Here is a 144,179-nt window from a genome sequence, read left to right as displayed (position 1 = left end):
CTGGTTTATCTTCAGATATGGGTCATTCTCTATGTCACCATTTCACCTTCACCAACAATAACAGCAATGACATTGAGGCCCTGCTACATGTCAGGAATTTGACTTGTGTTAAAAAAAGAAAACAACCCCCCCCTGAAAGCCGAGTATCTCCTTTACTGTGCACCTAGGGGCTAACACCCAAGCAAACAGCAGTTACAGCACTGCAAAGTAAGTTCCTTTTTAAAAAATTTAATCTTTATTGTATTTTTTCATCACCATTTAGTCCCCTTATACCCCCTCCCCCCAGAATCACCACTCTGTTGTCCATGTCCCTGAGTCCTTTTTCCTTTTTGCTCAGTCCGTCCATACCCTAGTCTCCCTCTCCCAACCCCCAGCTCTCATCCTGCTCTCTATGAGTCTGTCCCCATTTTCCTTGTTAGTTCGGTTTGTTCATTAGATTCCACATATGAGTGAAATTGCAAAGTAAGTTCTATTGAGAGAGTCCATCTGAGCAGAGATGTGCCTGTCAGACAAAGAAGGCTCTGAAGCCACAATACGCTGGATCCTCACGCAGGAGCTTAACCTCTTCTGCTAATGCTAAGATGACGATTTAAGTGCAAATAATTCATTTGGGAAGTGGTCCCAGGATATGAGGAAATGAGACAGAGAAGGAAAGGGAGCCCACACAGGTAGTGTGAAGAGGTCCACCGTGGATACCTGGAGCTCAGTCCCGTTGGGGCCTCTGGGAGACTGTACAAACCACACTGGTCCATCAGTGGAATTGTCCATCATTCCACTGAGGACTAATGGCCACGACTAGGACCAGCCCTGCCCATGCACCAAGCGTGCTCTAGAAGGTAGAGAGTCACAGACTTGCAGGGGAAAACCCATGGCACAAAGCCACAGCACATGCCGATGGTCCGTGTGTGGACCGCCACTGACAGCCCTGGCAGCATCTTAAACCCTAAAGGCCATCTGGATGTAACAGCCACCTGAGTCTTCTTTTCGTGATCTAGATATGGTGTTTAACTCCCTCTTCTACTTCCTGTTCTGGGTGGGTCCAACCCTTCGGGTAGGGCGAGGCCTGAAAGCCAGCCTGGCAGCTGACTGGAGTGCTCTGAACCCCGCCTCAGAGCAGTAGGTCAGTGACAGGTCTGCATTTCCAATTTCCAGAGTTTTCTTTAAAGCACAGGGCTGGAGTAGACCCATCTCTACAGAGGTGATCCAGATCTATAGCTATATTCTCTCAGTATAAATTCAACTGGAAAAAGTAAAGCCAACTTTCCCTTGAGCATGCTGACTCAAGATAGATAACCCTTTCATACATAACATATTCTTGCTGTTTGTTCTATGTCCTTTCCTAAAGTACACCCTTCCAAGTCCTTCCCCAGACCTTCCACAGGCTGGCGGTCACTGTCCACTTCATTTGCAAGTTATTTTCCTCCTCACCATTCCACTGCCATTGTTGGGGCTCAGGGCAGTGGCCCAAAAATGCCCACGATGACATATTATTTCGAATTAAAATCACTTGAGAAGCAGCAAGAGTCACTCTCTCATTCTCCTCCATCTCTCTAACTGCAGGAAGTAAATCTCCACGTGAAAACTGCCCTCCTGCCACAGAAGGGCTAACGAGCAATCCAGTTAATGAAGAGGCAGCCTCACTGCCAGAGGGAATCCAGAGCTGAGAAGCCGATGTAAACAAATCCTTGTTAATTTTACTAATTTACTGCCCTAAGCCTACATTCTATTTAAATTCCTTATGAACTATGTCCTCCCAAAACCTATGCTCCTTTGTCTGATCAAATACCCACATATGTATTCTTTCTTTATGAAAATGATATGTAAATAAATGGCCTGCTCCACTTTTCTCTTGGAGAGTTACGCTTTTAATTCTCGCATGTAGACATAACACTTATTTATGTAGACATAACACTTGTTATTATTCTCCTGTTATCCTGCCTTATTCCAGTTCTTAGCCAAGCCACAAGGACTGAAGAAGCATAGAAGGGGGAATTCCTTTTCCCTGATACCATAAAGACAGAGAGAGAGGGCATTGGACAGTGGCATATGGGTCAGGGAGGTGCAACCAATATCTGCCTCAGAAAAAAAAGTTATGGCTAAACTGCAAATTCAAAGAATCAGAGCACCCCTCACAACTAAGATCAAGGTTGTCCCTCAGCTAGGGCAGAGACATGCAGGCGGCACACACACACCGTGGAGCACTGACACGGCGCAGCAGAGATGAGTCTCAGATGCCTGCGCGACATGAAAGGATCCAGACTCAAAACACCATGGCCTGTGTGATCCATTTATACTGCATTCTTGAAAAGGCAAAACTGTGGGGACAGAACGCAGATCAGGGGTGGCCGGAGGTTAGAGATGGAGGGAGGAGGTGACCACACACCGGGGCCAGCTTCAGGATGAGAGGCCCGAGGGCTGCGTGCTCAGAAGGGCCCCAGGCTTCCCCATGCTTCCTGGAATGCTCTGCTGTTACTGTCTTGAAACTTTTCACCATTTTATGTTTGAAGGTGTGCCTCGTACGTGAAGTCTGGTGGATCAGTGGGCAAAGCCCGTGGGCAGAGAAGACACATACATTATTCCTACCCACCACCAGACCTTGCTGCTCCATCCACTAGAATGTCCCTGATGCCTCATGAGCACAAACTCTGGAGCCCGTGACGTCACGGGAGAACAGTGAGAATCAAAGAGAGTACAAGGAGAGCCTGGTACCAAACCAGCGGCTCCAGAAGGTGTTGGCAGAAAGCATGTGTCTCAAGTGAAATAAAAGCAACTGAGTCAGTTTCATGCAACTTGCCATCATTCTAGTGAGAATGAAAGACATATGTATGCATGAGCTATGAAATACATATTGGATAATTTCAGTGACTCACCTACCATTAAATGCTCTTATAGTCACTTTTAAAACTGGTGTTACACAGTATAATATGAACAAAAACATTATGCCACTAATGTAAATCTTTAATTTTTCTTTACTTAGAACATTAAATAGCAAATAGGAAAACACCATGACAAGTCAAAACAAAAAGCAAAAGAAATAAGAAAGCTTTACACGTTACTATCTTTACTGGCCCTTTTCTCCTGCATTTTCATGGGGCCCCCAAAAGTGTGGAGCTGGCTCTGGCAGCACGGGGGAGTTTGGGGTATGATGGGATCATTTTATAACTTGACTGTGCTTACACAGTCATATGAAAAAGGGTGAGTTTCACTGTATTTAAAGTATACCTTAATTTTTTTTATCCTCAAGAACATTTTTTTCCATTGCTTTTAGAGAGAAAGAAAAGGGGGGAGTAAGAGAGAGAGAAACATTAATGTGAGAGAGAAATATCAATTGGTTGCCTCTCATAGGCTCCCCAAATGAGGGTCGAACTTGCAACCTAGGTATGTGCCCTGACCAGGAATTGAACCTGCAGCCTTTTAGTGTAGGGGACAACATTCCAACCAACTGAGCCACATGAGCCAGGGCTACCTTAATTTTTTTTAATGGGAAAAATTGTTTTAATAGTAAGATCTACTTGTATAGCCTTTTATGGCTTTTAGAGTTAAATTCAGGGAGCCTGCTTTTGAATATGAAATCTGTAGAAAATGCTGCCCAGCATGACAAAATAATGGCAAAGTAATGGGTTATGAATGACTGTTTACCCCTTAAGCTTTTGGACAATCATGCTAGCCAAAATCTCCTGCCTCCTCAGAATCCCTGCTCAGCTTTGCCTGATTTTCCTCAGGCAGAGCTGGCTGGTAAAGACCATCTTCCCCTAAGAGCACAGCACCCCTTGGACAGAGGGACACAGAGGAGGCTCACTGCAGTGGGGACAGTCTGCTCACAGCCTGATATCTGGAAGCCTCACAGGACATTTTGCCTGCAGGAGAGTCAGTGTTCTCTCAAAACCATGTGTGGGGGGGACCCTAAAGGGCCTTCCTGTTCTCTCAGGACCTCCCTCTTATCTCAACTCTGGTCCCCCAAGTCTCCTGTTAGACATATTTGAACCTGAAGAGCAGGCCTCAGTCTGTTCATTGCCTTTCACAGTGGAGCAAAGGCTCTGAAGGGTGGAGCAACCTGCCCTTGTTTCCCACTGTCCTCAATCTCAGAGACCCATCTCTCCCCAGGTATCTTTAAAGACTCTCAACCAGCTGGTGAATCTCTCCAACATGACGTGTTTTGGGCAGCATTTGTCTGAAGAGAGGATAAATACCTCACTCACAGTGGCTCTCAATAATTAAGTCTTTACCCGATTTCCTCCCTTCTCTGCTGGAGGATCCTGGGCTCAAGAACTGATGTTTCTTGCCAAACATCATATACATGCCAAAGAGTGAGCCCAGAATTTGAACTGAGGCCCGAGTGATACTCCCAACCCCAAAACACACACAGCCCCACCCGGGCGGTAGCTAAGACCACCACACATCATCAGTGTGTCCACTGGCTCATTCTTTTATTTTTTCTCCCCAAGTTTCACCCAACTGATAAGACTCAGAAAGTCTGGAAAGAAATCCCAGCTCTATGAAGAGGGAAAGTCACTTACCTGTGAAAGCCTTTGGGGTTGAGCAATTACCTTCCTGGGTGGACCAGGCTGGCAGCATCTGATTGGGCTGTTTGGCTCCCATGGATGCAAGTGCACCTTATGTGAGTGTGGCGGAAACCCAGGCATGCATGGGGTCTCAGGTGGCTTCCTGGGAGAGTGGGCTCCCAACAAGATGGGCTGCACTGATGGGAGGGGAAGGGTAAGAAGGAAGCAGAAGACCACCCACAAATCCCAGGTGGATTATATGCCACATTTTTCTTTCCCTTTAACGAGCCTCGCCTTTCCCTATTCTGACCCTGCCCCATTTCCACCAACTGTGTGGGCATGTTTCTTATCAGTGGAGGCCACAGTTGAGAACTCAGACTCCTGTGTCTTGGGAAGATGTTTTTGCCTATGATATTTGTGAATAACTGAGCAACTGGAAAATAAAAAAGCAAAATGAAAAAGCCAAATTAAGTGCCAACTTGGGGGGAGAAGAGTTGATCCTCCCCCTTCCTTCCACGCCTCTATCAGAGTATCTTACCACAAAGGCCACCCCTCCAAAGGCCACCCTGTGGTCAGTGGAGCTCCTCAGCTGTGGGGGAAAGACCATCCAGGGAGGTGGCCAGTCTACCATATGGGTGTGGAGCACTCACCTGGTGTGGGCACCGGGCCCCCAGAGAAAAGGTGGGCCCGGTAGCTGAGTGGGCCCTAGAGTGCCCAACAGATATCAGCAAACAGGCTAGAAGGCCAGGCTGGGGCCAGGTATTGAGTGTCAGGATGCTTCCTAAAAATGTGTTCTCTTTCCAACTCCAGTCATCTTTGTGAATGATCATAAGAGCTATGTTCAGAATCTTGATTGTCCTTCCCGTAGGACAACAGGCTGGAGCCAGGCCCTGGGGTGGGATGCAGCACCCCAGCCTCTCATGCTCTACCCACTCCTCATCAATGTGGAACCCCCCCCACTCCCCTTTGACTGACCTCCCACCTCCCACTTGCTCTGAAGTAAATGGACAAGTCAGGAGACCTGACTTCGAGCCTCGCTGCTCTTTGGCACCTAATCGAGAAGCATGCCTCCCAGATATGTGAGTACTCTTCCCATCTGTAAAGGAAGCCCTTTCTTCTCTCTCTCTCTCTCTCTCTCTCTCTCTCTCTCTCTCTCTCTTTGTTTTGGTATGTCTTCATCTCCTTATTAGACTGAAATCACCAGGGACAGATTAGTTACTCTTTCTTTAGTATCTCTCCAAAGTATTTCCTTTCCACGCTTGTGGGTTGAGTGGCCGGCATAGAGGAGATAGGAAGAAAAACAAAAGTTATACCTGCTTCACCCCTACCCCCACCTTCATTTCTTAAGTGACTAAATTATTGGTAGGGAATGAGCACCTCCCATTTCACTGCATTTGTAACATTGAATTCCTGCAGAGACAACTGGCACAACTTTTCTGAAAGGCAATTTGGTGGCATGTTTCAGAAGCTTAGGAAATGTGCAAATCCTTTGGTTCAGCAAGTTTTTAAAGAATTTATTGTAAGAAAATAATTGTGAGATTCTATGAGTTACATGAGAAGTGTAATTATAGGAATGTCCACTATGGTAGAAAAAATGGAACTAGCATTTAAAACCTACATCCATAAACATATATGCAGAAGAAAATACTTTAAAGATATAAACACAAATATATTGACACCATTAGCACAGGATGAACAAATTTTGTTTTCCTCTTTTCATTTATCAGTATTTCCTAAGTTTTATATACTGATGTAGTTTGTTTTATTATCTATAGATTTCTTTTTTAATCTATAATTCCTAGGGTGTGAAGTCACCTGTTTGTTGAATCTGATGATTAATTCTCAGCAGTTTGTATCCTAATCACCTGATTTCCACCCACGCCACACACTCAATCCACAAATATATGTTGACTATCTACTGCTGGAGCTAGAATCTCTTCTAAGGCAAGTTGGCAAGGGCAAGGAACTGAATATTAATTGTATTTAATTTGTTCAGCTTAAAAACTGATACTATATTCAGTTATTAGAAGTCTTGACCTAACTTTGGCATTACTTTTTCAACTGTAAATTTTATGAAATCTAAACACAAATTAAACATTTCCAATGAAAATTGAGCATCAAATTAAAGGTGAGATCATATGGAACATAATCAACAAAAGAAAAAACCAAACAAAATATAACCAGAGACATTGAAGTTAAGAACAATCTAACAGTAGCCAGAGGGGAGTGGGGAGGGGACAGTGGGGAGAGGGGATTACAGGAACTACTATAAAGGACACATGGACAAAATCAAGGCGGAGGGTGGAGGCAGGGGAGAGAGGTGGGTTTGGCTGGGGTCGGGTGGAGGGATGGGGGGAAAATGAAGAAAACTGTAATTGAATAACAATTTTAAAAAAAGAAAGAAAATCGAGCATCTAAATTGAACTGTGCAGTTATCAGACCTACGGTGGTGATCACTTTGTAAGGTGTATAAATGTTGAATCACTGTTGTACACCTGAAACTAATATAATATGTCAATTAAAATACATTTTTAAAAATAATAAAAATAAATTCAAATATGAAGTAAATGTAAAAATGCATACTGATCTCAAACACTACAGAAACAAAGAATTTAAAATATTTCAGTATTAAATTTTATATTGACTCCATGTTGAAATTATAGTTTGGATATGTTGGATGAAATAAAACCTATTATGAAAATTAATTTCACTTGTTTTTTTAAGTGATTACTAGAAAATTCAGAACCACGTGTGTGACTCCTGTTACATTTCCCTGGGATGATGCTGGTCTACAGAACTGTGGGGATATTGAGCAATGTAACGTCAAGAGACAGACACATTTGTCAAGAGAGTAAATCTCTTGTTATGTTTTTTATCACAATAAAAAAGTCAGGCACTTGTTTTTTTTTAAATCTGTTAATAATCCATTCCTGTGTTATTGATGTTTTCATAGAACAAAACTTGTAATCAAAGGGTGAGTCACAAGGTTTAGGAAAAGATACCAGGGGTTGGTTCTGCTTCTTGCCAGTTGTATGTCCTCTGGTGCGATTTTTCACCACTCTGTTCGATTTCTTCATCTGTAAAATGGAGATCAAAGACTGTCCCTCACCAGAACAGAAGTGAGTGTTGAATAGGTAAAGTGCTGATATATAGGTAAATGTTAGTTATTATTTCAGTTACCTTGGCACACTCTGAAAACATGTTCCTAATCTTATTTTTACTATTGCCATGTTGAGCTTTATTCTCATGTGAAATTCTCCACCTAATACTTGTTCATATTGATAAATGCTCTCAAGAACTCTTTCTATTCTCTTGAATTCATCCTTTAAGCCTCACACAGAATTTACCATAATTGCTAATTGACTTTAATTGAATATGCCTACATAAATACACATTCTAAATAATAACTTTGAGTTTGATTTTTGTTTCTCTTGGTACACTCAAGTGCCTTCAGCATGGATGGAGAGTCAACACTTCACAGGAGCACAAGAATTGCACAGGAGCAAACGAAATAACCCATCAGTGAGCCCAGATGTTGTCCAGTTCAGGGTTACAGAGCACGGTCCAGACAAAGAATTGCAGATAGTATCAGGACACCAACTGTTCCTTCACCTTTTGCCAAAAAAAAAAAAAAAGTACAAAAGTAGGAGGGTTGTTCATTGGACATAATGGAAATGCTACCTTGAATAGCCATGGAAAGGTGAATATTAGAATATTAATGTTATAACACTGTGACAGTCTGACCCCCATCCTGGATAGGAACAGGTCTTCAGCATAATAAAGCACCAAAGTTATACACCCTTGTGTAAGGGATCAAGAATCTGTTAGGCTGGAATCAGAAACCACTTGACCATCTCCACCCCCTTGACACCTGGGTGTCACCTGATGGAGCACAGCCCTGGAAGGAGGACAGAGGGGTAGGAAAGAAAAGAGGAGGGAGACCAAAAGCAGAAGGGACTGTGGGCAACATCTGTGGTAAGATCAAAGAGAAACCCAGTAGGAAGAAGGCATGTCTCCTGCCATCCTCAGCAGTTTCTGTGCTCACGAGTGATGACCAATAGGATGACTGTTTTATTCTGGTAAAGAAATGTATCAATGCACCAGGCATCAAAGCATAACAATAGGATAATGATATTGACAGACACCATCTATTGTGCTTTCCCTGCCCAGACTGGACTAAGTCCTCTGCATTCCTTACATTATCTAACCCATGAGATGATATATTAGATATCTATTGCTGCATAACAAATTACTCCCACACTTAGCAATTTAAAACAATTAACACTTATCTCGTGCAGTTCCTGTGATTCAGGAATCTGAGAATGGCGGGGCTGGTGCCTCTGGCTCAGGGTCACTTATGAGGCTATAGTCATCTGAAGGTTTGCTGAGGGTTGGAGGATCCTCACTCACATGCCTGGCAAGGTAGTGCTGGCTGTTGGCAGGAGGTCTCAGTTCCTTGCCTCATGGGCTGCTCGAGCTTGAGGCTGCCTGAGTGTCCTCACAACAAGGCACCTGACTTCGTCCAGAGCAAGGGTTTCAAGAAAAGCAAGCTGCCATGTCTTCTGACCTTGCCTCAGAAGTCACATTCTGTTACTTCCACAATATCCTATCAATTACACAGGTTGGCCCCGTTCTGTGTAGAAGGAAACTACGCAAAAACATGAATACCAAGATAGGGGATCATTAGGGAACATCGTGGAGTCTGATGAGCTCAGGACAGTATGATTATTCCCATTATACAGTAGAGAAAGTTGAGGTACAGAAAGGTTAAGTCAAATTCTCTCAAAGACACACAACTGGTATGTGGCAGAGCTGGGATTTGAACCCTAGTCTCCTTGACCCCACCACCATGCAGAGGCAACCCTGAAGCCTGAACTGCAATTAGGTGAAAAGGTGGGTAGGGTCTTTAGCAATACATTATCTGTATATTACACTGTGTGTTTAAAAAATATGGAACACTTCACAAATTTGCATGTCATCCTTCTGTAGGGGCCATGCTAATCTCTGTATTGTTCCAATTTTAGTATCCATGCTGCCTAAGCAAGCACTCCTTTAATCTTTTTAAAAGGTAAGTTTATAAGGACAGTTGCCCTCTAGAAGGTGATGAGTCAGAAAATAAGAACAGTTGAGTCATCATCCAATTTGATAAGCTCTGGAAGTTACAACACAATGTGTGGTGAGGGAGGAATATGAACGTGTCCATCAGTCAGAAACATCTGGGTTGCACTTACCACACACATGCCAGACCCAGGTGCCCCCTTCCTGGATGGTGAGGGCCTGAGAGCCACATGGAGCTCAGTGCGGCCTCTGCCAAGCACCACCCCTGCATTCCGGACCAGTCTGAGGCTACTGGCCTTCAATTATTTTAATTGTAAATTTATTAAACAATTTTGAAAAGCTCTGTCTCCCCTACCTAAACATTACCAAATTGACATCTAAATATTTTCATCATAACTTTAAATGGTAAAAAAAACAAGGTAATTTCTGGCATATTGGGCAAAATGGATAGTTGCATAAAAATGTTACCTCCTTTTATAACTAATAACATTAATCCATCCAGAGCACATTTGCCTTTTCTGCTCCCCTCTCTCAGCCTGTCTTTCGATTAAACACCAACCTAAAAAAAGAGCTCGCCTAGCTCTACCAAGATACCTCACAGGAAATAACTAAACACACACAAGAAAATTTGTTTATCCTTTCTTTATGAGCTACTAAAATTTGTGTTTCTAACTGATCCACTGATCCTGACTTACATTCAGTAAAAGGCTCCGCAATGTATTGTATAGGGAGTAATCAACTTTCGCTGATGCTAGCCCAAAACTATTGTGTAGATGAAACCCCAACACAAGACCTGGCATTGGTCATCTTGGGTACATGCTGGTATGAAGTGCCCATTCAATTTCTCACTCACTTTTCTGCACATATATTTTCCCACTCGGCGGCTTGCCTCTTCACTCTTTGAATAGTGTTTTGGTAAACAGATACTCTGGATTCCGATGTAGTCCAATTTATCAATGTACAACCTGTTTAAGAAAGCTTTTCTAATCCCAAGGATATGAAGACATTCTCCTATATGTTTCCTGAAAATTGTATTGCTTTACCATTCACATTTACATCTGCCATCCACCTAAAACTGATTTTTGTGGAAGGTAGGGAAGGTAAAATGCAATCTCCTGGTATCTGAGTGCAGTGGTTGTAAGTCAGTGCCTGCTGCGGCATGGGATTGCCCGCAGCAGACCTGGAATGGGCGTGGCATCCCTCTAGTTATCAGGTGTACTTTTGGGTGCTTCGGAACTAGAACGAACATAGAGGGACTCTTATGAGTTTTTCTTTATTTGCCAGTTTCTTGGAGGAGAACTGATATTTTGGAACTGACTTACTTGCCAGTTTCTTAGAAGACAAACTGAGTGTTATGTGAACATAAGAGCCAGAAAAGAAAAACCCTTCTATGGCAGAACTCAACCTTTCCCCAACTCATTGTCCCCACTCTGTGCATATAAGCTTTGAATCAGTAAGATCTGTCTCCTTCAGGAGGCAATTTTGTGACCATCAGTCACCAGTGCAACAAAAGTGACAGAACCTCTGCCCTAAGTTTTTTATGTGCAGACAGCCAAGCCTCATGGATAGTTCCTTCTCAGCAACACACCCAACACCATTCTCCCTCCTTCCTCACCACTGCACTGGCTTGGATGGGTGAGGTGCACCCCTGGCTATTCTGAAGAAAACCATAGACTTATGTATACAGGACAGTACTCGGGAACTGATGAAGGAGTAGGAGGAGCTCTTGCTTGTGAATCAGGAGACATTACTTCTAGTTCCAAGACCTGGGCAAGTCACCTAACATCTCTGACCTTTGGTTTTCTTAACTGTGAAATGAGGGGTTGGGATGGGCAGTCTCCATGGCCCCTTCTGTGAGATTCTGTGAGATTCAAAACAGCACTGAAGTCAAGCATGAGGACAAATGTTTCTAAAGTAGAAATTAGGCTTTGGGGTCCCCACACCCAGTGTTGTATATTTCGATGATGACTGTTCCTGAAGCCTGTAGTAACTTCCTATATACAATTAAAATAATAAAATCTGAGAGTCATAAAGGAATTCCCAATTCATCTTTTTTTTTGATGATGAAGAAACAGAGCCAGAGTTGCCGTGAGCTAATTCTTGGTTGATTCTAAGTCCTTCAACTCTCCGTCTGTTGCTCTTAGAACTAAGCCAGCTGGCTTTATTAAACTGCACTTTCCAAATGGGTAAATCAGATGATGAAAATATCACATTTAAAGTTCTCTAGCTGTGCCTTGGCATTTCATAAAAGGAAGGAAAGATGTGAACTATGGTGTTTTTGTCTTTTTTTTTTACTTTTATACCCACATTATTCAGGAAATGACAGAGAGTATTTGCTTTGTGCCCATAGCACCTCCTAGACAAGAGCAAGAAAACTAGACCCTTCCCCAGCCCAGACTTGGAACCTGCCAAAAGATTGCAGACCACTTCCCCAAAGGCAAACTTAGTGTAGAAAGATTCATCTCCTCACCTTTTCCTGGTGAAAGCTTTGGTGGGATGTGGAGAGCTGTGCCAGAGCATTTTCCTTCTGCTGTACCCCAGGGGACAGGAATCATGGGCAGAAACTGGCCACATATGCTTCTGAATTTCCCAGAGTGACGAGGAGTGGTCTTATTGCAGGAGACACTGATTTCCTTCTAAAACAATCAAGGGAACAAATTTTCTCCACTCACTGAGCAGAGCCACTGTATTTCTTTCCCATTCTTCCGCCACAAATTACTACAAATGAAGTGGCTTAAAACAATGCACATTTATTCTTTTATAGTTCAGGAAGTCAAAAGTCTGAGTCTGAAGTGAGTATTACAAGGCTAAAATCAAGTGGCAGTATGGTTAGGTTCCTTCGGGATTCTTCAGGAAAGAGTGTTTCCTGTGTTTTCTGGAGGTCTCCTGCCTCCCTCGACTCATGGTCCTTTCCTCCATCTTCAAAGTGTATCACTCCAATCTTTGTTTCCACATCCCATCTCCTTATAACTCTCTTTTTTAATTTTAATATACTTCATTGATTATGCTATTACAGTTGTCCCATTTTTTTTTCTGCCCTTTATTCACCTCTGCCCTGTACATCCCCTCCCACCATCATTGCCCCACCTCAGTTCATGTCCATAGGTTGTACATGTAAGTTCTTTGGCTTCTCCATTTCCCTTACTATCCTTAACCTTCCCCTGTCTATTTTGTACTTACCATTCCTGCTTCTTATTCCCTGTATTTTTCCCCCATTCTCCCCTCTCCATCTACCCACTGATAACCCTCCATGTGATCTCTATTTCTGTGAATCTGTTCCTGTTCTAGTTGTTTGCTTAGTTTGTTTTTGTTTTTGTTTCAGTTGTTGATAGTTGTGTTTGTTCTCATTTTACTGTTTGTATTTTTGATTTTCTTCTTTTTCTTAGATAAGTTCCTTTAACATTTTGTATAATAAGGGCTTAGTGATGATGAACTCCTTTAACTTGACCTTATCTGGGAAGCACTTTATCTGCCCTTTCCTTCTAAATGATAGCTTTGCTGGATAAAGCAATCTTGGATGCAGGTCCTTGCCTTCCATGACTTGGAATACTTCTTTCCAACCCCTTCTTGCCTGCAAATTTTCTTTTGAGAAATCAGCTGATAGTCTTATGGGAACTCCTTTGTAGGTAACTATCTCCTTTTCTCTTTCTGCTTTTCAGATTCTCTCCATATCTTTAATCTTGGCTAATGTAATTATGATGTGCCTTGGTGTGTGCTTCCTTGGGTCCAACTTCTTTGGGAATCTTTGAGCTTCCTGGACTTCCTGGAAGTCTATTTCCTTTGCCAGAATAGGGAAGTTCTCCTTCATTATTTGTTCAAATAAGTTTTCAATTTCTTGCTCTTCCTCTTCTCCTTCTGGTACCCCTATGATTTGAGTGTTGGAACATTTAAAGTTGTTCTGGGGGTTCCTAAACCTCACCTCATTTTTTCAAATTCTTGTTTCTTCATTCTGTTCTGGTTGAATGTTTATTTCTTCCTTCCCCAAACCATTGATTTGAGTCCCAGTTTCCTTCCCATCACTGTTGGTTCCCTGTACATTTTTCTTTATTTCACTTTTCATAGCCTTCACTTTTTCCTCTATTTTGTGACCATACTCAACCATTTCTGTGAGCATCCTGATTAGCAGAGTTTTGAACTCTGCATCTGATAGGTTGGCTATCTCTTCATCACTTAGTTGTATTTTTTCTGGAGCTTTGATTTGTTCTTTCACTTGGGCCTTTGTGTGTGTGTGTGTGTGTGTGTATGTGTGTGTCTCCACATGCCTGTTATGTAGTAAGGGGCAGAGCCCTAGGTATTCTCCAGGGCAGGGCAACCTGAGTGGATAAGTAGTGGTGCTGTATGTGGGGGAGAGGTCTGAGAGGGAACAATGCCACTTGCTCAGTTCTTGGCCGACTTTCTTTTTTTTTTTTTTAATTTTTATTGTTATTCAATTCTTGGCCGACTTTCAGTCACTTTCCCCACAACCTACAAGCAAATTGGGCCCTTCTGGTGCTGATTCCTGGGTGGGTGTTTTTGTTTATTTTCTAGGAGCCTGTGGGTCTCTCCAGTGAACTCTCCTGTGAGTCTGGGAGTTTCTCCTGTCTCCTCAACCCCCACAGGTTTTATCAGTCAGAGGTTTTGAGGCTTTATTTCCCTGCACTGGAACGCTGGGTTGTGTGATCTGTCTTGCTCCCCAGTTGTTCCTCCCAGTTTATCTGCATGCAAATGTGCGACCACCCCCTCTACCAGCTGCCCCCTCACCCACCGTGGTCCTCTAGCTGCCACCTTGCTGCCCATATCTGCCCCTCCTACCAGTCTGGATGAATGTTTCTTCTTTAACTCCTTGGTTGTCAGACTTCCATACAGTTCAATTTTCTGGCAATTCTGATTATTTTTTGTTTCTAAATTTCTTGTCCTTCTTTTGGTTGTGCGAGGAGGCAAAGTGTATCTAACATCACCTCCATCTTGCCTGGAAGTCCATCTCCTTCTTACTCTTGACCTCTTCCCTCTTATAGGGCCTCTTGTGGTTACATTGAGTCCACTTGGATTACCCAGGATAATCTCTCCATCTCAAGATCTTTAACTTACTCACACCAGCAAAGTCCTTTTTGCCATGTAAGGTAACATATCTATAGGTTCCAATGATTAGGACATGAACATCTTTGAGGGGGTGGGGATGGATTTTTCTGTCTACCACGTCCACTACATAGACTTAGTGTTTAGAAGGGAAGGCCATTACAACTACTCACGTGGAAAGTTACTCACTTCTCTCTCAGCTCTCAGTTGTCCAGCTGTACAATGAGGTGGTGATAGAAGCTGTTTCTAAGTCTCTTCTAAATCCAACACTCTGAGGTTCTAGAACCTTGCTGCTGGGACAGTAGCCACTAGCCACATACAGCTAATGAACACTTGAAATATGGCTAGTGCTATGTGTTTAAATGACAATATTTTGGATATGTTGGGTTAAATAAGAGATATTATTAAAACTCAGGTTCTTTTCTTACTTTTTAATATGTCTACCAGAAACTTTTAAATTACATGCACAGCCCACTTTAAATATTCATCAAACAGCACCATCATGGGCCACCCGGCCCAACCTTTATGATAAGAATCTGCACTAAGACATCCTGAGAAACGAGTATGTAGCCAAGGATGGCAGGCTCATGGCGTGCATGAAGCACTCGCCTTCCCACTCCTGTGACAGCACTCTTCAACCTCACTCTTTCCACTGTATCAGGCTTTGGCCCCAGGGTCCTCCTACAGCACAGTGTTATGGGTGGTCACTAGCAATTGATCAGAGTTCACCCTTGTAACATGTGGACTCATTTTGTTGTAACTAACAGAAAACTCCACCCAAGGAAAACTGTTGGCTCATGTTATAAGGATGCAGGGTGGAGTTGGCTTCAAGCTCACATAGGTCAGGACTCCCTTTCTCTTGGTCCTGCCTTCTTCTATGTCAGCTCCACTCTCACATTTCACATGGGGGTCCCTGGCTACCCCAGGTCCTTACTATCATGACACCAAATCTCTCAGTAGAGAGAGTCTGCTTCTCCTAAGACTGGTGTTGGACTGTTCAGGCCTTGATGGACAAAGACTCATGACATTGAGTTTCTTGAATCCAGGCTTTGCGCATGAAGTTCCATCTGACTGGGACAATAGTTGCATTGGGACGCAACTATTCCCTGGTCTTCTTTGTCTTAAACCACCTCATCCTGCCATTCCTTGCTTATAGGAAACTTTTCGGGAGCTTTTGTCTGTCAATCTGGACTAGCTTTTAAAACCGTGTTTTATACCTCTCATCACCCCACATTTCCCCTTCATTATGACTTATTTAATACATGTTCTTTAACACCATGAAGGTAGTGACAGCATTGTTTACTGGCGAATCCCCAACATCTAGCTAAGTACCTAGCAGGAACATAGCTCTCAAAATCTCATGCACTGAATTGCATAAGTAGATAAAAATGTAAAGAGGGAGAAAATCCACAGTTGACAGGAAGGATCCAGTCTGAATATGCTCCAGAAAAAAAAAAAAAAAAAACCAGTTAAGGAAGCAGGATTGGAATGCTCCAGTCTTCCATTGGGAGCTCATGCGAGTTCTGAGAGTGGCTTGCTTCTGCTTTAGGAACTTGAGGCTTCCATCACTTGCACCGCTCTACTCTGGGACCAGCTCCCTGCTGGGCTTTCAGCTTGTCCATGGGAAAAGCCCAGATAGACCGGTTCACAGACTGAGTCCAGCCAAGCTCTTCCATTAGCCAGGTGCACAGCCTTGAGGATGCTGCTCAGCTTCTGCAGGCTTCACTTCACATATCTGCCAAAGAGCCAGATCACACAAAAGGATCTTATGTGTTCCTTCAATCTCAGACCCCAGGAATCTAATTTAGACAAAGTGCTGGCAGGATCTTCCATTAAGCCTCAGGCTGGTTAATAGGAATAAAACCAAGCCTTGCAACACTCAAAAGGAGGCATTATTCTTTCTTCAAATATCTTGTAAATTATAACAGCAGAGGGCTTCACCATGCCATTTTGGGTTTGAATAAATGCTGATTATGTTGGTGTGTTTTCCTATTTCACCTTCTTTTCTGATTACTTATCTAAAATGCAGGTTAGGTCATGCATATGTAATAAGTGTTTGTGCTTCTTGGAAAGAGGCTGCAATGATTTGTAAATGTTTTCATTTGAGTGTATAACATCCCTTAGATATTCATCTGACTCAATACAATTGCTTCCTCAAGAAGCTCTGCCCATGTGTTTACTGTGTAGGCCTATGGAGAACAAATAATCACGCAGAGTTCCAGACGCGATTTCAGAAGTCCCGCTAGCAGGAACATGGTAAGACCACTATTTCAGAAAAATTATCTGGTGAAATTGTTCATGGATCAAGAAAATAAATTCTATTGCGAAATTTTACTCAGAAACATTAGCAAGACACATTTTAGAATACTTTGTAACTTTGAGCCATTTTCCAGTGTCAACACTCTGTCCCAAGTGAGGTTTTGGAGATTAATTCAGACAACCGTGTGGTCACTAATGTTCCTGATCCCATGCATTGAAAACAAGAGACTGGACCAAAACCCCAAATTACAGGCTATTAAAAAAATATGCAGTAGGAAAATCACATCAGGGCTCAACATTTACAACACACATCAGTATTTTAAAAAATTTTTATGGAAGCATAATAACGTAGACATATAAAAGTACGCAAATGTTAAGTGTGCAATTAGATACATTATTAACAAAATGAACATACCAGTGTCCTGGGCACTCGGTGCAAGAAACAACATTATCAGCTCCCAGAAAGCCCCTGCGTGCCTCCTTCCTCTTCTCCCTCCAAGGCAACTTCTGAATGAGATGAACAGTTCAGTACCTGAGAAGGTACATCTAAGCCAAGAATGGAAAGCTAAGTAGGATTGGGACTGGAAAGAGTGAGGGAGCAGGCTGGAGTGGGGAGGAATGTGGCGCACCATGTGCAAAGCCTGACTTCTCACAACATAGATTACTTTTGCCTGTGTTTGTACTTTATATCAATGGAATCATACAACACATGCTCTTTTGTGCCTGGCTTCTTTCATTCAACATTTTGTCTGTAGCTATAAATCATTCATTCACATTACTATATTCCAGTGTGTGACTATATCTCAATTTGTTTATCCATTATGCTATTGTGGGCATTTGGGTCCTTTTCAGTTTGAGATGATCACAGACAAAGCTGTTCCACCAGTATTTCTATCAATGGCTTAGATGTGACATTTCTGTGTCATTTGTCCAATAGTTGTGAAGATGAGGGAGTCAGTGGAATAAAACCAATGAACCAACACAATGGTTCTCAAGTGCGGTCATGCACCAGCATCCCCTGGATGGCTTCTGAAAGTGCAGATTGCTGGATCCCAGCCCCAGGGTGTCTGATCTAGTAGGTCTGTGGTGGAGCCTGGGAATTTGCATTTTCAACACATTCCTGGGTGACACTGAAGCTGGTCCAGGGACCACACTTTGAGAACCACTGAACTGGAGATATTTGTAAAGCTTTTCCTCTGCAGGACTGGTGCCAGATGGAGGGCACAGTCAGTCAGCAAAAATCCCTAACACCTAACACATTTTCCAAGTTGCTCCAACTTTATACAGTTCTTACATAGAACATTATTTCTTCATTTCATGGGGAGAAGAGGATCTTTCAGATTCCAAAAACAGAGACCCACTCAGCTTCCCTCAAATGATTCAGTTTTTATAAAGGAAAGACAGCGAATAAAGAAGACCAGGAAATAATACCAGCAGCCACTCTGTTAGGCCTTATGCAGCCATGCTTAACAAACTTATGGAGCAAATGACTTACCTGGAGATCCTGTGAAAATGCAGATCTTAAGTAAGGAGGTCAAGGATAAGTCCCAACATCCTGTGTTTCTAATGAGCTCACAGAGGATGCTGTTGCTTCTGGTTCACAGACTGATAAGACTGTGGAGAATGGAGCATCTTGCATCCCAGGTACAGACACTGCAGCTGTGCTGGTTATCCATGGGCAGCTCTGAGGACCCTAGAGCAACTCAGGAAGACTTCCAGTCTCAGACTCAGCCCCTGCATTTCTGCTTTCCTCTGTAGCTTCACCCCCAGTCTCCCCCCAACCCATGCCAGTGGTTTCAGCTGCCTTGAGTTTGTGCTCACTGCCTTCTCTCCAATTCTGTGCCTCTCGACTCTCTGCTGATAATTGTTTCTATATGTTACACTCAAATTCCCCAAGAGAGAAGATCTGACTGGGTCAAAACATAGTCTTTCCTGTATAAGATGCTCCTGTTAGGCAGAGTTCTTCCTCAAAGACCAGGGTATACCTACTTGTGGGTCAAAGGTACATCATTGGCCTCATTAGTAGTAGCCTGAGAAACATGGGCATGGGTTACAAAAAATGATCACCTCATCAGAGGGTCTCAGCCTTGGCTGCACATTAGCATTACCTACCGGAAAGGAGGAGGCATTCAAAAAATACCCAGCCTAAAGTTAACACCATAGATAGTCTATTGGTCTAGTGGGGGCCAGAGGCAGAGCCAGACCTTAGTATTGAATTTGAGCTCCTTGGGTATTTTTAAATACCAGCTAGTGTTGAGTCACTGACTGTATTATGTCCCTAAGGCTGCTGTAACAAAGTTCCCACAAATTGGCTTAAAAGAGCAGACACTTGCCCTTGCTGGTATGGCTCAGTGGACTGAGTACTGGCCTGCAAGCCAAAGGGTCGCTGGTTCAATTCCCAGTCAGGGCACACGCCTGGGTTATGGGCCAGGTCCCCAGTAGAGGGTGTGCAAGAGGCAACCACACATTGATATTTCTCTCCCTCTCTTTCTCCTTCCCTTCCCCTCTCTGTAAAAGTAAGTAAGTAAGTAAGTAAGTAAGTAAGTAAGTAAATAAATAAATAAATAAATATAATCTTCTTTAAAAAAAGAGCAGGCATTTATTCTCTCACAGTTCTGGAGGCTAGAAATTGGAAATCAAGGTCTTGACAAGGCCAAGCTCCCTCTGAAACCTCTAGGAGAGGAACTTTCCTTGCTTCTTTCAGCTTCTGGTAGCTCCAGGCATTCCTTGGCTTATGGCAGCATAACTCCAATCTCTGCACCCATCTTCACATGACTGTCCACCCTCTGTGTGTGTGTCTGTATCCAAATTTCCCTCTGCTTATAAGAACACCAGTTATATTGGATGAGAGTCACTCTAATCACTTAATCTTAACTTGATTATATCTGTAAAGATTCTATTTCCAAACAAGGTTACATTCACAAGTATCAGAAGTTAGCACACAATCAACTCATAACACTCACCTCTGTATAGGAAACTTCCAGAAGGGGGTTATAGCTTAGGCAGACATGCTGAGAGTGTTCTGAAAGGGGTAGTACAGGTGACTGCCACCTTGCATGACCTGTCCTTCCCACATTCCCTCCCACCCACCCAAAATAAGCCACCTTGGAAATTGATAGTTTTAGTTTTCCCACCAAATTTTGAGAGAGCCCACCCCAACCTCAACACTCAAGAAAACAAAACCCATACCCTTGGTGTCTACATTTGGAAGGTATTTACCCTCCCCACCCTAACTGATTGTCAGATCTATTACAAAATTGCAGAGAGAGAGAATTTTGCTCTCATGTAATTAATATCACATATCTTATTAAAAAATTGCAACTCTTCAAAATACCAAAGTAGATCAAGCTAAAACTTTTATGACCAACATAACCTGGCAGTTTTGTCAGGCTCTTCCCATAAATGATGGGTTTTATGATTTTGCAGGAATTATGAGCTCCCTCTATCAATATAAAGATACAAATGTAGAGAACTTCTTCAAATGTTGCTGACTTTTTTGCATATTGACATTGAAGACATTTACAAATTATCTGAGAAGTGTAAGACTGTTCCAATAGTCCCTGAGAGCTGCATGAATAATACTTCAAGTGTAAATACAATTACTACCTCCCACTCTTACTACTCATCAGTTATGTAAGTAGTGGCCCAGAGCTGATTCCAAAGCCTAAGAGTGATTTTGGTTTAGAGTTGCTGGGGCCACAAGACTTCCCAGTTGCCACAGAAATCACATTTTCGGGACAAAAGCAAGCTCTAGCTGTGCCATTGGCCAAACAACACACTCAAAATGTTTAATGGTCACTAAGCAATCAATCCTGTGTACTCGATATTGCCTTTCGAGAGACTTTGGAATGTAGTGATTATCCAAGTGCACCCTGCAGTTGGCCAGTCCTGGGCTCCAATCCCAGTTTCGCTTACAGCTGTGTGCAGCCACAGTGTCCTAACTGGAAAATGAGAATCATACTCCCTCCTTCATTATATTGTTTTGAGCATAAACCAAAACAACACATTAAAGTGCTCAGCACAGAAGCTATCACACAATAGAGGCTCAATAAATATTAGCTATTAATGGCTATCGTTTCTGAAATAACAGTCACCATTTGCTAACATAATTTATGTTGGCACATGTTCATTATATTCTCCAAGAATGCCCATGTTCCCCATCCTTTCCCCCTGAACTGAAGTTCTATTTTGCTCTCCATGGTGAGCTTCCAACACTTTTTCATGTATCAGAATCAACCAAACAGCATGCTGTCAATTACCTGCCCTTGCTGGCCCCTTGAGCAATACAAAGCAACAGAGACACCATCCTGGCTTCAGGGGGGTTGTAATTTTGTATGACCAGGGAACTGGGTACATACAGCCAGGGATCAAAATAGGTTTCATGGAAGAGGAGCTATTTAAGCTGAACATTGAAGGCAAGGGGTTTGGTGGCAAGTGTGTTTCAGACAGAGGAAACAGAAGCAAAGGCATAGATTTCAGAAAGCAGAGACAACATAAACCCAAAGAAAAGTAGAAGGAAGATTTATTTTAAAAACAGAGAAAATGGTGCAAAAATACTGCTGAAGAGAGAATGGCTGAGAATTTCTCAGCATAGAATAAAGACAGGAGGACATAGATTAGCATATTCTGATAAGAGCTCAGTATACTATTTTTAAAAAGGTTTTATTTGTTTATTTTTAGACAGAGGGGAAGGGAGGGAGAAAGAGAGGGAGAGAAACATCAAAATAGGAGAGAAATATCAATTGGTTGCCTCTCGTGAGCTCCCAACCAGGGACCTGGCCCGCAACAGAGACATGTGCCCTGCTGGGAACCAAAAAACCTGCAACATTTTGGTTTGTAGGATGACTCCTAACCCACTGAGCCACAGCAGTCAGGACTAGTATTTTTTTTTTTTATTCACACATGTCAAAAGGATACCTTACTGGTGGATCAGTTGGCTTATGTGTCAATGAAAGACCAAGAATGGGCTAGCCATAAGAATGTGCCTTGCAATTAATCATCAACACTTAAAAGGCATTTGCAGCCCAGGGCTCCTCTGAGGGCTTATTAAAAATAAAATATTGAAAACAATCAAGACAAAATCCCAAATCAATCAGAGTGGAAAGCAGGTTTGCTACAAAAGACATAGGTTTGTCTTTAGCAACTTGACTGCAGAAGTCAGATAAGTAATACATATCTTTAGAGAGTTGAAGAAAAATAACTTTAAAACATTGAAACAAATTGTACAAATGGCTCATCCCTTGAGCATTTGATCTTTGCCAATTCTTGATGATTTTTCTTCCTTGTCAGAGAAGAAATCAATAGCATACTATCATTTGTATTTTAAAACCACATCCAAATGTCACAGTGCACTATGAAGAATACTTTGGAACTAAATTCAACCAGAGAGTGGATACAAATCCATTCTCGGCTCCCTCCCAGGATGAAACACTTGACTATCCAGCCTTTGAGGACCATGTTGTTGACTTCACACCTCCAACAGAGTACTGAATGTGTTCTTCCAGGAGAATCCTCCGTAATGTCTGTCTTCATTCAATCCAAGTATGCAGAGCCACCTGAAACAGCAGCTAAATGCTGACTCCCAGTCCCAGTATGCACTGTGCCTTGGCCAGATGGCTCAGTTGTTTGGAGCATCGTCCTCCACCACAAAAAGGTTGCACGTTCAACCTGATCAGGCAGGGCACATACCTAGGTTGTGGGTTCAATCCCTAGCTGGGTCATGTACAGGAGGCAACTGATGGATGTTTCTCTCTTCCTCTCCGCCCCCTCCACCTTCCTCTCTCTAAAAATCAATAAACATATCCTTGGGTGAGGATTTTTAAAAAATAAATAAACTTAGAAAGAGTAGGAAAATAAATTGATGCAATAGAGTGGCACAATTTTTCTATCCTTGAGCTTTGATAAAGGTGCAGAAAATACCACCTCACTGATATGAAACAACTATTTCAACTTTAAAAAAAAACATGCTTCAGTGTATTATTTTAAGATTACATTGAATTGTTTCTTTGTAATTTACCTATAATCAGTGGTCCTTTTCAGCAACAGCATCCAATGATTCACAGATGACAAAAATGGGAAACTACAGACCTAAAGAATGAAATCTGAACTCCTTAACATACCAGGAGGTGAGACTGCCTGTGTTCTGTTCCTTGTCCGTATCTTCAGGGTTACCTTTCACTGTACCCTCTGCCTCGCCCTACTCTCCAGCCTCACCAAATGGCCTGTGATTTCCAGAATGTCCCATGCTGCCTCACACCTCCATTCTAATGGTCCCCAACCAGAGCCATCTTCTCCTCTCCTACCTATTTCCTCCCCTCCCCTGGGCTACCAACTCGTTATCCCAAACCAGTTCAGAGTCAAACACCCCTACCATCTAGTTCTGCTAACATGCGAAACCTGATGGATTTCTTTTCTTGTCAGAGAAAGAGAGCAATAGTATACTGTTATCTGTATTTTTAAATTGCATCCAAATGTTACAATAGAATATGGAGAACTCTCTGGAACTGAATTCAGAACTGGATTCTGTCAGTTCAGGGCCACTGCTGTTCATACCAGGAGCTACTGGGTTGGGCAGTGGGCACAAATGGGTGGTAGTTGCCCAGTTTGGGAAAGTCATCCTGAGACCCTACAACATGCAGGGAGAGGAAAAATTCACCACCCGGGGCTCAGAGGCCCATATGGGTCTTCCTTTGAAAGGAACCATAGGAGACAGGAAAATTTTTAATTCTCAATTTCAGGTCTTTCTTTAGGAACAATGTTGAAAAGTGATGCATGCCTGGCCAGCATGGGATACGTGAGCCCAGAAGAAGCCAGGCCAAATTTCATAGAGCAGTATCCACTTCCTGTTTCCTGACTGAATCTAGCATGAGTAATTTCAGAAGTACAGGGACCGATGAGTGATAATAACAGTTCCCGTGTCCCCTGTGGCTTCCCAGGGGAACACGCAAAGCACCAAAGCAGTGTGAGACCAAAATAGTCCCAGAAAGGGCAGTAGAAGGAAGAGCAAGGCACTTTCTGTGGCAGAACTGACTTCAAAAGCCAAAGTGGGCTCTCAGACCTGCTGGTGTGCACATGGCAGAGAAGTCTGGACTTCAAGCAGAAAGGTGCCCCTGGGCAGGACAGGCAACCCCTGCCTCCTCAAGGACTTGTGTCCCATGGTTTCCCAGCATGCAGTACAAGAAAACCTCTGAGGTTTTTGCTCTTGTTCTTGTTTTTTGGCCCAAAACTTGAAAAATTCAGAACACAATAGAGAATGAAAGTTTATCTTTTCAGTGTTAGTGCAAATGTCCAAAACATTTTCTCTAATATTTTTTACCTTGAAAGTTCAAACCTATTAGAATCTGAAAGGCTAGAACAATGGATGTCCATATACCATTTACCCAGAATCACCAGTTGTTAATATCATGTCACATTTGCTTGCTTTTTACTGAAACTAATGGAAAGTAAGTTGCAGATATCATGGCACTTGACCCTGAAATATTTAGTTTCATCTCTTCTAAGTGTATTCTCCTATAGCAACAGTACCATTAACATAGCTTAGAAAGGTGTGTTATCAATTTAATAACATTTAATATACTTAACTTTTTTAAGTTTTCCAAGATCATCCCACCAATACCCTCATAGCTCCCTTTTCAACCCAGAATCCATTCTAGGATCACATGCTGCATTTGATTGTCATGTTTCTTTCATCTTCTTTCATCTAGAATAATTCCCCTGCCACTTTTTGACTTACACAATATTGGCATTTTGAAGTGTCCACATCATTTATTTTGTATAATGCACCTGAACAGTATTTGTGTGGCTTTTCCCCTCATAACAAGATTCAGCTTATGGATTTTGGGCACAAACACAGAAATGAGGTTCTGCGAATCTCAGTGCATCAAATCAGAGGCCACCTGGTGTCACTTTGTCCCATGGTTGAGAATGTTAAGATTGACTCCTTGCCCTCTAGATAACTCTGTTGTAAAGATAACTTCCCTCCTTCACAATTAACAAGTAGTCTGAAGGGTGATGCTTCAAGGCTGAAGTCTGGAAGGAGAGGAGCAAATCCTGGAGGTGGAGTGAAAAGCAATGATCCGTTGACAATTCTGTGAGAAAAGAAAATTAATGCAAGAATGTTGGGAAGAAAAGTAAGTGCTCCTCTCCTACACCACTTTCCTTACACACACACACACACACACACAAGCACACTCTGAGGATTCTTGCAGTTGTTGGGAAGGGGAATGATGGAATATCCAAGGTTTATGGGATAAGGGTTTGAGCCATTCTATTTTCATCTTAAAGGAAAAGGTAACCCAGAATGCTGGAAGAATTGGTGGTGTTGAGGTGACAGGCCTCCTGGTGTGTTGCTTGCACTAATAAAGTCAGTTTGTCCTACGGTCCCCTATAGCTATGCCCTTTGGTAACATTCACTCACATGGGCTCTGAACTTGTCTATACGACTTGACTTGCTTTGGCCAATGAGACGGTAGTAAACAACACAAGCACAGACTAAAAATTGCTTGCTTGCACATTAGGACTACCTGCTGCTCTTGGAACATTGAGACTACCACGTGAGTGAGGCCAGGCTAGCCCAGTGGTGGGCGAGAGACCACATGGTCCAGTCACCCCTGTCGCCCCGTCTATAGCTAGAACACCAGCAGACATATTAGGGAAACCATCCAAGACCAACTAGCCTATGTCCAGCTGGCAAGCTTACCTCAGAGACATGAACAGGCCCGGGGAGATGAATCAGGCCCAGCCAAGATCAGCAGAACCGACCACTGACTCATAGACTCATGAGAAATAACAAATACTTTTTGTTTTAAGTCACTAAATTCTGGGACAATTGTTATGCAGCAAAAGCTAAATGATACACTTAGGAACCACTCTAATCACAAACAGGTTCATAATATGAACTATACCTTGTTTTTTAAAAAAAATGAGACCCCCTTTCATCGATTATAAACTTTTCAAAACAAAACTTACACTGAATCTTTTTTTTTAACAAAAACACTTTAACTTTTATTTTGTTTTAGTAAACTTCATTGACAATAACATTTAAAGACAATAAAATCCACCCATTTTAAGTACGCAGTGTTTTCACAAATATGTATAACATCATTTTTAATGGTTACATAGAACCTCTCCTTATTAAACAGCAACCTCTATCTTCCTGGTCATAAAGACTAGTTCAGGGATAGGTCCATGAACCAAGTCAGCCCAAATTAAGCCATTTCTGGAATTTTCGGTGGAAATACTATACTTCATTGCCAATTCCACAAAGTTGGACGTTTTAAATTTTAAACAATTCTAAATAATGCTGAGATAAATGAACATTTGTGTAGCCATTGTTCATCTCCTCCCCCCCCCCTCCTCCGCCATCCCAGGACCATTTATTTTTTTTATTTTTTTTTATTCAGTTACAATTGTCTGCATTTTCTCCCCACCCCTCCACCCCACCCAAGCTGAACCCACCTCCCTCCGTCACCTCTACCCTCCTCCTTGATTTTGTCCTTGTGTCCTTTATAGTAGCTCCTATAGACCCCTCTCCCCACCATCCCCTCCCCACTCCTCTCTGGCTATTGTTACATTGTTCTTAATTTCAATGTCTCTGGTTATATTTTGTTTGTTTTTTTCTTTTGTTGATTATGTTCCAGTTAAAGGTGAGATCATATGGTATTTGTCCCTCACCGCCTGGCTTATTTCACTTAGCATAATGCTCTCCAGTTCCATCCATGCCATTATACCCTTTACACTGAATCTTTATCAAAACTCTCAAAAAGCTTAAAATGGTTTTAGCAAATTCTAAATTTAATTGAACTCAAAATCAATATCTCATACATTTCTATAGACATGCTTTAGTATAATATAGATATGTGCAGTTGAAGAATACATTGGAACATTCTAAATGCATTGTTAACATAAACACATGGTTCAATAGAAATGCTTAGCCTCAATAAAGGCCAATCAATCCAATCTCAAGGAGCAAAATTGTTGAAAATGTTTAAAGTAACAAGAAAATCCCACAAAGTGCACAGACTTTGCTGCATATTCGAATCATCTGAAGAAGCTTTCAAAAACCCCCCTACCCAGCCCTGGCCGTTGTGGTTCAGTGGATTGTGTGTCGGCCTGCAAACCAAAGTCAGGACTCATGCCTGGGTTGTGGGCAAGGTCCCCAGTGCAGGGTGTGCAAGAGGCAACCACACATTGATATTTCTCTCCCTCTCTCTCGCCCTTCCCCTCTCTCTTTAAAAAAAAAATCCCAACACCCAGGCCACACTGCAGACCAATTAAGTTAGTATCCCTGGGAGTAGACCCTAGTGTCAGTATTTTTCTTTACAGCTCCTTTGGGTGATTTCAGTGTACAGCCAAGCCTGAGGAGCAGACCCACTGAATGTGCTTGTTTCTGAGTGTATCAACAGATGTCAGTCATTCTTCAATCTGGGTAACTAAGGAGAACATATTTACTAATACACATTCTATGACACCCTTTACAAAAACATCAGAAGGCATGTTCCTTCATCTCCAGTTGCGACTCCTCACAATTTCATAATAAAGGGAGGGCAATGTAAAATGAGTGCTCTGACATGCAAACTTCACAATTATCCAGTAATGCTTCATTAAATTTTTCTCTTCTTGAGCATATCCTGGACTCTGGAAAGTTACCCAAACGCCCCAGAAGGTGTCCAGCTGTTTAATTAGAGGATTAAATCTGTAATGGTTTTCTCAATAGCCTTCATTACTCTCAGGATCTCCTTTTCTGTCTCCGCCTGCCTGGCAGAAAACACTTTTAAATCTCCTCAGAAAACTATTTTTGGCTTGCTCTTCTGAGTTCCTTGACCCTTACATCTTAACAATTTTATGGTTCCGCCATGGGACTCCTAAATCATGTGCACAAAAAGTCATTGCATCTACATCGGGACTTCCCTATAATGGTCTTTTCTTGTTCAGGGATTTGTCTATGTTTTACATCCTGGTCCCACAAATCCTCTGCAGCTTTTTAAGCCAAAGATCTCTAGAATGAGCCAAATTGTTTTTCTCCCTAGACTTTTAAAATCTTCGAGGCATCTCTGAACAGTTGCCTGAATCATGTCACAGCTACAGCCTCAGACAAGTTGTGTAACTCAGTATTCTCCGAACAAGAAGATGACATCAGGGCGATGGGGTTAGAAGAGATACAGAGACTTCATCAACCTGCTGCCCCAGAAAGGTCTCATTAAACCGTTATGCCCGAGTTGTGCATGTGCCCGTTATCGGGATTGCCCCCTCCAGCCCAAAGTGGGGATTGACTGCCTTGAACTGAATCAAGTTGGGGTTATTTGGAGGCAGGAAGTAGATGGCAAAATCTGAAACAGAAAACCTAGGAATAGTCCCAACATCTTAAAGAATATTCTAAGGTCAATCATAAACAGTTTGGCCTGCAGCTACAAGAGAAGAAAATGGTTTGTCATTTCACAAAGGCCAATGGAATGACATTTTGAGATGTGTGCCCCATTATATTGGGTCTAAAGGGATGGTGAGGAGCTGGGGAAGGGCCATCGGGTGCAGCTGAGGTCAAAGGCAATTTGAAAATTCCACGTCACCAAAGGGCAGAAAAGAGCAGCTTGTGAATGATGGCCCCGCAGGAGTCTGCTCTGCAGGGAAAAGAGGGGACCAGGGGACTCCTAACACAGCCTGGAGTCTTGTCAAACATTGAGAGGGTGGGAATGGGGTGGAAAAACATGGAGAAGAGACCAGAGGCTTTCTTGAAATACAGATGGGTTTTTATGTCTAATATGGGAACACTGTTAACAATTACAAACAGATTTCAGAAGACCATGAGCCAATTTGTGGGAGTGGGTTCAAAGAGAGTTCAAAAAGGAAAAATCTGGCTGCTCTCTCTGAGCCAGGTATCCTGGTTTGATAGGGGCCGAGCGAGGCACCCCAGACCTTGCCTCAGGCCTGCGTCCTCCCCGGGCAGACACAACCCTGAACCATTCCAGGTGCTTCTACAATCTGGAATAAAAACCTAAAGAACTTCTATTCCCTTCTTTAATAAACCATTTGTTTTTCAGTGGTAAGTCTCAAAAAATTATCTTACGTTCACTGTTATTGGATGATACAAATTGAAGCCAGGTGATCTCTACTTTTTTTCCTTTGCTATCCATACAACACATTTATCAACTTTGATTTAATCATGTTCTCTGTGTTACCAGCAAAAGTTACTGTTTCTTCATGGAATATGCCAGCACAAAGCACCTTCAGCCCCACTGTAACACTATCTGCCTGAAAGAGGTGGGGTGGAAAGTTCTAGAGCTGTTTTTGTTCCTGGGGTGGCGAGTCTCCCCACCCACAGGCTCAGGGCAGACCATGTGGCTCTGCCTGCCCCAATCCCAGCCACAGATGAGTGGACCAGTGGTGGACAGGGGCTGCCACATACCATTGTGTGGGTTGTGCCCTGAACCAGAGAAGGAGGAGTGGGCACAAGTGAAGCCTGTGTGCCCTGGTTCAGGGCTGCATCTGCCTGGAGGAAGGACGCTTTCTCCAAATTACACAAATGCACCCTGTGGGCTAGTGGCCACCTTGGCAGATGCCCAACCCAAGCTGAGTCAGCGAAATTCTCTTCCCCTCCTCAGCATACAGGATTCCCGGTCTCTAAAACTGAGAGGCCAGATAGTGCTGGGTCTGAGACAGGGAGAGAGAGAAACAAACACACAGAGAGAAGAGGATGCAGAAAACCAGGCAGAGCCCCCAGAACATGGAGACACAGGCCTCTGTGATGGCCCTGCAGCTGAGGCTCTGGACCCCAAGGAGTCTGACTTGGGATCCATGACACGTGCCTGGCTCTCTGATGCAGGTAACCCTCTCAGCTTGGGCTGGTTCTGTAAGTTGCAGTGAGTGATGCTTGACTGAGGCAAAGGCCTCGTGAAAAGTTGTTCCCGAGGTGACTTTGAGTTGAACCATCTGTGTCCTGTGTCCAGTCAGAATTACTTCCCCTAATATTTCTCTACTGATGGGGTCCCCTGACTAAGGAAGGTTCACCAATGTGTATGAGTTTCTGATAGCAAAACAATTGGTAAAGAGCCACCTACTCAAATAGAAAGCCTTTTTACTCCTTAACCATTTGAGCGGATTGTTCTTAACCAATCGTTTGGCTAATAGAAAACATATGTGCAAAATGTTTGATTGGTTTAATTCATTCCTGTTAGCTTTCAAAAACATTGAAAGTATCAAAAAGAAATCTTTTTGCATACATGGTACCAAATATCTGGACAATTTACTGTTTTTGTTTTGTTTGTATCTATTCTTTGTTAGACAAGTAATCCAAGTCTTCTGTGCATCAATTTAAAAATAAAAACAAAAAGTTCATAATTTTCCACCTGCAGATAATTGCTATTAACACGTTGCAGTATCTTTTTCCAAGATTTTCTCCACATTATAAAGTAATCTGGAGTATAAACAGCTTTCTGTTACAGAACATTGACTTCTTAGAGGGCCATCCTAGCTTGGTGTGCCATTTTTATTCATAATCGTTTTTAAAGTGAGGCTGAAAGAGCTTAAGGGAAAAAAGTCATAACTGGAGTAACTTATTGAGCCACCATCAGGCCCACTGAAGGTACCGCTTTGGCATTTGCGGTAAGTGCAAAGATGGTAGACTCTAGTTAAACTCCAAGAACTAGAAAGCAGAAAAAAGGGTGGTTGCCAAGGGCTGGAGGGGGAGGATTAGTGTTTAATGGGTACAGAGTATAGTTTTGTAAGATGGAAAAGTTCTAGAGATCTGTTGTACAACAATGTAAACATACCTAACATGACCGAACTGTACACTTAAAATGATTAAGATGGTAAATGTAATGTTATGTTATATATACATAAATTGTGTGTGTTATATATGTGTGTATATATATGTATGTACATATATGTGTGTGTATGTGTGTATGTGTATGATAGGCTTTCATTTACTAGTTCTGGAAGTTGCCAGACTTCTTTTGTCTAAACCAGTCCAATTGCAAACTGGCCCCCCTTAGAGTGTTAACCACTGCCCAAAAAACAAAAAGTAGAAAATAGTTGGTCCTTCGAGAACACTTTCTACCTCAAGAAAAACAATAATCACTAATTCAAAGCATAAGGTTAAAAGCCCGCTTCCAGCTCTGGGAAACTCAAGCCCACCAGATGGGCCTCAGAAAGGTCACAGTGTTAACCAGCTTTGGAAGGTCCACGGAAGCAAATGGGGAGATGTTGGCTTCAGAACTCTCTGCAATTCAATATGCAGTGACACAGATTGAATCATCTGGCCTTAAGTAACAGAAGAGTTGCAGTCTGAACCCCAGCTCTGCAGGTTACAAAGCAAAAAGGGCATTCTGTGGGAGCGGACACACCATGGGAATCAAGCAATGAGAATAAAGGAAGGTCTTTGCCATTCACAAAGCAACGTTGGGGGCAATGCAACTAGGAGAAAGAGCATGGCCCCTGCTGGGCCTTCAGACATGGACAATGTCGGTGGTGGGCTCCCCACTCCTTCACGTCTTACCTTTCAAGGGAAGCACAGACATGAACATTTACAATACCACATCTCAGCTGTCTCTTGTCTGCCTCTTCCTCTTTCTTTCACTCTGACCTCTTCCCAGCTGGCCGTCTCTTAGCTGAGAGGCCAGGTCTCAGCAAATACAGACTGCATGTCTGCGTGGGGCTTCCTTCAACCTCTACTCCTGGCCCCTGCTGGTCCTGCCCACACGCTGACCCTCATCATTCCCAACAAAGGGTTCCTAGTGGGACAGGGACAGTATTTTATGGTGAAGAGTGCAAGTATCCTAAGATGGAGCTCAAAACAGGTGGGCGATTATGACTGTCACAGCCCCCTCCAACGCCCACCCACCATTACTCCAAGTTCAGGCCAACGGCCCTTGGAGGCATTTTTTTAGGGACATATTTATTCTCTCCTACTGCAAATGTTTGTGATGGGAGCAGTAAGATTTGGGAGTTTCAGGTTTCTTTATTCCCAGCTCATGACAAAGTGATACAAATGCCAAAAATGTGCCACCAGTTGGACCACGTGAACGTCTGAACCTGAGAGCCACTCCAGGACCTCATGGCTGACATCTTTATGAAAGCACTTTCAGAATTAAATGCTAGATGCCTCCTATTTAAGAGAGACACATGTCTAATTCAGGACATTTATTGGGTACAGCAGATCCTCAGATAACGTTGCACTCAACGTCTTTCAATGTCACTTCATTCTAACATTGACAAGATGCTACAGGAATTTAAGTCTTGTTTATGTCAAGTAGCCTGTGGTGAAATTGGCTTTGTTATACATCGTTTTGCTTGAAGTCACAGACCCTATCAATGAAGCTAAGTGAGGACTTCCTGTATATAGCTTCTCAAAATCTACTTCCAGTTTCCCAGATAAGCAGTGCCTTTGGATAAGCTGTTATTTCTCATCTTCCCCATCCTTGCCCCAGCTTAGCTACACTCTTTGCTGCATCTTTCAAAGCCTTACACTGACTAGCAAACTGTGCTACTTGAAGCTGGTACTCAAAAAAGCATATTCAATTTGTCACTGCTTTTTTTTCTTCCTGGTTCCTGTGTGTTTTTATGTGGCATTTTCGACTGAATTAAATATAAGGGGGGGGAAGCCCTAACTGAATTTAAAAAAAAAGAAAGAAAAGTAGTCACACAATCTCAGCTGCCACAAGAGATTACAAGAAGAAAACAGCATGCCACACTGCTGGGAAGATGCTGTGCTGTGTTGCCGCAGATGCACAAAGGTCCACGTCTTACAGTGAGTGATTTTCCATTTTTAGTTTTTGTGCTGTTTTTTGTGGGAACACTAATAAAAAATGAATACTTGAAGAAGACAGGAAACTTTCATGGATATATGGAATAAGAATCTACCAGCATGGGGCCCAGGCATTTCGAGAAAGACCTTAACACACACTCCAATTTGAGAACTGCCATCTAGGCTGGAACACTCATGGCCTCCAGTGGCAAGCTCAGGCCCTGGCCATCTTGTTCATTCTTCTCCTGTTTTGTCCAGTTTTTCCTTCAATACCACACCCCCAAAAGGGTGGCCGAGTACATGAGAGCAAGAGCATGTGTGATGAATCCTGACCCCCGTCTCTCTCTCCCTTTCTCTGGGAAACCACAGTTCTCAAGTTAATGCAAGGGAGAAAGTCTGGAATGTGGAGCCTGATTTGAATTCCAACTCTGCCACTCACGAGCCATGAATGGAACTTAACCTCTCAGAGCCCATTCTCTCCTTCATAAAAATACATGAATCTGTTAGCAACAGAATCCAACTCTGGGTAAATTTAGCCAAAAAGGGACATTATTGAGGCGATGAGGTGCCTCACAGAATCAGAGCAGCAGCTGAAGGGACAGAACAGAAAACTCTGGGACCCAAGACATGGGTAGATTGTGGTAATTGTGGTAGATTGCATTGTTTGGCCCAATTCCTCGCTCCTCTCTGTATCTGTGCCCTTTCGCCCGCCATGCAACTTTGCAATGCCCTCCAGTGAGTATGGTAGCTTGCTCCAACCTGTGACTCTGTACTCAGCCATGTGACTTGCCAATGGGATGTTAGCAGATGTAATGCAAGAAGAGGCTTGGAGTAGTTTTGCACATTCAGTCTTGCTTGCTCTTGCACCTCCGCCATCACCATGAGAAAGACATGCTTGTATGAACCTACTGGAGGATGAGACACACGAAGAACAGGGCCAGCCAAGAATTAAAGTACAACCATACAAATTAACACCCATGTGGCAAATGTTCTCGGTGCTCTCCCTCACACATACACACAAACTCACCATCACTATTTCACTGCACGTCTTCCAACTGATAGAATGGGCACCCCTTTGCCTGAGGGCAAGATCAGATTCTCTAATCACAGGATTCTGCCCTGCCTATGGGTGGGGCAGACTGGACGGATGGAGGATTAACACCCCTCAGACAGTTCTCAGAGGACTATGAGCTCCCTCACGCCCTCTGCTGGTAGAGCTCTGGGGTGCTTGTTCCACACTCTGGCCCAAAGCTCCCCAGTGAAGTTCAGTTCCATCTGGCCACAGTAGTAAATTGCCACTTGCCTTATTTCACATCCTTTATTGGCTGCCTTCCCTTTCCAGTCTCTCTCTCTTTTTTTATGCCCTTAACATTATTTCTTGGGATCACCTTTCCAGTAAACTTGGTGCACTCAAATCTTTGTCTCAAGATTTGCTTTTAGGGGAACCCAAACTAAGACAGTCTACTTCACCTTGGGGCAAAAACCACGGTCACATGCCTTTTAATATGCTAATTACGTAACTCAGAGTTCTATGCCACCCACTGTAAAATGGCTTTCCTCCCTCCCCTGCCTTCTCCCATGTGGAGCCCAAGCATCCCCAAAGCTAGTCTTGTTTACATTTCAATGTATATAATTAAGTCCAGGAAACAGGGGTCACCTCTAATGGGCTGGATTGTGGAGAGAGGGCAGAGGAAGAATTTAACTTTTGACTTTCTACATTACATGAATTTGTTCCACATGCTTCCAAACCTCACCTGAGGTGATATACCCTAGGGAGGAGTTTTGTATTCCGTCCTGAGCTCAGGTAGAGACAGCATGTGAGTACCTGGATAGAGGAACTTCACCTAGAGTGGGAAGCACCAGAAAAGCTGAGGGTCAACATAAATCTATATCCACATACCTCCCTATAAAATTAAACTCTATCCAAACTCAACCAAATGCACCTCTGGACTTAAAAGCCTTCAATCTTATTAGCTACAGTATAATCATCTCATTCATCTGTCCTTCTGAGAACAATGTCATTACCACCAACTGGATTTCATGAACTGAACTCTCCATTATCAAGTCCAGCTTTCAGTCCATTGATGACCTGCTTCTTATATGGACTTTGCTAATTCAACCCACCCTTTCCCTACCACTGCCTCCTCCTGAGGACTCCAAAAACTTTCTGAAACAGTATTAAAAGCAATCACAGCCCTGACTGTGTGGCTCAGTTGTTTAGGTGTCGTCCCCTGTAAGGCACATACCTGTGTTGCCGGTTTGGTCCCCAGTGCAGAGCATGTATGAGAAGCCTCAGATTGATGGTTCCTTCTCACACTGATGTTTCTCTCCCTCTCTCCTTCCCTTCCCCTCGCTCTAAACTAAATAAATAAAATCTTTAAAAAAATCACAAATTTCTGACCAAAAATCTAGCTTTCGTGTAAGTTACCATGTTCTTGTGTCTTCCCCCGTACACAGGGAGTGTGGCTGGCAGGCACCTATCCTTCTGTCTCATGTCCCTCTGGACAGTCATCTTCCTGGCCCTGCCCTGGAGGCACATGGAAACCGGAGAAGGAAAAATACTCTGCCAGGAGCCAAGCAGCGTGTCTTACAGAGCCACTCCTTCCAGAATCCTGTGGAAAGCAGGTGGACTGAATGGAAGAGAGGAGCCAGTGCCAGTGCACCTGGAACCATTAATTTTGCTCCACTTTTTAAAAAATATTATGCTCCACCTTTTTTTTTTTTAAACATCAGAGTTTGGAGTAAGGAAAGGGTTTTTTTTCCCCCAAAAATATTTTTTATTTATTTTTCTTTAGAGAGAGGGGAAGGAAGGGAGAGGAATGTTAATGTGTGAAAGATACATCAATCAGTTGCCTCTCACACTCCCCCAGCTGGGGACCTGGCCCACAACCCAGGCATTTGCCCTGACTGGGAATCGAACTGGTAACCTTTCAGTTCCCAGGCCAGCACTCAATCCACTGACCCACACCAGCCAGGGAAATGCCCCCCCTCCCCTATTTCAATTATAATCCATAGAACTTAATTACATTTGCTTTCAAAGTAATTAAAGAGCTTACTGAACAGTGTGTCTACAGTCGATAACAAGGGCACATTTTTGATTATTAATTACTCCAGGAGAGACACACAGACCACAAAAAAATAAGTCGCAAATTTCTCAGGAGCAGTGTCCCTCCCTACCACACTTTGAATGACTGAGAGGGCACCCAGCACTCAGAACCTGGGTGTGAGAGAACAGCATCCCCAAGAAGTCATGTTTTTGAATATTTTCTTTGGTCTCAACAGACATTTCATTATTGATTCAAATGCAGTCCCCACAGTCACCTCTACCAAAGGCTGCTTACTGTGAAAGTGAAAAATGGCTGGACCACTATGAAGTTCAATGTGGCAATATCTACAAAAATTACAAATGCTTTTATGAGTTGAGCAGTACCACTTCTGGAAATTGGCTATTCAAATATATTTGCACATATATGAAAAGATGTTATGTACAGAGTTATTTATTGAAGAACCATTAATTTTATATTATAGCCCTATATTTGCTAAAATTTGGGGAATAATTCAATTTGTAATTAACAGGCATGTTTTGAAAATAGTAAACCAATATGTCTAGCAATAAAGACATTTTTTTACAAACTTGTAGTATACCCATACAATGGGCCATTCTACAATTACAAAAGAACAAGGAAGTGCTCCATATTTTGTTGTGGAAACTTATTTAAATGAGATATATCATTGTACTTGTAAAAGAAATGTAGAAGAATATATAGGAGAAAAATACAAGGGGGCAAAGGGAACAAAATAGGGATGAGATGAGAGTGATATTCCTCATGTATAATTTTGTGTGTTTTATTTTTGAACCACGTGAATATATTATTGAGTCAAAAAATTTTAATAGTTACATGGTATTTCATAAAAGACATTTTAATCATATTTTAATCAACTTGTGAGAAATGCAGGTTGTTTCCAATTCCTTGTTATACTAAACAATGGTGCAATCAATACCCTTGGAATAAAATATTTACCTGCTTCAGTTATTCTTTATAGGATAGGCTGATAAAAATATAAATTCTGCATTAAAGGATGTAAACTTTCAAGGCTTTTCGTATGTATTGACAAATCAAGCTCCAGAAAATCTGTACCCATTTTTATAGACTTTATTTTTTAAAGCAATTTTAGGTTCACAGCAAAATTGAGTGGAAGGTAAAGAGATTTCTAATATCGGCTACCCACCACCCCCACCCATCCCCCATTTTCAACATCCCTCCCCAGAGTGGTTCATTTGATCCAGTTAATGAACCCATAGTAATACATCTTATTACTCTAAGTCTATAGGTTACACTAGGGTTCACTCTTGGTGTTGTATATGCTATAGGTTTGAACAAATGTGGAATGAATGACATGTATTCGCCATTGTAACATCATTGGAGTAGTTTCACGGCCCTAAAAATCCTCTGTGCTTCATTCTTCCCACTAATCTCTGGCAACCACCAATCTTTCTACTGTCTCCATAGTTTTGTCTTTTCTTGAATGTCATATAGTTGGAATCATACAGTATGTAACCTTTTCAGATTGACTTCTTCCATTTAGAAAGAGGATCTGAGCCCTGGCTTATGTAGCTCAGTGGATTGAGTGCCGGACTATGAACCAAAGAGTCACCAGTTTGATTCCTAGTCTAGGGCAATGCCTAGCCCTGCATTGTGGGCTAGGTCCCCAGAAGGGCATGTGCAAGAGGCAACCACACATTGATATTTCTCTCCCTCTTTTTCTCCCCACCTTCCCCTCTAAAAATAAATAAATAAAATCTTTAAAAAGAAAGATGATCTGAAAAGACATTTTTTTCCTAAAGAAGACAGAAATGGCCAAAAACCATCAGGGAAATGCAAACCAAAGCCACAATGAGATATCACCTCACACCTGTTAGAATGTCTGTTATCAAAAAGACAAGCAAAAATAAATGTTGGTGAGGATGTGGAGAAAAGAGAACTCTATTACACAGGACTGCAAATTGGTGCATCCGCTATGGAAACAGTATGGAGGTTCCTCAAAAAATTAAAAATAGAAATACCATATGAAGCAGCCATCCTACCTCTGTGTGTCTGAAGGAAATAAAATCCTTATCTTGAAGAGATATCTGAACTCCATGTTTATTGTAGCATTATTCACAATAGCCAAGACATGGAAACAACCTAAGTGTGGATAGTATGCAATGGTGTGTGTGTGTGTGTGTGTGTGTGTGTGTGTGTATAATTTCAGCCATAAAATGTCATATACACACATAATGGAATATTACTCAACCATAAAAAAGGATATCCTGCATTTGGGACAACATAGACAGAACTTGAGGGCATTTTGGTGAGTGAAATAAGTCACACAGAAAAAGACAAATACTGCATGATCTCACTTATATGTGGGATCTTCAAAAAAGCCAAACTCTTAGAATCACAAAGTAGAATGGTGGTTGCCAGGAGGTGGGGGCGGGCAGTGTGAAGGGAATGGAGAGGTGTCGGTCAAAGGGCACGAACATCCGTCACTCACAAGACGGATAAGTTCTGGGGACCTAGTTAATGTACAGCATCATGACTATGTAGTCACAATATGGTATTGTACACCCGCAAGTTGCTAAGTGATCAGGTCTTAGAAGTTCTCACCACACAGAACAAATTATAACTATGCCTGGTGATGGATGTGTTGGCTAACCTTATTGCAGTAATCATTTCACAATGTATATATGTATCAAACCATCAAGTAGTATACCTTAAATTTACATAATGTTATATGTCAATTATATCTCAATAAAGCTGGAAAAATAATTGTTTTAAAAAGGGAGGATGGTGGGGTTCATTCCACATAAGGCCAGAAAGACATAAATCACAGAATGTCCCCACCCAAAGGACTTTAGGAATTTTAAGTTCCCCAGTAGGCTGTATTCATTCTGAGATACGCTGTTCGGCGCCAGCACAGGCTTCATTGTTCTGTTTTAACTAAGCCAGCAGAGTATTAAGTTCTGAGATTCCAGACTCTCTGGAACAATGGGAGGATCTGACAAAGCTGAGTCCATATTCCCAGCTGACAGTAATTGGCTGGGATTTAACGTGGTGGCCTCAGTCTCCTGCCACCATTCCCAGTTCCAGTTCTGAAAACCCAGAGCTTCCCTCTGCTCTTTCCAGCTACCCGTCATTACAACTAGCAGCTCTTCATACATTTTAATCCCCACCCTCAATGTGTAAGGAAATCAAGGACCAGAGAGGTTTAAGAAAATTGCCTAAAACCAAAGCCTGTTGGAAGCAAAGTGAAGGGCTCCAGAGTCTCCTCACAGGCAGAAGCCCAGCTGAGAAGGTCTTTGAATGGCCAAGGAACGTGGCAGTGGTGGCAGCGCAGAGTTTTGGTTAGGACTTCAGGGCCAAAGCTCTGAGCAGGATACTCTACCCCCAGCTTCCTCCGACAGAGCCTCCTCCTCCTCCACCACCCTACAAAGCTCACTCTGTGTTGTTGGAGCATCCCCAGCACCAGCTCTCAGGCACGAGGGAGTGCACTTCGGCTCCTCCCTAAGGATTCACCTAGTAACGCAAGCGGACTCTGGCCACGCGCCGCGGCTTAAGACCGGCGCTGAGCTCCTGCACCGGCCACACTCCCCGTGGGGCGCCACAGTGGGGCGTAGAGAGCCTTACAGCCTCCTCCAAATCCCATCAGCTATACCCGGTACTGCGTTCCCACTGGCATTAGGGTACAAAAGCGCAGAAACCTCTGCGAGGGGCTGACCCCGGTGACTGGAAATCCCCGCCAACGCGGCCAGAGCTCCGGCTACCGGCTTCCGCAGCGCACCAGGTGCTGGCGCCCAGCGCCCTTCTTCCGCCTGGACCAGAAGAGGGCGGGGGAACCCCGGGCGGAGTTGAGCGAGGGACGGGGCGGGGCGCATCAGTTTGGGTACCAGACTCTCAGAGCTTTGAAGGCCGAGCGCCAAATCCATCTGGAATACAAGAGACCCGGACGCTCCCGGGAAGCGCGCTGGGGCAAGGAAGAAAGAGGGACACCCCCAACACAGAGCCTTTGCAAGTGCAAATCCCGGTCCTCGGGGCGGGAACTGAGCGGACTAGGTCACGAAGCACGGAGCACGCTGCAAGCCCGAGGAGGCGCCGAGGCAGGTAAGTGCTGATGTCAGCGCAGTCCAAAGCTCCATTGATGGGGTCGGGGGCGTCGCCCGGGCTGGGAGCGCCGATGCATATTTCTTGGGGGAATTGGGGCTGATTTACCTCCCACCTCTCTCCGGATGCGCGTGTGTAGGCTCCAAGTAGAGGAGCTGGTGCAAGAAGAGCGCTCCAACCCACCGACCTACTGAAACTGGGCAGCGGATGGTAAACTGAGACTGGGGAGTGTGAGCGCGGGTGAAGGATGCCCTCGGGTGTTGGGCTGCCGGGCGAGCGCCAAACTGCAGGGAAGGGCGTGGGCAGGGACTCACCTTCTTGAAAGGAGAGCAGAAGAGGGGAGGTGTTCCTGGGAAAATTCCCGCTGTTCGTCTCTACCCCCACTCCAGGGCTCTTCCCGCTTTGCGGCTCCGCACACTTTGCTTTCGAACCCAATTTTCTGACTTGATTCTCCCCTCTGTCAGGGCGGCGCCTCTGGGAACTGCGCGGCCGCGCTGGGAGGTTAATCGGGGGAGGATAGGAGAGGACTCCTGGAGCGAGTTGGTCAAAGGCAGGGAGTGCATCCCGCGGAAACCGGGCCGGGATCTGTCCCGCCCGGATGCAATGCACGCCCCCTCCTCTGGGGTCCTGGGACTGGAGAGCCGCGGAGCGGAGTAACCAAGAAGGCGGGACTCCTGCTTCTCCGTCTGGGGCTGATCACTATCTTCAGGCATTGGGCCTCCCGTGATTCTGAGAGGCAGCGGGGAGGGAGGACGCCTGGGTTGCGAAGGCCGCTCAGACTTGAACCCCACTTCTTTGAATGTTTTACCTCTGCCATGCAGCTGGCGGGCGCGCTGCAAATTGGAGTCTCCCTGTCTCCCTCTGTCCCAACCTTTCCGGGCAGTTCCTGTCCCTGGTTCTCCCCCTCCTCTCACAGGGCCGGGCCATACCTCCTGCCCACTTTGGGCTACTTCTTTCTACCAGTATCCCGTGGCCCCCACAATTGGAGTCATTTCCAGGTGTGCTGAGGGGGAGGGGCTCAGGGGGTTCACAGCTGAAGGACTGGGACCCCCATTCCTGGTGTTGGGGGTCCAGGTTATTTTCCTGACTACTCCATTGCCTAGAACCCAACGGCACCCTGTCTCCTGAGGGCTCAGTACTTCACAGACTTTATTTCCTCTCCTGCGGGCATCTTGAAGATATAAAGGACTTAGGCAATGAAGAACAGTTCAGTCCGCAGGCCCTCCTGGGTCCTCGCTGACAATTCCTGCTCCTTGGGGGGCTGTGTTCAGTTAAGCCACTTTCAGTGTCACAGACCTTGATGACAGGCCATGGTGCTTCCCAGTCAGGGCTGATATTGGAAAGGGAACTGGGGGCCCAGTAAAGGGGACAAGGGAGGGAGGAAGGGAGGGGAAGCAGACAAAGGATTTCTTTCTAAAGTGGTTCCCAGAATGCAGGGTAGCAGCTGAAGAGTGCCCTTCCACCCACAACCCCCTCCACCTGTGGAATCCTGGTTGGGATCCTCATTCACTCATTCAACAGATTCCTATCCAGTCCCCACTATGTGCCAAGCCATGGGCTGGGCAGCAGGAGTTTGGTTTACAGGAAAATTGGGATGTAGAGAACATAATTCACTATCCCAAGATGACTCAGCTTGTCCATGTGAAGATGAATTTGGTGATTTCCAAGTCCGTGGTTTGGCCAGGGCAGAGGGAGCTGTGCCCTACTTTGGAGGAAAGACCTTGCTGTATCCCAGTCCTTCGTCTTCATTGTCCCTGAGCAATGGAGGGTGCAACATTGTGACTGCCATAAATGCCTGGCTAGCTGCCTGGAGCAACCTTGGAAAACTTTCAGAAGACCCCTGTGAAGGCTGCTGGGGAAGAGGGGTAGTGGTGACTAGGCAGTCAGAGGGGTCCTTGCCCCTGGTAAAAAGGCAAAGATGCACGTTCTTCTTGAGTGTCTCTGAAGAGTACAGTCCATCCTATGCCCAGTCCCTCCTGAAAGCCCAATAGCCAGTGGAGGATTTCCCAGTTTCTAGATCTTGTGTCTCCTCTCCCCTGTACCCTGGTTAGTTCTGTCTGGGTCTAGTTGGTCTATACCTGGGGAACTCTGTGGGGATGCTACCAGGTGTTCTCCTGCATGCTGTCTACTGGTTTTGTATCCTTCCAGGATCCAGGATGGCATGTTGACTCTCCCCAAGGATGTGGGCAGGGTGCTAGGCTCACTGACATTGTGAGAGCAGAAGGTGTGGACCCTTAACTCAGAGTACTCAGACCCTAAGACTTCCAACCACCACTCCACCTGCGAGCTTCATTATGGCCACCCAGAATGGAAATACTAGTTTTGCACCCAACTTCAATCCACCCCAAGACCATGCCTCCTCCTTCCCCTTCAACTTCAGTTATGGTGATTACGACTTCCCTCTGGATGAGGATGAGGACATGACCAAGACGCAGACCTTCTTCGCAGCCAAGATCATCATTGGTGTGGCACTGGCAGGCATCATGCTGGTTTGTGGCATTGGCAACTTTGTCTTTATTGCTGCTCTCACGCGCTATAAGAAGCTGCGCAACCTCACCAATCTGCTCATTGCTAACCTGGCCATCTCTGACTTCCTGGTGGCCATTGTCTGCTGCCCCTTTGAGATGGACTACTATGTGGTACGCCAACTCTCCTGGGAGCATGGCCACATGCTCTGTGCCTCTGTCAACTACCTGCGTACTATGTCACTCTACGTCTCCACCAATGCTCTGCTGGCCATTGCTATTGACAGGTGAGGCTGTTGGGCAGGGGTAAAGCTGGAAGCTGGGCCAGGCTGCCCCTTTCCTCACTTCAGCTCTGACTGTTGGCATTGCTTCAGATGTGAATGATCTATTATGGGGCAAGAGGAGATCTATTATGGGGCAAGAGGATCCAGTTGTGGCTCATATTCTCCCAAATGTGAGCAAGAGTGAGGCTCCTGAGCCCTCCAGCTCTGGGCCATGACCCAGATACCACATCTGCTTCAGATATAGACATGTTACATGACCATGAGTGACATCAGATACAAAAGCAAAAGCAGAAAGTCTAGGCAGCTTACTACTTAGAAGCCACATGAGAGTTAACCAAGGCAGCTTCCAATCAAGAGAGCATGTACCCAGTTTTTCTATAACTACTACCCAGACCAAAAAAAAAAATATTTTCATCACCCAGAAAACTTCCTGAAGCCCCTTACCTGTCAATCCTCCCATCACACACAACCCTGATCTGATTTCTATCATCATAGTTTAGTTTTGCCTATTCTTTTTTTTAAAGATTTTATTTATTTATTTTTAGAGAGAGGGGGAGGGAGAAAGGGAAACATCATTGTGTGGTTGCCTCTCATGCACTCCCTACCTGGGGAGTGGGCCAAACAACCCAGGTATGTGCCCTGACTGGGAATCGAACCAGTGGCCCTTGGTTCACAGGCCCACACTCAATCCATTGAGCCATACCAGTCAGGGCAAGTTTTGCCTGTTCCTTAACTTCAAATAGAATCATACAAGATGTACTCTTATTTCTGATGCCTTTGCTGCACAACTGAGTTTAAAATCAGCCAGCAGGACTTGTTTGCAGAAAAGAAGGAAGGACAAGCTTCCTTTGCTTTTTTGTATGCATCCATTTGCTCATCTGCATACATTTGAATAAGATGTAATAAAAGTCCTTGCTCCATTATAGATTTATAAAGTAAAATTTTTAATAGCATCTTATGATGAATCTGACATGTCTTATTTATGTGAACAGTTGTAGGCCAGCAATGCTTCTGTTTGAGGGGAGTGATTGATGTCACATCCTTAGTCCACCATTGTGAGCTGTGCTGAGACTCATTTTGATAATGTGTTTTTTAATCATATTTTTTCCCTTTTGTCTCCTTTCAACCCTTTTGTCTTTCCCTAGTTCTCAGTGTTATTTAGGTTTGTTGTCCTTTTAATCAAACTGGTTGATTATTGTTTATTTTTTATAACATACACATACATAAGAGACATCTTCCTTTTTTAAAACAAAATTCCTGCAGAAAAAAATTTCATTATTGCAACTCTGAGGTTCTGCAGCCCTGACACCAACATTTATGAAATGTACCCATCAACGAACTGCAAAACTCCCCAAGCTGTCATTTATTACAGTGATACACAGTCAGATTCCTAGGCCCCACCCAGCCCTGCTGAATGGGAATTCCTGGGTTAGGCCTCATGAATCTGCAATTTTATCCAATTCCCTGAGTAATTCTGATGTTCATTGAAATGATAGTTACCACTGTCCTCATCTCCTTTGTTCCATTAAAATCTTTTTTTGTGTGTTTGTAATATAGTGTTTTATGTAACAGGATTTTCTTAAGAAGCAACCATCCTGTTACAACACAAAGAGTGGTTTTTCATTTTTTGTTTTTTACCTCAAACCATCTCTGCCCAGTCAGCTTCCCGGCTCTGCCCCAGTCAGCAGCTCCACCATTCTTCCAGTGCCAGGCAGGAAAAATTACCATCATTCTTTGCCTTTCTTCATGTCTCACACTCACCCAACCACCTACCCTCTGTGTGCAGCCCTACACCAAATCCTGGCAACTGTCCCTCCAACCTCGTCTTTTAGCAAGCCACAGCTGGACCACCATAATGCTCTTCTAACATGCCTCTTTACCCCCCTCCTGACTGTCCCCTGAAATTCCTGCTTATCCATATTAAGCATCAGAATATCATTATTGAGGATTCTTCTTAAAATATTTCATTGCTTACAAACTTCCAAAAGTTGCAATGCCTAACAGAATACATGCTAAATCTTGAGTCTAGCATTCCAGAGCCTTTATAATCTCTTGCCAACTTGTCTTTGCAATCTTGTACTGTGTATGAATAAACATATCTGTATGTCTTTTCCAAAGAATGTTGTATTTTAAGTGAATAACCAAGTCTTCTCTCTTTCTGTCTCTACAGTGCTCAGCACAGAACCTTATACCTGTGTCTTAGTTTAGTGTACTCCCAAAATAGACTCTGAGACAAAGATTCATGTGCAGGTAGCACCAGGAAGCACCTATAGGGAGATGGAAATGAGGCAGGCAAGGAAAGGCAGTCAGTATAGGCTGTGTTATTGAGCAAGGTTTCACTGTGGGCACCTGATGCTTATTTCAGCTAAGCAACTCTGGGAGTCAAAGTAAATCACCTCAGAACTCTCCCAGAAGTGACAGGCAGAAGGGAGCTGGGGTATTTATCCACCGACTCTCAAGTCATTGGTGAGGGCAGCTCTGAAAATTCCATGCAAGTAACCAAGAAGACTGGAAGCCAGAGAAAACCTTTAGACAATGAAATGTAGGTGTTAGCAGGTGGAAGTAAATAGTTGTGTGTGGAAGTGGTAAGAGCAAAGGGATATGAGAGGGCACCAACAGCATCTGCTCTAACCTGGCAAATCCACAACAGATTGCAGGTCCTGCTGTATGTGCCCAACCTATGTAATAGAAACATAAAGTATTAGAAGATACAGTCCTTGGCCTTAGAGACATTTTCTTCCCACAAAAACTAGAATAATCAAGTGATAGGCAAGAGTAACTTGGAGGAACATGTGATTATTATGTTAGCGATATAGTCTGGGAGTGCTTCATGAAGAAGATGTTGATGTCCAGGTGTGCTATCCTGGCCAGCTCCTACTCACCCCATTAATGAAGGCAGGATTCTCCTACTCTAAATAATACGAGATGGTTGAACACACAACACCTGACCCCGGACAGATGAGAGCAACAGCGTTAATTTGTCTGATATGTCAGAGCCCAGGGAAGGAGGACACTGCACACCATGCCCTCAGGAATAGAATGAACCAGCAGAGGCTGTGGGCAGCAGGCTCTATAGTGACAGGAGGATGGGGTGACCCTTGGTTCTCATGGAAGGATGTGATTGGCTTGTTTGAACTTTTTGTCCACTGGCAGAGAGTTGAAACCAATTAGGTTGGAGATTAGGTGTGCAGCTAGTTCCATTGATAGAGGAACTAGCAGAACAGAAAGCCTTTTCTGCTGGGTGGCATGGTGCATCTCAGAAGAACAGGAAACTCATGGCTAGGACTTTACAGCCCTGTGAGGCTCAAAGATTTCAAGGCAGCATGTGGAATTTCAGGCCTTACAATAGAGGAGCCTAACAAATAGCACCCCTCTTTTTCACTTGGGCTTTAAAGTAACTAAAAATAAGGCAAAAGAATAAGATGGATGGTCACACTTCTGTTGTGACACTGATGTTGGATAATGAGGCTTTTATCTGTGGGCACGGGGACCACTGCATACTCAGAAGTAGACAAACCTGCGAACCCTGACATAGGCAGGGTGGGAGAGGCACAGGTCTCCCTGTGCATTTCAGTTTACCCCTTGGTAAATATGCCTGTCCTACTATGTAGAAACATCAGAAGGGCTACCTACTGTTATTTCTGGATGCCACATCCAGAAAAAGAACAAGGTTCATGTGTAGTGGGCCGGAAAGAGATGTTATTTCAAGTCATAGAGATCCTAAAATGAGAGTGTTAACCTCAAGAAACACATCCAAGTAGATAGTTGGTAAAAAGACCTTGCAAAACCTTGCTTTATGGTGTCAAGGTGACTTCACCCACCTTCTCATCTGAGCTTCAGAAAGCCCAAGGAGATGGGCTTTGTATCAGGAACCTGGATTCTGGTCCCTGCACCAAGTGAGCTTGGGCAAGTCATTTACTTCTCATTAGATTCCCAAGCCCACCTCTACTCTTGTGCTATGTAATGCAGGATGACACCAGGGGTTGGGGACAGACAGTCCTAGTCCACTACCTAGAGAAAGGCCTCCACCTCTCTCTGAGGTCCACTGGTCTTCTTTCACCTCTAATGCATGAGATATTTCTAATGAAAATTTTTCAAAGTATTATGTTCTTGGGGAAAATGGCAAGATTGAAAACCAAGGTGGTATCAATTGGACTTATAAAAATAATAGGCCACATGTACTTATTGAACCCCTACCACATGCCAGGCATTTTACAAACATTATCATATTTCATGTTCACAGCAGTCCTGCAAGTTAGGTGTCATTTTATCCCATGTTGCAGTTGAGGGAAAATCTCAGACAGACTGAGTGATTCAGCCCAGACCCCAAAGCCAATCAGGAGAAAAGCTGGGATTCATTCCAGTTGTTTGACCCCAGTCCTACACTGTTTCTCTCTGAACCATCCACTCCTCCAAATGCCAAATGATGTTGCTAAAATAAGACAAAGCTTGCCGAAGCCAGAAGAATAGGTACATGGGAACTCATTGTGACACTTTGCTTTTCTGTTTGTTTGGGATGAGTTAGAAACTAATAATGTTCTCAAGCACATATATTGATGGCTTCCCTCCTCCACCAGATATCTCGCTATCGTTCACCCCTTGAGACCGCGGATGAATTTTCAAAAAGCCTTCTTCCTGACTGCTTTGGTCTGGATGGTGTCCATTCTCATCGCCATCCCATCTGCCTACTTTGCAACAGAAACGGTCCTCTTTAACGTCAAAAAACAGAAAAAGATCTTCTGCGGCCAGATCTGGCCAGTGGACCAGCAGCTCTACTATAAGTCCTACTTCCTCTTCATCTTCGGCATCGAGTTTGTGGGCCCGGTGGTCACCATGACCCTGTGCTACACCAGGATCTCAAGGGAACTCTGGTTCAAGGAAGTTCCTGGTTTCCAGACGGAGCAGATCCGGAAGCGGCTGCGCTGTCGCCGGAAGACGGTGCTCGTGCTAATGTGTATCCTCACCGCCTACGTGCTGTGCTGGGCACCCTTCTACGGCTTCGCCATCGTGCGCGACTTTTTCCCCACGGTGTTCGTTAAGGAGAAGCACTACCTCACGGCTTTCTACGTCGTGGAGTGCATCGCCATGAGCAACAGCATGATCAACACCGTGTGCTTTGTGACCGTCAAGAACAACACCATGAAGTACTTCAAGAGGATGATGCAGCTCCACTGCCGTCCCTCCCACCATGGAAGCAAGTCCAGCGCGGAGCTCGACCTCAAAAACAGCGGCATGCCGGCCACGGAAGAGGTGGACTGTATCAGGCTGAAGTGACCCTCTGGTGTTTCACAATTGAAAATCCAAAAGCCAGTACACAGAGCAAAATTTACCAATGGCCAAGTTCACTGGCTGCATATGGAAAGGGCAGCCGTGTTCGTGCCTCACTGCCCTCAAGTTGCGGGATGATTCTCAGTCATGAGACCATACATGAACCACAGCAGCTGGCCTTTGCTGGTATCTGCTCAGCACCTGCTGTATGCACAACCATGCCAATAAGACTACACAGAAGTAACAGCAACTGACATTGAACATCTGTGGGCAAGCCCACCAATGAGATTAGACAGGGGCAACAAGACCTGACGTTTATTGATTGCCTACTGTGTACAGAAAATTTAGAAAACAAAACGAAATAGCAGAAGCTATTGGAATCACTGAGCTATATCTAGACATACAGATGGTCAGGTAGAGACCATGAATGGTTATCTGGACTCACTCCATCTTCCTCATTCTGTATCTCCTAAGTGCAGAAATGTCCAAGGCAATAAAATAAGGCACTTAGACATGATGAAAATGTAAAAATAAGTTTGTCATTGTATGGGGTTCATGGCCTCATGGGAATGGAGTTCATACCATCACATTGAGCTTTCCCACTCAGCTCATACGACATCCCTAGGACATTCTCTAGGATTCTGGCTGCCAAAAAAAAAAAAAAAAAAAGAGTTTTTCTCATAGGTGGACCATTGCTTATCTATGGTGGTGTAATTTCAAAGGAAAGAACCAAGAAATCTTTTCCACTGATGCTTGAAAGCTCACCATTCTTTATGTAAAGACATATGATCCTGAAACAAGGACCACATCTAGTCCCTGATACTTTAGTGTCAAGTATTTCAGGGCTCTAGTGTTGGGGAAGAAGGGGACAGAGAAAGGGGTGGAACTTGCCACTGGCAATGAATCTAATCTGTGCAGCTGTTTTGCTAAGGCCTGAACCACTTTTCTAGAACAAATCCTGTTTTACAAAATGAGCTCTACTTGGAAAGTGTTTTTCAACTCTATGAGTAAAAAGAATGGATAAGTGATATTGAATGATGTGTCTGGACAAGGGAAACCCCATCCACCGTGGCTTATTATGGAGAAACACTCCCACTTTTTCATTCCTGTTTGGACCAGAACACCCTGAACTCTTCGGAGTACAGCCTACCTACACTGGGGCAATAAAGGAATTCCTGTTCTGGGTTATAATCTGGAAGATTCAACCTCAGAGTCTCAGTTGGCCCCCAGGCTCTCAGCATCTCCATGGTTCTAGAAGTGTTGAAAACCTTCCCTGCATGTTGTGTGCCCGAAGGCTGCACAATCTGTTGTGTTATTATATATTATATATGTAGTGATTGTGTGTGTTTTTCCTAATTTCTTCCTGATTCATTTTGAAGCAGAGACTGACTATACAAATGGCACCTGATTTGGGATTGGTCCATTCGCATTTGGAAAACTTTTATGTTTCTATAGAGAAAGGGTTATTTAGTTGCTGTGTATGTGTTTTTTAAATTATTTTTGTTTCTAAACAGTGAAGTTTCAACCAACTTTATCTTCCATCCCACACAGCAGATACCATCAAGTCCAATCACTGTGCCCTCAGAAAATGGAAACTCATTTTAATTTTAGCCAAAGACAAATGGTTTGTAAATTCTGATTTCACAAAATTATACCCTGCATTTTAAAGCCAAGCAAATAACTATTTTGGGTTATCTGCCTTTTTAAAAAATATGACAATAATGGTATTTGTATTTATTACCCCCTTCCTGACTCTTCTAATAAGAAGATTCTTTAAGAGTAGACTGTGTACCACTTGTGTCTGTCAACAGAATTCATCCCCTTTTTCCTTTTGATCCTGAAAGGTACCATCTTCTCTTCATTTAAATGTAACTGAAACAATTTTTATAAATATCATTGTGTATTTGTGATTTTACAGAAAATAAAAGTGCCATGCTGTTATCAAATAAGACAACATATGGAATCTTTTTTAGGCTTAATAACATAGGCATATTATTTATTATCAAAATGAAGAAATGTCCGAGAAAAATTGTTCAACTTCATATAACAGCTAATGTTTAAACACTAGTTCATAGATTATTAAGTATATTCATACATATATTTATGTACAAAATGTCTTTTGATTCACTCAATTGTCCTATAAAGTTGTAATTGCCACCCTCATTTACAAATAAGGAAACAGACTCAGAAAGGCAACGATTACTGTCTATGGCCCACAGTCAGTAACTGGTAGGGCTAGACATTGTGAACCTCTCTCTTCTCAAAGCAAGTTCAAATTGATTTTTTAATGACTGTAGCAAAATTTCCACATTTATTTTGAAACAACATATGGAATTTTATGCTCAAACAGCATCTGAGCATTTTGCCCACTAATCTTTAATATATGTCCATATACTTAGATATAAATGAAGTAACAGCCATCTAAAGAGTTCAACACTGAAACAGAAAAGGAACTTGTTGAGGGCATTTTTAGAACAGTGGCAACTCAAACCAGCACCAGCCTCATCTTGATTACATCCTTCAAGCTTACGGCCCAGGAATGTATTCATGAATGCAAATAGCAGAGAAGCACTACTCCGTGTACATGTTACCCCTTCATTTTAAAATTATCTTGTTTGTTTAATGAAAACTGCCTTTTGCATGGAAACTGTTTGTTCATCTAACTGGTATTAAGATAATAAATTAATTGCACTTGTGTTCAACCTTTTCTTCTCAAGACTAATTAATGGTAAGCTTAAGATACCTTTAATATGCTAAGATATATAGACATTTACACTTACTATTATATATTGAAAATTTAATCTCATTTGGTGAAATGGATCCATTTCCTCAGTAAGAATAAAAGAAAAGATGTCTTTGTGATGAAGCTATTAGAGATGTTTTCCTTTCAGCATCCAACATCTAAAATAAGTTGATTGTCAAACTGACGAAATCAAAAAACGGCTTTAAGCCCTTCAGGCGTAAAAACCAATTGCAGACTTATGAGGGAGAATGTGACACATGAGAAGTGATTAGAAAACTCAAAGTGAGTTCTATTCCTAGGAGGAAATTATGGCTTTGAAACAACTCTTCAATTTAACCATTATCTTTCCCTTGGGCTCAAGAACACACACACACACATCACTGGGACACCAGAACAAAAAAAAACAAAAAAGACCTTTTAAGGGCACATAACTCAACTCATTCCTTTCTTAGGTTGAGAAGATCTGAATTCCAAATGAGTGAATGACTTACTTAATGATGTGCAACTAATTACTTGCTGGAGCCAAAACACTGCCCCAAGGTCTCACTCTAGTTCAGTAAACTGAACTCAGTTACTGCCTTCCAGTCCAAAGGAGGGGTCCCTCACTAAGAATGCTTAAAGGGCCCTGACCTGTGTAGTGCAGTGGGTTGGGCATCCTCCTGCAAACAGAAAGTTTGCCAGTTTGATTCCTAGTTAGGGATTCCTGGTCAGGGCACATGCCTAAGTTGTGGGTTTGGTCCCCAGTTGGGGCACATGTAAGAAGCAGCTAATCAATGTTTTTCTCTCTCTTTCTCCCTGCCTTATGCTCTCTCTAAAAAAATTAATTTTTAAAAAATTGTTAAAAAATACTGAAAGGGCCTTGCCAACCCTATGGCAGCCCCATTTCAATGGGGCTTCCTTGTTCTTTACTCAACATTGTATATCCAGTTGCTCTCATGAAATAATAAAACACCATATTTCTCAGTAAATATTTTAAAAATTGCCTCCTAAAAGAAAGACAATGGTTTTCTGGTGATGGAAGCTGGTGTTGGTGTTGAAAGTGAAGAAAGAAATGAAGATGTTAGTAGCTGAAAAATTAAGAATCCTCTAAGAAAACGATACAACCAAAGAATAGAAGAAGTTTGTATAAATTTAGAATATAATGACATCCTTGCTTATTTCAATGTATGGCATGAATGGATGGAATATAAGTTTTGTACAGAAACAAGAAGAGATCCATAAGACTTTCAGAAAAAGCTCCAGTCTGATTAATTGAGAACAACCAATGTTATATCACACAGGAGATAGCCAACATATTCAAAATACCCAAATCAATAAAGTTATTTGTGAAAATGAAAAAAAAAAAAAGCTCCAGTCTGTGAAAAATTACATTTTACGGAAGATATTCTATGCCATTGTGCTAGACATGTAATTGGGGATATCCAAAGGTCTAGAATGGGTCTTTCATGAATGTCAAGGGTTTAGCTTTTCTACATTTTAGTGAAACATCTGAGACCTCCTCTCAAGGGCACTTTGAGGGAAGATGGAGAACTATAGACCAGATGACATTTTGATTAGGTATATTGATTCATGGCCAGTTGAAAGAGTAGTGATTAAAATATGTGTCCATTTATAGATTTTTAACCATACTTGATTAAACTTAGAGAAGGCAAGATTATTAAAGGCCTGAACCCTGAAGGGCATTTGGAATGGACAGCAAACACTTGGATAGGTTCCTCATCACTTGAGTTGTTTGAGCCACATCAGCTAATAGGAACACTCAGAAAAGCTTTAAGGGACATTTGCCTTATTCACCCAGATAGTGTGCCTGACATCATGTATTTGTATTTTGTTTTAGCAAATGGTCATTTTAGTATTTAGAGGCTGCTGTAGATGAACTCTGGGAATTCATTGTCTTCCTCCTCCTCCTCCTCCTCATTATCATCACCATTTAGCCATCGTCAGAGAGTTATGGGAATGTCAAGAAGTGGAAAGTTGGGAGACCTGTAGCTGACTGACCCAATAATGCACTGTTTTCACAACAATATTTTTGTTCTATAATTAGGTCACTGCTTTCCAGATCTCTGAGCATAATTTCATGAAGTGGCAACCCCAGCTTCAGCTCTTATTATAACATCTTAAAATTCTTATTCTTTAATTTAATTCTTTATGTGAATCTTATTCTAGCATCATGAAAACACATTATGCTGAGGTTTTTCAGATTACTCCATCTGAGCCTGACATTTTTGCTCTAAGCAGTATTTTAGCTAAAAACATCACTTAATGTAGAGTTACAAACACACTGTAGTGGCTCTGAGTGAGTCTTCTACTCCCCAGTGTTGTAGGCTGAATAATTGCCCTCCAAATCGGTGACTTGACTGAACCTAATCTCCAGAACCTGCCAGTATGTCATCTTATGGCAAAAGGAAGTTTGCTTGTGTGATAAGTTAGGCATCTTGTGTTATCTGGGACTAGCCAAATGTCATCACTAGGATCCTTATAAAAAGGCAAGAGGGACAAAGCCAGAAAACCAAAGATATGATGAAAAAGGCAGAGGTCGGAATGATATGCTCTGAGGATGGAGGAAGACACCACAGCCAAGAAATGCAGATGCTTCTAAAAACTGAAAAAGGCCACATAACAAATTCTCCGCTGGCATCTCCAGAGTGAATACAACCTCGCTGACACCCTGATTTTAGCTTCCTAAACTCATTTTTCATTTATGGCCTCTAGGACTGTAGGAGAATAAATCTGTGTTGTTTAAACCACTACATATGTGTCGATTTGTCACAGCAGTGACAGGAAATGAATACACCAGGCACCAATGCCACTGCTATCTTTGAGGGTCAATCAGGAAGCACTTTGGTCCTCCCAGACTACCTGCCTCTGGCTGGATATTTACCCTCCTGTCAACATCAGCAAGGTCAACCATAGGATGTGGCTGACCAGGAAGGTACATAAAAGGCGGTCCAGAAAGGGACAGGCAACATTGCCTGTTACGGCAATAAAAGCAGGAGGAACAGAGTCCAGGCGATCAGACAGCAAACTCAGCCCCAAGGAACAGCACTGATGTGGTTGGCTCCTAGGCCAGCGATGCTCTATCTCCATCTTTGGTTCTCCTGATTTGCAGGTCAGCAAGGTGTGGGAATTGTCTGCTATAGAAAGAGATTAAAGGCCATGGGAAAATCCTGCCTCAACTGAAATCAAAGCAGAGCTAAGTGGCTGAGTTCCCTCCCACCTAACCACACTTTCCAGACCCCTCAGGCCATGAAAATATCAGAAAACACATCCAAAGCCAAAGTCTTCCTTCCACATCTTTCACCTTCATAGGGTCCATTCTTATTTAATAAATCCAGGATGATTCCTCCTTGGAAATTTAGAAATTCCTAAACCACAGTGGTTCACCCACACCCTCCCCATTACTAACTATCCTCTTAACATCTTGGCACCTTTTTTAAGAGAAGGAAGAAAAGGTGGAATTAAATTAGAGGAAAAGACAGGAAATAAGAAGGCACCTATATCACCCACCTTCTAGGTTGCCAGGTTCTATGAGGCTTGACATGTGGAACCATGTTTAAACCTCTGTGTCGTTCACTTCATTGTTTAACATGGTTAACATGGTTAAATCCCCCACCTGGAAGTCCTGATGAGGAGTGAGATCATGGGCAAAGTGACACGTGAGCTGTTATTGGGTCTCCCTCGTGAATAGCCATTGAAGGCACAAGGCACTTACCTTCACCCAGTAGTTGTTCAAAGAATAAGTTTACAGGGTGTTTATAAAGGAATATTTTTTTAATGTACAGGCCCTTTTCTTTTTACAGTCAGTTCTCATTATTCTGGGTTCTGTATGTTAGTTCTCTCACAGGCTGAAATTTATTTGTAACCCAAGTCAATTCGCACAGCACTTTCACAGTCATCTGCAGACATGTACAGAGCAGGGAAAAAGTTGAGTGACCCAAAGCACATGTCCCCAGCTGGGGCCCAACAAGCTGATGCTCTCTGCCTTCTTGCTTTAGGTCTCATTCTACAAACAAGTGTTCTTTTCCTGTTTTATGTAGTGCTATGTTTTCTGCATTTTCATGCTTTTGATTGGTGGTTTTGCTGTTTAAATGACAACTGAAGTGTTGTCCAGTGCTCCTGAATGCAAGAAGAGGGAACACACATGTGTTAGATAAGCTTTATGGAGGCTGTTGGCCATGAGTTTAGTGTTAATGAATCAACAGTGTATTTTAATAAGGTGTCTTTAAGCAGAAACACATCAATGTTACCTGATGATTAGTGGAGAAAAATGTTGTGACCAGAGGCTCATAGAAACCTAACCCTATAATTCCTCTAGGAGCAATGGTTCAATATATTCAACAATTCAGTATTGCAGTGACTATGGAACCCAGCTACTGTGAATAATGAGAACTGACTATAGTCTCCTGAGTTGAAACTTTGTCACAAGATGTAATGTGAGGTGCTAGTTGAATAAAACATTGGAGTTCAGGATATGGTCAAATTGCCACTTCTGGCAGCACCCTACCTGCCTGCCCGCCTATGCAAATCTGCCACTTTAATACAAACTGAGCCCCTTTGGAAGGGCAGGTCTGCAATGGGAGCACACACCTCCAACCAAACCACAGCCCACACTTTCTGGGGACCACATGTCTAGAACAGCGGCCCTGTTTTTCTCTTCATTTAAAAAAACAACAGAACTTGAAAACTACAGCTCCTCTGTTCCATAGCATTATTATGGAATGGGAATAATAAAACCACAGCCTCCACATCTCAGAGAGGAAAGGAGAGTAACCCTTGGCCAAGACTTTAATTCAGGCTCAGTGTGGCAATTTCAGAGCTTTTCGGTCATCTTTGCAGAGCAGAGGAAACAGTTATTAAGAGGTGGTGCTTCTGTTGTCAGTTTATTTTGATCATTAGATTCCACATATGAGTAAAATCGTATGGTACTTGTCCTTCTCTGACTGGCTTATTTCAGTTAACATAATGCTCTCCAGGTTCATCCAACAGCTGTGAGAGGAGAGAGGGGCTGGGTGAAGGGATTAAGAAAAACAATAAAACTCGTAGACTCAGACAACAGTATGGTGATTACCAGGGGGAAATGGGGTTGGGGAGGCAGAAGCCAGTAAAGGGAGATAAGTAGTGATGGAAAGAGACTCCAATTGGGGTCGTGAACACAGTATACAATGTACAGATGAGGTATTATAGAATGGTACACCTGCAACCTATATAATTTTATTAACCATTGTCACCCCCAATAAATTCAATAAAAAAGGGGAAAAAAGACATAGTGCTTTTCTTACTCCCAGTAGACCCCCACGCATACTCTGAAAGTGGAAGTTGAGAAAAAAGAAAGGAGTCTGATTTTCCACATTAAAATGTGAAGTTTAACTCCCCTAAAGAGACATGGTTTTTTAAATTATGTGGTATGGCCCTGGCTGGTGTGGCTCAATGGACTGAGCTCTGGCATGTGAACTGAAAGGTCCCAGGATAGATTTCCAGTCAGGGCACATGCTGGGCTGTGGGCCAGTACCCCAGCTGGGGGCTTGAGAGAAGAAACCAATTGATGTTTCTCTCTCACATCAATGCTTCTCTCCCTCTCTTTTTCCCTCCCTCCCCCTCTCTCTAAAAATAAATAAATAAAATCTTTTAAATGTTATGTGATGTGAAGGAAAATGTTATTCTGCCCCTTTAGGGGTTTTAACTGTCTCTGACAATTATCATTTGTCCTTGGAGAGAGAAAAAAGAGGAGAGGGAGGAAGTGAAAGAGGGATGGAGGGAAGGAGAGGAAGAGAGTGAAACAGAGAGAGAATACATGGTCACATGCCTTTCCACCTGATTCAACAGCCGCTCACTGCAATACATGAGGGCGAAGAGGTGTGCCTGCAAAATATGCCGAAGGGGAGAACGTCAGGAAGGAAGAACTCATCCTGGGCTTTCCCTGTGAGAACTGGAATGTCAGCAGCCACCCCTCACTGCAGGTCACTCTCATGCATGGAGTTCCTCAGCACCAAGGAAAGTACTGCCAGGGGAGAGGGCAAATCCTGGGTGAGGCAGATTCCTTGGGAAAACAATGGAGTGTCTGAAGTCAGTGGAAATCCCACTATGAGAATTAAAGATCAGTCGGTGCTTCATTTGGGAGCAAGACCAAGATGCTGATGTCTGCTGTTATTCCTTCCATTGAACTTGTACTAGAATTCAACATAAAAAGACAAGGGGGAAAGTATAAGAATTAGAAAACAAGAATGTCATTGGCATTATCTGCAAAGGATATGATTGTCTACACAGAAAATCCAAAAGAATCTTGTAAAAAGTAATAGAACTAATAGGAGAGTGCAGCAAGGTAGTTGGCTATAAGATTCAGAAACAAACATCAATAGCAAACTTGGCAAGTTTATCTCAAAATTCAAGCCAAGGCACCATTTTGAAGGAATGACTTAATTCTACCAGAGAACAATAATTATTATAAGGCTATAGTAACTAAAAGAGGGGGATATTCAAGGGTGGAATAAATAAATAGGCCAATGTAACATAATATAAAGCTCTAGATATAGATGCATGTATATATGAAAATTGGGAAAATGAAGTTTCCTCCAAAATGTGGAAATCAAGGCTCAAGAGCTATTTTAATCTTAACCATAGAGAAATAAAATGAAACTTTACACACTTGACTTTCCTTTTTTAAAACAATTTTCTTTTTACTAAAAATTTGCACCTCCTACCTCTCTTACATTCTAATGTGGAGGTGTTGAGAGGAATAAGGAGACAGGACAGAAAAGGGAAATGCGATGTGCCTTGTGCTGACACCGGAAGAGAGGCAGCCACGTCAGGGGCATGGGGCAGACAGAAAAGACGCCGTCTACACCTGTCATGTCATGCCTTCAAGTCTCCTGCAGCCACGAGAGCTTCAGCTCTATCACACCCAGACCTGGACTCTCCTGGCCTCCTGACAAGACAGTTGGTTTCCCTTAAGTCCTTCACAAGGTGTCCACCTGGCAGTGACCGTGGCATCATGGCTGCCACAAGGCCATTCCAACCACCCAGCTACCAGAGAGACCACAATTCTGAATTTCTGCCACTCCTGGGGGTGGCAAAGCTGCAGTACTTCTCTGATGTCAGGGATTGCGGGGAACTTACAGAGAAAGGACAGGGAGGGCATGTCTCCCACCAGGGAGCTGCAGTGGTAGTGCAGGCAGATGGGACACAGGCCAAAGGGAGAAAGACCGCAGAACTAAAAAGCCCAAGCCAGGACCCCGAGGAAGGAGATGGTTCCTCCTGGCCTTCCATGGGAGGCCAACAAAGAACAGAATGGCTCAGGCAGGCCTGATAATGGCTACAGCCAAGACCATATAACAGTGCCCATTCTGAGTTCACAGCCTTCATTCTGTTCAGACCTGGGACAGATTCCAACCCTTACACGGACACACAGAATTCTCCTGTCCTGACTTAGTGTGTGTTTCCTTACCTGCTTCTTGTATTCTTAGTTTCTTTTTCTTCTTTATTTCTAGGTTTATTTATATCATCCCATCACTTTTTGTTGTCACTTAGTCCCAGTGTCATGTTCTTTGCCAACTTTTAGTGACTTTTAAAAATATGGTTGCCATAACAACTCTTGTAAAAATCACAGGCTGGTTGCATTATTTAGCAGTTGGCATGTCCCACCTTGGAACAACATCCTAGTAAAACAGAGGGTGTGGGTTTCTATTTTATGGTAACACTAAGATTTAGGAACCAGAACCAGTACATTCACCACCAGCAGGCAGGCACGTACATTAGCTCACTTAACCTTTTGGCTACCCTCTGAGGTATGAACCACAACTAGTCCCATTTTATAGATGAGGAAACTAAGGCACAGAGAACATGAGTAATTTGCCCCAGTTCATGCTGCCGTTGAGGGTCAGAAGTGGGACAGGAATGCAGGACTGTCTGGGTCTAAAACACATGATCTTAACTAGTAAATCAAGACTCTGCCATTTAATCACTTCAAAGATCCCCAAGTGACACACAACCATGGGCGATTGTGATGCCAACCCCCAAGATGCTCTTGGCATCCACCCTTCTTTCTCCACAGGAGGTCTGGGGTCTTCTCTAAATGATAATTCTTCTTGTGGGCCACGGCTAGTGGAAGCTGATGCTCCCCTGATTATCTTCCTTCCTGAGAACATGGAGGGTTAACAAGAGTGTCCTCCCTGGGTTCAAACACTGGATTGTCCACCTTCTCAATCAGACCAGAATCTAACCTTGGGACTGGAGTTCAGGTGCAAGTGGTCGAGTACGAAATAATAAGTTCCTTAGTGAATTAGATAATTAATTAGGGGAAAACCAGTAAGAAAGTGGGAGAAGCAGGATATGACAGGGAAGAAGCCACATAGGGGTCATTGCAGGTGAGGCCGCAGGCATAGTCTAATCCCATGGGGAGCTCTGGGGCATATATTACACCTCAGACTCTGTCCACCTTGGGGAGTCAAGCCTCTTTACTCCCATGCCTATCCTTGGCTAGGAAAAGAGGAGCTTGGGGAAAGGGCATAGAATTCCCAGACCCCTCTACCTCTTTTTGAGGGGCAAGATGGCTCCACTGCCCAAGACAATCTTCCTGAAGGCACAGGTGTCAGCATTTGCAGCACCTGGGATGCACAGGGAGAGCTGGGCAGAGGGACCTCTGGGGATCTGGGCAGCACACATTGTCCACAACAAACCCCACCTCCTCTCCTAAAACCAAGAGCCAGTAGTGTTCTACTTCAGGGTGACATATATCTTGACCTTCGTGACTCTGTCACTGTCTTCCGGGCAGGTTGGAGGACTGACTTGTTTTTGGTTTAAACCCCTAGCACAAGCTTTGTCCACCTCCTCTCAGTTAGTTGTCTCTTTGTCCTGCCAAATGTCCATGATTCTAGAGTTAGGGACAAAAGCAGCATTTAAGGGATGCACTTTTCTCTCCTATTGCAGTCATTTTTCTGGCTTCCCCACAGATTCTGTATAGATCTGCCCCTCCTCTTTGCTTTGTTTCTGAACAAGACTGAATGAATAGCCAGCGCTAGGGAGCGGCCTCCCAGAGGGGGCCACCTGAGCCCCAGGCAGTTCAGGCAGGAACTGGGCCCCCGTGGCTGGTCTTTTGAAGCACGGCTCAACAGTCTGCCATTGGGTCTTTTGTTCCTTACTGCAGTCTGCAGTATTCCAGGAACAGAGAAAAGAATCTTTGTTTCTGCCTGGGAGTGAGGAGGCATGAGGATACAGACATTCCAAGAAAAGTAAACTGAGACAGAAATGGGGCAGGGCCTCCAACTGCTCCTCATGAACCCCGTCAGTGTTAGTACAGGTCATTTCTGCACTTCAAAATCAAACAATTGTGGCAGTTAACTCTTACCAAGCCATTTCCTGTGATATCTAGGGCAGTTTGGGAGCTCTCGTCCATCCCTCAGTACACACACATACACAGAGCCCTGACTAGGTACAGAGCGGACAAATGACCAAATGCCCCTGTCCCAGTTGCACTCTGAAGCTAAATCCATGTGAGATGTTTGAACGGCCCATGGAACCCCTAGCTCTCTCATTTTCTGAATAAAGAAATCAGTCCTAGAGAAGCAAACTGTCCTGTGCAAAGTCATTGAACCTGTTGGTGGTGGACCATGGTCTAGAACCCAGATCGCCTGGTCCCCAGTCTAAGGTCCTCACAATGGACCACCAACACTCCACCCCTCCACAAGGGCTCATTGTGGAGAGTCAACAGCAGCATCTAGCAGGGTGAGGAAATTCGTAGGGGGAGAAGCTTTGAAAACCTGACAGGTGAGTCTCCTGGTCTTTCTTGGGCCACAGCCCTTCCCAAGCAGCGATGCCAGATTTACAAATTAAAATACAGGATGCCCAGTGAAATTTCAGATAAACAATGAACAATGTTTTAGAATAACATATCAACTCTATCTGGCAACGCCATTCCCAAAGTTTGTATGGGGAGCAGGAATACCATACTGCCCAGGACCCTTTCTCACTTCCCTGGGGGCGTTCAGGCCCTCAGTGCTCTGACTCCAGCAAATTGGATCTAGATTTTGTTTTGGTTTGAAGTCAACGAGGCATTAGAGAGCAACTGGGAAAGTCAGAGAGATATCAGTCAGAAATGACAGATTCCAGATCACTAAGCCCACACTCCACCTCTTTGTACCTGAATTCCTCAGAGAGTGAGAAATAGATTTGTTATGCTGAAAGATCTACCCATCAGGGATACCCCTCTAAGAAAGATGCCAAGATTACCCTATAAGTAGGTAAATGCTCCACACATATTTCCTGAATAAATGAATGAATGAATGAGCAAGCCAGGGCCAGAGCAGGGTGTCAGGAAACTTGGCCTTTAAGAGACAGTGTCCCCATCTTGAACTGATACCCCTTCTGCTGCCTGCTACCTGAACCATCTTTCAGGGCTCAGTGGAATCCCTTCCTCCTGCAAGAGTAAAACAAGTTCTTGGATGTCAGGGATCTCCTTCACTCACTTAGGAGCCCCAGGGCCTACCTCGATGCTAGACACAAAGTGAGAAACCAATTAAAAGTGAGTGAATGAAAATGAATGAATGAATGGCGGCTCTGACCACAAGGACCTCGGGAGTCCAGGAAACTATCAGTTCTCTGGGATTTGAAGTGCACAATGGTAGGAAACATGATCACCAGTCCCAAATCCATTCATTCATTCAATATTAAATATGCTGAGATGGTTGAAGTCCAAACAGGAAAAAGCTTCCTTCATTAATTTTCTTTCAAAATTGCTTTGTCCCTACCCCTAGAAAACATCTTAGCCTAATCAACCACTTTAAATAATAAGAACAGCCCAGGTCAGGTGACTCAGTTGGTTGAAGCATTATCCCATGCACCAAACAGGTTTTGGGTTCAATACCTGGTTGGGGCATGTATGAGAGGCAACCTATCAATGTTTCTCACATTGATGTTTCTTTCTCTCTCTCCCCTTCCTCTCTTCCTAAAATCAATAAACATATCCTTGGGTAAGGATTAAAGAAATAATAAATAAATGAATAAATAAATAATAAGAGCAATCTCACTTTGAAACTGACTCATTGTTTAGCCATTGAAAAGCCAAGTCTAGTCTAGTCCAAGTCGAAACTCCAATCTCATGCAATTCTAAGTGTCCATTCCCCTTTCAGCTCCTTCTTAAACTGTTGCTTGAGGCCTTGCAATGAGGAAAGGGGCTGTGAGCAGTTCTGCCCTTCCTGCGTGTCTTTTTCCTATGGGACAAAGCAGAAGAAGGGATTAGAAAAACTAGGAAAGCAACAATGTACTTAGCTAGTGCTGTTTGTGGTTCTCCCTTAGCTGTCTCTACATCTCTCTTTGTACATGGCAGGCTCTCAACCTTGCTCCACGTGGGGTGCATTGGCAGGTCGTTTGGAGGTGTTTCTACTCATCTTCCATGCTCTTTAGTTCTCTGAATTCAGGTACTCTCTGCATAACCCACATGCTTCTTCCTTTCTGATTCTTGCCCCATCAGTTTATCTCAAACCCTTTCCCTGCATGAGTCCTCACTTCTTGAGCAAGCTCCCATCAAAGTTGCTCTAACTTTGTATCTACTCTCCCAGCCTTGCTTCCTCAAATGCTGGGAGTGCCATCTGCCTGTTGATGCCCATGCTCTTCGCCTGCTACCACAGCACTGCCAATCAACTTTCCACCTTTAGCATGACCTAGTAAGATGTGGGCTTCAATTCCTGTTTCACCTATGTCTCCCCCATGCAGGCTCTCCCAAGAATTCTCACCTGCCTCCTTCCCCATGGCTACACCAAGATGGGACTACAGGATTCTGCATCTCAACAAGCCACCAGCCAGGAAGTAAGAGGCCAGGTGGGGGGAGTGTGGAGGAATCATGGACAGAGGAGAGGAAATACCACAGCAGCTCCCACTAAACTGAGCTCTCTTTTCCCAATGACTCTCCAATAATCATTTCAAATAGTCTTCACATGAAGGCTGGGTGTAGAAGAAGAAATTGATGGCCATTGAAGTTGTTCTAATATTTTCTAGTAATTCTGTCATAGGTATGTATAGCATTTCTCTTTGGAATAGGGGTAAACACATCTTGCATGGTGCATTCTAACACCTCTCTTTGGGAACTTTCACCCACTATTCTCATCTTTAGGCTTCACCAAAATTCTGTGACTTCAGAAAAAGCCCCTTCAAGCTCCTGTTAAAGTCCATTCATTCACTTCCTTATTTATTTATTTATTCAATGCATTGTTAGAGCGTCCATTATTGAGTGTAGCAGTGGGAGAGCCGACTTGAGGAATCTAGATGGAAGATCTCACTGGTAGAGAACATCTGCTTCCAAGACCAAACTAATGCAACTCTTAGGATGTTTATTTGTACCGGGTCTTTCATGATGCTTTCAGGGCTGCGCTCTGTGCACGACCTTTAGTCACCTAAAAGGCAGCCACTCCTTGTGTAGGCATTTGGTAGGGAAGTAATTCCAAGATGTCAATAAAACCTCCCCTGTCCCCTTTCCCCCACTGTACCTGTGTCCTGTGCCCTGCTGGTAGACCTCCCACCCTCACTGCCCTCAGCAATGCTGCGAGACCACCAAGCACCCCCTCAATTCTACTCCAGGCAACTCAGGAATATAGATGCACACATTAGGAGAAACTTGGGGTGGGTGGGGTTGGGAGTGGTGCAGGGAATTCTAAATTGACTGAGTTTAAATTTGAAATGATTAAAAAACCTTCAAGTAGCTAAATTTGCCTGCGAATGACTAGATTAAGTTTCATGTATTCAGGAGGAAAGGGGGTTGTCTTGGTTTGAGCTACCCCAGAAGCAGACCCTGGGGCAAAGATTTACGTGCAAGTCGCTTATTTGGGAGGGAGTCTCAGAAAAGACTGGTAAGGGAGTGCGGCAGTGAGACAGGGAAGGGACAGCAGCCCCTGAAGTGTGTGATGAGCAGATCACTGATGTGGACACCTGGGGCTCAACCTGAGATATGCCTGGGAGCCTGTACAGAGCACACCTCGGAGTTCCCACCTACCACCAGGGGGAATAAAGAAGCTGGTTCAGTTAGTTATTGGTTAAGTCAGTTTTCAGGTCCTCCCAGAGCCTGCCCTATCCATCAGGAGTGGCCAGAGAAAGCCCCCAGAGAAAGAGGTGAGTCGCAGGCAGTAGGGTTAGCTGCGCTGGAACAAGGAATGCCTAGGGGATATGTGGGCCATCAACAGTGTCTGCAGCAGAGGCTCAAGATGACTGTTTGTTTTTAGAAAACCAAGGAAATTCTAATTTTGCATGCCTGAGTTCTGTGGCTTTGAAATATAACTTTAGGGTTACAGTGGAATTGAGTCTAAAATACAAAGAATTTCCACATACTCTTGCCTCCACACATGCACCACCTCTGCCATTATCAGCATCCCTCACCAGAGCAGTGCTTTTGTTACCATTGATGAACTGATGTCGACACATCATTATTACCCGAAGTCCATAGGCCTCCTTAGGGTTCACTCTCAGTGTTGTATATTCTCTGGGTTTGAAGAAATGTATAATGACATGTATCCACCATTAGAGTATCATACAGACTAGTTTTGCTGCCCTAAAAATCCTCTGTGCACACTTCTCCAAGGAAGACATACAGAGGGCCCAAAGACATATGAAAAGATGCTCAGCATCACTAGCCATCAGGGAGATGCAAATTAAAACCACAATGAGGTACCATCTCACACCAGTCAGAGTGGCCAACATAAACAAATCCACAAACAAATGTTGGCGAGGATGCGGAGAAAAGGGAACCCTAGTGCACTGTTGGTGGGAATGCGGACTGGTGAGGTCACTGTGGACAACAGTATGGACTTTCCTTAGAAAACTAAAAATGGAACTGCCCTTTGACCCAGCAATTCTGCTACTGGGATTATACCCTAAGAACCCTGAAACACCAATCCAAAAGAACCTGTGCACCCCAATGTTCATAGCAGCACAATTTACAATAGCCAAGTACTGGAAGCAACCTAAGTGCCCATCAGCAAACGAGTGGATCCAAAAACTATGGTATATTTACACAATGGAATTCTATGCAGCAGAGAGAAAGAAGGAGCTTATACCCTTTGCAACAGCATGGATGGAACTGGAGAGCATTATGTTAATTGAAATAAGCCAGGCGGTGAGGGACAAATACCATATGATCTCACCTTTAACTGGAACATAAGCAATAGAAGAAAAAAGCAAACAAAATATAACCAGAGACATTGAAGTTAAGAACAATCTAACAATAGCCAGGGGAGAGTGGGGTGGGGACAGTGGGAAGAGGGGATTACAGGAACTACTATAAAGGACACATGGACAAAATCAAGGGGGAGGGTGGAGGTGGGGGAGGGAGGTAGGTTCAGCTTGGGTGGGGTGGAGGGATGGGGAGAAAAGGCATTCAACTGTAATTGAATAACAATAAAAATTTAAAAAAAAAACATTTAAAAAAATCCTTTGTGTTCTGCCTCTTCATCTCTCCCTTCCCCAAACCCCTGGCAACCGCTGATCTTTTTATTGTCTCCATAGTTTTTCCAGAAAGTCATGTAGTTGGAATTAAACAATGTAGCTTTTCAGATTGCCTTCTTTACGTAGTAATATGCATCGAAGTTTCCTCCACATCTTTTTATGACTTGATAGTTCATTTCCTTTTAGGACTGAATAATATTCCATTGTTTGGATGACCCATAGTTTGTTTATCCATTCACCTACTCAAGGACATCCTGGTTGATTCCAAATTTCAGCAATTATGAATAAAGCTGTTGTAAACATCCATATGCAGATTTTCTGAGACATAAGTTTCCAGCTCCTTTCGGTAAATACCAAGGAGCACAACTGCTGGATTATATGCTAAGACTATGTTTAGTTGTATAAGAAACTGCCAAACCATCTTCCAAAGCAGATGCACCATTTCACATCCTCATCAACAACGAATAAAAATTCCTCTTGCTCCACATCCTCGCCAGCATTTAGTGTCAGTGTTCTAGACCTTGGCCATTCTAATAGATGTGTAGTGGCATTTTAATTAATTTTATAATGATTTAAAAATTAAATTTTAATGCAATTACAATTTTTTAAAAAATGTTTCTTGACATTAAATGTCCTCCCTAAGGGAAAGAGAAAGTTGGCTTGTATGTAAGGATGAAATGTAAGAAGTGCACCGTGAGCGGAGGGGTCTGTGGGAAGGGGCAGGAAGTGACCCCTCCTTCCACTGCAGCTGGCTCCACCTTCTGCCTCATTCCCCCGTCTTCCTCTCCCCCATCCTCCCCTCCTCCCACCTCCACTCAGAGGTTAACTGTTATAGCATGCTTACCACGTGCCAGATTCAACAGACATTTGATATCATGATTGTGTTATACCCCAGAACGTCCCAAAATGTTTGAAAGCACCTTTAAATAGAAACTGAATGTACTTTAAGTGGAGTTGGGAAAGGGGATGGCTCCGCAAGGAGACAGTGAAGACAGATGCCACGGGAAGACTGTGCCAGGTAGACAATTTAGCAACATGATTCCATTCCAGGAGCCTCTGCTATTTGTGGGCAACATTAAGTCACTGAAACTGCTGAATTTGATCTGCTAGGAAGTAAGCAGTGTTCATATAGAGTTCATGTGCTGCCAAGGAAGCTTTCCTGGTTTGGGAATCACGAAAGCCTGAAGAGTTCAGTGACAGGTCAGTGGGGCTAACTCACTAGCTCCCCAGATGAAGTTGGGTGGGGATGGGGGCAAGCTCAGAGAAACCCTCAACTTGTTAACCTTTTCAACTTTAAAAATGAGTGTAAAGAAACTCAGGGATATATACAAGGATGTGTATGTACAAACAGACACACACCAGGGTTCTGTGGTAGTTACTTTATAAAAATAGGATCATATTACACAAGCTTTGCTACGTCTAGCTTTTCTCACTCAACAGTACTTGGGAAAACATCTCCCGGTCATCTGTGCAACCCTGACAAAGCTCTTTAATGACCGCTCCGTGCTCCACAGCGTGAGTGACTCCGCCATGTTCATCGTGCCTGTTTGTGACACTTTTATTCCTAGTTTTCTTTTGGCACAACGAACAATGTTGTAATAAGCATCACTGTACTAATATTCTTTTGTGTGAACTGGTGGCTCTAGTTCATAGGTTAGAGTTCCAGAAGGTGTGACAGAGGTAGACGTATTTTTAAATTGTTGTTTTTTTTTATTCAGGAATAACAGTAAAGTACACAATTCTTAAATGTATGACTCCATACATTTTTAAGGGTACATTTATATATTTTTAAATGGTGATAGATGTTGCCAGATCGCTGTTTATAATTCACGTTTCCGCCACAATGAGCGAATGTGAGAGATATCCTCACATCTCTGCCAGTGATTTTTTTCCCAATGTGTTGGGTATAAAATGATAGTCATTGTTATTTTGATGTTTATAAACAGAATTATAGATATGTAAGTTCTTAGGACTTTTTTTTTGCACTTGGCATACATTTCCGGAGATTCGTCCAGGCTGTTGTACGTGCGATCACCCCTTTCGGTGCTGAGGCGTTAGGAGTGTGTGGTATGGGTGCACCATGGCTTGTTTAACCTTCCACCCACTGAAGACTCTCTGGGTTGCTTCCAGTTTGGGACTATTACAAAAAAATCTGTTTCCATTCCTCTGAGATAAATGCCCAGGAATGCCATTGCTGGGTCATAATGTAGTTGCCTATTTACATTTTAAGAAACTACCAAACTCCTTTCCAGAGTGGTTGTGACATTTTATATTCCCAACATTGTATGGTCTAATTTTTCTGAACGCTCACAGTATTTGCTGTCATCACAGCTTAGTTTAAGCATTCTGATAGGTGCATAGTGATACTGCACTGTGCCGTAGGCATGATTTGAGAGTAGGAATCCCAAGCTGTCATGGGCTCATGCAGCTTGGCCCCCGTCCAGGCCACCCACTCAGCTCAGCACTCACACAGGCCCCCGGCCAGGCCAGGGACACACTCTGCTCCATACAGCATGGTGGCCAGGAGCTGCAGGTGCCTGTCTTGCCTCTCCTGGGGGCTGCTGTCCTTCCTTAACACCTTCTTTCTCCTACATACTTGGAGATGAGGCTGATCGCACTTGTTACCCTTCCAGCAATGTAGCTCCTTCAAGACTAAAGGAAACGAAAATCTCAGAGATGTGTTACGCATTTCCCTGCTTCTCCACATTTTATTGAGGCCTCAGGACCACTCACATGCTTATCCATGCCACAAATATTTGTTGTGGCTTTTTATACAAAACTGAAGCTCTACTACAAAGCACGGTGTAATGCGATGGTTAAGGTTACACTGGAATGCCAATGGAAGCCATGCTGCTTAGGTTTAAGGTCTCAGCGCTCACCTTCTGGCTTATGGCCTTGGAAAAAGTACCTAGCTTCTCAGTGCCTCCGTTTCCCCATGGCTCATGGAATTGTTGCAAAGATTAAACTGGGATAATTCTTATGAAGAGCTTAGCACAGTGCCTGGCACATAGTAGGGCTCAGTAAACTGACTATTATGATGACCATTTTTGGGTGCTCGATCAATGCAATGAGCAGCTTTAGCAAATTTACCTAAATTATGTCTTTTAATTCTCACAGTAGCCCCATGGAGTAGATGCCAAATTTTCATTAAAAATGGAACTGGATCTTGTAGAGGCTCTTCTGTGTGATGGATAGTGTGTTAGGTGATGCAAAGAGAGGGAATAAGACATCCTCAGTGCTGCCAAGTTTGTGAAAGAGACAGAAAGAGAACAGATCAGTAACCATCCAGAGCGACAGGTGAACGGAAGTGAAAGCATAGAGTACAGTGTCTGTTATGGGGCCACAGAGCCATTTATCAAGCAGTCCATTCCTTCCTTCTCCTGCAATGACCCCAAACGCATCCTAGGTTTCCATGCACCTGCGCTCCAGTTTCTGGCCCTTCTACAATAGTATGTTCCGTCAGCCCAGTTTTCTCTCCTGGTGGCTGTCTCACTCTGCCTTAATGACTCCAACCTTTGGATAAGTCTTAACATCTAGCAGAGCAGTATCTCACCACTACCTTGTTCTTCTTCCAAGAGTGCCTTGGCTCTTCGGGGCTCTCTACTCTCCCAAATAAATTTTCAAATCACCTTGTTGGGTTCCAGGGTAACTTTACTGGATTTTTTTTTCAGAATTACATTGTATTTATAGCTCAGTTCTGGAGGAAAAAAAATTGACATCTTGATAGCATTGCATTTTCCTAAGTCACAAACATGACATTTCTCTGCATTTATTTAGATATTCATTAATATCTTTCAATAAAATGTTATCATTTTTTCAATAATTTTCACTTTGACAAGTGAAAGTCCTGAGTTTCCTTGGGAAGTCTCCTTATGTTAATATCCAAAGTGCTCATATAGTTAACACTGATTTTCATTAGTAATTGGCTGTTGCTTTAGGACTTCAAGAAGAGCTCTTCAGTCTAAGTTCTCATCAGTGAGGAGCAAAGGCTGAGAGGAAACATCATCCCCAGGAGGTTTTTAATTAGTTAACTTTCTCATTCACTTCTTCAAGGGGAAAAGAAAATCCTCACTGCTTAGGCAGTGCTCCAGGATCTAAGTAGGTTTTCAAAAATTATATTCTTTCACTTGTCCAACAGACACCTAAACTCCATGTGCTCGGCGCCATGCTGGAGGCTACCAGGGAGCAGGTGGGAAATATGATACATTGTAGTTGGTCCCTGTCCTCCCAGAATTTACAATGTCCCTATAGAGACAAGTCATTATGGAGTCATTCTCAATTCCACAGTCCAGAACTTCAAGCATCCCAACCACTGATTTCAGTTTGTTCTTCCCATTTGGCCCAAGGCAACATGATGACAATGCCTGAAAATATGGTTTCTCTTTATCCCCACAATATACTTCCAAAAAATTGTTGCCATCTATACCCTTTTTTATGGAACAATGGTTTCCTTTCTCCCTCAACCTCTCCTTCACAGGAAAGGAGCTGAGGGACTGTTCAATTCAATTCACTGATTGTTTTTTTCCCTTAACACGTGTAAGTTTCTTGTATTATGTTAGGTAGTATTTCCATCATAAGCCTTTACTTCTAATTGGGGAACAAAAGATTTTGCTTGCTACTAAAGGAATTTTGTGTCAGTATTTGAGGAGACAGTTTTTGGAGGAGGGGGCTTAAGGAAGGGGAAGAGAGGACTTGAAAGCTAGTGACCACGTACAGCCCTAAAGATAAGAGATAAAAGTTGTCCCACTAATATTTTATTTGTGCTAATAAAATAATAAGCCTAGAGTATGGGATAAAGGAAGAGGGGTGCATATCCTCTCTTGAGAGTCTGTATCAATTTAGGATAAATTTTTCTATTGCTATGAAAAATGCCATTGGGATTTTTATAGAGATTGCACTGAATCTGCAGATTGCTTCGGATGATATTGATATCTTAACAATATTAAGTTTTGCAATCCATGAACACAAGAAATGTCTTTCCATTTATTTCTTCTTTCATTTCTTTCAACAATGTTTTACAGTTTTCAGCATAGAAGACTTTAACCTCCTTGATAACATTTATTCCTAAGTATCTTATTCTTTTTAATGTTATCATAAATGGAATTATCTTCTTTATTTTCTTTTTGAGTTGTTCATTATTTTTCCCAAATTTTTATAGTATTTTATAGTATATTGTTTTCCCAATTTTTTACAGAACTGAACCTACAAAACAAAAACGAAAACCAAGAAAACACCTGGAACAAGAACAGAACCAGAGAAATAGAGATCACATGGAGGGTTTTCAGTGGGGAGGGGGAGGGGAAGGTACACAGAATAGGAAGCATAACTAGTAGGCATAAAACAGACAAGAGGTGGCTAAGAATAGTGTAGGAAACAGAGAAGCCAAGGAACTTATATGTACAGCCCATGGACATGAACTAAAGGTGGGGAGGAATGCTGGAGGGTGGGGGAAGGGTGCAGGGAGGAGGGGTGATAAAGGGGAGGAAAAAAATTGGGAAAAATATAATAGCATAATCAATAAAATATACTTAAAAAGAAGAAATAATATAACAATGGAAACTTTCAAAATCTTCTGTTTATTTTATTCCAAAACATTTTTGCTTTTTTTAATGCTGAAACATCATTTTTACTCTGATAGTATAGATTGTGTTCATTTATTATTTTTTTATTTATTATAAAATTTTTATTATGAAAAATTTAAAACATACAGAAAATTGGGGGGCGGGGGGTAGTTCAGTGATCTGCCATCTACTCATTACCTAGACTTAATCATTCTTAACATTATGCCAGACTTGCTTCTTTTAACTTCTTACCAAAGTATTTACATAAATTATAGAAAATAATAAATTACATTTTATCTCATATGCTTTCATATGCATCTCTAAGAATAAGGACTTTTCCTCTGTAACCATTACAAAATTATTATACCTAACAATATAAACAATAATTCCTTCATGCTACCTAATACCCAATCCATATTCCGATCTCCCCAACTGTCACCAAAATGTCTTTTGCAGCTGGTCCATCTGAGCCAAGATCCGTACAAGGACCACACATTCATTGCATTTGGTTATTAGGTCTCTCAACTCCATCTTAATCCAAAGGCAGCTGGACAGCTCTAAGTTCAGGAATGTATCTGGACAAGGCTGTGTTAGCCTGGGGAGGCAGAGCTGAGGAACACAGAAAGCTGTGTTCGTGGCTGAGAGCACAGGGACCTGTAATAATACTGCATGTCATAAACTCGGAGACCGATGAGGTGTTCCTGGCTCTAGTGCAAAACTATGTCTATGTGTCTGGAGCCAGAGAGGCAGGCTTCCAGAAGGTCTGGGAATCCTCAGTCAATCAGATGTTGTCATCTGACACTGTAGCTGTGGAGAAGATTTAATACACAAGTTTACACCTCTTCGTGGCTCAGTTAATGCTCCTAATCTCTTTGCAGTGAACTCTGACTATGCCAACTTCCCGCCCCATCCGTGAGATAAGTGAACCTTGTTGATTTATGCATCTGTTTGTTTCTTGGCTCTCTGCCAGTCTGAGCCCTCTAATGTTATTTGTCAATTCTATTGATTGTCACTTATCGGTTTAGAAGAGGCTTCCAACTTTGAAATATTTGTCTTGTTTTTTTTTTTTTGAACTGTGTAATTTATCTTTAAGTTAGAAGCTCTTTTACAAACTTTGCCACCAGATAACCAGTGAACTCTTGTGCAGTCAAATGATTTTCCTGCTCACCTTTGAAAAAAATGTCATTATGCAGTGAGCTGCGTGAGTGAAGCGTTTCTGGCTACAAGATTTTTTATTTTTGCTTTTCATCAAACACTGGCTTTATTCAAAAAGTCGTTAGTACTGAGATTATTATCTTATGAAGTTCATCTTTCCTTTCATAGCTCATTTAAAATAGCTATGAGTCTCACAAGCCCTGTAAGCTGGAATACATTAGGAACATCTATCTGTACTTTGATCAAACTATTGCAAATTTCCCACCTGTGTAATTTGTTTTAATATTTTCCAAATGTTTAGAAATATTTTCTAGGTATCTCCCACATATTTTCTGACCAAGGACCACATTTTAATTTTGCTACCATATTTTTCCATATATTCTTTCAATCATACTTATTCCAATAGGATAAGACAATTTTTTTAATCCTCATCCAAGAATATATTTATTGATTTTAAAGAGAGAGGAACTGAGAGAGACAAACATCCATGTGAGAAAAAAAACATCAATTGGTTGCCTCCTTCCCATATAGGCCCGGACTGGGGATCAAACCTGCAGCTTAGGTATGTGCCCTGACTGGGATCGAACTTGAACCTTTTGGTGTAAAGAATGACACTCCAACCGACTGAGCCACCCGGCCAGTGCAGATGAGATAACGTTTTACACAATGGCGTGTAGTGTTTTTTATCTTTTACCTTTAGATAAGAAATATGAAAAGAGGCTTTCTAAGTATTTATTATTAAATTTAATGAAATTTTGTCAAGTATTGGATCACGTTTGCCATGATTTCAAAATCAAAACCATGAAAAAGTACAGAAGTTTGGATCAGGGCTCACCTACTCCAGGGGGACCTCGTCATGATCACATCTACAGCAACTCCATTTCCAAGTAAAGTCATCTTCTGGGTTCCAGGGGTTAGAACTTCCACATATCTTTTGGGGGATACAGGTCAACCTATCACAGAGCTCTAAACATGTGCTGGAGGAATGACTACAGACCCTCGCAGCACCAGCATCCTACATGTCCATACGTGAGATGAACAATGTGAAAAGCTATCCTACAAGAAGCTGCACACATAGGAGCACAGTGGTTCCCCCTGTGACCGAGGGTGTGGCCAATGTTGACTGGGGATGTCATTCTGACCCCTGACTCTCTGCCTTCATATTTGCCTTCATTTGGACCCAAACAGACTGGGTTCTGGCTACTGTTAAATCAAAATGTGGGGCCCTGGCTGGTGTGGCTCGGTGGATTGAGTGCTGGCCTGCAGACCAAAAGGTCACTGGTTCGATTCCCAGTCAGAGCACATGCCTGGGTTATGAGCTGAGTCCCCAGTTGGGGGTGGGCATGAGACAACCAATCCATGTATCTCTTACACAATGATGTTTCTCTCCCTCCCCTTCTCTCTAAATAGTAAGTAAATAAAATCTTTTTTTTTAATAATCAAAATGTGTAATCACATCCTCTAGACAGAAGAGTGCTCTGTTTGAAGGTATTTCTTCCTACGGGTAGAAATAATTGATGTTTATAATAACAGCCCAATGACACTGCCCAGTCAGGGGGTATCTTCTGAATCATCCAAGAACAACTAGATTATCTGCCGAAGAGTATTCCTGTTAAGTGCATTTGAATGATTTCTTTGAAATTCACAGTCTCAGGGTAAATCCCTTAAAAGCAGAGGATGAGACAGGATTTGGGTGCAGACGTTTTTTTTGTGGGTGACTCTCAGGTGAAGGGGAGTGAGAGAAGCCAGGAGGGGCAGAGCATTGGCCTGGTTAACAGGGAGCCCTAAAACATGAATTGCACCACATAGGTGGTCCTACCTTAAGGCTAGGGGCTGACCCTTTGTACCCCCATATCAGTCATCATTAGCTGGGTGCTGCCAGAGGAGAGGGGGCATAACTTCTCTAGCAAGGAAGATGCTGGAAAAGGAAAATTCTGCACAGAAGGGGGCAACTGAGAGCCATTAGCCACCAACTCTCCTAGCAGCTTAGAGATGAGTCCACAGGCTGATGAAGGGGATCTGGCATTCTGCACAGTTGGTGAAGTGTGTGTGGGAGAGAAAGGATACGTGCCTGGCTCTAGCCTCTGTTATGGGCTGAACTGTGTCTCCCCCACCATCACCAAATTCCTGTGTTGAAGTCTTAAACCCCAGTACCTCAGAATGTGACTGGACTTGACACAGAGTGTAAAGAAGTAATAAAGGTTAAATGAGGTCTTCGGGTGGGGTTTAATCCAATACAACTGGTACCCTAATGAGAGAAGATTAGGACACAGTCATACATAGAGAAGGCCATGTGAGGACACAGGGAGAATATGGCCATCTACAAGCCAAGGAGAGAGGCCTTGAAATAAACCAACCCTGCTGACATTTTGATCTTGGACTTCTAGCTTCCAGAACTGTGAGAAAATAAATTTCTGTTGTCTAAGCTGCCCAGTCTGTTGTGCTTTCTTATGGCAAACTAACACAATCACCCGTATTCATTAGCTCCCCAAAGGCCAGGACGTTTGGTTAACCTGGAAATTGCATCTTCCAATCCTGCTAGCAAACCTTGACTTTGGTATTTCACTATCCCCAGTGTCCAGAGGCCACCAATAAAAACAAATTCAAGTAATGCTCTACATCTGTGGAAACACGCTTACATTCAGGCATCTCATTAGTGTATTTCTCACGCCCATATGGGGGTGGCTCCTACAATTGCGAAGCAGACTTTGTTTTCCTGGGAATTATAAATGTGAGAGTTCCTGCATTAGGGTGGTTAGCATAACAGTGGGAGAGAAAAGCTATTAGGCGAGGCGTGCTTATTATCTTTTGTTTATGGAACATCACTCTGTAATGATGTTGGGGGTTATTAAAATGTCATTGATGAAAAAAGGCTTTATAACAACAAAGCCTTGCTCAGAGACTCATTGATGGTTAGATTATGATGAAGAAGTAATAACTCAAATCATTATTGATTTCTGCTATGTCATGTGAGGAAGAACATATATCAGTATGATTTCACTCTCTTCTAAACAATTGACAGTGAGTGGCCATTAGGTAAGGAAGTGCTGTACGTTTGGGCACATGTCACTGTTCATGGAAATAAAGTTAATCCTTTTTTTTGTACTTTTTAAAAAATATGTTATTGATTATGCTATTACAGTTGTCCAAATTTTCCCCCCTTCACTACACTCCATCCTGCTCACCCCCTCCCTCCCACATTCCCCCCCTATAGTTTGTGTCCATGGGTCATACTTATAAATTCTTTGGCTTCTACATTTCCCACACTATTCTTAACCTTCCCCTGTCTATTTTCTACCTACCATTTATGCTACTTATTCTCTGTACCTTTTCCCCTCTCTCCCCCTCCCACTCCCTTGCTGATAATCCCCCATGTGATCTCCATTTCTGTGGTTCTCTTCCTGTTCTATTTGTCGGCTTAGTTTGCTTTTGATTTTGTTTTAGGTGTGGTTGTTAATAACTGAGTTTGCTGTCATTTTTACTGTTCATATTTTTTATCTTCTTTTTCTTAGATAAATCCCTTTAACGTTTCATAGAATAAGGGCTCGGTGATGATGAACTCCTTGAACTTGACCTTATCTAGGAAGCACTTTATTTGCCCTTCCATTCTAAATGATAGCTTTGTTGGATACAGTAACCTTGGATGTAGGTCCTTGCCTTTCATGACTTCAAGTACTTCTTTCCAGCCCCTTCTTGCCTGTAAGGTTTCCTTTGAGAAATCAGCTGACAGTCTTATGGGAACTCCTTTGTAGGTAACTGTCTCCTTTTCTCTTGCTGCTTCTAAGATTCTCTCCTTCTGTTTCATCTTGGGGAATGTAATTATGATGTGCCTTGGTGTGTTCCTCCTTGGGTCCAGCTTCTTTGGGACTCTCTGAGCTTCCTGGACTTCCTGGAAGTCTATTTCCTTTGCCAGATTAGGGAAGTTCTCCTTCATTATTTGTTCAAATAAGTTTTCAATTTGTTGCTCTTCCTCTTCTTCTGGTACCCCTATAATTTGGATGTTGGAATGTTTAAAGATGTCCAGGAGGTTCCTAAGTCTCTCCTCAATTTTTTGAATTCTTGTTTCTTCATTCTTTTCTGGTTGAATGTTTCTTTCTTCCTTCTGGTCCAAACCATTGATTTGAGTCCCAGTTTCTTTCCCATCACTGTTGTTTCCCTGTATATTTACCTTTATTTTGCTTAGCATAGCCTTCATTTTTTTTATCTAATTTATGACCATACTCAACCAATTCTGTGAGCATACTGATTGCCAGTGTTTTGAACTGTGCATCTGATAGGTTGGCTATCTCTTCATTGCTTAGTTGTATTTTTTCTGGAGCTTTGATTTGTTCTTTCATTTGGGCCTTTGTTTTGTTTTGTTTTGTTTTGGCGTGTCTATTACATAGTAGGGGGTGGAGACGTAGGTGTTCACCAGGGTGGGGCAACCCACATTGGTGCGCTGTGACACTATTTGTGGGGGAGGGGTCCGAGAGGGATCAGTGCGACTTGCTCCACTCTCTGCTGGCTTTCAGTCACTTCCCCCGCTACCCACAAGCAAATTGGGCCCTTCTGGTGCTGATTCCTGGGTAGGTCAGCTTGTGTATGTTCTAGGACCCTGTGGGTCTCTCCAATGAACTCTCCTGTTAGGTTGGGAGTTTCTACCACTACCGCCTCAACCCCCACAGGTGTTTTCAATCAGAGTTTTGAGGCTTTATTTCCCAGGCACTGGAGACCTGGGTTGCATGGCGGTCTGTCTTGCTCCCCAGTTGTTCCTCCTGGTTTATCTGCTCACAAATGTGGGACCACCCAGTCTTCAATCCGCTGTCTCACTGGGTCCTCCAGCCACCACCTTGCCTCAAGTCCTCTCCACCCAGTTGCCTGTCTCCACCCCTCCTACCAGTCTGGATGAACGTTTCTTCTTTAACTCCTTTGTTGTCGGATTTCATACAGTTTGATTTTCTGTCAGTTCTGGTTGTTTTTGTTTTTAAATTGTTGTTCTTCTTTTGGTTGTGCGAGGAGGCACAGTGTGTCTACCTACACCTCCATCTTGGCCGGAAGTCTTGAAATAAAGGTAATTCTTAATTACCCTTTCCATAACGGTAACAAAGGATGAAAAAGACCAAAATTCCCACAAGTATCATTTCAATTATTTACCCTCCCTTTCCCAGACCCTTAAACCAAGTAGCAACATTGCCTCCCCAGAGTTTCTCCAGTTCTCATGTCCTCTGTTCGCCAGTGGAAGTATTGATGAAGAGGGGATGTGGCCAGCTCCAGAGCGGTCAGGAGAGAACTGGTGGCGCACATCGCAAACTAGATCCTTCGATTCCCATCTCACCCTAAGTCTGAGCTTCACGGCTTGATTCAGGCCAGTGGCTCAATGACTGGTATTCAGCCCTCAGAAGCATCAGCAAGAAGAGTTTTCCTGATCGTTCAGTCCTGATCTATAGACAAGATTCATGGGTCTTTATAAGAAGCTCTCTATCTGAGGCACTGTTCACCATTACCCAGATATAAGCCCTGCAACTTCTTGGAACCTTCTTCCTTAACTCAGTGGGGACTTGGGGGATCATTCTGCTCCCCAGGTGAGATCTGTCAGTGTATGGAGACGTTATTGGTTGACACTACTGTGGGGTACTGTGATTTCACCATTAGTATCCCGTGTACAGAGGGCAGGGATGCTGCTAAATACCCTACAGTGCACAGGACACCATCCCACACACACACACAAAACAGAACTATGTGAACCAAAATGTCAATAGAGCTGAGGTTGAGAAGCCATGTTCCAACTAGGCTTCATGAGAAACCCCTGCTCCAGCATTTTATCCTGCTGTGACCTACAACATCCATCTACCCATCTAGTCTATAAATACCCATCAAGCACTTTGTGCTTGAAACTCTACCATTTGCTTTCAAATACACATGGAATAGGAATGATCAAAGTTTTGAACTGTCGATTGGTAACTAATAAAGCACAATTCAGAGAGTAGATTTCACACGTAAATAGAATGCTGTGTGTGGTAGATGGCTGGGCTAGTGGGATGGCTGCTCAGCACAAGGCTGGCTGGGCTCCCCCCACGCACCGCAGTCAGCTCACGATCTACAGCCACACTAGCATGTCTGCCAGATGGCCGGCTGTTGCCTGGGACAATAGAGGTCCCTTTTTCGGAGCACGTGTTGCTCATCCTTCAGTGAGTTCATTCATGTCATGGTGGCTGTGGGTCCCCAAGAGCACCACAAGAGGGCAAGCTTCACTGTGCAAGCACTTTTTCAAGGCTCAGTTTGCAATGCAAGGCAAGTCACATGGCCAAGCCCAGTTTTAAGAGGCAAGAAATAAGCTCCATTTCTTGATGGGAAGAGCTTACAGAGTCACATTGCCAAGGGAAGAGGACACAAAGAGAAAAACTGGAGCTATTTTTGCGATCAATCCACAGAGAGTGACTCATTAATCTTCTTTGTGGTTCCTCTCCAAGAGCAAATACTGGGTTCTTCCCACTGATTTGGTTAAAAACCATTTCCCACTTTCACCTTACTTACACCTCACCCCAATCCCATGTGGGTCAACCAAGCAAGTTTGGTATTTTGTTATTGTTGTCATTTTACTTTAGAAATGTAAAACTTGAGGCTCAGCAAGATAGACTTCTATTTCGAGGTTGAATGCTAGTAAGTGACAGTAGTCCTTAATAATGATCATCATTTGTTGAGTGACAACTAGATGTCAGGAACTGGGCCATGGACTTTCTCAATTCTCAAAACAATCCTGTCAAGGATACTATTTTACAGATGGGTAAAGTGAAGCTCAGAGAGGTTAAGTAACTTGCTCAACATCACACAGCACATAGGGCTGAGACTATAACCTAGGCCTTAAATCCAGATTTTTCTAGATTTCTCAATGTAACAGGGTTGTAAAATCTGACTGAGCTCTCCTTGGAGAACTAGGTGGCCCCACAAATCTTTGTGATACAGCAAGTCAACGCTGTACTTAGCTAAGGCCATCTCTGAACTGAAAGCAATTCCCCCACCATCTAAACTGATACAGAGGACAATGAAGAGCAACATCCACCTCAACCACGGCCAGCGATGTGGTCTGACAGGACTTACAGGGCACACTGCTCTTTCTTCATGGGGCTGGAGGCTCAGGGTGAGGAGACTAGGTCTCAGGTCTGCTGACCTTTCAACACCAACCGGGCCTTTGACCAGTACCTGAGCTTAGGTGAAGTATGTTAGTATGAATGATAGAGCCACAGTTGAGGTTGAAGGAGACGTGTGGCCCTGGCTGGTGTGGTTCAGTGGATTGAGCAGCACCTATGAACTGAAAGGTTGCCGGTTTGATTCCTGGTCAGGGCACATGCCTGGGTTGCAGGCCAGGTCTCCAGTTGGGGGTGCATGAGAGGAAACAGATCAATGTTTCTCTCCCTCTTTTTCTCCCTCCCTTCCCCTCTCTCTAAAGAATAAATAAACTGAATCTGTTTCAAAAAAACAACAAAAAATTTTTTTAAAAGAAGCAGCTGGGAGAGGGGGTTGTTTTGCTTAAACTTCCATGTCAACACTCACAGAAACAAGAGAAAAGACTATACCTTTTCTTAATATAGTTTTCTATTTATAAAAAGAATATGATCAATGTAAAACTCTGTGAAAACACACAAGCAGTACCTTTCCAAAAATCCCAAATCACCCCTACTTCCACCGTACCCATTATGGACACGGTCATGTCTATGTCCCCTGTTTTTGTACATATGATTTATGTGTGTTAGTAGTTTATATGTATGTGTAACACAATCATGTGTCAGGTATATGGGAGTAATTTATGAATGGATTTATATCTGCCTGTGTAATTTATCAAAATGAGGACTTCCTTTGTGCTTTGCAGTCTGAGATCTACTGTCAGCGTTTACTCCTCCCTGTGAGTGAGTGTTCTCCAGACCAAGACTGTAGGGCTGTGATGTAATCCATCATATCGTCACACCTTGACTGTCTAGCTGCATCTCAGGGTTCGTTGGATGTTTACGTGGGCAGACTTGCAATTAGTTGAGGTTTTTGGCAGGGCTGAGGAGTCCCCTTATCTTTGAGGCAAAAAGTTGGTCTGGAGTGGCCAAAGGAGATGAGGACTGAGAAGGAAGGCAAAACCCCTCTGGTTTCTGCCTCCGCCCTTGCCCTCTTCTCCCTCCACTGGCACGGGGTCCCACAGCCCTTGAGTTAATGAGAAACGCTTGAGGGAGCCGAGAGCAAGGGCGGCACATTATATCTCTCAAGGCCCCCTGGAGCAGGGTGCAGTGCAGGATTGTGGAATGCATTATTTATTTTCAAGCCTACCTTGCCTTTGGCAGGCAATCCAGCGTTTTCACAGTCTGTCCATGTTACTCATCTAATTTAGGACATGGAGACTCACATTTGTATGCTAGTCAAGAAAAATTATAACTTCAATGTATGCTTGAGGCTGATTGGCAATTTGAATCGATATGCCAATTATTTAAATAATAAGATCTAGAGTCCTCATCCTTTCTCTTTTACAGGAATTCCAGGAAGAAGGAACATTATTTCTTGTACAATTTGTCTGTATCTCAGCTTGTTGTCATTCATGTGGCCAACAGAGAGTCTGTCTTACCCCAAATGCTCTGTGAATAAACATCAATTTTCAGCTGTGGCTTTGAGCCTCCTTCATGTTCCTTGAACTCACTTTATCTCATAGTGTCAGATGTAATGAGGAAAACACATTTTTTAACTGCTCGCAATTCGAGCAACAGCTCAAACTCAGAGAAGTAAATGCAAGGTGTGGGGTGAGACCCACTGTCTTGTTTGGCCAAGCATGTTGAGAGGTGGGGTTGGTAAAGAGGGTAAAGGTTGCAGCGGGCATGGCTTAGGTGGTAGAGATGAGGATAAAGACCAATGAAATTACTCTGCATAATTATTTGAAAACTGCCTGCTGGAGCCTGGGAAAAAAGCAGTGGAGACTGTGGAAGAGGAAGAAGGATAAGAGGTGTCCTAGCAATGTGGTGGAAGGAAGGGGTCATAGATGGGAGATAACACACAGCAGAGATAAATCGCTTTTTTCTCAACTCACATTTCCTACTTAGTGCTTCCATTAACTTATATGGCAGCTTTGTGCAAATTAGGAAAAGATGGCTTCTCTAGACTGGATGTAGACCCCACGTGTCTGAATGCATCCAGACTGGGTACAATTACTTGCTGGGTGTAGGGCCAGGAGAGCAGAGCTGTTTTGCACGTTGGCCCCCATCACACAGCATCCTTGTGTAACATGCAGTTTGTGCCATAGTATCCAGCAGGCTGAGCCACGTGGCCAGGTATTAATAAATGAAAGCTGGCCAATTATCTCCTTGCCGTAGGCATGAAATCCTGGAAGAGATCTGCCACTGCCAGCACATTTTCTGCAGGAATTGCATGGGCTACTACAAGCTGGCTATTTAAAAGAGCAGAGTATGCCCTAAGTGGTACTGCTCAGTCGGTCAGGCGTTGTTCCTCACACCGAAACATCACCAGTTCGATTCCCGGTCAGGTCATAGGCCCAGGCTGCAGGTCCAGTCCCCAGGTCAGGTGTGTATGAGAGAGACAACCAATCCATGTTTCTCTCCCTCTCTTTCTCTGTCCCTTCTCCTCTCTCTAAAAATAAATAAATCTTTTAAAAGAACAGAATACTTGAATGGAATATCAGGAATATCAGTGAAATATTTTGGAGATGAGACTCTCATGAAAATTCTGTTGCTGTTTTCAGAAGCTGTAAGACTCTGAAACCATGAAACCCACAGGCGACAATGGCACCCTTTGGGTCAAGCTTGGAAAGACCGTCTGCCTACCTTCCCAGTCACCGCCTCAGACCCAGCAGCCCCTGTCTTCCCTAAAGGCTGTTGCAGATTATGTTAATGCCCTGCCCCCATATCCCCTTGGCCCTCACCATTCTGGGCATGCAGTGTCCCCCTATAGCTTGCGACAGTTATCGCTTGAGAGCTGCCTCTGGCTGCAGAAACGTTCTCAGCCCCCTGGTGCAACAGGTAGGGTGTGCTGGAGGGTTTTATGCCCCCAAGGAGCTCTCCTCAACCAGTGTCAAAGCAAGCTGGAGGAGCTTTGTCACATCTGGGAGATGACAACTGTGAGGAATGTGCTCTTTATAGTCTCCCGAGTTTCTGCAGTGGGATTAAGCCCTAGTGGCCCCCAGAAGAGACCTGGTCATTATACACACTTCTCTGCCTCACTTCTGTACAGCACTGCAGGTTTGTCTCATTCCAAATAAACTTCTCTTTCTCCAGGTCTGCTCCAAGAGAACCCTAATCTAAAGCAGTTGCTGGAAGGATTAGTTAGGTTGATTCTTTCTTTAAGTCTTCAAGTCTTGTTCTTCAGACTCTGGTGTAGACAGGAAGTGATTTTCACAGAGGCATTTAACACATGCAAATGACATTCAAATCAATCCCACTCAGTGGGCAGACTAAGAACTGTTATTTCTGCAAACCTAATTATGCTGACACCCACCAAATGACACAAAAGGAGAGGCTGTCAAAACAAAGATAACAGAAACAAATGCAACAAAGTAAGCAACCCTGGCCGGCGGCATTATCAGCTTCCAGATGAGTAAGACTTTACTATGAGAGGTTCTGATTTCCAAAATGGGGAGAGGGGAAAGGAGAGATGTTTTGGGTGTTTCCTCTCTGAAGCACCCAGTTGTGTGCCCACTCCCTGGAATCTCTCCACATCTCCATAACAACCTCTGTCCTATACTAAGTATTGAGATTCTTAAACGAAACAGTGGCATCCCATCCCCCTGTTGGGCAAGGCTCACATCTAAGACTTGTCCTTGGTCCTCTTTCCCGCGCGCACCCCATATCCAGTTCATCAGTAAACTCCACTGCTCCTACCTTGAAAATATATCCCTAGGGTCCCGTGCCTCTCCCTTTCCAGCCCACCCACCCTTGGCCAAGCTGACATCAGCACCCCCACCTGGATTACTGCAGTAGCCTCTTACCTGGCCATGTCTGCTTCTGGGAGCCAGTTGGGTAGTTTGTGTCTTTCTAGAAATCTATCCATTTCATTCATCCACCTGGAATTTATTTTTTTGGTACAATGCAAGGTAGGTTTTTCACACTGATATCCAATTAATGCAGCACATTTATTGAAAAGAACACCTTTTCCCCAGTGCAACATCAACTTTTTCACAAATCAAGTGACCATATACGGCAGGTCTGTTCTCCCATTCTTAATTCTTTCACTTTATTTACCAGTTTTATAGTTATTTCCTACAGTGCTATTTGGTTCATCTTTATGCAACTGGTGTTTAATGTCAATGGCACAATTTATTTAGAAAAGGCAGAATAAATGCTTGATTTGTTCTCTTTATCTAGTAGTTTTAGAAATAGATTTTGGCCCTGGCTGGTATGGCTCAGTGGACTGAGTACTGACCTGCAAACCAAAGGGTCACGGTTCAATGCCCAGTCAGGGCCCATGTCTGGGTTGCAGGCCAGGTCAGGTCCCCAGTAGGGGGCGCACAAGAGGCAACAACACATTGATGTTTCTCTCTCCCTCTTTCTCCCTTCCTTTCTCGCTGTCTAAAATAAGTAAATAAAATCTTTTAAAAGAAATAATTAAAAAGTTTTAAAAAAGAAATAGATTTGGTTTACTAGCACCAATGGTGATCGATTGAGTTTTTAAACTAACATTATGAATTCATGCATTTAAATGTAATTAATATGTTGCAATCAACTGCAGTTATTATCTTTATTGTTGTTCAAAATGTTCCATCTTGGGGAGCCTCGTTTTGGCTCTGAGGCATTTTGATATGACTCTTCTGTTTTTCATAAGTTTCTTGCTCTCTGGTATGTTTGCAACAATAGATAACAAACAGGTAGAAATCCCTCGGTCAGATGAAAATTCCACAAGGTCGACTGGTAACTACGAGAATTCCCTGTGGGCGGTGGCTTATGTATAACAGGTAAGTCCAGGGCAGAGGACCAAAGCCGAGAGCAACTCCCCACCCCCAATGGGACCATCTCTGGGTGATGAAAAGGCAAAGCACGCAAATCAGGAAGAAAAAGGGGCAGGGGACACCTGAAATAATAACAGAAAGTATTTATGAAGTAGTGCTTTGTGCCAGAAGCTAGTCTAAACTTTGATCCTCACAACAATATCATGGGGTGGGCACTGTTATTGCCCTCATTTTACAGAGAAGGAAACTGACACGCAGAGAGGTTGAACTCCGAGTCCAGAGCCACGAGATCACACAGCCGCTGAATGATGGAGTCCGCAGTGGAACTCAGGTGCTCTGCCAATCAAAACCATTCCTCCTCAGATTGGTTAAGGATGACTTTGGGGCTGGGGTTGGGGGGGCGGTGTTCCAGATCCAGGTGCAAGGCTGGACAACGCCATGACACGCTCAGCAGCATTTCAGTGTGAATTTTAGTTCCTGCTGGCTTTGGAGTGCCCTAGGTGAGCTATAACTTCATTCCCCTCCCTCACGCCCTTCCCAAGGGCCCTTCCTTCTCTGTCCCCAGCTTCAGTGTCCAGCCCTGGCCCTGCCTGCGCTGGACTATTGGAGCCAGCTCCTTCCCTGTATCCCCCAGAAATTCACCTCCTTGACCAAGTTGATGATATTACAAATAAAAGTCTCTAGTGAGTGATTACTAGATGCTATGTGCTGGACATGTGCTTTGCATATTTCCTCAGTTATCTCCATTTTATGGAAGAGGAGGCTGAGCAGCTATTTTGTTCAAGGTCAGAAAGCCAGTGAATGTTGGGTCAGAATTCCACCCTGAGTGTCTCACTCCTAAGCCCCACACTTGTGAGCCACTGCTGCCTTCTGCTGGGCATGTGGCAGCACTGCCACGTTGTGCTGGGCACCACGTTTTTTAACCTAAGCCTCCAGCTCTTGTTTGTTAAGGGATAGTATCTATCAGGCAGCGGGGTAGGTGGAGGGAGTTCTGGTCCCAAAGACACTGCAGAGACCTTCAAATTGCACCAGTAAAAACAAAATGTATTATTTTTCTGTGACGAACACTATTGGGAAAACTGATGAAATTCGAATAAGATTACTTAACAGTAAAGAGGCTTCAGGCCTACAACTTTTAAACAATTCAGAAGAAAGTGGGGGAGGGTGTGGGTGGGTGGGTGTGTGGAAAGAGAGACGATAGTTAAACAAATGTAGAAAATCTTAACACTTAGGGAATCTGGGTGAAGTATGTAGGGAATTCTTTATACTATCTCATAACTTATCTGTAAGTCTGAAATTATTTCAAATAAAAAGGTAAATAATTACACCTTCAGGAAGCTCCCCACCACCCACGGTCTGGGATTTTCCCTAGTAACTGATGGAGTCCGTAGGAGGCTGCAGATTTATTATTTGCTCCTCTTCGTGACGAAAGCCATGACAGCCGTGGTAATCGGGGAGAACTGGAACCCTTGAGACAGCAGGAGGAGGAGCTACCTCTTGAAGCAGAGCTACTAAGGGTCTTCAGTTCCCTGAAGGGCCCCCTAGGCGCCACCACCCCCTCCACAGGGAACACAGCTATTCACAACTGTAAGCAATGATAGGGGACCCCAAAACAATAGGCCTGCTTGTGTCCAGACACTGGTCAGCATTGTGAAGGGGCTGGCAGGCCTTTCTTGTGAGGAAGAGCGAAGAGAGTAAGATGGGGAGTTTGGGAGAAGGCTGGGTGGCACAGGGAGCAGCTGGTTGGGGGCACGTGAGAAACAGCACACTGGTCAGGCAAAGAGAAGCAGGCTCAGTCTGTGAGGGGCAAGAAGCCAGGTGAGCCCTGGGTGGAGGGGCTGCTCCGCACTGCGGCTCCTGCTGTGGAGCATCATTCCAATGATTACATCAGAAGGCTCACTCAGGACCACCTGAGGCTCTCCCTCAGGACCCTCCGGCAGAGAGTACCGCCCGCTTGTGGGGGTGGGGGTGGGGGTGTCTGAGAGGAGACAGATTCTCCCTGCAGGGAGTCCCACCCCCACAGATGCTGATATGGTTGGTCTGGGCTGCTGCCTGGGCAGGGAGATTTTTTTTTTTAAGTTCCTCAGGTGATTCTAATGTTCAGGCAAGGTTGAGAATCTCGACATGGAATGCACTCCCTTTACGGATCTTCCATCTAGAGATGTTGGGACCGTGGGGACAACGCCAGAGGGCCCACCTCTGCTGCAAGAAGAACTTCAGTTGCCTTGGTCAAGTGGCTTTACCCTGAAAGTAGTCTCCGTCTGATGAATGAGTTTTGGCCCTAGAAACGTGCTGAGGTTTCTTACTAAAATTGAGAAAAGACATTGAAAGAGGCTCCAGTTTTACTCACTCCATTTGAGAGCTCCCTGGATTTTTGTTGATTTTGGAAGCCGTCATAACCTTTGCAAATATGGGGAGGTGATGGTTTTTATTTAATATGTCGTGGCCAGGCCATTGGTCCATTCTCTGGGGCTTTCCACATCTTGCTTTGTTTCCCTCCCCGTCCTTCCCCCAAGAGACCAAAAAGGTAATGATGCCCTTCCTCCTACAGGAAACAACACACAGGCCCCCAGGATTCTGCTCCCCACCCCTCCCAGGAGGAAGTGAGCAGCTGTCAGGTGGGAGAGGGGGCACCTGAAGACAAACTCCATCCAAGCCGGTGTCCTGGCCCAAGAGCTGGATTGTCTGAGGCTCCTTGAGGAAGAAAAGATGGCCTCATTGAAGGGAAGAAGGGAATGGCCCCAACTGAAAAAAAGTGGACCCCGAAGCCCAGAACAATGTGGACCTAACTCTTCTCCAATGATCTTATCCCACCTCCTGGCTCTTGGTGAGGAATAGTATCCACTCCCTGACCACGCCCCTAGAGTGGACATCCCCTCGTGGGTATTACACAGGCATGTTAGACCTACTGTGTCCACAACTAAACTGCTGACCTTCCCTGTCTTCCCCCTTCCATCCCCAACCTGTCCTCCCACAGCCTCTTCAGCTCAGAAAAACGGCACTGCCATTCTTCCCGCTGCCCAGGGCGGCAACGTCCAGCCATCCCCGGCTCCTCGTTTTCTCTCCCATGCTGCACAGAATCCTCCAGCCAATTCTGACGATCTGCCCATTGCTCACTGCACCACCCACATGGAGCCCCCGTCCTCCCTTACCTGGATTTTTTCTGCCCCCACCCATCTCCCTACTTCTACCCCTGCCCCTCTAATATCTATTCTTAGCACAGCCACCAAGTGACTCTGTAAACAAACATTAGATCAAGTCACTCCTTGGCTCTAAACTCTCCAACAGCTCCTCATCTTGTTCGGAGTAAAAGCCAATGGCCTTGGCTCTGCGTAATTACCCACTCTCTCCTCATTTCCCACCCCTCCCCCTGCCCTCTCACCTGCTTCATCCACCATCGCAGTTCCTTGAAAATACAGGTGTCTTCACCTTTGCTGTGCGCCTGCCTAAGAACTCCCACCCCACACCCTTCAGGTGTGTCCATTTGCCCAAACGTCCCCTTAGAAGCAAGGCCATTCCCGATCGCACTCTTTAAAACCCAACCCCTCCCCAGCAGCGCTTCATACCCTCCTGGTTACACTGTCTCCACCTAACGTGCTTTCACAGGTTCGCCACCCTCTCCTAAAACGAGCCCCACGAGGGCAGGGACTGTGTTGGCTTTGCTTGCTGCTGCCTTTCCCGTGTCCAGACGGGGACACACAGAGCAAGAAGTCCACAGCATTTGTTGAACGCATGAAGATGGCCAAGGGTCCAAGGTGGAAGGTGACCACTGCAGGTGCCTAGGGAAGGTGGATCCTCAGACCACCACCGGGGCCTCCTCGCAGGGAGCATGTGCACCTGGCAGGTCTGGACAAGAACCGTCAGCAGACGGTGCCCCTGGCTCCTGGTGCGACAGAAGAGAACAAGGCAGCCAGGGGAAATGACTGATGGGTCCCTCATCAACCGTGAAACCCATGGCTTGGAGTCAGATTTTGTTGGATTTAGGGAGTAAATGCTGTGTTTTTTGCACTTTGAGTGTTAGGAAGCAATTCATTCCACAAGTCCCACCATTTTAGGGTTCTGGGGACCAGAGAGGCAGAAGCCTCTGTCCGAAAAGCAAACAATCTGGAGGCCCTACTGGCCCAAGCTTTGGCCTGGGCGGGGCAGGGCCGGTCACTCCCAGGACTTCAGACTCGGGGCTCCTCCAGCCACCCACCAGAGCGCCCAGTCTCACCAGAGCCCTGGGGTGGGGAGCACAGGGGCCTCCCAGAGCAGCTCTGCTGACGGATGGGACCATATGGGAATGGGAGTTAGGCAGCTGAGGGGAGCCAGAAGGGAGGGGGGAGGAAATCAGGCAGCAGCAGCAGCACGTGTGAGGGCCAGGAGACCACAGCACCTGGAACAAAGAAGGGACCGGCACCCAGCATGGCTGTAGGAGGGCAGATGCCTAGTGTGGCAGTCAGAGGGGATGGCGTGGGAACCTCTTTAACAAGGCTGAACTTCGACCTAAGGCCACAGGAAGTATCTAACAGAGAAAGCTCACCCCACCTATAGTGTAAGGGATGGTTTAGCAGAGTGGCCAGAATGAAGGTGGAAGAGGCTGGCCTTGGTTACAGATGAGCTCAGTCCCAGTGATGGGCTTGGGGAACAGAACAGGCGGTGGGGGGACGGGCGGGTACAGAACACTGATTGGGGCAGGTGTAGGTAGAGGGCCAGGTTTGGGTTTGCCTGTGTAAAGCCCATGTGAAGAGGCCTTGCAGGTACATGTGGGTTGGAGACATGGACCTGAAATTGCAGCAGTGAGTGTGGTCACTGGAGCCCTAAGGTGGAACACCCACGTGAGAACACCCAGGAGAGGGTTTAGTGAGGGGAGAGCCTCAGGCAGAATGCCACCATCCAAGGGCCAGGCTGGAGAAGAGATGCTCGGACAGGTGGCTGAGGAGCAGCAGCCAAGAAAGCAGGAGGAAAGCCAGGAGGGCAGGTGGCGAAGGCCAGACAGCATCCTAGGAGGTGACACTAGTTCCACCCAGCCAAGCCCCACCTCACGCCAAGTCAGCACCATCCCGACCAGGAAGCACACGGGATTTAGAATTTAATAGATGTTTATTTGTGTAACAGGAACATTCAGGTATATAAATAAGGTAAATACTTTCCAATGCACAGTCCATCATGTTCTGACACTGCAGCGGGAAGAACCTGCATGTCCAACACTGGTCAGACGGCGCACGGAGATGCCTGCTGCGGCACAGACACCGGGTCTAGCAAAGCAAGTGGGGGGAACGGTACAGCAGCTGGAAAATACTCTACACGCCCTTTCTGGTCTGGTGTTCCTTGGCACAAAGCTAGCAACCCCAGGACATGAACCTAATGGAAATGACACATGAGTGTGCCAGCCCATCGGCAAAGACAATTTCACCTGGCACAGAATCACCAGCTGAACCCTCTGGGCACCACGTACAGGGAAGCCCTCCAGAGGCAGAAGAGGGCTCGGCCCTGCCCAATGCCCGGGCGACCCCTGCCCCCAGCTGAGAGCCTTTTTCTCTGCAGATGAAGACCTGCCTGGGCCCACTAGATGCAGTGGTGAGGGAGAAGCGCCGGGCCTGACAAATGCGAGTTGGAAGGACAAGAGGACAAGCCCAGGACCAGTCCATCAGGGCAGCTGCTCACTGACACCTCTCCAACCGTGTTCTCGTTCCTGCTGCAATCGTGACTTCATTAATGAAGTGAAGGGGAGAGACCAGTAAACACCATGGGCCCCTGGATCTGGTCTCCATTCCCCGCTCACACCCAGGAATGGTTCACAGTCAAGCCGGTAATTCCAAGTTATTATTCCATTGGCTTGAATTTCACGGGTCGTCTTTGTCAACACCGTTCCTTCAAAGTGAAGAATCCTCCACCTCACGCACACACACCCTCCTCATCTCCCCGTTTCCTTTCAGAAAACTAAGTTACGTGTTTTCCACTCAGTCGGGTGCCTGTTCTCCCTTCATTCATGAATCACCCATGTGACCCTTTGCTAACCTGCGATCCAATGAAAACAGCCCACGTCATCTGCCCTCAGGGGTCCCGCTCTAACCCTATTAATGCCATTAAGAAAGCTGAGACACAAGGCCCTGACTCCTTACGCAGACGTGGGCAGAGCTTTTAGGCTTCCCCTCAGGTTACAATCTGCCACAGAGGTACTTTCTCTTTTCTTCACTCTTCCTGGCCCATGATGCCCGCCCGTACGGGGCCCTGCTATATGTTCCTGAGCTGTGTGAGCCCTTGGCCAGAGGGGAAAATGGGGTCCTGAGTCACAGAGACCCTCACCCACGGAGTGGAGGCACCAGCAGCAAGAGGACAAGAAGAACGAGCCTCTTTCCCGTGGAAAATCCGCACCAGGGGCAGCAGGAAGGGAGGAAGGCCACTTCCTGCTGCCCCACAGGCAAACCACCGCCGCCAAGTGTGGGGAGTTTCAAACACCCCCGTGTCTCCTTCCCTTTGTCAGGCTGGCCTTGTGAATAATGCGCGAGGCACCCAGACTCTGCAGGTGGGTGTTAAAGCTGGACTGCTTCTCTCAGAAGGTCGGTGCGGTTGCTTCCCAGACCTCGGCCCCCCAGGCTGCATGCAGGGCAGATGGCGGTGTAGTGGCGGAGAACCCAGTTTCAGCATTACAGCAACTTAATATGTACCTGGCACATATTAAGCACTCTTACTAGTGTTGTGATTATTATTAATAAACACACTGCTGGTAACTTATTGGCTGGAAAAGAAAAAGAAAAGGAGCCTCAGCAGCTAGGCATTTGGTGGAGATGTTAGGAGAGGGGACAGGGTTTTCAAACAGCCAAGTGGACTCAAAACCCACTGGCCGTAGAATCCTAGATATCACATGTTCTGCCTTCTATTCACAGAAATCATCCATATGTTCCAAAAATCCCAACACTTTGGCATCCAAAGTATACCTCCCAAACTTCCCGTGAAAACATGGCCCACATACAAACAGGTAAACTACTTAACCAAGAGGCAGCCGCAGATAAGAGCAGTAGCCGCTACACATCTGAGAGCCCAGGTAAGCAAGGTTGCTGCTGGTCAGCTCAAAGGACGGGGCGGTGGGGCAGTGCTGGGAGCAAGAGGGAGGTGGGGCCACTTTCAATGACACAGGAGGCCGGCAGCTGGGACTCTGTTGCCCACTGAGAATGGGACCCACCTTCCGTAGGGCATGTGGGTGAGCAGGGTCTAGGACCAGAGGTGAGCCTAGAAGACTTTAAACTAGGCTCTTTCATCAGCACTCCGTCCAAACACCAGCACCCTCTGCGGGTCAAGCCGCAAGGCCCCCACCCAACAAAGGAAACCAAGTCAGGAAGTGGGAGCTGTTCACCTCTGTAAAAACTGGAAGCTGGGCAACCCTGTGGAGAGTGACAAGGGAAGAGGAAGTTTGTTTTGACTGAGACAAGGACAGAACAATGAGGCCCTGCCCAAGAATCAGCCCCTTTCTTGGCAGTGTCGTGGCTGGGAACCCAGTCCCTGACATCACAGCAGCTTAGGTGCAAATGACCAGCTCAGTGCAACAAAAATAACCACCATATTCCTGAGCACTTACTACGTGTCAGGCACTGCGCTAAATGCTTAACGTGCATCATCACATAAAATCCTCACAATCCCACGAGGAAGGTGCTGTTATCAGACCCAACTGGGCCACAGTTGCACTGAGTAACCTGCCCAGGCCCAGGGCTGTTTGAACACATCCCTATGGGCTGTCTGAACTCAACACCCACCTTCTTAACCACTGCGCTCAGCCCGCCCCGTTGCCTCAGTGATGGCTTGTTCCGGCAGCTCCTTCGGAGCCCCTGCTGCAAACGGTATAGTGAGCGTCTGCATGTGGTTTACCGCCTTGTGATGTTTCCACCACACTCACCTGGACATCCTCCCCTTAGCCCTTCCTTCCCGCCCTGACTTTGGAAGGACAGAAATGCTGGATACAAGTGACATCAATCACCCCTGCGCATTCCACCCTTTTCTCAGCACATCAGTACAAGGTGGACACAGATGTTACTCCAGAAAACAAAGGGCAATGGTGACGCAGGAACAAGTTTCAGCAATGACAGATCACATTGGCAGAGTAATGAAAATCTGCTTCCTTACAACACTGACCTTGGGCAGGCCGCTTGGGGAACAAGGCCACTGTGTAGCTTTCCGAGCAGTGACGCTCTTTGCCTTGAGTCATCCACATCCTCCCACACCCACCGTCACATCAGGGATGCTACTGGGCCTGCCCGGAACTCACGGATACTTTGAAGAGCTAAACTCAAGGATTCACTCAACACAGCCTCCAGCCAACTCAGCAACTAGCTTAGGTTCAAATCCCAGGGTTTGCTCAGTCTCCCTTAACGCACAATTTTTGAACCTTCTTGCATAATATAAGACAACTCACAGGCTAAGAAGCCCAATGGAAAAAGATAAATACCAAAAAAGGGATTTCAAAAGTCCACTTGTATAAGGTTAAAAGTTACAGTTCACCCCTTCTGAAAGAGACACTAGTTTCAAATACACATTACAGAATTGTACAACACCAAGAGTAAATATGTTTTAAATATAGTTATACCAAAGCTACTAAAATGTTCGGAATAGAAATAGACCAAAATGAATAAATATAAGTAAGGTCCAGTCTGCCTTAGAGGGTTCTACATTCAGGAGGAAAATGTGTATACTTTTATCATGCTGAGGTGGCATGCGCCCACGAAGGGGAAAGACACAGGTGTCCTGCGACAGGTGACAGTAGAACTCACCAGGGAGGCTGCCAGGCTCAGCTCACAGCAGGGAGCCCTGGCTTCTGTGATGCCCCTGTCCACGAGCTTCTTTATCTCACTGCTTAGGAGCTAACAGCAACTGAGGCTCCCACCTGGTGGACAGGTCTGGTCTCCTACACTTGAGGGAAGGAGTGGTGCAAAATTTCAGGTACACTTACGCCACTTCTACAAAGGCAAGTGGGGCCAGGGACAGTGTAGTCCTTGTCCTGGTGTGGGCGGTAAGATGGAGACTCGACTCCACGCGGGACCCTGGGGATGCTCTCTCCCGTCTCCAGCCCTCAGCTCCCCCACTGGCAGAGCACCCATGACTCTCGCCTGAGGTGCCTCAGCAAGTTGTCATGAGAATGTATGGGATTCAAACTGGAAAACAAAACAAAAATCTCTCAATCAGGACGGCACAACAGTTCCAAACACCAAACACAAAAGTCAAGCGTGGAAGTGAGAAACTGAATTCACAACAAGGGAGGGCACACAGTTTCAGTCAGTTTTATTTCTCTCACACGCACAAAATGGATGTGAAGGAAGTTACGCCATTAAGATCTGCACAGATACATGTGAAAATAGGCTCGTGAATCTGATCTGCAGGGGAAACAACATCAATAAGTGGGAGAAAGAAAAACACTTGCTACAAAGACACAAGTAGCCCTGCTCTCCAGGCTACCCCGCTAGCAAACGCCTCTTATTCACCAGAAAGAAGGTGGAGAAACCCCCCAAAAAACAAAACCCTAGCTGGCCCTCTGGCCTTCTTGCTGGTAGCTCTGGTGAGCAACCACCTTAAGCTTCCCAGGATCCCCCGGATAACCCTCAGACGCCCTCATCCGCGACCAAGTCCACAAGGGAATGTGCCAGGCACCCCGACGCACACGCAAGCCCTGCTCAGGAGTGGCTCTCTGCCGCCGGCTCCGACTGACACGCCCTGCTCCCAAGGGCCCCGCCACAGGTCCACAATGAGGCAACAGAAGACAAATGAGACTTTGTGCCTCTGGTTCGGGAGAACAAGTTCATTCTTCAATAAGAAAACTAGATTCATGACTAATCAGCTCCACTCTTTAATTCATCGCTGAGATACTGCCTCATCTTCAGGATAAACGTTAAAAAAGGGCCTGACAACACTTGCTTTTTGGGTGCCCAGGACATGACTCATCACCCACAGCTGCTCTGGTGGCATGGACTTGCCCAGCCAAAATCACGCAATACTGGAATTAGGGGACAACTCGAAAACAAGGACCCAGAGAGTGCTGTGCCCGTCCTGCCCGGGGTCCATAGCCAGGGCTGAAACCCCATGCGAAAACACATTTTGCTCCAGGGGGACTTGACCCGAAAAAGGAAAGCTGTGTGCTAAGTGGAAGTAAAAGTTCAGAAGGAAGAGGCTGCTTCAATGCTGCACGCACGGGCAAGGCCGGGCAGCGTCTGCGGGCTGAAACATCGGCAGGGTCAGCCCTGCGCCGGATGCTCCAGGGATCCGGGCTGAGTGTGGGCTTTCAGGGAGGCAGAAAGGCTGATTCAGACAGAAACCAAACAAACTCCCCCCAGGCCGGGTGCTAAAGGAAGCCATTGCCCCCCCCCTTGGCAATGAGAACAACCGTGGCACAGAATCACTGACTACCTTTGGGCACCGAGTTCTCTCTCCTGTACCCCCTTCCCAAAGTCAACCTCTCTTGTAATTAGGAAGGGAAACAAAATAAATCACAGTTTGTTTTTTTTAAAAAAGAAAGGTCCCCCAGTAAAATACAAACTACGTTCAACTGGTCACATTATATAAAAAGTGTGCATTTAATCTTCAGAATAGCCAAACCTCTAATTGGGTTGGGTTTTCCAGAGTTTTAAGCAGGACTCTATGGTTTCAGTGAAGAAGTCGTGGTACAACTGAAGTCACTTATTAAGAAATAAGTGATACTTAAAACACATACACAATACACATTTGCCTTAAGAGTAAAATATATACAACTCAGCAGCTACGTGGGTGGGCAGGCAGGCAACGGGGCACAGACAGGAAGCCCTCTGCTCGCTGCCCGGCGGGAAAGCCCCCGGAGAGGGTTCAGCAGCAACCAGACCACAGCGCAGACGTGGACGCCGCGTCCCTGAAAAGACACAGTCAGCGGGCCGCCCTCTAGGAGCCACCAGAGCCTAAACGTGTGGGGAGGGGCTCGGCTACAGTGCATTCTACTGCAGACGCTTGAAATATTACAGTGTGGGTGGTTTTTGTTTTTTTTTTTTTTTATCAGACTACTATAAATAATTTTTTGAGCTTTCTCAAGAAAATTTTTCAGTCTGTGATGAAGCAAGGTGAACCCATAACATAAAGCAGAGCTCATGTTCCACAGGATTTGATGTGGACAGAATGCTTATCTGATACATAAGCCTTGTCCCTCCAGCCTACGGAAGGCAAACCCCCCGGAGCTCCAAGGCAGGGGTGACAGAGCAGCTCAGGTGGAAGCTCTCCAGTAGCACAGACATCCAAGCCGTGCACCTCTTCCCTGCGGGGGGAAAGCGGTAGTACAAAGACAAGTATGGGGGGCCCCTGAACCCGTCGGACCCTGTGAACAGCCACTCTCTCAGTGAGCCCAGTTCAACTGACGAGACCGAGAAGGGCCAGGCAGCCCCTGCGGAGCCAGGCAGCGCTGTCCTCCAGGTTTTTAAACCTTCTGTTTAAAAAACCCAAATGGTTTTATCCCCATGACTTCTTCCCCACTCAAAGCTGTAGTTTACTCACAACCCAAATCAGAAGCACATAGACTGTATGTACAGAATCTTCTTACAACCCACAGATAAAAAACACTCTACCAAAAAATTTAAAAAGAAAAAGACAGTGAGTTGAAGCCTTCTCGTCGTCTAGGTCACCCCAGCTGGGCTCGCCTGGGAGCCCTGGCCCCTCGCTCAGTCCTCCTTGGACTCTCCCGGCCCCGCGTGGCCCCCGCTAGTTCTCCATGGCATCTGTCAGCATCCCCTTCTCGGTCAGGTGAGACTTGAGTGTGTTGAAGATGTGGAGCTGCTGATCCAGCCGCAAGGTCATGAATTGCTGAATCAGCTTGCTCGGGTTCGGGCCCCTGGAAGACAATGTGACAAAGTGGCACTGCCGGGGCTCAGCAGCGTCTAGGGCATGATTGCCCAGTGGCTGCTCCCCTCTCTGGATTCCCTATGAACAGACTGCAGAGGGGCTTTGGGAAACCCATAGATAAACAGAAGCAATGGAAAACTGCATTTACATTTGGGATGCTTTTCACTGAAACTGAGATGTAGCTAAAATTCTAGAATTTCACCCACCTAAAAATCTCCCAACCTGGGTCAGACGGAAAGGCACCGTACCTGATAAAACTGGCGATGTACACGTTGACAAAGGTGGCCATCAGATACTGGCAGTCAAAGCGGTCCATGATGCCTCCGTGACCAGGAATCGTATTGGCAAAGTCCTGTCAGAGGCAAGAGAAGGACTGGTGAGCCTGGGCTCAGCCAAGGTCAAACCCTGGCCTGCAGCCCCACCTCAATGTCCAGCTACCGTCCTGAGTAGCTGAGGGAAACAAAGTGAGAAGTAAGCATTGATTCAAATGCTGGGGCTATAATAGGACACGATCTTACTCAATCACAAAATTGTTTTTAATGAAAGATGTAAGATATTAACAAATAAACAGAAAATCCAACTACTAAATTTTCTAGGAAACATCGCCTTTTTATTTAACCTCCCTAAGTCCCGTGCATGGGAGAAGGGCACACATCAAGAGCCTAGTATTTTGGGGAAGGTGGAGGTTGGTGGCGGGGGGAGGGCAGGGGTCAAGGCAGAAGACAGGTGAGGAGGGGCCTGGCTGGGAGACAATGAGAGGAACGGAGAAGAGGGTTTTTTCCTACTTTGATTTTAAAGGCTCGTTTGAATCCACTTGCAAAGAACCCTCCAAAGGGGCCGATGAGCGAGGCAAAGGTGGAGAGGGCGATGCTGTGGATCTGGAAAGGGTACATCCGGACGGTTTTCTGAGGAGAGTGAGTGAAGTAAAAGTCAAGGTGCCCACTACAGGCACAGCCTTATTACAGGTTAACAGAAATAACCCTTTATTCAGCTACCTCTATTTCCCCCACCCCTTCCTAAAAAAAGAACACAATTAGTAAAAAGACTGGATTTTTAAAACCTCTATTCTGGTTGAAGTCTATGAAGAAAATCCAGCCTTATACAGGTATGTAGTTGAAAAGGGAAGAGTATTTTAGTACTGTCTTTTCAGATAATTATGGGGAGTTTTGATGCTACACCAGAACTTGGCAAGTGGTAGTTCTTTACAAATTTGGTGCAGTGTGAAACCTGAAACCCTATCAGTGAACTTTCTGTACTCTTCAGTTAAAATCCACTGGCCTATCTGGCACTTTGCATGGATGTTTTTGACCATGTGTGACTGTGTAACCGCATGCACTGGCCATTCAGAAAATACTGGTTTACTGAGTTATGCCAGCCTTCCAAATGTAGACACACTGAGCTATCTAACGGCAAAACACTGTATATTAAAATTACCACAGACCTCATCATAAAATTCTTCAAATACTAGGAAGCTACCAAGCTCACAGAAGGCACACACTTTCTAAAATTCTACTTTTACACAAAAGCCATTTTATCATTGTTAACAATTATTGTCCGCTGTTTTCCTTGAAGTGACAGCCTCACGTCACTCATTTTCAAGAAAAATGTCTGTCAATTATCCAAGTCTAAAACACTATAGTTTGTCAGTTCTTTTCAAGTAAAATTACGTTTCTATAAAAAAGCCGCTAGGTCAGTTCATAAGCAAGCGCCCACAAGCTTGCCCTTTAGATAACCAAGTATACGGCATTTGGCAGAAGTGTTTTATGCAGACTTTCCATTTTGGAAGGCAGCTATGCTCACCACTGTACCACCAACGCCACACTATTTGGGGACAAAGAATATTATTAGAAGGGTGTGTATTCAAGGGCCAAGATTAATAAAATTAGTAATTCTTCTATTTTGTCAAAGCCACTCTTAAAGAGGAACTGGCTTATTTTCACTGCAAGGGGGTGGCGTGACAAATCCGATGACACAGGCCACTGGGGCGCCACTACCTGCACTCCCGCTGTGTCGCCAGCACGCGACCCACCGCTGCTTCTGCCGGCAAAGTGAACAAGGCAAATGATGTCACTGTGATACTATGAAAATAGTTGTGACCTCGCAGACCCCCTGAAGGGATCTCAGGGTCCTCCAGGGTTCCCCAAAACACACTTTGCAATCACTGGTCCTAAAGGTTTGAAGTGGGAAGAAAAGTCTCCTCCTATCCTCGCCATGAACTGATGTGAACAATCCCCTTCCTCCTGGGGCCTACAGCTGTGGGGGCAGGAAGGTGACTTTATGAGAGACGGCAGTGTGGAGAGGGGGCTCTCCCTTGTAGGCGCTACCCCACTGAGGTCAGTTCGCTCCATGGGAGTGGCACATACCCAGCCAATGGCCGACTGGATCACCTCAGGAATGTTATACTCGTGCAGGCGAAACAGGTCGGAGGGCTCGCAGTCCACAGTGAAGCTGTTGGTGTCGTTGTTGTACTCCACGGGGCAGACAAAGCATCTGTACCCAGACATCACATAGGACAGCTGAGGACGAAGAAGAGAAAGACAGGCAAAGGAGACATGTTCCGCCAACCTGCCAGGGCAGCAGACACCTGGTTTGGCCGCGTCCTTATGGTGCCTACACCCTCTAACTGCAAACACGCACGGAATCAGAGGCTTAGGTTTCACCGCATGTGTATTTTGCCTGAACTGGGGCAGGAGGCAGAGGGCAGTTCACAGCCCACTGAGCTTGCACACACTCTTGCCCTAACACCCAGGTCCTGAATGAATCCAGGAAAGACCTAAGAAATGTGGCGAAAGAACTACAGAAGTTTCTCCCCACTTGGGGGAGCTCTAGTCCGCGTTCTCCGGATCTCTTAACTGGGTGCCAAGCAGAGGCAGGAAGCGGGGAAACGGTATGGGGCGGCAGGCAGCCAGGAGGAAGAAGGCTGAAGAGCAGTAAGGGAAGGAAGCCGGGGCAATGAAGGACAGATGGACAACACGGCCAAGGGGAGACTGGCCCAGGGTCAGAGCAGGGAATGGTGCTCCCGAAAGGGCTGGGAGATCATCCACTTCAGGTCAGGGCACACAGAGGAGGAAATCTGGGCTGCAGCGTGTATCTCACCCCACCCCTTACTCTCCAGTGCCAATCGCCCTGACCTCGAAATATCAAATGCCTGGACGAGAACGCCACCTGCTGAGTGCCGCATGCCTCAGCATGAGAGAAGTACAAGGTGCGCACGGCCTCTGCTCCTCGAGGGTCAAGACTGCTTGAAAACCGCCGGGTGAAGAACGGCTGGTGCTGCCTCTGCCAGTTACAGAGAGTGCCATGCTGGTGCCCTTCTTCAGGGCGACGTCCCATCCAGTAGGACAGAGTCCTTGGCCTTGGGAGACATGCTCTCTAGCCCTGACAGGCTTTGAAGATGCGTTTGGGGCCACTGTCACTCCCCCACCCAGCCAGAAGCCACTACCTACCAGAAGGCCAAACAGCACAGTGGCAAAGAAGCCCCCAATGAAGCCTTCCCAGGTCTTCTTCGGTGATAGCTGTGGGCAGAGAACAAGTTCTTGGCAAAGGGTGTTTTGATATCTCTGGCTTTGGGAACAATGAACACTTGTTAAAAACCTCACTCTGTTAACCACCTCACCTTCTAAAATACCCCATGCTTGGTTTTCTTGTTCCCTGCCTGATTCCCCTCAATTTCTCTCCTGTTTTCAAGTGGTCATTTAAATCATTTAATTATATTATAAAACAGTATGCTAATAGCAATACTCAAATTCAGATCAAAGACCCCAGAATGTGCTCATACAGCTTATAAAAATATTTTATTAGCTCTTTTTTACCTAATGGGTAAACTGTCAGTGTTTCCTTTTTTTTTTTTCCTCTTAAAATTAATTTTGGACCAGCCTCTCTCCAGGATGACATGAAACATACAAACCAGCTAGATCTCCCGTCTCCTATGCTGATCTACTCGTACTGAAAGCATCACCCCTCCTTCACGGTGCTATTTCACGTCGGGCTGTCCATTTACCTTGATGAGTGGGGTCCGACCAAAGAAGAAGCCAAACATATAGGCCATGATGTCATTACAGATCACGCAAGAAATGGGGACAATGAACCTACAAAATAAACCAAAGGACCAACTCTACCAAGATGATAATACCTTAAAAGTCCACAAAATAATACCCTTCATAAATTCCAGTACAAAAATAAGTCATACAGTATTTGTTACCCATTAAAAAATAACTTTAAAAAATATAAAATACCAAACAAGCCATTCCTAGTCCCTGGCACACAGTAGGCGTTCAAATGTTTACTGAATGACTACTGAATAAATGAAGGTGGCAGTCTATGAAATGTCATTTGTTCTTTTGTCATTATGAAGTAATTATCTACACAATAATACAAATTTAAACTGCAAAGAAAAGAAAAAAATAAAAGTTTTTCTTGTTTCTCCCACCCCATCTCCATTCCCCAAAATAGCAGCTTTCAATCATGTCTGGTTTTTCTCCTTCTAGTAGTTGCCTGCTTAATTCTAATAAGTATTATATTCAGTCTATTTCATAATTCACCTACATTTTTAAAATTGTGCATTACTATGAGCTGTATCTAGTAAGCCCCGCCCTTCTCCAGGACTACGCAGTGGGCAAGACTGCCACCCAGACACACAGCTAGATTTCTTCTCTGCCTCCCGCTGCCGGTCTGTCTGGTCATCCCATCATAAAAAGGGGGTGGTTTCCACCCTCGTACCAACCCCTTCTCTCCTCACTCTCCATTCTCTGACAGTCACATTTTAAAAGTGTCCTCTGTTACAGATTTACACATAAATCTCAATTTCCTGGCCCATCAACTACAGGCAAAATTTTCTGACTTGCTGTTTGTTAAGGGAGGGATTTAGAGATTCTGTATTCACCCAACCCCCCACAACATTTACTCTGTGGAGGCTTCCAGCACAGACTGTGCTCTGCAACTATAATTAAGCCTCGCAGGTTGAGTCTGAAAACCAGTAACTAGCGATTTTAGTATTACTCACTAAAGAGGCAAGTGGTCTATCTGGCCCTTTAGATGAGGACTCAGCATGTATCACTGTCAAGAAACACCGAACAGAAACTCTGAAAGAAAGGGGCCGTATGCTCCCCAGTCCATTGTAATTGTTTTAACCATAATAATGCCTCTAACACTTACATGAGCTAGTCTCTGTTCTAGACACTTTACATGTACTTACTAATTTATTCCTCAGGAGGTGGGGAGTACTACACCCTCATTCTGAGATCTGGAAACAGAAGCACAGTCTGGGGTCTCACCCAGAATACTTTAGCACCTCTCTTATACACACTAGGACAGGCTTCACCTCTCCACTGAGACCATCAGCTTCCTCAAGCAGCCTCATGATTTCGATCTATGCTGACAAATTTCCTGTTGAAACCACAGCATTTCTGGAATAAAATCTACTAAGTAACAGTACAGCCATGTACAGCCTAACTGTGGGGATACCGTTCTGAGAAAAGTGTTGTCATGTGCCTGGGTCCTTGTATGAGAATCACAGAGTGTACTCACACACACAAAGTGCACTTGCACACACAGAGTGCACTCGCACACGCAGAGTGCACTCACACAAACCCGGACAGTACAGCCTGCTATACACCTAGTGTGCTGCTTGGTGGGGGGGGAATAATTTTGCCTCTACCCTTCTGGCTCTGGGCTGACACATCCCTATAATAAAAGACATATTAATAGGAGAAAAACAAATACAAGTTTAAAAACTTTTACATATACCAGGAAAACTGAGTGACTGGCCAAAATAGCTGAAGCTACCAAATTAAATACCATCTTCAGCTGAAGACAGAAGAAAATTCTAAGGGTCAGGAGAGCTGATCAGAGGAGGTCATCAGGGAGAGTGAAGTAAACGAGGGTAAGGTTGTTATGCAGACTTAAGTCCACTCTCTTCTGCACTGATGATAATAGTTTGTGAAAATAAGGTCATCTCCCTCTTCCAGGTACAGCAAGGAGACACTTACAAGGAGATTTCCCCTACAAATGTAAATGTATTTACAAAGGGTAACTGCTACTTGGTTTTCAGAGCTTCTCCCAAGTCCGTTATTTCTTAAAATTAATCAGCCTCAAGTAACAGCTATGCCAACAAAAGGTACTCTGCAGTGAGAAAATTCTGCTCCCCTGCAGCCCCTACGCCACACACCTGTACAGTGTGCTACTGCCCGAACCAGTGTAAGCAACTGTAACGCAAGTATGAGTATTGTGTAATGCATCACACTACGACTTCACTAGGTGACAGGAATGTGTCAGCTGCATGGGAACCACGATATATACGTGGTGTGTCACTGATCAAAACTGTTCTTAAGTGGCACGCGACTGTACACATTCTTTTGACACAGTGCCAGATTCTACTTGCTAACAGTTTATTTAGAATGGTTTATCTATAACCATAAAAGAAATCGGTTTATCATTCTTATCGGTTTCTCTCTCCCTATGCTTATCAGCTTTAGTATTAAAGGTTAGATAAAACTCAGCTATTATCTCTGGTCCTTTCTTTTTCTGGGTGTGGATTCCCACGCAATTGTCAATTGTTCTACAGTTGTTGATCTACTAAGTTTTCTTCTTCATGACATTTAGTAGTTTACATTATGCCAGGAAATCATACAAAATTTACTCTAGGGTTTCAAATTTCTTGCCATACAGAAGAACTACCTTTGATTTTTTTAAATATCCCTGTACCCATGAGTCTAGAACCGTGGTTCTCAAAGTGAAGGCCCTGACCAGCAACACCAGCATCACCCACGAATGCACCGCTAATTCAAATTCTCAAGCCCGGCCCCAGATTTACAGAAGCAGAAACTCAGAAACTCGGGGCTGGGGCCCAGCAATCTGTGTTGTAAACAACCCCAGCAGGGATTCTGATGTAGTGCAAGGTGAGAACCACTGGCTCAGAAGGTAAGGGCACATGAGAAACACCCACAAAGTAAACGGGAAAATTCCCTCACTGTCATCACTCACCAGATCATCCCTTCAAACAGGTTATGGATAACGAGGTGTGACTGGGTGACAACAATCAGTAACGTCACATGGGTCCAGCCGAACTGCAAAAGGAGAAAAAGAATCAGTGTGCCTTGAAAGGCAACAGCCAGTACCACATAGAAAATTGCTGAGAATTGGCTTCTGCAGATACCTTTCTTACTGGGAGTGACAAGGTACAGAACAGGCCTGTGGGAGAAACTCTGTCCCCCAGCTACAGTCCCCATAAAAAGTCAGGACCGCATGGCTCACTAGTGAGTAAGTCCTTCTGTGCTCTGAAAGCCTGCGTGCTTCTGAGTATTTATTGAGTGCTTGAGAGGCTCAGAGAGAAAACACCTTCGATTTGGGAAAGTGATGTAGGACAGGACAATGCCTGAGGCCTTGAGGCAGGAGAGTAAGGAACTAGGAAATTCTTTAGCAAGTGGAATAAGGGAAACTGAGACAAATAATTAAACAAGGTGCTAACAAATCACAAGATCTTGTCTTCCCTAACCGAGAACACTTAGGAGCAAATGGCTTACACCTCTCCTCCCCAACAAGAGAGTAAGTAGCTTAAATCACCTAGTCAACGTGATTCCTTAACTCTCCTAGTCAAGCAGACAGATAACAGAGACCCAGATGGTGCTATCAGTGCCCACCAAACCCAAGAACGAATGAAGTCAGAAGAACAAATAATTAAAAAAAAAAAAAAAAAAAGCAATCAGAGCCAGACCAGTTTGAGATCAAAGTAAAACAGTGAAGTTGACCAGAAAATTATCCCAAACTCCCCTATACATCCATTTTGATGTGTTAGCATATTAAGGAACACACCTCAAAAGCTGTTGAATATTCTTTTGAGACCCTCCTAAGGCCTCCCCCAAAATTCCCACCTACAGAAAACTGGTACAAACTCTTAAGAAAAAGAACCCAGTGTGTGCCCTCCCCTGAGCATGCCTGCACCCCTTCCTTCCTCAGCACGCACTTTCGCTTTCCTCGAAGCTTTAAAGGTCCCCGGAGACTTGCAGCCAGGAAAGCAGCAGGTGGCAGCAGCTTGTCCCAAACTAACCCCCTGAACCTGTCTCCAAGGGCCCTCCTTTTGTCTCTGTAACTTGTTCCCTGAGTCCCTGTAGCTCAGCGTGACTCATTTCTGTTACTGTGACTTCCTTTCCTGAGTCCACGCAGCCCAGCGTGGCTCACTTCTGTGCTTTCCTTTCTTACATCTAGGCAGCCCAGCCTAGGCGCACTCCTGTTGCTACGATCTTGCCTCTTCTATCCTAAGCCCTTCCTTTGCTTCACCGTGCCCAGCTTTAATAAACACACTCTCGAAACCAGCTGCGCTCGGGTCGTGAACTCTTTCCTACACGACGTCAGGACGCACACATTCCAGACCAGGCCGGGGCAGACCCGCCTCAGTCCTGGTCCCTTTCCAGTAACAGTGCCACTGTGAGTCTTACTTGAAGCCCACTTTCTTCAGGACCTAGAGGAGAGATTGCTTAGGGTGTAAATTAAGTAACGGTGACTAGATCTAAGTGCATGCGCAGCTGCCAAACTTAAACAGGCTCCCCTCCTTCGTGCTCTGGGTTCCAGAAACATACATAACAAACTGCACTCGAGTTTTGATTTCTCACAGAAAAGACGAGAGATCTGTTGAGTTTCTGCAGAACCTCATTTAAGCCAAGAATTCTCACACACACACAGTTTCCCTTACCATGTAGAACTGCAGGCGGTAATGCTTCTTGACCAGACTCAATACAAACATGCAGAACCCTGGTTTGAGGAAGGAGAAAAAAGGGCAAAATCAATCACATTCTGCATTTACTTTGTCCTAGTGACTGCCCGTGGCTGTGTACACGATCGTGGTTGTGATCCTCTGGCTAGTTTCCTGGAAGCAGTGAACCAGTGCACAGTCCCAAGCCCCAGGGAGGGCAGCGGGGAGGAAGACACAGAACAGCTCTTCAGATAGTAGTCAGAAGGGAAAAAATGACTCCGCCAAGACAATGAAAGGAAGGCACTATCTTTAAATCTTGCAGAGTGCACTCAATTTAGGTGGCTGTTCATCAGATAAGAATATTTTGACCCGAGAGCAGGAGCCAACAAATAAAAGTCAGGCTGCTGCCCGATTCTATAATTAAAATTTTACTGGAATCCAGCTACGCCCATTTGTTTACACATTGTCTGTGGCTTTTGTGTTACAAGGGCAGATTGGGTAGTTGCAACAGAGACCCTGGGTCCCCAAAGCCTAAAATATTTGTTATCTGGACTTATAAGAAAAAGTTTGCCAACCCCTGTTCAGACACATATGATGGCAAAAAAGTACCTGCAGCCCCGCCCCTTCTCCAGGAAGGATAAGGACCTCGACCCCTCAGTGTGGTAGGCCCCTCAAAAGCAGTTCTGCCCAGAGAGAGCGTGTCTCCATCTCAGACACCCCTGACTCCCGCTGCGGGGCTGCTTTCAGGGTCTGAGGCATGCCCCCTGAGTACCCTCAAGGTCTGCAAAGGCCTCAGCAGTGGATTTCGTATGTTAATACCCAGGCGTCATTCACAGAGCTGATCGAAAATAGGTCAGATGAATTTAGGTCAGAACAACTTTCTCACACGCCCCAAACTAGCCTTCAAGGCAACAGTAAAAGACACCAGTCTTAGCAGAAGTAGTGCCCAGTCTGAACTGAGTTTGGACTGACCAGCACTTTCCTGTCTGCCAAGTTCTAATGCCTATGATTTAATCCTCACAGTAAGTCCACAGTTTTGGCTCTAGGTTACAAAAGAGCCCCCTGAAACGCAGGACAATTAAGCTCCCAGCCCCTGAGGTCACAGAGTCCTCTAAAACCCAAATCAGTAAAATTTCCACCACCCTCCGATGTCTGTCCTGCAAAGCGATCTCCTAAGAAGACGCTCCTAAAGACGGCTGCCTGTTTTATACCTACGTTATAAAGACAGGTGGTTTTTGTTTCAGTCACAGCACAGAATGGCTGCCATCCGGGGAGTCCAGACAGGGCCACACTGTGCTGCCCTCCAACGCAGGCTGGAGCACGGGGACAGGTGGCACAGATCGCAGTCCCCACACCCACACAGCCCCTCAGCCTCACTTCTCTTACTTGCTACAGCTCAAGCAAGGCGGAGCCCTCAGCTCTGCTGCCCTGCATGGTCAGAGTTAACATCATCAAAGCTTTCCATTAACCAAGGAACCCCTCAACTCCTACTCAGCAGACAACAAAACAAGACAGACACAAGAACTGGTGAGCCGTGCAACGCATACCTATCAGGTAGAGAGTAAAGGAAATGAAGCGGTGGTATTTGCTGAGAATCCGCAGAGGCTCCTCTCTCTGGACCAAAGTGAAGAAATAATCCGTCACTGTTTCACCGTAGAAGAAGTAATTTACACACAGTAAAAAGTACCTGTAAGTGAAGACAAGTCACTGCCACGGGGTGCACACGCGGCCTGTCCTTGACGGAGAGGCTGTTGGAACGCCCCGAGGAAAGGACCAGAGCAGCAGTCCCCCCGCCCTCGAGACCCCCATGGTCCCTGCTCTCCAGTGACACTGTAGGTGAGAAGTTTATCTACAAACTGGAGGCAGCTTTCATTCACCCTCCATTTATCGCAAACCCAGGATTTGGTTTTTACTCCTTTTGTAGAGTTTCTATACCTAACCTAAGAACACTCGAACCACAAGATAATGTTCCGGAACACGTGTCATCCTGCCTCCCAGTCTCATTTCCGCTCTTCCCAACAGCAGCCCTTCTTGCCTGTCAGGAAGGTTCCAGCTTTGCCACCTGTCTGCTTTGCTCCTCTTCCCTGCCTACGGCATCCTCTTCACTTATCTTTCTTCACTCACTGTTCAAATAGCATTTTCTTCATAAAACCTTGCCTGACGTAACATGATACCTGCCTCCCAGGCATTTACTTCGTAGCACGTCAGCCAGCCTGTGTTATTCTGAGGAAGATTCCAGACTCTTGATAACTACTAACTACTCCTCCAAGGCCAGCATGTAGTCTGGCCTACCAAGTATTTGGGTTTTGAAGGTGCTATGCAAGTTCATGGCCATCACTCCCTTCCCACCCATCACCACTGTAAATATCTACCACAGAATGCTTATCATCCAAATCTATGAAGGGCCCCTCTGGGGCTGGAGAGCTTACCAGCTGAGGGTCCGGAACCAGGGTAGGTCATAGGAGTGGTAAACGTTGTAGCCAATAGTGATAATCTCGTGGAAACACTTTATCTGAACACACATCACCTGCAGGACACACAACAATTAGAACACTCGATGGCTCCCCAGTTCTTATGATCTTTGGAAACAGAAACCAACACGTTATGGGCCTTCAAGAAAAACCACTGCATTTCAGAAAAATGGCAGTCCGACAGCGATTCAGCTCTTCTCTCTCACACCACCCACGTGGCAATGTGGCCTTTTACGTCACACGGAACAGATCCAGTTTCTCACAATGAACTCCTGGGGGAAGTGGGGCAGGGTTGGACGGAGGGGAAACTGAGACAACTGTAATAGCATAAACAATAAAATATTTTTTTAAATAACAACAAATACATGCTCCTGAAGTGACAATTCACTTTTTATTCTAGAACCTCCCAGGACTCAATCGATTTCTTCCCCTCTTGACTATGAACACAAATACTTGAAAAGCCCCAACTGCTGTGCTCAGCAGTCAGTCATTAGTCATCTGACCTTCTCACGGCAGCGGGAAGGCGGAGAGGGAAGCGCTGTGCATGGGCATTTCTTAATGAAAGGCCTAAGCCTATGAGTGAGGCCCCAGGGAAACAATAAACAAAACCAAGAATCAACATCACAGCAGGGGTCACAGTACAATCAAACAGTTGAAATAATAAAATCAAATTTTAAAATGAAGAGACAGCTTGCCCTGGCTGTTGAGGCTCAGTGGACTGAGCACCCGCCTGCTAACCAAAGGGTCATTGGTTCGATTCCCAGTCAGGAAACATGCCTGGGTTGTGGGCCAGGTCCCCAATGTGGGCTGCGTGAGAGGCAACCAATCATTGTATCTCTCACAAGTTGGTGTTTCTCTCCTTCTCTTTCTCCCTCCCTTCCCCTCTCTCTTAGAGTAAATAAATAAAAAATAAAACAAAACAAAATAAAATTAAGAGACATCTTTAAACACATACAACTGGCCTATGCCAACGTTCCCTCCACCTGGCTGCTACAAAGTGAGAAGTCACAGATATGCTAAGAAAGAACTGCTCTGTGGAGCCTGGACCCCAGGTGATTCCCAGAACTAACCCAGCACTGGCACCTCAGATGACCAATCCTGCATGAAAAACTGAAGGCCGAACTGAAATGACACGCAATGGCACTTACGATTATCATTAAAACCATTGGTCCCAGGTAAATGATGACGAAGAAAAACGCGATCATGGCCAAAGTCAGGATGCCTCTCACCCACCAGTTCTTCCATCTAAAGAGGAGGGAAGGAGAAAACGCATGAGAAGCCCAGAGAGAATTGAAGCACAAACCCAAGGCAGACGGTCCTTCGCGGGAGGAAAGGGCCTGAGGCAGTCCTTTCCAGGAGCACCTCCTTCACTGGGACAGAGGAACTAGCCACACGCTGGCGGGAGCAGGGCCACTACAGCCAATGCCTTCTCATCCACACCTAACAGGCAAAATTCCCAAGGGAAATGTAGCCCCCTCTACTTCCGGATCTATTTCAATGGCTTCTACGGCTGCCTTTCGGGGAGTGGGGGAGAACAAACCCTGCAAACATATTTCCTTCAGCAGAATCCTGCACTGCTCTACTCCTGCATTGTTACGGTGATAGCAATATTAAACAATGATAGTAACAGCTATCACAAATATACACCTGGCACCTTTATAAGGTCTTTCCATACACTAATTCATTCAATGCTCAACACTCTCCGTTTTTACAGATGAGGAGCTGGATGCGTTGGTCACACAGTTGCAAAGTGGTTAAGCTGAGACTTCCAGCTTGGGAACCTGGCCCCAGAACCCATGCCCCTAACCACTGAACAACACAGCTTTTCAGAGGGACACGTCAGGGAGGCACATGAAGAAACACTTCTAGACAATGTTTTGGGGTCTTACACTTTGTGTTCTTAATCTACCACAAAGGTGGCGGTGGAGAGACCAGAGCCTCAGGGGTCCAGAATTTCAACCCTGGATTCACCCAATTTAAGATGTTTCTTAGGCCTTCCAGGAGAACTCTAAATGTCCACAACAGACATGCGTGGGAGAGGAGAAAACTAAACTCTGGAAACGTGGGCTCCTATGTGAAAAGCAGCCCATCCATCAGTCACAGGGCCCAGGGACCATTTCCCCCCTATGCTGTGTCAGTGACCTTGCCCACCACCACCCTCTGTCTACCCTTTCCTCCTCCTTGGACTATCCCTTCCAGCCTAGAGCACCCTTCAACTGCAAGACCCTGCCAGGCTGTGCTCACAGTTGCTGTTAAGATGATGCTCAGTGAAGCCCTGGGCAGAGGTAGGGGCCTGCGGTCAATGCCAGTGGGCAGGCCTGTCCCACACGCTTTGACGGATGTGAACTGCCACCACAAGACCACGGGCTCTCTGAGGGGCCCAAGTCTTCCACAGCAATGGGACATGCCAACACGCCCCCAACAAGCTCCTGCATCACTGAGCCATGTTACCTTGAAGACAAGTTGGAAAGGGCCCTGTTGAGGACCTCTGGGGTATCGTCTACAGAGGCTACTAGCGGAGTAGCTTCCACTCGGCTCTCACTGTCTGATGCTGTCTCTCCATCGACCTTTGCTTCTGGCTCCGACTCCTAGACAGCAGAAGAACAGGAGAAAAGGTCAAAAATGTTGAGTAGGATACTGAGAAGTACCCGCCTGTTATAGGAGATCTGTGGGGAAAGACCCAAACTGGGCCTGAAGAACTGGCAGAGTCAGGTGACATTAACAGATGGGACTCACAGTGATCCTGACACTGTTCCAAGGTGTGCCAAGGCGGCCCGCTCTCTACTGCAAGAGAGACACGCAGGTGCTCTCCTGCACCTCGGGAGGAGAGCAACAGCCTCGATCTACTCAATCCCCACTGCCTGACAGCGGGGCGGGGGGCGAGAACATCCAGAAGAGCGAGAGAGGGGCTCCTTTGTATCCGAAGCATACAAAAGGGGGCTGTGACCAGATTTCACCTGGGACTCATTCTTGATCCTACTACTCAGAGCGTTTATTTCTTAACGGAATTTAAAATAATTCCTGTGAGAAGACATGGGAGAGAAATCACATCACATAGAACTAGAGAGTAACAACGCCACTAGTATTTATATAGCCCTTCACAGTTTTTAAAGCATTTCCCCCATAGCTGTGGACCTCAGAGCAGTTCTGGGAAGAAAGAAAGCAGCACAGGAAGATTCCTAGGTACAAAGGAGGGCACGGGCTCTGAGAAGCTCCATGGCTGGCCCCAAGTCTCCTGTTAACCCAGGGCTTGTAAATTGCATTTGTTCATCTCACTAGATGTCCTTTAATTTAGGCATCCTGGGAAACATTATATTTTTTCAGTAAGAAATTCAAAATGAAGTAAACTAGAAATGGCAAAAGGATATTTTACCACATCTTCAAAGATTTCATTATATACATGGTCAGACACATTTAAGTTGAACTGACAATTTAAATTTCCTATATTAATAAATATATAAAATAGCCCTGGCTGGGGCAGCTCAGTGGATTGAGTGCAGGACTGTGAACCAAAGGCTCTTCTGTTTGATACCCAGTCAGGGCACTTGCCTGGGTTGCAGGCCAGGTCCCCAGTAGGGGGCATGTGAGAGGCAACCACACCTTAATATTTCCCTTTCTCCCTCCCTTCCCCTCTCTCTAAAAATAAATAAATAAAACCTTTAAAAATAAACAAATAAAACAAATCCTGCTCCTTTTTAAAAAAAATTATATACATAATATACAGCACCATTTCAAATGGCCATTTCATTTGAATATCTTCTTTTGTGAAGTGTCTGTCAAGTCACTGGCCAGTTTTCTACTGAGTTTTCTGCCTTCCTTTGTTACTTTTTTTTTCATTGCTTTTAGAGAGGAAGGTAGAGACAGAAACATTGAAAGTGAGAGAGAAACATCGATCAGTTCTCTTGTATGCGCTCAGGCCAGGGATTGTATGCATCCAGACCAGGAACTGAACTCACAATGAAGGTATGTGCCCTGACTGGGGATCAAACCTGCAATCTTTCTGTTACAGGATGACATCCTAACTGAGCCATACCAGCCAGGGTGCATTGATTTGTAAGAATTTTTTTTAAAGATTTTATTTATTTATTTTTAGAGAGGGAGAAGGAGGGAGAAAGAGAGGGAGAGAAACATCAATGTGCGGTTGCCTCTCACACGCCCCTGACCGGGGACCAGGCCTGCAACCTGGGCATGTACCCTAGACTGGGAATCGAACCAGCGACCCTTGGGTTTGCAGGCCAGCGCTCAATCCACTGAACCACACCAGCCAGGGTGATTTGTAGGAATTTTTTATACATCCCAGACTTAAGTACTTTGTGTCACTAGCCCATTATGTTCTCCCAGCCTTCTCTAGTCCCAACCCCACCCCCACCCCAGCCGTTCCCTCTAACACTCTGACCTTCTCCCTCTCAGCACTGGCCACAATGGGTACTTGGAAGGAGATCTTTGTAATTGTCTATTGCTCCCTAAAGATAGGAATCAAGACACCTTGTCCTCATGACATCCCCATGCCTGGCGCATAGCAAAATACTTACTAATGTATGGAAGGATGGAAGGAGGAGGCAAGGAGTTAATTCCAGGTATGGTAAACAGATGCCCAGGCCCTGCCCTCATGGAAACAGCTATTTCTAAATTACATCACGACCGTGATAACACCACTAAACAAAAGGACTTTAGTACAAGATCTCTCATACAAGAGACAACTGGCTTTGGTAAAGGACCTAAAGAGGGAGTCTCATCAATCGGATCTCAGGACAAGAGCTATAGCTTCCAGTGATGTGGTCACTGCTCCTTACTCTGCCACAGCTGAGCCTGGTAGCTCTGGACAAGTCACACAAGTGCCTCTGTACCTCAGTGTCCTTACCTTATTATGAAGCGGGCCCACAAAGGGCCCTCTTTACCTGTGAGGGTTCACTGAAGGGATACAACCAAACTCCCACCCAGGGCTGTGTCCCATTCTATCACCCCGAGAAGTTCTGAAACACAGCAGCACCTCCAAAATTATCCGTTTCCAGTTAGACTGAATGAAGATGAGGCATTCAACAGCTTTCCATTCTTTATCTTAACATTACCACCCACACCCCATCTGCACCAGTAATATGAGGTAAGGATTCTGACCCCAAACCGAGGGCCTTCAACATGAGAGCACCGGGGCCCGAGCAGGCTCTCCACACGCATGCTGAAGCCACAGGGGCTGGGCTTGAGCACAGCAGGAGAGCAGGCATGTGCCTGTCTACATCACACACACACACACACACACACACACACTGAAGCCCCAGCACAAGGTTATTTTTAACTCATCCATCCTGTTGTCAAGGAGACTCACAAAGGCTGCTGGTTCCTCAGGCGAGGAAGGGCAGGAAGGAGCCAGGCAGAGCCAGGGGAGGGGCAGGAGCTCCGGCTCTGTACTAACTCCCCTCCCACTTCGCCGGCCTTCCAGGACCTTCTATAAATATTAGTCCAGCACAGTTCCCTGCACTATCACCGAATGTGACTCCTCCCCTTCCTTGCTAGGACAGGTGAGGTGAACGGGGCATCTCGAGGCAGAAAGGAGTGGAGGGAGAACTGTTACAGACATTGTAGCTGCTGCTGTGACCAAGAGGTCAGGGAGCCTGTGATGAACAACTTGGAGTTTAAGTAAATGCCCTGAAGAAACAAGCCTGAAGGCTCCCCTTCACTTCCTAGGTTTTACCTGCCTAGAAGCAAGTAATGCCAGGGTCCCAGGCCTCACCTGAGGCCTCTGAAAAAGAGCCCTTCTCTGGAGGCTCCCGCTGAGCAGGAGGCCAACACCTACACAGACAACCCTTCTCCCACCAGCAGAAAAGCCAATTCCTGCGTGAGAGAAAGAAAGGGCACAGCCTCGGAAGACACAGATGGGGAGGAGGCGAGTCAGCCAGCCCTCTAGGTTCCCAACCCTCCCCTCAGCTGCCACCCTGACCCAGCCAAGTGTCACAGGAGAGCTGGCCAAGGGAACAGAAATAAAAGAACCTGGAGAGGACTAGAGCATTCTAGCTCCTCCCCACCCCACGGGCGAAGGCCCTGCAACAATGCCTGAGTAAAAGAGGCCAAGTGCTAGTGCAGCTTCCACAGTAGGCCCGGACGGAAGCAAGGACCTGGAGCCAAGTTCTCTTTCAGAAGAAAAGTCTGTCAGAAGTCTAGCCTTAACAGGCATTCCCTTCCTAACAGGCTTCTGCTCTGAAGACCTAATCATCGAAGCCGAGCCAAGAGTCAGGGGTGCCCAGCATGTTCACTGGCTTGTCCCTCCAGGGGAAGAAGGCAAGACAGGCCGATGGGAGGAGACTTCCTGCAGAAGGAGGCAGCAGCCAGTCAGGGAGAGCAGGGCCCAGGGCCCAGCTCTCTCGCTCATTACGCCCGGCACAGGCCTCCATTCTCTGGTCTTCCCAGTGCAGAAGGGATCCCTCATCTCGGATGGTCGTTGGGATGATCAAATGCAACATCAATGAATGTCTATAAAAACTACAAAGGGACTGAATGGCAACACCCTCCACCCCTCAGTCCCCTTACCACAGTACATAGGACAGGAGCAGAAGAACCTTAAACACCCACCCCAGGCAACCCAGGTACCCTTCCCAGGAAGGGTGGAGTGGGGAGAGCATGGTGGCCAGCAGACCTTGCTGAGACCCATGTGCTAACCAATCATGTGAGCTCGGCATCTGCCTGCCTCGCTTCCCCTTTCACACCTTCAATTCATCCAGCAGGCAGCCCCAATTCAAAACTGATCCTCTTTCCACAGCTACTGTGGAGACAGAGGTCTGAAACACAAGTGCAGCAATGCATACTAGTACTCTCTGAAGTGGGCTGTGTGCAAAGCAACCCACTGAAGTGGGGAAAGAAATAGGAGAACTTATTTCTATTTGTCTTATTTATATGTTTTTCCAGTGTGTGCTTTATAAATGGACCTATCAGTACATGTATAGAACTGAGTCTGTGCAAGCTGGGACACATGGTAAAAACATCACATACATGTCAGTAGCCATGGGCATCATTTCCCATTGCACCAAGCAGTGTCTGGCACATCACAGGCACCCAAAGACTTGCTGAAATAATAAGATAATTAATTCTACTTGACCCACCATGGACCAGTGTCCAGACTGCACTGAGAGTACGAAAGAACCCATTCTGATTTCCAGCTCACGCGCCAAGACCCACACCATGGCCTTCACGGTGGCCCTCGAAGCAGGACCAGACCAGTGCCCACTCCCGCCCCCTCCCTGCTGAGTGCTGGGTCTGAGGTCCCAGCTCAGTAGTTCTGGGACCAGCAAAGGGCAGCAAGGAGAGGCTGCCTTGCTGCTTCAAGCTGTCTCAGCCCTGCCTCGACAGACATCCCCTCCTTCCTTTCTCCCTCCTTTTCTCCCTCCCTCATTTTTAATCCAAGAGCCCAGATAAATGGCTGAGTGGCACAGACCTGGTCTCTCAGGTTCCATCTTAATCACCACCCACCCTCCTCCACTCCCTTAGCCATTTCCCAAGGGGTTTATGGTGCTGGTGTAAACAGGAAACAAAAGTGGTGCTTTAAAAGGAAAAGAAAGTGTGTCTGGTGCAGCTCAGTAGATTGAGTGCCAGCCTGCAAACTAAAAGGTCACAAGTTCGATTCCCCGTCGGGGCACATGCCTAGTTGCAGGGTCAGGTCCCCAGTTAGAGGTGTGCAAGAGGCAACTGATGTATGTATTTCTCACACATTGGTGTTAATCTCCCTGTCTTTCTACTTCCCTTCCCCTCTCTCTAAATAAATAAATGAAATCTTTTAAAAAAGAGAAAAAAGCTCCCTCAGAGGCCTCCCTCCTGCTGGTTCCCTTAGATCCTACAGGGAAAGGCAGAAGCATGAGGGTGACGGACGCATGGAGACTGCTGGGTACCAAGAGCTCGGGTAGGGACTGTCGTCATTTTTGGAGAAACTCTGGGGCTCTGAAGGACCCCCCCACCAGCCTTCCAGGGCCCCTCTCCGAGCCACAGCTGCCCAGAAGCCAACACCAGCACCGACCTGGGGCTCACAACAGCACAGAAGCCTCCCTTCAACAGAAGCAAGAAAAGGCAGCAAGGGAGGGCCAGAGGAGCGGCAGAGCAGGACAGGAAGCTCCTTGTGATCAAGGCCTAGCTTTTTCTGGCCTGGGGAGAGGTCTGGCTTGGTCTACAACAGCAACTGCAGAACTCGTTTACACTGTGTTCTCATGGTGAAAAATCCTCCCCCATCCCATTCCGTCTCAATCCTCAGGCTTTCCTGAAGGCTTTCCTCGGGCTTGCTGGGCGGACTCCCTTTGAGGTTCCCTTTGGGCCACCTCTTGGTATCAGGGGCCCCCCTCTGACTTCAGTATTTCTCAAAACTCCACAGTGACACCCACAAGTGGTGACGGTCAGAGCTTGACCAAAACAAGTGCGGCTGTGGCCAGGCTGGACAGGAGCCCTGGGCATTGTGTCAACTGGGCTCCAAGCAGATGGGACTCACCCCACCCCACATCCCATTTCTTTATCTGATGCCAATTCGGTTTTTTACCTTGCTAAAGAAAACATATTAACATTCTGTTCATGTTTGCCTAAAAGGACCTAACAACTAGGAAAAGAAAATAAGTGGTAACATCCACTAGGCTTTTTCATTTTCAAGGAAATTTCATTAAAAAGTGATACAGTAAGCCCTCACTTACGTTGTCAGTAAGTTCTTGGAACAGCACAGAAAGGACATGTCAAGAAACCAATTTCACCAGAGGCTAATTAATATAAACAAGAGTTAAGTTCCTACAGCACCTCATCAATGTCATTACAAAACCACGAAACAATGTTATTCGAGGACCTGCTGTCCTCAATGCCCTGGCTGGTTATGCCGGTAACGTCTCTGTCCTTTCATCCTGGCACCACATGCAAATTCGTCAGTCCGTTTACTGAGTGACTCCACAACTTACACAACCTGTGTTTTGCACTGCTTCAGATGCAAATTACAGACCTTGTCCTGGAGGAAATCATCAGGCTGAGCCTAACCTTTCTGCTAAATATCCACTTGCATCTTCTTAATCAAGCCCTGTGGCAGCTGACAGGAAACTGATTCCTCCACTAACAGGCACATCCCCAGGAGAGAAATTACTACTGGTTTTTCCTTAATATGAGTGTCAGGGACCTATGTGTCATGCTCACTGAAAAAGCCAGGTAGGTGTGCGTGTGCAGTGTTAGGAATAGCAAAGAAAATATGTCTAGCTTTTTCTAATGCTGACTCCATTTGACAAGTTCAACTGTCTGAACAAAGGATCAAATAGGAGGAGCCCCTACTGCGAAGTTTTAGAATCACCCCCAATATGGCCACAGCCTGTACTCCAAAGCCTCTTATAATGAGATGTACAGGAAATGCATTCAGCTACTCCGGATGGACCGCTGCACTTAAAAGTCCCTCTACAGGTAACTGCCCTCCGCACCAAAGAGCCCCAGAGAAAGGACTCGAAAGGACGAAAGAGCTGCTGGGAGATCCAGCTTTCTAAAACCTAACTCTGGCTATGAACCATTTCACTTCCAGACAGTGAGAGGGCACTTTCCATAATCTAAGTTAGGTTTCAAATTCATCAGGTGTAAGAACTGCCCTATTCATATTCGTTTACCTTGAATCTTTGCCTTGAATCTGGTAAAAGCTCGGAGTGTTTTTTTAAGCTGATCGAATTTTAATTCCCAGCATCAGTCTTTATCTACAAGGCCTAGAATAATGGGCGCTGCCACTATGAGTGTGGGGAAGACAACCCCAGAGCTACAGTTACACAAATGTCACTCATAAGTAAGAGGGCTATGATTTCAGCCCTTCCCAAAGGTTAAAGTAATGGAGGGGAGGAGAGCCCCCCAGGGGCACCCATAAAACCCAGGGTAGTGATGAGCTGTATTTCCCGACAGCAATGAATGTGTTGCCAGGAATAATGAGTAAGGACGTGTAGGGAAACCTTTTAGAGCCCTAAGTGGCTCAATCCTGCACATTTTCACTCTCTTCCCCTGAATAATGGGAAATGCTCCAAGCACGGTCACACATCTGTCCTCTGAGCCTGCAATTGGACTGCATATTGGAAAGCGTTTTCCAAACCTAACATTTTAAGATACTACTCTCATACTAAGAAACACCTCCATTATTCTTCCTAACATCACTATCATCTGAAATTACTACACATTTGTCTCCCTCCCCTACTGAAACATAAATCCATGTGGAAGGTACTTCTGTTTTTCACTGCTGTATTCCCATGGCCTGCAGTGCTGCCTGGCATACAGAAGGTCCTCAATAAATGTTTCTTCACAGAGGGAAAGAAGACAATAGGTAAAGGAATAACTAAGGAATTCTCCTCTTCTGAGTCTGTAAGTTAAAATGGCAGTCATAGCCCTGACTGGTGTGGCTCAGTGGGTTGGGTGTAGTCAATCCGAAAAAGGTTGCCAGTTTGATTCCCAGTCAGGGCACGTGCCTGGGTTGGGGGCCAGATCCCCGGTTGGTGGAATGCGAAAGGCAACCAATCAATGTTCCTCTCTCACATCAGATGTTTCTCTCCCTCTCTTTTTCCTTCTCTTCCCCTCTCTCTAAAAATAAATAAATATATATTTTTAAAAAACGGCAGGCATAAATATCACATCGCAATAGCCAGCTACTTTGCCCAGAATATCCCCATCTTACCACGTTTACATACACTTGCAGGTTCTGTAGGTGGAAGGAAAGTGAAAGTCTTAGGAAAGTCATGAGCACGAGCCATCAAACATGCAGAATAAAGGTGAATAGTAGAATAAGAAGAAAATTTCAAAAATCTTAAGAGCTGATGACTGCTTTCCGTCCAGGACTCTGGCCAAAAGGATACACAGGCATTCCTCAGAGATGTCATGGGTTTGGTTCCAGATGACCACAGCAAAGTGAATGTCTCAATGAAGCAAGGTACACCTGTACCTGCCTCCTGCAGCTTGGGCTCCCAGAAGCTGAGTTCCCTGCCAAGGTAGTTTCTGCTGCAAGCAAAGACGGCCAGGTACATTAACCAAAAAAGAAGCAACTCACCATCTTAGTAACAAATGCATCAGTAACAGCCACTCCACCTTCACACTGTGAACAGGCTGGCTGTTGTCTCTACCTAACTCTGTCTCAGCTGAGGGTGGAGGTCAATGAACAGAATAAACCTCAACACCTCAGTAATCTGATGCTTAAAAAAAACAAAACAAAACCCTGCTAATCCATAGTGACAGTTCTGAAAAAACAAAAGGCAGCTGCTTCATCCATTTTTTTAAAATGGCTTTCTTTTAAATGTTTGGGGCAGCAAATCTTCTACCCAAAGATTATTGTACACCTCTGAAACAAGGACACTTTAACAGGACACTGTCCTATATTTCCCTTGTTAAAACACAAAATTCAAGCAAGTAGATTTTAAAGAGCTTATTGGTTTTATTCAGTGATCAATGAATTAGGCAATATCTAATCCAGCAGATAGAAAGGAGCTCCCAGGAGCTGTACAGAATGACATTTCTACAGGTAGAAGGGAGGGGAGCAAGGTATTAGGCTGGGCACAAAGAAAAGCAGGCAGGCACATTATTTCAAGGGCACTTTCCTTGAGGGGATGGCAGGGCCTATGAGGCAAATTCCCTAACTAGTGCAGATGAAGCGATTCCTGGATGACTAGTTTAAGATTCTGGTTCTGGGAGAGCAAAAACTGTTAAGTCAAGTCTCAGTTTGGTGACGTGGGGCTTGGCCTAAGTGATGCATTTGGAACCTGTTGTCTTGCTTTTAACATCTTGAATCTCCATTGCTCTTCCACCTGCGCCGGCCTTCGGAGCTAATGAATGAAGCCGTCTGCCCCAATTAACACAGGCCCTGTGCTTTGGCACTCAGGTTTGAATCCTAGAGTTTATCCTCCCTTTCTATCAGGCCACTGGCTATCAGCATACCTGCCTTCCCAAGCTGTCTCTCACTCAGAGAACTAGCAAGAGAGGAGCACTCAGAAGGCAGTGGCTCTCAGAATTAGGCCTATGCTAAAAATGGACAGAGCCAGAACAGGTCACAAGTTCACCGCTGAGAGGGTGTTCAGGCCCAGCACCCAATCAAGGACATCTTGGGGTAGACTGGCATGACAGCCTCAACTGTTGCAGAGCATTTACTCCAAGAGGCCCTGGCTAGAAGCAATGGCCTCACAACCAGAAAGTCTGGAGAATGGCAGGACAGCTCAGCACGTCTGCCCTGCAGGCAGGTGTTCTGGAGCCTGAGGGAGACTTGCTATGGGAAGAAATCTATCCACAGGTTTCTAGAGACAAGGAAGTCAGCAAAGCACTGTACTGCACAGTGTGGGGGGTGGGGATGGAGGGAGCTGGGGACATGCAGTCCAAGCCATATGTCACACCTGCATGCCATCCATGCCCCTGGGGGGGGTGGGGGGGACAAAGGATGAATGCCATTAAAAGCCTCTAAACAACACAGCCTCCAGAGCAACACAAAAACATTCTCAGGACTTAACTGTAATATTGGAATATACTATATTCACTAAAGCTACATTAATAATGAATGTCAATCCTGTAAACACAAGATGGAGTGAAAAACCACACACACACACACACACACACACACACACAGGCTGCAACTGACTTTCCAAAGAAGCAAGACACTATCGCAGGGAGAAGAGAATCTCAGGCATGAGGAAAGGGGGGACCAGTACCAGCTGTGTGATGTTGGAAGAAATCATGTCACATCTGGGCCTTGGTTTTTCATCTGTAAAACGGAAACATATCCCATCTCAAGGGTATTGGAGAGATAAAATAAGTCTGTGTTTTTCGAGATGTGGGTCGAGACCTACTGGTTCTTGAAATCAATTCATTAAATCACAACTGAAAAGAAACTGAATAAAATATGATGCCAGAAGTCAGGCTGGTGGCAGCTACCCCTGAGAGAGGAACTAATCAGAAGAAATCACTAGGGAGCCTTCCAGGTACTGGTAATGTTTTGTCTGATGGGGCGGGGCAGGCTGCAGAGACGCTCTTATTTTATGAACAGCTACCCTGTTATATAGTTATGATTGGACATATTTCCGTATGTATATTACACTTCAGTCAAAGTTTACATAAGAAGGAGAATAAGAATCAAACAGAACAGAAAACTTTTGAATGTATCACAGATAGTAAAATTACTGCTTCATGAAACTTTTGCTTCAAAGTGATTTACATACACAACCTTGTATTGAGACACAATGTAAAATGTATTTATTCCTGTGGATCAAGGTCCAAAAGAGCCTGAAAGGCCTGAAACAGTGCAGAGAAATACGTTGTAAACTAAGCCACCAAACCAATGTTGGTTGTTGTGGGGGTGGGGACAGGAATAAGGAGGAGACATGGCACTGTTAATCTTTCACAGATGAAAAACTAAAACATAAAAATATAGCACCTGTGCGGTACAAAAGCATTCAAAATGACATGCTTCTCCATTACACTATTTACCTGGGTTTCCTCATTTAGAAGGGTTTTTCTCTCTCTTCACAGCCCTCAGGAAGGGAAAGTAAACCAAGGAATAAACCAATAGTTTCTGCCTGAAGAAACTAGTAATGAGACTAATTTCCAAACTAGTGATGAAACTAAAGACAAACAGGAAATGCTGTCTGAGGCAAAAACCACGGCACATTAGCAATTAAATGGCCACATCTGTCCGGAAAAAAAGTTCCTCATTATCAAACAATAGGTGGGATTTGGAGATAAAAGATTAAGAGGAAAGAGTTGCAGTTCAATGGTCTCGGAGTTAGGTTTCAGTACAGAAAGAAGGAAGTTAAACAGAAATGTGCTGAAATCAAGCCACTGTTGATGTATATTTTAAAAGAACATTCATTGCATTTTAAGTCTTAGTTTAATTTTGAATTTAGTAACTATAGTCAATTTAATACATTTTAGTGTTTTAATTTTGAGTAAAACTTTTCATTGTAATTATTTTATCTACTTACCTACATAGGAATAGTCATTATTATGGTTAGTATTTAAATTTTTATGAATTTAAGTTTTTTCTTAACCCTCACCCAAGGATATGTTTATTGATTTTAGAGAGAAAGGAAGGGGGAGACGGTGGGGAGGGGGGGGGAGAGACAGAGAGAGAGAGAGAGAGAGAGAAACACTGCCTCCCATACATACCCCGACCAGGGGTGTACAGGACGATGCTCTAACCATCTGAACCACCCGGCCAGGGCATATGAATTAAGTTTTTACTTGACATTCTGTAGCGTGCCCAAATTTTTTGCATCTGAACCACTTAGTTTTAATTACTGTCTTTTTAATTTCATGAAGTCTCTTTAACATAAACACTTTTTAACAAAATACTGGGATTGATACTAAGCACATCATGTTAACAGAGCATGGTACTTCAATACTAAAACTAAACACTGATATGCCGATAATTTTCTTTTTGCTCCTCAACTCTAGTTGCTTAAGCTCAACAAATTCCTCTTGCAACCAGAGGCCTTTTCTCACTGCCCAGCCAGTAGCTAATCTTCACAGCTGCCTTAGCACCACTCAACCTCACGTGCTGGGAGCAGCCAAGACCGACAGTGCCCAGGAGTTTATGACCACCTCAGCAAAGGCCTTCTAGCTCTGCCTCCTTTGTTCCCCCTGGGACAGTCAGGTTTGCCACCCTGCCAGGAACCCCTGTGACAGATCAACATGCCTTTACTGAATTGCATGGAAACTACTGAAATCCAGGACAAGGAGCCCAACTCCAGAGAATGCACATGCTGGGGAGAGAGCAAGACACAGTGAAGCAGGGTGCAGCCAAGAGGAGGGCCCCAAGAAGGGATTTGTAATGGGGTCCAGGACTCAGGGTGTCCAGGAAATATTAGAATAATGTATATAGGATGTCCTCATCCCCACAGGCCTGAGCCAAGAGGGATGGGACACATGGAACAGGGCCATTCAGAGCTGTTTTGGGTAGCAACAGCTTTGTAGCTAACCCCTGGCAGTCATTTAACATATCTATAACCTTTAACTGGTTTCATGGATATGTTAAATAGCTGTGGCCCTGCTTTGAGCCAGGGAGATGGGAGTGACTTCCACCCAAGATGGGACTGGGAAGCAACTCCCCCTGGTTACAGGGCCTGCGTGAGAGCTTGGAGATGATTGGCTCCATGCCATGGGGCCATACCTGCCCAGACTTACTATGGCAGCCCAGTAAAGCTGGAAGAATACGGGGATGCTGGCAGGTGTAGCTGACTGTAGGAGGAGTCGGAAATGGGGCTGCAAAGGAAGATGGGCACTGGGATTTAAACCTAGGCCCGGCAGCCATAGGGAGAAGAGACCATGCGGCTCTGAAGTAAAGAAGAGACCACGCGGCTCCAAAGTAGTAAGAGGAGGGCCACAAGGTTTTGGGGGAGAAGGAGGAGACCACGCGGCTCCAAAGTAAATGGGGAAAAGGACCACGCGGTTCTGAAGGAGAGTAAGTAGAGAGGACCACGAGGTTTTGGAGTGCTTCTTCTTGCCACGCGGCTTAGGCAGCAGGAGAGACTTTGCAGCCATAGAAAAGGGGAGGAAGGACTCTTGCTGGTGGGCCATGAGAAGGTGCCACATGGCTTTGGATTAACTGGAGATCGCAGCAGCCACACAGCTGATGGTGCCGGGAGCCTGAATCACGGACTTCTACTTCTTTTCCTGAGACACGGTACCCCGGACTGGGCACAGGGAGAGGGAAGGACTGTGCATCTGTGGGTATTCTAGAGGACTTTAGTATCTTATTGAAGACATTAGGTCATTATTCTAAGTTTGTGTAACTTTCAAATAAACAGTTCCTTTCCTTTTCACCAGTCTCTGGCATTGAGAGACGTCTTTCCTCTGGCGGCGGGCATTTTGAACCTAGCAGGTGGGCGTGGGGGAAGGAACCTCCAGAGACAGAAAGGCGGAATCCTTTCTGTAATAATTTATCGTGAAGGAACCCCCCCCCCCTCGGCTCTGTAACAACAGCACTTATCAAGGATTTGGACAGCCAGTTTCCACAGAAGCCTGGAGAAGGGAAGGAGACGAAGAAACAGGGAGCAGGAATAGAGAGGGTCCCACACAGGTGCTGGGGGCTAAGCTGGACCTCAGGGTATAAGGGCTCCGTGCCTGCAGCCTGCAGGGCCTGCCCTGAGATGCTCCTCCTGCCTCCAGCTTGCAGGCCCGAAGGAACTCAGTGGCCACAGTCAACACCTCCTCTCCTCAAAACTGATGTAGAATGAGATAAGGGCTGCCCCACCCCCATGGCCCTGCTGGCTAACCCTGAGACACTCACAGGGCTTCCTGTGTTAGGGGTCTCAGGCCAAACCGTAGAAGAAACATGACTGAGAGACCAGGAGGCCAGGGAGCTGGAATAGCTCAGGCAAAAAGCATGGATGTCAGATTCAGCTCACCTAGGTTCTAATTCTAACTTGAATTTCAGGCCTTGTTGCTCATACCTATAAATAGGAGCCAATACTTCTGACCATCCAGCAAGCCCTCATCTAGAAATGTATACAAGTAGCCAGCTGGTCACTGCAGGGTTAGGCGTCATAATTACATCAGAGCCCTGCCCCAAGGCTACCCTCTAGGCTATCATAGCACCATATCTGTGAAAAATGGATAATAATTTTTTTAAGATTTTATTTATTTTTAGAGAGAGGGGAAGGGAGGGAGAAAGAAACATCAATGTGTGGTTGCTTCTTGCACACACACCACCGGGGACCTGACCTGCAACCCAGGCGTGTGCCCTGACTGGAAGTTGAACCCGTGACCCTTTGGTTCACAGGCTGCACTCAATCCACTGAGCCACACCAGCCCGGGTAGATAATAATTTTTTTTTAATCCTTTAAGAATACCAAAGTTTAGATCTCTCAACTTCATTAACCATTAATAATCAATAAGAAAGATGTGAACATGCCAACAAAAATATTAGCAAAAGAGAATTTGCCAGATACTAATAACCCATACTTTAATTTCACAACATTCAATGACATAGAAAATACAATGGCCATGGGAAACCATTTTTCTCACATCAAACTGAATGAGTAGATGAAAAGAACATTCACTGTGGACCAAGGTTAGAGAAAACTAGTAGATTCATAAAGTACACACAGAAAGATAAATACCACCTTTCTGAAAGGTCATTTGGAAATTTGTATGAAGAGCCTTCAAATGACTCACATCTCCTGTGACCTAGTCATTCCACGTCTAGAAAATACCCCAAGTGAATATCTTGAGAAACATATAATTTATATGAGGATGTTCATTACAGCGTTACAAAAAGAAACAGCCTGTATGTCCAACAATAGAAGATTCTGCCCTGATCTATTTAACACAGACAGGGAAGAACACCAAGCAGCCATTTTAAAACCTTATGAGTAAGAATAGTGGGACGTGATGAAAATGTTAATAGCAATTATATTCTGGTAGTGAACTTAGGGATACTTTCATGTCACCTCCACATTTTCCACAAAACAGGTATTGCTTCCATAATTTGAAAAAATACAAAATGAGCCCTGGCTGGTGTAGCTCAGTGGATGGAGCACAGGCTGTGAACCAAAGTGTCTCTGGTTCAATTCCCAGTCAGAGCACATGCCTGGGTTGTGAGCCAGGACCCCAGCGGGGGGCGTGCAGGAGGCAACCACACATTGATATTTCTCTGCCTCTCTTTCTCCTTCCCTTCTCCTCTAAAAATAAAATCTTAAAAAATAAGAAAGTACAAAATGAATATATCTAAGCCCTGCCCTCCTCTGTGCGACACTGCTGTATACAGGTTAAATGTGTTTTCGGATCCATTTGGTTATGATTCAAGTGAAGTTGTTTTAATCCACCTGTTTATGACAATGACAAAGACAAAAAGAATAGTTGGTCTTTGAAGTAAAATTGTTTTGATATGAGAGTGCACAGATGTTATCATTCTACATCTGTTGTCACTGATAAGCGGTCAGCAGCCCCTCTGGGGGCTTATCTATAAGAACATATGGAGAAGCAACTATGGCAGGGGGATATTTAAAAAATACTGAGAGTTTGTGAGCATCATTTCAGAGTTTTGGTTTGGGCAAGGTGACTCTTCCTGACCTAACAACTCTCTGAAGAGCCTTGGGCATTCGCTGCTTTCTCGGGGAGGCACTCGAGGAAGACAGCAGCTGGCCCTGTGAAAGAGATCAGCCTGTCTAGCAACACTAGCACCTATTTTCCTTCCCTAGCAGGGTGCTCCAAATCAGCTCTAGGCTGGACCCTGATTCTCCTGCGTATTTTAACTCGTATAAAAAGGTACACCTCACATTAAAATTGGACTTTATTTCTCTCACCTCTCCTTACCTGGAACAATAGTGTGATTAATCTTTCATTTGTTTGGAGTATGTTATTTCCTTATTTTACTTATTAAGAGATATTATCCTATATACTATTGGCTTGTGAAATTACAATTCCCACTGCAAACCTGTGCTAAATAAATTGCTGGCAAAGACAACTCAGTCTCCAAGCGTAACTACTGCTGCCACCCAAAATATATAAAAATAAAACAAAACAGGCACCTTTACTGGCTTCCCCCTAAATTTTCTGGCATGGCCCTTAAGGCCTTCCTACACACCTGGAGATCCCTGACTCATTCTCTCTCTATCCTTCCAGGCACATTTCTGCTCCTCCAGTTCAAATGTCCTTCCCCAACAAGCCCCTTCGTCCACCCCTGCCCAGGCAGCGTTAAGTAATAAGTGAGGCCAGGATCAAGTCACACAGATGAATACAAAGAGCAACATGACGTTCTTCAAAGCAACCAGAAGAACCATCCCAAGGTCAGCGTCCACCACCACATTACTTATACTGGCATACCTTGTTTGACCGCACTTCACTTAATTGCGCTTCACAGACACAGCATTTTTTTACAAATTGAAGGCAAGACTTTCCACCAGCAAAAAGATCAGACTCGCTTTACTGCAATACTCGCTTTATTGCGTGGGGCTGGGACAATGTACAGCAACTCCGAAGTACATCTATACTGAACTCAACAAAGCTAAGAGATCAGTGGTCAATGCAGGCCGGAAATTCAGTGCCATGTTTCCTGAAAGGAAAGGGCCCTGAAACATCTCATACCATCCTAGTTTTCCAGCCCCTTTTTGACCAACCACAACAGTAAACGTGTTTGTTTCAACTTCAAATGGGGGCTCATTTTAGTGTTTCGGATATTTTATCACCAATGGAAAATGTCAGAGTTGTGGGTTAAAACATCAAACTCAATAACTGATACAATTCTTCCTCAGATCTAGGAATTATGATAATCCCCCACAGCTACCAGGACTCACGTGGAGCCCTCTGGAACAATGAGATGGGACTTGTCTAGTGGAAAGTCCCTAGGAGAATGACATCTCTGGAAGAAAATAGTTCTTTGTCAAAAGTTCTCAAAATAGCTATTCCCCAGTGGCACCTTTTCAACGGCTCCCTATGTGCAAATTAAAAAATCGCTGTACAGAGAATTCTGTGGAACAGATAGGAGACAGAAATGCCAGCTGTTCAAGAGAAAACTGGGTGTTTGGCTGACACCCTTGTGGAAAAACAAAGCTCACGTGGACCTTGCTCCCCCCAAATTATAGGAAGGCCCAAACACAGCACAGGCTGGATTTTAGTGGGAGATTCTATTAAAAGTAGCCAAAGATCAGCAATGAAGGGGGTCCCTGGACATCCACGAGCACCCTCTCACTCAAAACGAGATGGCACACTATAAATCTACAATGAAGGGGAATACAGAAGATTTATGATTTACGCCATCAGAGTTAAGCCTGTGGAAAAAACTGGCCGAAGGCAATAGGAAATCTGGCTGGCCAGCCCGTCTCCCTGCAACATAATGGGGGTATTTCTCACTTATCTTTCAGCAATTTTTTTCCACCAAGGATCTCTTATTCTGAAGACTGGATTTATTAGTAACAGATTTGTTTCTCCAAAGAGAACCGCCACATTGCACTAAGAGCCTAACCTCCTTACGCCCTTCAGGCAGGAGGACACCTGGGCTTCAGTGCCAGCCCCACCAGTAGCTGTGCCATCTCCAGCAAGTCCCTGCTCCGATGGCTGGGTGACAGGCGTTTCTGTCGCAATGGTGGGAAGAAGACGCACGTGCAATGATAACTTTTATCCAAAGTCATCTTGTTAAATAAAGCAACATCACTGCTGGCTATCTTCAAAGGGTCATTTCCACGCAATTCTGTAAGAACTCAAGATCATCGTTTTAGATAACAATTACTGCTCTGTCCTACAGAGATCAAAAGATATAAATCTGATGATAAGAGACATGGTACTGAGGGCTGGGTTTTTCCTCTACTTTTATAAAAGTGGTGCTGGACATGCTTGTGAGCTATGGGATGGGATACAGGGAATTCCCTCCACATTATTTCTGTTTGTCGAAAGATCCTCACAGCTAAAGATCCTCAAGCCTGTGTTTTGAGGGTTCTCTGACTGAGGAGCAGGCAGCTGCTGGTGCTCAACCTCCAACCCCTTCCTTCCCCCACCCAAACATGCAAAACCATCCCCCTTTACTTTTTGCCTCACTGTCAGTGAGCCACCTACCTGCCAGCACTGGAGGAGACCCTCAACCACCACAACTGGCCTTCTCTACTCCCCACCCTCACCTTCCTCCAGGCTTTTCTTCTTCATTGCTTTGTAGATCTCCTGCCAATTTTTACCAGGCACCGTCAGGCCTATGGAAGTGCTTAGATGTAGCTGGTTGTCCCAACCTCCGTTCTCCTTTTCCTCCATTGTAATAGGAGCCCCAATGCTTTGCCAAGCCCATGGCCACCTAGAAGGAACATTTCCTAGCTTCTCTTGCAGCCAGGAGAGGACATGTGACATCGTTCTGGCCAATGGGATGTAAGCAGAAATAGTGACTGCATCTTCTAGAAACTGTCCTTACAGGAAAGGAGCAGGCCTCTTTTTCTCTTCCCCTTCTCCCTGCTCCCTGAAATATGAATGTGATGGGTGGAATTCCAGCATCCATCCTGCACTAGAGATAGAAGTCACACACTCAGGATGGTGGAACAGCAAGATAGAAGAGAACTAAGTCCTTGACACTGCGAAGCTGTTGGATTGCCGACCTCCAGACTGCTTTTACATAAGGGAGACATACCTCCATCTTGTTCAAATCACTATCATTTTTGGTTTTCAGTCACTTCCAGTTAAACAGGGGAGTGGCTACGTTTTGGTATTTGAGATTTTGCTATAATGTTTCAAGAAATAGGTTATAAAATACACAGTACTAGTTATTTTGTAAAGTAATAGAGGCTAAAAAAATATAAGAGCTTAGCAAAATCCATCAAATGGCAAATGCATGTATAAAGGGTTACTGTTCAAAAAAATAAAAGTCAGGACCCACCACCTTCCATGAGATGATTTTGGGACCATTGTGGGAAATAACGTGGGGAGGATGAAACCGTATCTACTCATTCTACTGGACGTCTCTCGGGTACTTGACGCTGACCTTTTGTTTCTTCTCAGAAACGTGTGCTTCCAGGCTTTGGTACGACAGCACACCACCCTCCCCTGCCTTTCACTGCTCTCCTCCCGTCTCCTCTCCGCCACTGGCCAACTCAAGTCAAACACAATCACTTCCCAGGGTCGGTCTCAACTCTCATTCTTCTTAATGTCAACAGCAGAAGCCCAGAATTCACATGTGTCATCACTCAAGAGGAACCATTTTTATCCATTCCCTCCACACACAGACAACCGAAGTGTAGCAACCTCCTGCTTCTAATGTTGTAAGATCAGTGCAGTCTCTCAAAACTCAAACTTCCTGTTGAAGAGGGCAGACAGAGCCCGTGCCTTTTGATCTCAATACCCTACTGAAACGAACGTCAATGAGGACAGTAAGGATTAAAACCATGGCCTTAGACAGGAACAGTAGGGGACAGGGAGCATCCCTGGACATGAGATTTCAACAAATTTCTGGATGACAAAGTGGATGAAGAGATAAGATGAATGAAATAAAACAGAAAATGCAGCCAAGAGGATATACTTGAGGAAGGCTCCAGGGGAACCAGGAGCCCGCCACTCCCTGGTACCCTGGAGAAGCTCTGTGCTGGGATCTGACATACAGGATGGTGGATGAGGCTTAGGAGGTCCTGCCCCCCACCAGCTCAACCTAAAATGAAGACCATCAGACAACAGGCCCCATTTAAGCACACAGAGGCCTGTCAAATTCCCAGTGTCAAAATTCATGACAGAGACCTTAACCAAGACAGGAAGGAACCAGGAGGACCTGTAAGAGGAGCTCCCACACCATGTGTTGGTCAAGAAAGCCCTATAGGAAAAACTATGTGGTTATAGCAACCCCTCCCTTTAACTTCCTCTCCCCCTCCTTAAAGAACTTCCTTCATGGTCTGTCTGGACCACCTGGCACATGGCTCAGCACGGCTGCAGGTACCGGACTGCAATCCATTACTTTGCCTGAACAAATCCTTTTTGCTGATGAATACCTAGTAGACTTTTTGTGTACAGTCGACAGCAGTCAGGAGAGAGGTGAGCCAAGACACTGCTGTGAGTCTCCCCCATTCCTCCTTGTCTAAATTGGAAAGTGCATTTCAGGTATCCTGCCCAGCTCCTCACTCTATCCCCCTTCCACAACTGTACGTAGCAGGGAGACCAATGACGGTTGTGTAACCCTTTTAGTGCATGGTCACCAGACCCAGTGAGGAGACTGGGCATCAACAATGAAAGCTTACCAGTGCAGGAAGCTCTCTACCACCACCAAAATAAAGGTGGCTCAGTGAGTCTGCCAATCCACCACTGGAAGTTAGACTTTGATGAAACTAGACACCAGTATTCCTAATATGCACCCCATCATCAGGGTGACCACGTAATGTATCCTCCAAACTGGGACACTAAGGAGCAAAAGAGTGTCACCCAACTCTTCACCCATCTGGTCCCCACCCCACTCATTGATTTCTTCAACCTTTCTCTCCCTTGGTGAGTAGTACAGTTCTTCAAAGCAACAGTTCTTGAATTTTTTGATCTCAAGAACTCTTACTACTGAGTACCTCGATAGTTATTTATGTAAATTCTATCTACTGATATTTGCCATTATTAGAAACTAAAACTTGGGAAATTTCTAAAATACAAGACTACGCAAGAGTGGAGGTTCCTCAAAAAATTCAGCATAGAATTACCACATGACCCAGCAATTCCACTCCCAAATATAAACCCAAAATAACTGAAAGCAGAAACTCCAACAGACATTTGTACACCCATGTTCAGAGCAGAATCATTCACAATTTGGGTTGTTTGCAGCTTGGAGCTACTATAAAGAACACCACTTTCAATATTCTAGCAGCTGTCTGAACATATATACAGGTTTATCCTGAGTAATCACCTAGGAAAGGAACTTTTAGATCATAAGGTTTGTGTACATTTAGCTTTAGTGAATATCGCCAAACAGTTTTCTAAAATGCTTGTACCAATTTACACTCATGCAAACAGTATATGGAAGTTCCCTTTGCTCCACATACTGGCCAATCCTTAGTATTTTCAGTCTTTTTAATTGTAGCCACTCAGGTGGGTATGTAGTGGTATCTTATCATGGGTTTTAACTCGCATTTCCCTGATGACTAATGGTGTTGGGAACATTTTCATGTATTTATTGACCATCTTGAAGTCCCCATTTTTCTACTGAGTTGCCTTTTTATATATTTATTTTGTAGGAATTCTTGATAGATTCTGGATATGAGTCCTGTTGTCAGGCATATTTTTTATAAATATTTTCTCATAGTCTGTGGTCTTGCTTTTCAATCTCTTAATAGTTCCAGAAGCAAAAGCTCCTAATTTTAATGTAGCTCAATTTATCAACTATTTCCGTTATAGTTAGTGTTTTTAAATAGGGACTTTTAAACATCACTATACCATTATTATACCTAAAAAAATAACAATTACTTTATATTAAGTACTTAAATTTACCCAATATTTAATTTTTTTCTCTTTATAGCAGTTTGATTGAATGGATCCAAATGAGATCAGAAATCACTTATATGCCTTAAGTCTTTTATTTATTTTTAAAGATTTTATGTACTTATTTTTAGAGAGGGGAGTGGAGGAAGAAAGAGAGGGAGAAAAACATCAATGTGCAGTTGCCTCTCACACGCCCCTTACCAGGGTCCAGGCCTGCAACCTGGACATGTGCCCTAGACTGGGAATCGAACCAGCAAAGCTTTGGTTTGCAGGCTGGCACTCAATCCAAAACTACACCTGCCAGGGCTGCCTTAAATCTTTTAATCTGTAGATTTTACTCTCCATGTCAATCACTCCCCTCTCTTCCTTCTTTTTCTTTTTTAAGTTGGGGGGAGGGGTGGTTCCTTGCCATTTATTTTCTTAAGCAACCACATCACTTGTCCAGTGGTGCTTTTCAATGTATTCTTCTGTTCCTTGCATTTTCTGTAAACTAGTACTTAGAACTAGAGTCTTGATCAGGGCTCAGATATGATTTTTGGACAAGATTCACCCATTAGTAGTATTGTCCATCAAGAGATACAAAATATCTACTTGTCTCCGTGATACAAGCATCACTCATAGTTACTACCTCCTTCTACTAATTCAATGGGAATTGAAAATATTTACATTCTATCACTCTTTTTCCATTTCCCCTATAAAGAGAAACTTCTACCAAAGCTTTAGTTTACTTGGTTTGTCCAATGTCCTCTAAATGGAAGCTGACTTTAATGCTTATTTATTTCTGTGGGTCTGCTTTCATATAGCTTTTGACTTTTATAAGTTCTTTTTTTTTTTTTGCCAGCTCATCAATATATTGAAAAAAGTATTTTAGCAAACTTTTTTTTGTTATTTTTAGTGGGAGAGTTAATTAGGGCAGTCATTCCACTATACTGCTAGAAACATTAGTCCTATACTCTTCTGTAAGTTATTTCAATAAAGTGTGATCTTAATATTTTTAAAAAGAGAAAAACTTCTCCTAATAAACTATTGGGTTATTCTAAAGCAGCACTTTTCAAACTTTTTCATCTCAGGACACACATAAACTAATTACTAAAATTCTGTGGAACACCAAAAAAGATATACTTTTTTGCTGATCTGGCAAAAAAAAGTTATTAATTTTTATTCATTTGCACTGGGCAGCTATTATTGCGTTGGCTGTTGTCATTTTTTTTATTTGACAATCTAAAAGAGGCTAGTGCCTCTGACTAAATAGTCAGGTACTGCATGTTTCAAAAATTCTTGTGGCACACCAGTTGAAAATTGCTGTTCTAAGTAAAGTTTCTATAGGAAAGGTATAATGCCTCAGAATAACCCCATTCTAAGTCCAATTGTTCAAATGAGAAAACTGAGGCAAATTAGTGGTGGAGCCAGGCTATAAACCAAGCAGTCCAACTCCAAGTCTGTACTGGAAAACACTAGGCCACAATGCCTAAGATCAAGGGACAAGTCAGTACTCACTCAGTATTCCTTTGTGAGGAAGGAGAGACCACACACAGGCAAAAACAGACCATCTGGTGGTTATAGTGGCTACAAATTTACTGAGGAAAGGAAATGCATAATTTGTATCAAAAGCTGAAACAATGTATATCCCTTTTTTTGAGTCCACAATTCTAAACATAGAACCTATCTAAGGATATCATGCATGTGCAGGAAGTTTTTCAGTTTTTTTTTTTTTTAAACAAGGATATTTTCTGCAGCCTGCTTAAAACAGAAAAAAAAAAAAAAAAACCCTTAAATACCTGACTGGTTCAGTAAGTTAAGGTACAGCCAAACAGCGAAATGACATACAGCCATTAAAAATGATGCTGGGTTAGAATTTTGAAAGACTTTAACAATGTTTAGGGCATTCTTAAGTTAAAAAAATTGGGTCATAAAACAGTAGTACATATAGTACAGGAATGTGCAGTGTATATAAAAAGAAAGCACACACACCAAAACATTAACAATAGTGACCTCTGAGTGGCAGGATTAAGGTGATTTCTTTTTGGTGCTTCTACAATGAATATCTTTTATAATTTAAAAATAAATCTGAAAGTGTTTACGAAGAACTTAATGAACATGAACTATTCGGAAAAGTGTTTCTGACAGCATGAAAAGGCAAACCGTCAGATCACGCACGGCAGCCACTACCGCTGCCACACGCAGCAGTACGCACGGGAGAGATACTCATTTGAGCAATAGTTGTTTCTCTGAATGACAGGACTAGAAATGGGGTTCACACTCATATGTACCATTTCTGTGATTTCTACAATAAATACTAGCCTGATAAAGTATTGAGACAGGGAAGATCTAAAATGAATTTTGGGAAAATAAGATTTAAATAGGTGGAGGCAGGGAGAGGGGTGACAAAGAAAGAGCACGTTTGGGGGGCTGGAAATAGCAACGGCCAAGATCCATGTCACAGAGGCACCAAAGCAAGAGGAGGGGGCTGGTTAAGAGAGGAGGCTATAAAGGATCAAGTTTAAGAGATCTGAAAAAGGGGCCGTAATTCTTTTTTTTTTCTCTGTAATTCATAGGGTGGTTTCATAGCTCCTAGAAAATAAGGACAGATGGACTAGAAGGGGCTAAAACAAATCGTAAAGGGAGGGAGTTCAATTAAAAAGGTTTACAACAGTGGAGGCATCAATTCCTGAACTACGGGAAATACACGAGCAACAGATAAGGCATTCAGGTAACACCTAGTTAAAACCTATGACCTGGACTGGGAGAGGGAGCAGAGACACAGGGACTAATGGATTTCAAGATGCAGCAACTCTGACATCAGATTCTACTTTTGCAGAGGAGACAGGAAGAGGAAGGTCAACGTCTAGAAGGAGAGACGCCAGACTTGAGACAAAGTTAAGTTTACACTGACTGAGGGCATGTACCTAAGAATGTCCTGCAAACCACCAAAACCACAGGACTAGCCAGACACAGATGTGGGTCTCTGGCCGGATAGCTCAATTGGTTGGAGCATTGTCAGGATGCACGAAGATTGTGGGTTCAATCCTCGGTCAGGGCACATACAAGAATCAACCACTGAATGCAGAGATAGATAGATCGAACAACAGAGCTCTCTTGCCCTCGCTCTCTCTAGTCTACAAATAAAATTTTTTTTTTTAATTTAAAAGACACAGATGTGGAGACGAGGCTCTGAGAGTCACCCACTGAGGGATCCAGGGTCAATGACAGATATCCTCACATCAGAAACCCAGGAACAGAGAGTGTTACCAGTAAATCCCAGGTCTCAAGGGCTCTTCAAAAACAGCAGTCTTCACAGAGAAATCTGGCAAAAAGATAAACAAATCACAAGAACATCTGATTTTGGAAGGACAGGTCAGGTTCTTCTGCAAGGGCAGCAGCTGCTCGGACGCACCACATCCTGGAACAGCAAGGGGCTGGCTGCCTCTGGGGAGAACTAGGTAGGCGGGAAGTAGTTGCTTACAGTGCACCCTTTGTGTCTATCAAATTCTGAACGCATATTGCCTAGTCAAAACAACATAATGAAGTGTAACTTTCCTTAACAGGTCACTCACCTTAGTGGGCCCTATGCCATCCCCACAGTTGCAGCAAATAGCGTGAGAACAAAGATCAGGGACTGGCAGGATGAGCTGCCTAACCGGGGCCAGGTCTGCCCTCGCTGGCATTGTACCACCACCCCAGCCCAGCAACCATCACGTGGCAAGGCTTGGAAGGCAAGAACTCTGCCCAATACCAGGAACAAATTAGTATTCCTCCAACAACACCCTGGCAAAATTAATAATGAAGTGTCAGGGTCTCTCTGTCTCCTTTCCAAACCAGAGGCAGTAAGATACAGGAAAGACTGCTTTCTCACCCCCAGCAGCCTCCAGCGGCAGCTAGAAAGGCCAGGGCTGTCACAGCCCATGAAGAGGTTAAGAGGCTGCATGCAGGAGAGCCACTCTGCATGCCCACTGGGACACTAGCGAGTTCAATACACTCCACCTATGTGGATCCTAGAAAAGATGGAAGAGTGAGCAAATAAGAAATATTGATGCTCACACTTCTTTAAATGGTTTAAAGGATGATTATTTGCACTATGAAATTAGTGACAAGTTTTGTTTCGAAGATCTCCCAGATGCATTCAAGTTGAAGGATTTCTTCGAATCAATGGAGAAAGAATGATTATTTTAAACCAAAATTGGCATAAAATTCTGGACCTTTTCCTCATAATACCCAAGTGGCTGCTCTCAGGGATGGGCTTCAAAATATATAATCACCAGGCATCCAATAACCCAGAAAACTGGACCTAATCAACTGTTTCTGCAAAAAGAAAAAAAAAAGGTACCTCAGAATCTCCACATTTAGTATATGAGAATTTATTTTTATATATTTGACATTTAGAAAGATCTATTTTGCTATTTTTTAATTTTTGTAGCCACATAAGAAAAACAGGTGCTATTGGGGCATTTTTTTCTATGAATCCGCAGAAGCTTAAAAGTCTGCAAACTCTGTACCGTTGAAAGCAGCATCATGCAACATAATGAGAAAAAAAAACCCAAGAATTAGAAAAGCTTCACGCTCTTAGCCACTCTGCATCTAACCAACTGTGTGGCACTGAGTAAGTAAACTCTCTGGGCTATGGGTCACTTCTGCAAAATAATGACCTCTAGGATCCGTTCTCATTTTAACATCTGATGAAAGTAATTTAACATTTTTAAAAGACAAACTTTTCTGAGAAAAAAATCACAAATTTGGGCAAACACAAAATAGTTTAAACAAAATTAGCTTTCTAAAAAGACTAATTTGAACTACTCATAAATTGGAGAGTAATTGAATTTTTTTAATAAAATTAACACTGCTTGATCAATATAAATTAAGAAACTTAAGCCCCAGCCCAGGAGTTCCATTGGTTAGAGAATCAACTTGATATGCCAAGGTTGCAAGTTCAATCCCTGGTCAGGGCACATATAAGAATCAACCAATGAATGCATAAGTAAGTATAACAAAAAATCGATGTTTCTTCCCCCACCCCTTTCTCCACGCCCCCCCGATGAAACTTAAAATAGTGGGTTATATGATAAATCAGTCTTTCACTGTTTCTCCCTATGTTTAAGTCTGAGAACCATAGTGAAGACTCACTGATTTTTCAATACCAAAGTATTTGTCAATGAAGAAAAATATGTTTGAAACAAAGCATTTCTCCTACATCTGAAGTAGGTATAGCTCTTAAAATAAGATTTTATTATTTTAGTAGTTCACTCTTAAAAGTATATCAGAAAACCATTTCTAATTATTCACCACTGTCCTAACAATATATTATAGCTAACGCTATGAAGGGAAGATGATTGAATACAGCGATGTTCCTTCTACAGCTTAAGCCTGACTGTGATTCTGAGCACGGAAAAACTCAGCCAGAAAATGAACTGAAAAGACCGGTCACAGAAGGCCACACTCTGTCCATAACACTTTCCTTAAAAGGTTTTGAACAGGAAAAAACTACTCCAAACATTTATAACTTCAAGATTTAATCATCTCCCAAAAGTAAAAGGTGAATATTAAAGTTTTTTTTTCTATAAAACTATGTTTCAACCAGAAACTAACGTTATTACAATGTGACTATTCATGCCCTACCTATGTAACATGCATACTCATTTAATCCACACATGTGCCTATCCTCTGAGGCACATGCTGTTTTATCACCCCATTTTAGAGATGGAAAAACTGAGGCTTTTTATACAAGTGTAGTGATTTGCTCTTAGGATGCAGAACCCAGGCTCAAGAGGGACCTGACTCTTAAGCCCCTGCTTTAAACCACTGTCTTTAGTTAAAGTTTAAACTCCCCTTTCCAAGTGATGTCACTATTCCCTCCCGATACTGGTTTCATCTATCTAGAAGGGAGGCCTTGAAAGGAGTAAAGCTCTAATTTAAATAGCTCTCCAGCATCTAAGCACAGTAGAAAACTCCGAACCTTCACTCTAACTCCTAAAACAAAAGTCCCTTGAATTGCCAGTCCAATCATAAATGTTAAGATGCCAATCTTTTGGCCCATGCTTCATCTCCATTCCTAAGTTACATTGTAAAACATGGTTGGGAAGGAAGAGGATCATTCCCAAAGTTTAAATTTCAAGTTTCTTAGTTTGGCAACAATACTGTGCTTTGGGACTTTAAAATTATAAGCATGGTTCCCAGAGGAAAACATTTCCTTTATTAGCAACTAACTGGCTATGAAAATTCCATTCTATGATTCTAAATATAACAAAATACCTTCTGACTTTATAATAAACACATTCTTCACATTATTTTGAAACTAATGGTTGTCTGCTTATTTACAAGACAATTTTGCCACAGCAGTTAAGCAACTGTAACATTTTAAAGAATCTTTCAAATTCGTTCCAGTTCTTTTAATAAATTAACCTGATGTTGTTTTCTGAATTCTTCCATGAAATAAGCAAATTTCCATTTCACAATTTATTTCCCTAAAAAGATATTCTTTTTTAATTATTCCTAATTTTCTTAGGTTCTAACAAGAATATTGGCAAAGCCAAAATCATGAAAGGTTTTTCAACCTATAAAACAAATAAATATTTTTTAAAAACTCTACAATATACATTCACCAAAGGTAAATAAAACATTTCACAGTTCTTAAAATGTATCTTTATTTTAAAATCCCATGCATAATTCAGAAATACAGTGATGGGGTGAGGGGCTTGTTCAGGGCTAATAGACTACATCAGGCTTTTAACAGAATACAGTAGCTGCTGTTTCAGGAAGCAACATGCACTTAGTGGACCTCACAAGGCATTCTGTCCTTCTATAAGTGGTTTAAGTGCAGTTGTAAAAAATTAAGGCACCTTTAGCTGGACAGCTCCTCATGTCCTTCCTACCTAAAACATGGGATGAGAAAATATTTAGGAATCAACAGGCACTTTTTCATTTTTCTTCTTTTCTTCTTTTTTTTTTAAGAGATCTCTGTAGGGTTTGGGGAAGGGTCTGTTTTTGTTTTTTACTTTATTGAATTTACTGGGGTGACCCTGGCCAGAACTTTTTCTTTGAGAGATGAGTCCAAGAAGTTTTGGATGGAGAGGATAAAAACTTTGTTTCACTTTGTAATCTAGTGGGGGTTTTCTGTGTGTGTATGGTTTTGTTCTGTTTTTACCAGTATGTCTAATTATTACAAATAGTTAGCTTTTTAAAAATACAGCACACTAGCTCTCATACCTTCTTTTTTGTCCCTCTTCTCACAAAAAGTCCCATTAACAAGTCTGAACTGTCACCCTTAAACAAGGCTTCACAACCTTAAACATCCGAATACTCACCAACAGGGTGGGGACAGAGTTCTTCCAGGCTCAACTAGCGTCTTTAATAGGAAGATTAGATATTGCTAAGTAATTTGTCTTTGCAAACAACTCCTAAGCTTGCACAGAAGCCCTGAATTTTCTCCAAAATATATTATAAAAATCAATACGAAAAGTTCTCCTTGGATGATCCACTGTCAAAAGCAACAATAATAGAGTTGTTTAAAACCCAAAACATTCTTTCACCTAAAACATCCCTCCTGCTCTGTTTACACCCCTTCACCAAATCGACTTCCTTCCTTCTTGATGTTGCTCTAATATCACTTTCCTCCAGTTATCAAATCCTGCAAGCTACATAGGTGGGTGCTGTTGGCCTGGTATTTGGGCAACAGGGACTGATGGGAACAACTGTTCCTCAGCTCCAGCCAAATGTTAATCAGGTGGGAACATAATGGCAGATCTTCCAATTATACAATATAAGTAAGAAATTCAGACTGTTAGGAGAAATCGTGTTTTTAAAACAACACCTGGACCAAAGAAAACATCTGCAGGTCACCCATTAGCAACCCCCAAGTTAACCAGTCTCTTTCATTCTGACGCAGGCTCCCTCAGTCCATTCTACACAACACTCCAGATCAATTTACCAACTACAGTGCTTCTAAACACTGCTAACTCGAGGCTCGAAATACTACCATGAAGTCCCAACCTTTATGCTGTCATTCAACATCCACAGTATCACAACCACTCTCCCTTCACCTTCCTCAACTCCCATACACAAACCTTTCACTTTAACGAAGAATCTACTGCCCTTATCACTGACCCCCAAACCAGCTGCATCCCCTCCAAGATGGCCTCTTTTTTATCCTCCTCCTCTACCCCATCAATACCCACACTTAAAGCAGGAAACAAGCCCATCTACTTGGAGTAGCTTCCAATACCTGCTGACTACGTGAGTCAAGAGACCTCTCTGCTTAGAGCCAACGAATTTCACTTTCAAGAAGGGATTTAAATACACGAGGCAAATCCCAAGGCCTTGTCTTGATACACCCCGCCAAAAAAATTTAGAGGGGTGCGGAGGCCCTATGTCGGGCACAGAGCCTGCCCGAGAAGGCTCTGCGGGGTCTCGACGTATTCACACCTAGGAAGGCCTCCGGAGGTGGGGGACTGGAGAGTGACCCCTAACAAGCCCTGCGAGGCAAGCAGCGGTGTGCATCCCCTCGCGCTCCTTCCTGTGCCGCCAAGATACCACCCCCAATCGGACCCGAGAGCTGCGTCCCCGGGGACCCCGACTTGCTGACCCCCGACCCGACAAGTGCTCCGCGGGGGTCCCGCAGGCAAGCACCCTCGCGCAGTCCAGGCCTGGTGCCACCGTCGGCTGCCACAAAGGGTCAAAGAGCTAGGCGATCCCTTCGCGCGTGCCCCACGCAGACCTCTGGGAGGCGTCGCTGCCCTGCTGCGCCCACCCGCAGACCGCCGCTACCTTGTCCTCGGGCGGTGCGTCCGGCTCGCGGACCGCCCTAAGCCTCAGCTCGTTCATGCTGGAGACTCCGGGGCGACGTTCCCGGGGGCGAGCAGCGGAGCCGCCGGAGCAGGCAGCTCAGCGCGGGCGCGCGCGGACTCCGCTCCGCCGGCCCCGCCCAGCCAGAGCGGAGCTAAGCTCCGCAGCAGCTCGCAGGCCCCACAGCAGCCCAGCCGCCAGCCCCGGACCTTGGCCCCGCCCAGCACAACCACCGCCCTTTCACCGGGGCGGAGCACGGTGTGCCTTCAACAGCCCAGGCCCGCTCGCTCCTTCTCTCGGCAGGGCCTGGGAGCGAGCGCGCACGCGCACCGCCCCCAGGAGACCCACCAATGGCAGGAATGCTCTAGGGAGGCGGGCCAGTGAAGGCGGGGCGGAGCGGATAGGCGTGCATTGGACATCAATGTAAGGGGGCGGGAGAAGGCGTGCGTTTCTCAAACAAACTAGCCAATGAGAGCTCCCACTACAGCGTGGATAGCCTACATTGACACCCTAGGACTTTTGTACTTGACATAGCTTAAGTATTTGTTGAATGGATTTAAATTTTCTCCTAAAGGAAATGATTTCACCAAGTTCTCACAGCCCGAAAGCACCCGCTAAAAATTAGAACACATCTGTTTTTTATCGAAGCTCACCCTAATCTATGTTTCTAAAGCATCGCTGTCAGCTGTTCTTATTTGCTGTCTTCTAAGTGATGTAAAACAAGTGTAAAATGAGGTTCCTTCCCTTAAGCGCACTGTAATTTAACAAGAAACTTGCACACATACAAGTTGCAGTTTCGTAGAGGCAATTTTACCTGAAGTGTGGGTTTTGGGGGAAATAGTGAGAATTCTGAGAAGGGCATTATATTTTCTTGATTTCTGTAAGAGCGTATTTCCAAGTTCCTGTAACAGTGTTTCACAGTGAGAGTAAAATAGGTGTAGAAGAACACTGAACTCAGAGTATGCTTGGTTTCATGTAACAAAACTGCACAAATACTTGTTTGAGATTTTTGGAGAAACAGACCACTCCCCGCAGGCCGAAATTTATTTACAGAAAGCTTTGCTTTTTGTGTTTTATCTTGTCTTTTGTTTTAATGTTATTTGTAAAAGTAAATACCATGTTGATGCTAATTTAAAAACTTTTCATCTGTTGAGGACTGTGTGATCACCATTTCGACTGTTCGGTGGTCACTTCTTGATCTAAACACCAGACACCTCTTGGGTAAAATTAAAGAAGGTTTATTGTCTACAGAACCTAGCTCTGGCTAGGTAGCTCCAAGTAACTCAATTGGTTAGAGCATCATCCTGATATACCAAGGTTTCAGGTTCAATCCCCAGGCAGAGCACATAGAAAAATCAACCAATGAATGCATAAAAAGTAGAACAATAAATCGATGTTTCTCTCTCTCTTTTCTTTCTTCTCTCTCTCTAAAATCAATAAATGAAATTCTACCAATAATAACTTTCTTAGAAAAGCTTGGGCGTGTTTACCAATAATAACTTTTTTAAAAGGCCCTACTCGAGTGGCTCAATTGGTTGGAGCACTGTCCCATACACCAAAAGTTTGCGAGTTCAATTCCTGGTCAGGGCACATACCTAGGTTGCAGGTTTGATCCCCAGTCAGGGTGCATACTGGATGCAATCAGTCAATGTTTCTCCACTCCCTTCCTTCCTCCCTCCTTCCCTTCCTCTCTCTCTTAAACCAATAATTTTTTTTAATCCCAGGGAGAGGATTTAAAAATAAACAACCTAGAAGGACATGAACACAGAGAGCAACATAAGATCATCCTCACTTTTAGGGTACATAATTGTGCAAGGTCACATCTGAGTATCACATCAGTCTTTTCAAACCCTAATACAAAGGAGGTTGGAGAACCAGTTCATGTAGATCAGAGTTTCAGAATGCACAGTATGATGCTGTTTATGCATTGATTTGTTGATTCTTGTATGTGCCCTGACCAGGGATCGAACCCACAACCTTGGCATACAGGACGACACTCTAACCAACTTTATACCAACCCATGGTATAAAGAACTCATACAACTCAATAGCCAAAAAAAAAAAAAAAAAAAAAAAATCCAATAAAAAATGGGCATAAGATCAAAATAGACATTTTCCCAAAGAAATACAGTTGGCCAACAGGCACATGAAAAGATGCTCAATGTCATTATTCAGCAGAGAAATACAAATCAAAGCCACAACATGGTGTTACCTCATACCCATAAGAATAGGTGTTATCAAAAAGACAAGAAATAAGTGTCAGTGAGGATGTGGAGAAAAGGGAACCCTTGAGCACTGTTGGTGAGAATGTAAATTGGTGCAGCCACTATGAGAAACAGTATGGAAGTTCCTGAAAAAAGTTAAAAATAGAACTATCAAATGGTTCAGCAATTCTACTTCTGGGTATTTACCCAAAGAAAACAAAAACATTAACTCAAAATGATATATGAACCTCTCTTTTCACTGCAGCATTATTTACAACAGCCAAGATATAGAAACAACCTAAGTGTCCATTAACGGATGACTGGATAAAGAAGATGCAGTACATATGTGCAATGGAATATTATTCAGCCATAAAAATTTGTGACAGCCCTGACTGGTGTGACTCAGTGGATTGAGTGCTGGGCCTGTGAACTGAAAGGGTGCCGGTTTGATTCCAATCAGGGCACATGCCCAGATTGTGGACCAAGTCCCAACTGGGGGCATGCAAGAGACGACCACCTGATGTTTTCCTTGCACATCGATGTTCTTCTTCCTCTTTCTCCCTTCCCTTCTCTCTAAAAATAAATAAATAGAATCTTTAAAAAAAATTTTGTGACAACATGGATGGATGTCAAACACAGAAAGACAAATACTGCATGGTATCTCTTTGATATGTGGAATCAAACACACAAAAAAACCAAGGTCATAGATATAAGAGAACAGATTGATGGTTGCCAGAGGCGGTGGGGAAGAGAGGTGAGGGTAGAAACTGGTGTGTACTGTTTTTTGTTTTTAATTCAAATAAGTTGAATTAAAAATTTAAAATAAAAAACAATTACAAATGGGTGACAAGAGACTTGGAAGAAATTTGAGACAACAGAGTAGCACTGTTGAGAACGCTCCATTACCGGCATCCTTGACAAAAGAAAATGAAATGATACAAAAAACAACGGTAACAGCAACTGAGTGGAAAATTAAATATGGAGAAATATTAGGAATGCCTTCATTAGTTAATTTTGTTTATATATATTTAAATATAGTCTTTATTCCTACATTTTTATTTTTTTTATTCTCACCCGAGGACATGTTTATTGATTTTAGAGAGAGGGGAAGGGAAGGAGAAAGAGAGGGAAACATTGATATGAGAAACCTGGTTGCCTCTCATATGTGCCCTAACCAGGGACCAAATCGGCAACCCAGGCACATACCCCAAGCAGGGAATTAAAACGTCGACCTTTCGGTTTATGGAACAACACTTCAACTAACTAAGCCACACCACTGTTTATGTATTTCAATGTATGCACAGGAGTAATATATGATACAAATATATTTTTTAAAGATTTTATTTGGAGGAACCAAGATGGTGGCGTAGGTAGACACACTGCGCCTCCTCGCACAACCAGAACTGACAGAGAATCGAACAGCAAGGGGGACCAACACCAAGAAAATAGAAAATAAACATTCATCCAGACTGGTAGGAGGGGCGGAGACGGGCACCGGGGTGGAGAGGACTCGCGTGGCTGTGGCGGGATTGAGACTGGCAGAGTGTGGGACAAATGGCGCAGGCAGTCTGAGCACTAGCAGACCCTGCGGCCCCACATTTGCACAGATAAACCCAGAGGGCCGGACTCAGAGTAGCGGAGAGTAGGGCAGGCAGAGTGGCGGGTAGCACCCTGCGGCACCACATTCCCCCACAGATAAACCGGACGAACGGCGAGCAGCGGAGCAGACCGCGCAGCCCAGGGCTCCAGCTCGGGGAAATAAAGCCTCAAACCTCTGATTGAAAGCGCCCCTGGGGCGGCAGCAGGAGAGACTCCCAGCCTCACAGGAGACGTTGTTGGAGAGACCCACAGGGGCCTAGAGTGTGCACAGGCCCACTTACTCGGGAACCAGCACCAGAGTGGCCCAGTTTGACTGTGGGTATCGGAGTGAAAGATTGAAATCCGGAGGAGAGTGAGGCGGGCGCCATTGCCCCCTCTCGGCCCCTCCCCCACGTATAGCGTCACAGCCCAGCGACCAGCGTTACCCCGCCCAGGTTAACACCTAAGGCTCCGCCCCTTAAAGTAACAGACGCACCAAAACAAATAAAAAAAATGGCCCAAATGACAGAACACTTCAAAGCTCCAGAAAAAATACAACTAAGCGACGAAGAGATAGCCAACCTATCGGATGCACAGTTCAAAGCACTGGTTATCAATATGCTCACAGACTTGGTTGAATCTGTTTGAAAAACACATGAAAAAATGAAGCCTATGCTAAGAGAAACAAAGGAAAATGTACAGGGAACCAATAGTGATGGCAAGGAAACTGGGACTCAAATCAATGGTATGGACCAGAAGGAAGAAACAAACATCCAACCAGAAAAGAATGAAGAAACAAGAACTTGGAAAAATGAGGAGAGGCTTAGGAACCTCCAGGACACCTTGAAACGTTCCAACATCCGAATTATAGGGGTGCCAGAAGGAGAAGAGGAAGAACAAAAAATTGAAAACTTATTTGAACAAATAATGGAGAACTTCCCCGATCTGGCAAAGGAAATAGACTTCCGGGAAGTCCAGGAAGCTCAGAGAGTCCCAAAGAAGCTGGACCCAAGGAGGAACACAACAAGGCACATCATAATTACATTACCCAAGATTAAACGCAAGGACCTACATCCAAGATTACTGTATCCAGCAAAGCTATCATTTAGAATGGAAGGGAAGATAAAGTGCTTCTCAGATAAGGTCAAGTTAAAGAAGCTCATCATCACCAAGCCCTTATTATATGAAATGTTTAAGGGAGTGGGAGGGGGAGAGGGGGGGAAAGGTACAGAGAATAAG

At 44.5% G+C, this 144,179-nt stretch overlaps 2 protein-coding genes and 1 non-coding gene across 3 annotated transcripts; 1 reads left to right on the top strand and 2 right to left on the bottom strand.

The window, feature by feature from the left end:
• Window positions 1-9,446: 9,446 nt before the first annotated feature.
• LOC112304289 (U6 spliceosomal RNA) lies at window positions 9,447-9,550 on the bottom strand. The gene has a single exon (XR_002974732.1). It is a non-coding gene; the product is annotated as a U6 spliceosomal RNA (small nuclear RNA).
• Window positions 9,551-39,545: 29,995 nt separating this feature from the next.
• PROKR2 (prokineticin receptor 2) lies at window positions 39,546-48,313 on the top strand. The gene is made up of 3 exons (XM_024559794.3): window positions 39,546-39,752; window positions 41,901-42,504; window positions 47,079-48,313. The coding sequence occupies exons 2-3, from the start codon at window positions 42,047-42,049 to the stop codon at window positions 47,773-47,775; spliced, it is 1,155 nt and encodes a 384-aa protein (XP_024415562.2). The 5' UTR covers window positions 39,546-39,752; window positions 41,901-42,046; the 3' UTR covers window positions 47,776-48,313.
• Window positions 48,314-89,083: 40,770 nt separating this feature from the next.
• CDS2 (CDP-diacylglycerol synthase 2) lies at window positions 89,084-139,497 on the bottom strand. Its single transcript, XM_024559319.4, has 13 exons — window positions 139,142-139,497; window positions 108,986-109,122; window positions 107,683-107,779; window positions 106,493-106,590; window positions 105,611-105,750; window positions 104,064-104,122; window positions 102,359-102,441; window positions 99,378-99,465; window positions 98,824-98,892; window positions 97,741-97,893; window positions 96,163-96,282; window positions 95,626-95,729; window positions 89,084-95,366 (listed from the first exon to the last, which is right to left on the bottom strand). The coding sequence occupies exons 1-13, from the start codon at window positions 139,196-139,198 to the stop codon at window positions 95,237-95,239; spliced, it is 1,335 nt and encodes a 444-aa protein (XP_024415087.2). The 5' UTR covers window positions 139,199-139,497; the 3' UTR covers window positions 89,084-95,236.
• Between the last annotated feature and the right edge of the window lie 4,682 nt (window positions 139,498-144,179).

This window comes from Desmodus rotundus, chromosome 6, assembly GCF_022682495.2.
Source record: "Desmodus rotundus isolate HL8 chromosome 6, HLdesRot8A.1, whole genome shotgun sequence".
In the NCBI taxonomy this organism is placed as follows: domain Eukaryota; kingdom Metazoa; phylum Chordata; class Mammalia; order Chiroptera; family Phyllostomidae; genus Desmodus; species Desmodus rotundus.
This window is presented reverse-complemented; position numbering and strand designations above follow the sequence as displayed.

Bases quoted from the DNA above. Each gene is read 5' to 3' on its own strand.
- CDS2 (XM_024559319.4), bottom strand. From the start codon at position 139,198: ATGAACGAGCTGAGGCTTAGGGCGGTCCGCGAGCCGGACGCACCGCCC. The intron at 102,442-104,063 runs GTAAGGGAAACT...CTCCTTTTGCAG, and splicing joins ACCGCCTGCAGTTCTACATG to TTCGGCTGGACCCATGTGAC. The intron at 96,283-97,740 runs GTATGTGCCACT...CACTCTCCTCAG, and splicing joins TCCAGTCGGCCATTGGCTGG to AAAACCGTCCGGATGTACCC.
- PROKR2 (XM_024559794.3), top strand. From the start codon at position 42,047: ATGGCCACCCAGAATGGAAATACTAGTTTTGCACCCAACTTCAATCCA. The intron at 42,505-47,078 runs GTGAGGCTGTTG...CTCCTCCACCAG, and splicing joins CTGGCCATTGCTATTGACAG to ATATCTCGCTATCGTTCACC.